This window comes from Oryctolagus cuniculus, chromosome 11 (genome assembly GCF_964237555.1).
Source record: "Oryctolagus cuniculus chromosome 11, mOryCun1.1, whole genome shotgun sequence".
Taxonomy (NCBI): domain Eukaryota; kingdom Metazoa; phylum Chordata; class Mammalia; order Lagomorpha; family Leporidae; genus Oryctolagus; species Oryctolagus cuniculus.
In genome coordinates, this window is record NC_091442.1 from 86408646 (window position 1) to 86552824 (window position 144179).

A 144179-nucleotide genomic window follows, 5' to 3' on the forward strand; every position below is an offset into this window, starting at 1 on the left:
AGCTGTGAAATTAATTGGACTTCTGCTATAGTTTTTCTTTCCTTTCTAAATATAATTTAAAAATTTCTGAGTTTTTCTTTATTTTGGCTATAAAAATTTTTATACATAACATGCAAAAGTCAGCTGGTTAAAATTTGAGTTTTCAAAAACATAAGACTTATTATTTATTTACTACAAATACTAAAGTTATTTAATGTGCATATTAACGAGTTTGCAAAAATAGATTTTGTGGCTTTGGACTGTACTAGAAGAAATATTTACAGTTACAAGTTACTTTAATATCTCAGCCAAGAAGATATATAGAAGTATTTTAAGAAAATATATTAAATAATTTTATTTGTTTCAGCATACCACATTGGGCAATAGAATCCATTTATTAAATTCTCTTGACAACATGTAATGTATTAAATGAATCATTAAGGTTTGGCTGGGGGTCTACTATTGTTATAGTGCTTTTCTTGCTTTGAATAATAGTGTATTTGCTGTAATTATTCCCTTTGAGCCTTTTTCTACATAAGAAAAATATCTAAAAGTTTTTAACTTATTTTGACATGGTTCCTCTCCTCTCTGGTCTCTGTATTACAATGTCACTTTATTTGTGAACTCTGAAATAGTCAAACCCATAGAAGCAGAGAGTAGAATGGTAGTTGCCATGGGTTAGTGGGAAGGATAAGTGGGGAGGTACTGGTAGAGGTACACACTACAGTGCTACAAGATAAATAAGATCTGGAGAAACAGTATAACCATTGGATTAGTAGTTAACAATGCTATAGTATATACTTGAACTTTGATTGAATTAGATCTTAGGAGTTCCCAAACAAAATAAAAACAGAAAAGATGCAAACTATGTGAGGTGATTGATACATTAATTGGCTTGATTGTGGATAATAATTTGCAATGTGTACACATGCACGTACCAAATAACATACAATCTTAATTCTTAATTATACCTCATTAAGACTTGCATAAAAAGTACCCAATATTAATTAATTGGTAGAAAGTAACTGAATTTTTGTAGCTCCCTGAGAGGCAATCATGTAGAGATTTGGGGGTTTTATTGTAGTAGAAATGTACCAAATTTGCTAGGCACATTTGTCAACAGAATCTGTTTTAAACACTACGTCATGCTTACCCCAAATCCTTCTGTGTGGATATTCCTTTTCACATCAAAAAACGTTTAGTGTCTCTTCCCTAAACTGGTCCAGGCTGAAGTCAGGAGCCAGGAGCTCCACCCGGGTCTCCTGCACGGGTGGCAGGGGCCAAAGTATTTGAGCCATCCTCTATTGTTTTCCCAGGTGCATTAGCAGGGGGCTGTATTGAAAGCAGGACTGACAGGCTCCAGCTGGTGCTCTGATATGAGATGCAGGTGTCACAAGCAGCAACCTCACTTCTGTACCATGACACTAACCACTAATAGCTGTATTTGAGAATGAATCAGTTAGACAATAAATAGACTGAGAAACTGATAATTCTAAGCTTCATCAGTGTTTTGATACTTTGCAAATAGCATGGAAGAGGTAGTTGTCTTTTCTTGGTTTTCATTGCATGACTCATCACTTCAATTTGTATATTACTTATGTAACTTAGTTCATATGAAACATTGGTAGTAGTAGGAGAGTACTTAGGGACATAATCTTTATTTTGCGAAAATAAAACTAATACATGTCTTGATTTTCCAAAGTGAAATATGCATGTGGGTTTCTGTGTATGTATGTCAAGAAAAACCTATCTTCCTGTAGAAACTCTTGAGTTTAATGAAATTGTTTATATCAGACATCCAGTTTTATTATCAAACTTTTATTATTATGGTAATAAAATCAGTTATAATACAAGCTATTTTGAATGACTTCCAATTTTTATCAAATGTTGCTGGTTCTCTTTGACTTCAGAAAATATGTAAAAAGTTGTAGAAAGTTTTTCTAACCAGAGCCGTTTGAATGTCACAGCCTGCCTCTCATACATCAGAGTTTTTATAGCTACATATTATAATAGGTTTATTGGAGAGTCTCAGTTTTGTGGAGTACAAACTTGAAAAGGATTTATTTCTATAATCAATGCTGCCAACTGTGCAACATTAAATCTCCCTTTCCTGGTGGGGAGTAGATCTTATAGTGATGTCTTGGGCATGTTCTATAACTTCTTTCTGCTTTAAGTTATTTAAAAAAGTCTAGTTGAGTTTACAAGTCTAATAACTTCTCCTCCACACAAAACCAACCTGGCTCAAGGTCAAGAGACTTGGAGTGAGAATTGTCCTCTGCTCTCTGTTTTCCTTACTATCACAGGGAATAAAATGGGAAGCTCTAGTGTGCTTCCCTGAAATCTCTTTTCAATCCATCTGATAGTTTTAGCATCAGATGTGAAAGAGATGCATAGAACTATAGAGTAAAATGTGTTGAAGTCCTAGGTGAGAGGGGTCTAACTGCTGACTTTCTAATAAGCATGTGGGCAGGTTCTTTGGAGGTCATGTTGGGGTCATTCCCTACTATAAAGTTCTATGATTCAGTATTATTTATTTTCATTTGACACACAGCTTTTACTGTGTGCTACCCTCTTCTAAATGTTTTACAAATGCTAAATAGTTACTTATCCAAACATTACATGAGGTATTTTTATTACTTAGGGAAGTTGAAAGACAGCAGAACTGAGCAGCATGTCCAGGATCACATGCTAGCCCTTCAGTGACCTGAGATTGGAACCCAGGTGGCCTGGCTTCAGTATCTATGTTCATAACTATTAAGTTTGGCTGCTCTCATATGCTTCCTACTGGCTTAAGACAATAATTTAATAGAAAAATCGGTAATAGTAATTTGGAATTAAAAGTTTTACAGGCTAAAGGTAGAATTTTACAGGTGGGGTAGTCAGCAACATATAATTTGACTTTTTGGATTATGAGAGTAAAAATGACCTCTGAAGGCAGATCCAACTGAGAAACAAATAGCATTTATGAAACAGAAAAGACTTGAAGAAAGAAGACTTCAAAGGGCCAGGGAGAGCAGATTCTACAATGTACAGTGATATGGATATTTCTGGACAAGCCAAAAGCTGGTGCCTATTCAAACTATACTCCCTGCGATGCTGTTCCTCATTCATTCAGAGACGGAGGTAAACACTTACATGGAGGAGTGTTGACAAAAGACATCATCTCAGCTTGCATAACCCTTGGCGGAAGAGTCTCAGAGAACTCCCTCCCTAAAGGACTGTTTATCAAAATTGTTTTTGTTGGAAGGTGAGTCAAGGCAGAGTTCCCAAAAATGCAAGCTTCATAATAAAATAGTATTTTCATAATAACATCCTTAGGAGTAGTCCTGCAAATTGCTTTTTCTGTTGCTAATGCTCAGTGACATCCTGAATGAGTTAACAGTCTGCCTGGGCTGAGCCTCAATTGAACCCTGAAGTCACTGGAGCAAAAGAGTACAGTTTCAAATGCATGCAAATGAACAGCTGTAAAATGTTCAAGTATGTTCAGTAGATTAAGAATTAGGAAATTAGATATTGCAATTACTAGGTCATTTTGGTTTTGCAAGAGGTAACTAGGGTCACTCAATTCCAAGCTGCATGGCATGCCATTGTTAAAAGTTGACATTTTAATAGTTGATTCATTTGGAAAAATTCCTAATGTATGATGTAATAGGCAGGCCCAAATTCATTTGATACAGATGATTACCCTCTTTCTCAAAATCTTTTAAAGGAGCTGCTATAGTAAAGTTGCCACCTGCTATGCTGGCATCCATATGAGAGCCAGTTCATGTCCTGGCTGCTCCATTTCCAATCCAGCTCCCTGACAATGGCCTGGCAAGGGCAGCGTAAGAAGACCTATGTGTTTGGGCCCCTGCCATCCACCTGGGAGACCTGGATGAAGTTCCTGGCTCTTGGCTTTGACCTGGTCCAGCACTGACTATTGAGGCTATCTAGGGAATGAACCAGCAGATGGAAGGTTGATATCTCTCTCTCCTTTTCTCTGTATAATTCTCTTTCACAATATATAATATATCTTTAAAAAAAAGCCTTTTAAAGGTTAGGCCCTTTTTTCCTGCTAACTTGAGATCTAAGCAGTATCCTACATTAAACAATTTTATAGAATAAGTTTATGAATGTTTTCTATTTTCTATTTCAGTGTCTGTCTGGTAAAATCTATTTTAATTTTGGAAATAATATAACATGTTAGGGAGTTTCTTCCTCATTGCCCTGTTTCTATGGATTTTTCCTAAATATTCATGTTTACTTTTCCATACTATATTTGGTATATTTTTCTTAAAAATAATTACTGAAATCACACAAAATCTTTTAAAGATACATTTACTTATTAGTTTATTTACTTGAAAGGTAGAGTGACAGAGGCCAAACTTGTATCTGCTCCAATTGTATCTTTTAAATTGCTCTCATTAGTGATTAATTGAATTTTTTATAGCTTTACTCTTTTTTGTTTTTTAAGATTTATTTTTTTAAAGGCAGAGTTACAGGGGTAGGGTAGAGATAAATCTTCCATCTTCTGGTTCACTCCTTAAATGGTTCAATAACTTGGGCTAGGGGTCAAAGCCAGGAGCCAGGAACTTCATCTGGGTCTCCCTAAGGGAGCAGGGCCCAAGCACTAGCACCACCTTCAACTGCTTTCTCATGCCATTAGCAGGGACTTGTATGGAAAGTGAATCAACTGTGGCACACGTCTGCACCCATAAGGGATGCTGAAACAAAGGAGATGGCTTAATCCGGTATACCGCAATGGTAGCTCCAGGTTGAATGTATTTGAAAGCAAAAATAAACCTTTGATATTATTCAAAATATTACATTTGAAAGCCATTTATTCATGCATAATAGTGATTCATTCTGTACTGATTTTTGTTTTTTGATTTTTTTTTCTCCCCTTGGAGGACTACCTGCTGATAAGTCTGGGGAGTAGAATTACAAAGAACCTTGTATGTCCTTTGCACTTGATCTTAGCCAAAAGGCCGAGAAGCGATTATATGTCCTTTGCATTCTACATGCTTATGATGTTGGACTATAACATAAAATGGTAGCTAATTCAGTCTTTTCTTATTGAAGCAGATGTTTGAAAATTATAATTTACTCAAAATTACATTGAAGTAATTTGTAGTAATTTGGCAAATTATTCACATTTAAAAAGGCAGAGAAGGACATAAAGCAATTTGTGTTTTATAAAGATGGCTTCTTTTGGATGTTTTAGAGAGAGAGAGAGAAAGAGAGAGAGAGAGAGAGAGATTGTCCAAATGCCTACAACATGGTGGGGGGTTTTGCATGGTCATAGCCATGCAGCAGGAACCCAATCCATATCTTTCACATAAGTTGTAGGTACCCAGCTATTCAACTATTTGAGCCATTCCTCATGGCTTCCCAGGAGCAAGTTAGCAAAAAGGTAGAATAGGGAAGAGATCGATGACACAAACTCAGGCATTCCAAACAGGGGCTGAGCATCCTAGTGGGCTTCTTAACCACTATGCCAAACTCTGATCTCTGTTTTTTCTCTTTCATCTCCTCCTACCTCCCTCCTCCTCTTCTTCCTTCTTCCTCATGATTTTCCTTTCTTCCTCCTTCTCCTATTCCCTTTCTTATTTTATTTTACTAAGATTTATTTTCAATTAATTTTATACACATATGATTAACTCTGTTAAATGGTTCAAGTAGTATGAAAAAAGTGGTTCTTTAACAGTCAAGACAAGGGCTGTTCTCAAAGTGTCAATTTCACTTCTGTAGATTACCTTTTAGTTGCTCTATTGCTTATCAAGGGTCAGGGAAAACATATGATATTTTCCTTTTGGGACTGGCTTATTTCACAAGTATGATGTTTTCTGGTTTCATCCATTTTGTTACAAATGACTGAATTTCTTTTTCTTTTTTTATAGCTGTGTAGTATTCCATGGTGTACATTATCCCATGATATCTTTATCCAGTCCTCAGTTGACAGGCATTTGGGTTTATTCCACATCTTCGCTATTGTGAATTAAGCTGCAGTAAACATGAAGGAGACACATAACAGTTTCATATGCTAATTTCATTTCCCTTGGGTAAATTCCCAGGAGTAGGATGACTAGGTCATATGGCAGGGCTATATTCAGATTTCCAGGGTATCTCCATACTCTCTTCCATAGTGGTTTTGCCAGTTAACTTCCCCACCAACAGTTGTTTAGAGTACCTTTTTCCCCACATCTTCATAAGTATTTCTTGTTTGTTGCATTATGTATGAAAATCATTCTAATTGGGGTGAGGTGGAACATCATTATGGTTTTGATTTGCATCTCCCTGATGGATAGTGATCCTGAGTATTTTTTCATGTGTCTATTGGCATTTGGATTTCCTCTTTTGAAAAATGCCCATTTAGGGGCCGGCGCTGTGGCTCACTTGGTTAATACTCCGCCTGCGGTGCTGGCATCCCATATGGGCGCCGAGTTCTAGTCCCATTTGCTCCTCTTCCAGTCCAGCTCTCTGCTGTGGCCCAGGAGGGCAGTGGAAGATGGCCCAAGTGCTTGGGCCCTGGCACCCGCATGGGAGACCAAGAAGAAGCACCTGTCTCCTGGCTTTGGATCGGCGCAGTGCTGGACATAGTGGCCATTTGGGGAGTGAACCAACGGAAGGAAGACCTTTCTCTCACTGTCTATAACTCTACTTGTCAAAAAAAAAATTAAAAATGCCCATTTAAGTCCTTTGCCAATTTCTTAAATGCATTGCTTAGTTTATTATTTTCTTGATCTCTTTATATATTCTGTTATTAATCCTTTATCAGTTGCATATTTTACAAATAATTTGTCACATTCTGTTGGTTACGTCTTCACTTTGTTGAGTGTTTCTTTTGCAGTACCAAAACTTCTCAATTTGATGTAATCCCATTTGTCAATTTTGACATTGATTGCCTGTGCCTCTGGGGTCTTTTCCAAGAACTCTGCCTGTGCAAATGCCTTGCAGGGCTTTCCAAATGTTCTCTAATAATTTAAAGATATTGGGTCATGAATTTATGTCTTTAATCCATTTTGAATGGATTTTTGTTTAAGGTGTGAGGTAGGGTTCCTGTTTTATACTTATGAATGTGACCAGTTTTCTCAGCACCATTTGTTGTAGAGACTGTCATTATTCAGGGATTGGTTTTAGCTCCTTGGTCAAATATAAGCTGGTTGTAGATGCCTGTATTCACTCAGGCATTTCTATTCTGTTCCATTGGTTTAGTCATCTTTTTTTTTTTTTCTTTTGTATTACTACCAGGCAGTTAAAATTATAACAGCCTGGTAGTATGTCTTGAAATATGGTATTGTGATGCCTCCAGCTTTGATTTTGTAGTGTAAATGTAAGACTGATTTAGTTATTTGGGGTCTCCTGTGTTTTCTAGATCTGAGAAGAATGTCTTTGGTATTTTGATTGGTATCACATTGCATCTGTAAATTGCTTTCAGAAGTATGGGCATTTGATGATTTGATTCTTTCAATCCATGAACATGGAAGATTTTACCTTTTTTATATCTTCTATTATTTCTTTAACATTTTGTAATTTTCACTGTAGAGATATTTGACATCCTTGGTTAAATTTGTTCCAAGATATTTGAGTTTTTTGTAACTATTGGGAATGGGATTGATCTTAGAAGTTCTTTCTCAACCATAGCACTGTCTGTGTGTACAGAGGCCACTGATTTTATGTATTGATTTTGTATCTTGCTACTTTACCAAACTCTTCTATGAGTTCCAATAGCCTTTTAGTGGAGTCTTTTGGATCCCCTATATATAGAATCATGACATCTACAAAACAGGGATAATTTGACTTCCTCCTTCCCAATTTGTATACTTTGATTTCTTTTTATTGCCCAATATCTCTGGCTAAAGCTTCCAGGGCTATATTGAATAGCAATGGTGAGAGTGGGCACACTTGTCTGGTTCCAGATCTCAGTGGAAATACTTCCAACTTTTCACCATTCAATAGGAAGTTGGCCATGGGTTTGTCATAAATTACCTTGATTGTGTTGAGGAATGTTCCCTCTATACCCAATTTTCTTAAGGTTTTCATCATGAAAGGGTGTTCTATTTTATAAAATGTTTTCACTGCATTTATTGAGATAGTCATATGTTTTTTCCACTTAAATTAGTTAATGTGATGTATCACATTGATTTGTGAATGTTGAGCCATCCCTGCATACCAGAGATAAATCCCACTTGGTCCATGTGAATGATCTTTTCGAAGTGTTGTTGGATTCAATCAGCTAGAATTTTGAGGGTTTTTGAATATATGTTCATCAAGGAAATTGATCTGTAGTTCTCTTTCTCTGTTGTATCTTTTTCAAGTTTAGGAATCCAAGTGATGCTTGCTACATAGAAAGAATTTGGGAAGATTTCCCCTTCCCTTGCAATTGTTTGGAATAGCTGAGAAGAATTGGAGTTAGTTACTCTGTAAAAGTCTGGTAGAATTCAGCTGTGAAGCCATCCAGGCCTGTTTGTTGTTGTTGTTGGGAGGCTATTTATTAATGAATCAGTTTCCATCTTGATTACAGACCTGTTTTGGTTTTCTATGTCTTCATGGCTCAATATAGATAGGTTGTATATGTCCAAGAATCTATCCCTTTCCTCTGGGTTTCCCAGTCTGTTGGCATATAGCTCTATGTAGTAATTCCTGATGACTCTTTTTATTTCCGTGGTATATGTTATTACATTTCTTTTTATCTCTAATTTTATTTATTTTGGGTCTTCTCCTTTTTTTTAGTGAGTTGGGCCAATCGTGTGTCAATTTTATTTTTTCCAAAAAAACAGCACTTCATTTTGCTGATCTTTTATATAGCTTTTTTAGTTTCAATCTTGTTTATTCTCTAGTTTTAATTATTTCTTTTCACCTACTAGTTTTGCATTTTGTTTTCTGTTTTTCTTGTTCTTGGGACGTACTGATAGCTCATTTATTTGGTTCCTTTCAAATTTCTTGATGTAGGAACCAGTGCAATAAACTTTCCCTAAACATTGCTTTTGCTGTATACCCTAAGTTTTCATATATTGTATTGTCATCTCCATTTGTTTCTAGAAATTTTCTGATTTCTCTTTTGATTTCTTCTATGACCCACTTTTCATTCAGGAGCATGTTGTTCAGTCTCTCTCCATGTGTTTGCATATATTCTAGAGATTCCTGAGTTGTCAATTTCCAATTTCACTGCATTGTTGTCTGAGAAGCAGCATGGCACGATTTCAATTTTTTAGAATTTGGTGTGACTTGCTTTATGGCCTAGCATGTGGTTAATCCTAGAGTAATTCCATGCATTGTTGAGAAGAAGGTGTATTCTGCAACTGTAGGTTGGAAAGTTCTGTAGATATCTGTTAGATCCGTTTGGTCTATATTCTTGATTAACTCTGTTGTTTCTTTCTGGTTGATTTGTCCAATGCTGAAAGTGGCATATTGAGGTCCCACATTACTATTGTATTGGAGTCTATGTCTCCCTTTAAGTCCCTTAACATATCTTTTAAATAAACCAGTGCCCTGTAATTAGGTGCACATGTTTATAATACTCACATATTCCTGTAGAATTGAACCCTTAATCATTAATGGTGTCCTTCTTTAACAGTTTTTGTGTTAAAGTATATTTTGTCTGATATTAGGATGGCTATGCCAGTTCTTTTTTGGTTTCTGTTAGCATGAATTATCCTTTTCATCATTTCACTTTCAGTCTGTGGGTATCTTTGTTGGTGAGATGTGTTTCTTGTAGGCAGCAAATAAATGAGTTTTGTTTTTAATCCATCCTGCAAGTCTGTATCTTTTAACTGGACATTTGAGGCCATTTACATTCAAAGTGACTATTGATAAGTAATGACTTGGCCCTGCCATTTTCCCATATATATTCCTATTGTTTCCTTTGGATTTCCTTTGAATTTCTAGTGGAAGATTTTCTGCCTTCATCTTCTTTCATAGTGATGATCATGTTTCTATGTTTCTTGTGTAGCACATCCTTAAGCATCTTTTGTAAGGCTGGATTGCTGGTAACTAATTCTTTCAATTTCTGTTTGTTATTGAAGGTCTTTATTTCACCTTCATTCATAAATTAGAGCTTTGCAGAGTACAGTATTCTGTGTTGACAATTTATTTCTCTAAGACTTGGAATATATATATCACCATTCTCTTCTAGCCTGTAGTGTTCCTGATGAGAAGGGAGTGTCCAAGGTGACACCCGGTTTGAGCGTGATTGATTTCCTCTTTTTTTTTATTTTTATCAGATGGGAGGTTTTTCCTGTTCTGTTTGCATTGTCTCATGCTTAACTCTTCTCCTTAAAGGAGACCAGTACCTGAGTGCTGGCTCCAGTGGGTACTATATTTGTCCGTGCTGCCGCAAGAACCACACAAAGGAACTGTGCAATCCATTGTGTGACCACGTATAAATGCCATAATTACTTTATCCATTCATCAGTTGATGGAAATCTGGTTTAATTCCATATCTTAGCTATTGTGCATTAAGCTAATATAAGCATATGGGTACAGATAACTGTTTCATATACTGATTTCATTTCCTTTGTGTATATTCCAGGTAGTGGGATGTCTGGGTTCTGAGTTACCTCCATACTATTTTCTACAATAGCTGCACCAGTTCACATTCCCACCAACAGTGGATTAGGGCACATTTTCCCCACATCCTCATCAGCATTTATTGTTTATTTATTTCTGTATGAGAGCCATTCTGAGTAGAATGTGGTGAAACCTCATTGTAGTTTTGATTTGCATTTCCCTGATGGCTAGTGATCATTTTTTCATATGTCTAAAGTTCATTTGAATTTCCTCTTTTGAAAAATGCCTGCTGAAATCCTTTGCCCATAAGATATAGATGATATTCTTTGAAATGGTCTTTGGAATAGACATGGTAGAGAAGGGATGACATTTGTTCATTATTGTATGCTAGCATTTTGTTGATAGCCTTATATGTCTTAACCCATAGCTTTCTGATGTTAAATGTTAGTAAATAGGGCAGGCATTTGGCCTAGTGGTTAGGTTTTTGCTTGGGATGCTCAAGTCCATTATCAATGTGCCTGGTTCTAGTCCTGACTATTTTGTTTCCTACCAATTTTCTTGCTGCTGTACACCCTGCCAGGCAGAAAATAATAACTCAATTAATTGGGCTCTTGCCACCCACTCAGCAGACCCATGTTGAGATCTAAACTCTGGGCTCTGACCTGACCAAACCCTGGATATTGTGGGTATTTGGTAGGTAAATTATGGGACAGAATATTTGTATCTGTCTGTCTGTCTCTCTTTCTCTCTCTCAAAATAAAATGAAAATTTAAAAAATTAAAAGTTGGTACTAACATCTAAGCCACATTTTGAACAGAGGCTTAATAAATAATAAACAAAAAAGTCTATGCATTCAGGTTGAATTTCAGTGATCCATTTACTCTACTAGATAAAAAATGCCAGTGGGTCACATTGATGAAAGAAGACTTGAATATATGATAACTATATACAAAGTAGGTATGGAGTTACTGTGCCAATAGGTGAGAGACCCAGAATAGGGGCAGATAAAGCCAAAGATGAGGATGAGCAGAACAAGGAAAACCATTTCACACAACCAAAAAATACAAGTTGCTATTATCATAAGAGTTTCATATTTTATAATGGTGAATAGCAATCTGTATTTAATGCAGTGAAATCAAATATTTAGAAACATTTGGTTACTGCTTTGTACTGCATGAAAAAATCATAGGTTTGTGAAGTATATTTATGTATAATTCTTCTTAGTAATACATTTTCTCACTAAGGTACAGTGTTAATGTGAAAATCCATGAACCCTCTATTTGTGGATGTTTTCTTAAGGTTTATATTACACTGGCAGATGGAAATGCTTCCAAAATTTTTTATATACAATATTATATCTGTGCAGCTTTCTCATGCATTACTTTGATGTAAGTGCCATTATGGATATCTTGCAGTGGCTATAAAGCATTTTGAATGATGTTATAAAAACAGTGCCTATAAAAGTGATACAATTGTATAAAATTTAATATGGTGGGAGTTTAGCATTTTCCAGTAGGAGCACAATAATATTCTAATCACTCACTCTTCAGTTGTAAGTAATATTGATTGAGATCAAAAATCACATGCTATTTTGACCACAATATTAATGACTTACCCTTGAATTATATATCATTATCAATAATCACATATACCATATATGTGATAGAGTGCTGCTTCAGTTTTCACAGTTGCACCTTTAGTATTTTGATTTCAATACAGTGGCAAATCCCATTGTGTCTAATAACAGGTACAGTATAAGGTTGATAAATGTGAATTATCTTAAATTTATTTGCAGTGAAATTGAACAGCTGACCCGAGGTTGTAGGTTAAAAGAGAAAAGTGAATGTATGGCACAACATCATTTTTTATTTCTTTTGGGCTTGATTTTTCTCAGTGATTTGTAATAAAATAGATTAATTGCTGCAATTCCATTACTGATTAAATGGACTTGGCTTAGCCCATTAACAGGAAAGTCACAGTAGCAATCAGTTTCAGATCAAAAGCTTTTAAAATAAAAATGAAGGACTGTTCAGGGAAAAGAGGGAAGTAGGCAGTGACATAGCAGACGTACTTGAATTCAAATGATGAACGGTAGGGATCAACTTTATGATGCTGCTAAATGTTGATCAATTTGCTTGTACAAAGGTACTGTTAAATTATGAAAAGATTTCATGTGTAGGATATTCTCCATTATTCAATTACCCACTATATGCATATTTTATTAGTTGTTCTTATAAATTGAATTGTGAATTTCCCCCCAAAATATGTTGAAGTGCTAAGCTGTCACACCTGTCAGGTGACTTTATTTGGAAATAATGTCTTTTCAGATGCTACCAAATTAAATCAAGGTCTTTAGGATGAGCCTTATTCCAAAATGACTAATCTCCTTTTAAGAGGAGGGAAATTTGGACGTAGACACATTCAGTGAGGAGAACAGCCATGGGAAAAAAAAGAAACACAATGGAGAATGCCATGTGACCACAGAGGAAAAGATTGGTGTGGTACCACTGGGAGTCCAGGGAATACCAAGCTTTAACAGCTACCATAAAAATCCAGTGAGGAGGAGGCAAGGAAGTATTTCTCTGCATATGCTATAGAGGAATCATGGCCCTGCCTTGATTTTGGACTTTGAACCTCCACAATCGTGAGTGAACACATTTCTATTATTTGAAGCATTCAATGTGTAGCACTATGTCATGGTTGTCTTAGGAAACTGATACAGGTGTTAGATGTTCTGATAGTCTCTGGGAAATGATAAATGGTTTGATGCAATCTATCATTTAGATACAATCATATGCATTACTTCTTTTGATTCAGTCTTTTCTTAAAACAAGCTAACTAGGACTGACACTGTGGCATAGCGGATAAGGCTGCTACCTGGGCTGCCAGCATCCCATATGGGCACCAGGTTGAGTCCTGGCTGTTCCATTTCCTATCCAGCTCCCTGCTACTCACCTGGAAAAGCAGTGGAAGATGGCCAAGTACTTGGATCTCTGCACCTACATGGAAGACCTGGATGAGGCTCCTGGTTCCTAGCTTTGGATTGGCCCAGTGCCAGCTGTTGTGTCCATTTAGAGAGTGAACCAGTGGTTGGAAGATCGCTCTCTGTAGCTCTGCCTTTCAAATAAATAAATAAATCTTAAAAAAAACTAATCAATTCTGGTAAAGAAGGGACTCTCACACATTTTTTTAAAGATTTTATTCATTTATTTGAGAAGTAGAGTTACAGACAGAGGGAGAGACAAAAAGAAAGGTCTTCCATCGACTGGTTCACTCCCTCAATGGCCTCAACAACCGGAGCTGAGGCAATCTGAAAGACAGGAAGCAGGAGCTTTTTACAGGTCTCCCATTTGGATGCAGGGGCCCAAGTTCTTGAGTTATCTTCTACTGCTTCCCCAGGCCATACCAGAAAGCTGGATCAGAAGAGGAGAGCGGGACATCAACTGATGCCCATACAGGATGCTGGAGGTTTAGCCTACTATGCCATAGTGTCGACCCCCAACTACACACATTTAATAGATAAATAGCTTCAAAAAGTTAATGGAAAATGTAATTAAAAGATAATGCCAAATTCCCATGAACTTTGGAAGTTCCCTCATATTTAGGTAACTTAACACAATATTACAAAGCAACCACATATAAAAATTCAATATGAATGAAAATTGTCCTAATTAGTGACAATTATATAAATATAATGCTTTATTAATTTCTAGTGAGGAAGAAAATATTTTGACTAAAGTGAGTTATCGAAGAGGCAGAAGTAGGACTGAATCTAGGACAGTTTGGATTTGGACATATAAAGTAGTTAGAAAAATTGGAGCAACTTTGTGGGCAGAATGAGGCATAAAGCTTCTTTGAGGTGAATGTTTAAGTACCTGGACGTTTGAGTCTGGTATAACATCTTTGGCAGTGGCGAGTGTGCTGGCAAAGTTTTTTTCACTGAAACCATGATTTTCTATTCCTTTCCCATGGGATCACCTCCTGAAGCAGTCAGAGGGTTATTTTAGGAGTCAGATTCTCAAGGGAGCAATGATCAGTGTAAAACAGAATAAAAACAGTACAAATTCTTTACTTCTGGAAGTCTGTATACCATAGTAGAGGCAATATTTTAAAAAGAGAGTTTCAAAGTTGTTTATTTTGCAATGAACTTACTGAGACACAGATTTTACTTCTTTTTCTGTCTTAACTGCCGGAAGCTTCTATCTAATTATCAAGATCCAAAGCCTGTTGGAATTTGAGCCACAAATTGATATAATAGACTAGGAAAGTGACGTTTAAACTGATTAATGTATGAGAAAAGTTATTATAAAAAGAATATAATTAGACAATACAAGTAGTAGTCTCTGGGAAGCACTCAATTTACTGATTTTAAAAACAATCCCTAAAGAATGGAGATGACACAAACCTGTTGAAAAGCAAAAAAAAGTATCCACATGCTTGTTAAAGATGATAAGGCAGAAGTTATTCAAAGGAGTGATAGTTACAGTGATGACTGCTGTGGGTTCTTGATTTGGGAAGAGAGATTATATTCAACCCTGACTTGCATAAGGAGATATTTACAACCACGGAGCAAGGTAGACATCAGTGGATAGAAAATTACCTGGGAAACATCAGCTGAAGGGGACTTCTGACTAAGCCAACTGATAGGATAATTACTGAAGGCCGGTAAGGGTGACAGAATATTCATGGTGGTCAGATAACAAGCATGGGGATATTTTTCCAATACTAACTTAAAAGGTTTACTACTAAAATTGGATTCTATAGAGCAAAGAAGGAAATATAAATTCAAACCCAGTTAAGCAGAGGACTCAGAGGAGCTTGACTGAAGTTTTATTCAAAAGAATGTTTGATAGCTACTAGATAGGAGAAGACATAAATAATTACTTGGCTACCCATGGTGTAATATAGAAAACACACAGCCCAAAATGGTACCTGTGGTGAGAATAGCAAAAGTTCAAAGAGATTCTCAGTTAGATCAAAGTTTGAAAATCTCAAAAAGTCATGACTTCCAGGATTCAGATGGGAAAATAACAAAGAAATCTGAAGCAAGGATTCATAATTGTGTGTGTGGCGTTGGCAGTTATAACCAGGCATGGGGCCATGAGCTGGTCCAGGAAAGGTGATGAGAATAATATGGACTGGATGGAGAAGAGCTACATTTCAGTTGAGACAGAGACAAGAAGAATGGATGCTCTTGTTCTCATGAGTGCATTATGTATAACTCCATTTCCCACCTCAAAATTTACATGATTCATGGAGGAGCTGGGAGAAACACAGCTCTGCATATGTACGGGTGTACTTACATGGTGGATGTTTCTAGAAGGTAGAATTCTAAGACACTCACTCTTAACACAGAAGTAATAAAATTACCATGAATTAATAGAGCTAAATATTTCCCATGGAATTGGAATCTCAATGAAATCAATTCCGTGTATAGACGTCGACTGTTTGCCATAGAGATGGAATCTCCTTTGAAAGCTGTTTACAGGGAGGGTATGGCAAGGGAAAATGTGCCCAAGGTCCTGTATTTATGTCTGGGAGCCTGTTGGTAAGGAATGCCAGCTAAGAAACGTTGTCTTTGTTTTGTGCCGCTTAACAGATTACATGATCTGGGTAATTTATAATGACGAAAAATTCATTTCTTTCAGATCTGGAGGCTGTGAAGACTTTGATAAAGGGGTCAACATATGTTGATAATTTTCTTGCTGCATCATCCTATGGTGAGAAACAGGGGGCAGAAGGAGGTTTGGAGAGACCACTAAGGGGACAAATTCATCCTTTTATAGTTATACCAATCCTAACCATGAGGGTGGAATCCTTGTGGCCTAAACACTCATTGTCGTCCCACCTCTTAATACTTTTAAAGTGGCAATTAAGTTTCAGCATGAGCTTTATATAAAGCATTCAAACCATAGAAAATGCCATCTTTGTACATATATGCTGAATATTTTCATATTAGTATTTGCCCATAATCATCTTGCAGATTTATCCTCAATTAGCAGATGAAAGAAACTGAAACTCACTGGCATTTAGTAATGTTTCTGTAATACCAGGGTTGGTGGCAGAACCTGCGTTAGTCCAAGAACTGAGTTTACTATGTCATAATCCATTCTCAGCAAGGCATGTTCCAGATTGTCCAAACTAAATTTTTACATGAGATTGGATATAGTTGAAGTTATTATTTCATTGAGTTGCATCCTCTGAAGTAGTCACTGCTTTTCCATTTCAGTACTATAATCATGTATATGTCTCCTTGTTCTTTATTCTCAGAGTTCCTCTCTTGGCCTATAAATTAAACCATTAGGTTCAAGAACAATGGAGAGTTGCGATGTCTCTTTGATGACTTCATCAAAATCGCAGGTGATTTTGAATTAGAAATAGTACATATGCTTAATATGATAACTGTGTCATTAGCACAAACATCATCCTATTATGGGAATCAGTTACAAAGATGTTTAAATATCACATTGTCTAACTCAGGTTTTGTATCAGTACTTACCTAGTTATAGGTGCATGTGACATATTTAGACTACGTTCTTCCAAATTATGCTTGAGTGCAGTTCCAAATGTTGTAATGAGATAATGCAGTTTTTCTCAGGAGAAAAATGCAGACAGGAATAGTAAATGTCTTACTTACAAATAAAATAATTTTAAGCATTCATATTTTAAAAAAATGGACCCAGGATGGCTTTTTTTTCACAATACACATACTATTTAAGAATTTCATATTTTAAAGCAAAGTTTTTTATGTTACTGATATCCACACTTTTAGTTTAAATAGCTCATGTTCCTCTTTTTGTAAACAACTGTTAATTTACATGAAGAAATCTCTGAAATAAAATACATGATTATTTATCTGTTCCTGTTCAGGAATATTAAACATTTGGTGGTAATTATGCAAAATAACTTGACTAAAAGTACACACAAAAAAACTAGGTTTAGCTTGCTCTGCTCAGCACAGCTGAACCATTGATTGGGATGCTGCTTCTTAAAATGCTTTTATACCTAATCATTCAGTCTTAATATTTTCTTTGCTCAACTTTTGCATGTAATGAATAAATATGTGGGATTAATTTTTTTCATACTTCAAGTCTATGAGGATAATTCCCACATTTTCAAACCCCTGCAAAGTTATTTTCTAAGATTTACATTTTTCTACTTACACTGAATATTAAAATCTAATATTGCCTTTTGATATTAACGTGTTAAGTCAGTATTTTTCAAATGTATGCAGGTTCAGTCTCCATTTCTTTTCTTTATAAATAATCTAATTTATATTCCTCAGATGGGAGTTCTTACTCATTGCTGTGTGAATGGCCACAGCATGCACAATTCTAAGGTGTCGGGTGAGTCAGTTGTGGGAAAATGAAGTCAAGACCAGAAATGTCCGACATCAATACTGAAAGGTGAGTGTAAGGCCATCAAAGGTACATGAAGCAAGTGATAGAGAATCAAGTTGATAGATTATTAAAAGCCTTAAGGAAGACTAAGGAAAAACACCACGTCTTGATTATGGACATGGTAATGAGGTCAAGAATATTCTCCATGTGTTCAGATGTTTAGGTTCATTTCAATAAGGTCGTAATCAGATCTGTGATAGAAAAACATATTTGGGGAAAAAGAATCTCCATAAAGAATATATAGACTGAGATCGTATATTAATAAATAATTGCTCTTTTTTGTAACTTTACTATTTGGGCTTTGTGCATCACGTTTTACTCCTTTTTACCCAAATTTAAAAAGCTTTGCAAGTGCATTTATGCTTTGCATAATTTTCTGGATGACAAGAAAACATTATAATGGAGGGATTGAGAATTTTCTACCATACTTCACATAGGTAAGTTATTTTTGGTCTAATTACATGTGCTTAACAATTTGAAGCTATCTGAATCAGAAACATAATTTGCTGTTACCCAGTAATCAGTTTATTTTGTTTTTTGAAAAGTAAATCTTTAAAGGTAGTCGCTTACAACAAATCATTTTGGTCATTTTTAAAGCAAGTAATTCAGATTCCAAAGAACTGATCAGGTAAAATGAGAGGTTGTACAAGTAGATTCATTAAAAAATAAGAAGTGCTTTCTGAACTGGTCAGCTTTATTCATATTATGTACAATAAGTAAGCAAAGCACATTGGGATGGTTTTGAATCTATTTTTTATTTATTCAGTAAATATGCCACTTTTAGTGACTAGAGTATACAATACTTTGGATTAATCACATTATAATACCTGAATATTTAATGAAAGCCCAGCTATAAAATTTAAAAATAGAATCTCTTTTAAAAATGAAAATTAAATTTTAACTGAAATTATATATGTAGTTTATATTGGAGTCCCATTTTAAAAAATATTCCTGTAGCATACACACACACACACACACACACACACAACATAATGTGTATGTCATCAAGGAATATTCCTTTTTTCTCTTCAAGAACTATATCTAACTAGAATTTATAATTGTTAATTTTCTCAGCAAATAGTGAATGATGGGATAGAAAAATGGAACACAGCTCAAAAGAGTTGCTTTGTCTTAATTTATTAGCATGCAGTTAAGAGGTGTTCCTTGGAGGCCTAACTATTCCTAGGTTCATACTTTCCAGTCCTCTAATGTAATATAGTAAAATTTATTCTTTAGTATACCCATTCATTTCACTAATCAATAAATACTGAGCTTCAATGGTCATTTGAACAATCGTTAAATATTGGAACTTTAACACAAGCAAAAGGAAGCATATAGTACATCCAGGAGCATCTAGTACAGTGGAATGGGTTATCACTGTGTTAAGGGGTCACAGCTGTCAAATTGTTTTCAGAGCTAAGATTTATTAAATGCTAAGCACTTTACATATATTAACTCACTTATTCCTGGTTACAGTCTACAAATATTTTTTATTATGACCTCCATTTTGTAGTTGAGAACACTGAATTACATAGAGTAATGAGTTTAAAGACAAACAATAAATGTCAGAGATAGAATATGAAGCCAGGCGGTCTAGCTCTAATGTCTGAGTTGCAAACACCCACACAAGAAAGAAAAATGCATGGGATTTTGGTGGAGCACTGAAAAAAATAGTTATCAATCAGGTGGATGTTAAAGGAATTTTTTTACAAAGAGGTTTGATTTTGGTGAGAGATTAAGATGTCTGAATAGTGGCAACAACCTGAAGAACAGCAAAGGCTTAAAGTCTGTGTGTTTGAGGAAAGGACCATTTTTTTTTTTTTTAGGTTGATTAAAAGTGTCTATGTGACAATTGCAGGATGTAGGGCTAAATCATTAGGACAAACATTAGGACATGATACATCATAGGTGTTAATCTAAGAAACTTGAACTCTATTTTGGTAGTTACGAGTGGGATTATTAAAATACTTTTAAGCCGGCGCCGCGGCTCACTAGGCTAATCCTCTACCTTGCGGCACAGGCACACCGGGTTCTAGTCCCGGTCAGGGCACCGGATTCTGTCCCGGTTGCCCCTCTTCCAGGCCAGCTCTCTGCTGTGGCCAGGGAGTGCAGTGGAGGATAGCCCAAGTGCTTGGGCCCTGCACCCCATGGGAGACCAGGATAAGTACCTGGCTCCTGGCTTCGGATCAGCGCGGTGCGCCGGCCACAGTGCTCTGGCTGCAGTGGCCATTGAAGGGTGAACCAACAGTAAAGGAAGACCTTTCTCTCTGTCTCTCTCACTGTCCACTCTGCCTGTCAAAAAACAAACAAACAAACAAAAACAAACAAACAAAAAACAACTTTTAAGACCTTTAAACAAGGCAGCGATGTGATCATACATTCCTTTCAGAAACTTTGTCATGGTAGCAGTGTGGAAGATGAACTGATGAAAGGCTGGTTAAGACACAATCGAAGGAGAAGAAGAACACATACAAACGTGTTGATATTAAAGGAAAAGGAGACAGTGTAAAGGATTTTTTTTTTATTGACAGTGGCTATCAAGTACTATGCAGTTTCTGTGTCCATTTTAATGGAACTTTACATGTTAAATCTCATTTAATTCTCAAGTACTTTTCTGAGAGAGATTTCATTATTGATGTTTTATAATGAGATAATAAGGGTTTAGAGAGGGTAAGAAGCTTACTTAAGTTTCTATAGCTAGTCTGTGATATATCTGGGACTTGGGAATTCAAATCCACAGATTAAACATTCTAGCATGTGATATTGCAAGTTATGAGAGTCTTAAAGCATAAACATAAGCAAATTTCAAGGAAAACGATTACAAAATACTAAGTTGGAAATACAAATCTAGATTAGCATTCATGTATCCAGTTTGGATGTCATTTCTCCAAAGCAGGTAAGTACTAAGAAGATTTTCTCAAGAGCTTAAAGATTACATATTTTGTAAATTTATGTTTATGTTTAATTGATGTATTCACTCATTATCCATCACTCTTCAAACTCTGATCTGGCATCAAGCCCCTCTTCTCTACTGTAACAGCTCTTAATAGGATTGGCATTCACTTTACTGTCTCTACATCCAAAGAATATTCCAATTTTCTTGGCTTAAAACATCCTCTTCATTTCAATTTCATGTAAAAATGCCTATGATTTTAAAATCACAGGACTTAGACCAACCTCTTCAAGTCCTTTTCAGGTTCATCAGTCTGCGTCATTGAATACTGAAGTAGTCTTAGCAAATGAGCTTTGCTGCCCCATATGCACAGAGACCAACCTGTGACACCAATGCTTGAAGGAGAAAGAGCTTATGCACTAGCCAGCAAGGAGGACAACAGCTATGACTCAAATCTGCCTCTCTGATCAGGCAACAAATTGATTAGGTAGGAAATGCTGGAAGGTCAAATTCTAACTAGAAAGATTTAGAATCAGGTCACAGATGGTAACTTATAATAACATAGGATCCTGTTCTTTATTCAATGGGACCCTCACTCTTGAAAAGGCTCTTGTTTAAGCTCCAGTCACACTCTGTTCCCTGGTTCTTTGTGTGCCCATGTCTAAAGAGTTGCAGTTCTCAGCTCTGTCTTGCTGTACAACCATGTCCTATGCAGCTCTCCAAAGAAAACAGGAACTTGATTATCATCAGACCCCTTATAAAAGCACAGGGAAGGGAACAATTAGAAAAAAATTGAGGAAATATTACAGCAGGTTTTTGAGTTTGGGGCAAATGGAAGAAACTTGACAGAGGGAGAGTTGTTATCAATCCCCCTTTTCTGTTGTTGGTTTGTTCCTCAGTTTTGAGAGAATGAGGCAATGACTGCTATAGCTCCTTCCCACTGATCAGGGCAAGAGATTTGGGGCTGAGGAATGAAACTTTTTTGCATATAAGTAAGCATTCTCTGGTTCCAGAGTTTGGCCCTTGAAAAAGCTGATTTTGCATTAATATAATTTGTATGTGTATGTGGTGGGGGGGGACTGATGTAACATTTTGCAGTATAAAACATCCATTTGAATACAGTGGAAACATTTAAAATATCCATAAAGATTAAGATAATTTGTAATCCTGAGCCAAAAAGGGATGCTTGAGCGTGAAATAGACAAATGGATACATCATGCAAGGGATATTTTTTCCCTCACTGCTAGTAATCATGCATGTTTTCTGCATTATTTTATCTACTTTTTGAAAGAAAAGATTATTTTGTTTATTTTAAAGGCAGATTTACAGAGACAGACAGGGAGAGACAGAGAAAGAAAGAGAGATGGTCCACTCACTGATTCACTACCCAAATGCCTATAGTGGCTGGGACTGGGCCAGGCCAAAGCCAGAGCCAGGAGCTTCTTCTGAATCTCCCATGTGGGAACAGGGGCCCAAGGACTTAGACCATCTTCTGCTGATTTCCCAGCTACATTAGCAGAGAGTTGCATTGGAAGTGGAGCAGCTGAACTCAAAACCTGAACCCACATGGCAAGCCGGTGCAGCAGGCTACAGCTTTACCTGCAATACCACACCACTGGCCCCTGTTTATTTACTTTTAACTCCCACAGAAGTATTAAGGCAGCTACAATGAGTAGTATTGGCAACTATACATTCCACTCCCATGTCCTGCTAGTAAGCTTTCTGGAGCTACTCTAGCATCCAAAACCACATGGGCTAATGAATCCAAAGATGTTTGTGTTGAAGCAGCCGTGTCTTTGACAATCTGTCCTTAAGTGGCAGGCAGGCTGTGAATCACACATATCTTTCAAATAGACACTGGCACTGAGTACGATGCTGAAAATGCTTTGCTGTAGGCTCTCCTTATGGCCAGCTAACATTTGCATTTTGAAATAGGTTGGTTTAGAAAAGAGAGCCAACATTCTTTGTTTTGTACAAAGAGTTTTTTGAGATTAGCAACAGCCTGGGAAGCAGTTATCTTTTTTTAAAAAATTTGTTTATTTGAAAGAGTTATAGAGACAGGGAGAGACACGGAGAGAGGTCTTTTGTCTCATTGGTTCACCACCCAAATGGCTGCAACAGCCGGCACTGAGCTGATCTGAAGCCAGGAGCCAGGAACTGCCTCTGGGTCTCCCATGTGGATGCAGGGGCCCAAGGACTTGGGCCATCCTCTCTGCTTTTCCAGGAGCATTAGCAGGGAGCTGGTCGGAAGTGGAGCAGCTGGCACTCAAAACTGGTGCCCATGTGGGATGCAAGAGCTACAGGCTGGGGCTTAATCTGCCTTGCCAGAGTGCCGCTCCCCAAGCAGTCATTATTAATGGCCTCTCATTAAACACTTCATAGAGGCTCAATTGGAGCCTGTCCTAGGGGCTACTCTTACCTGATGCAGGATATTTGGCAAGACTGCAGCCCAGTCATATGAATGGAAAGGAGAGAGGACAGAAGGCCCAAGATAAAGGGACTCCTTTACTTGGGCACACTGTATACAGTGGTATCAGGGGGATGGGTGTGCACAGTAGACAATTTGACTCCCTAGTTGAAGACCTTAGTGTAGCAAAGTCTAGTTTTCTTTAAAACCAGAATTGATAAAGATGTACTTGAATCTTCATATATTCCCATTCAGTTATTAACATGGTGATTGTACCTTAAAAAGTTCTGGATGTGCCAAATAAATATGTAAATGTATATTATGTATTAGATGTGTTGGATGGATGAATGAAAAAATAAATAAGTGAATTAGGCAAAATAAAAAGAATAGAGGCTTAGAGTGGGAGAGGTTTGCTTTGGGGACAAGGGAGAACAGTTACTAATGGAGCCTTTTGATTTACACTGCCAGTTTGATATGTGAACTGTGAGATTATTCTTCTTTATGACATGGCAGCTGTCAGTCTTCTGCTGACCTGGGCAAGGCATTATAGCCACCTCTGAGGGGAGCATGATTGTCTCCAACAAATCAAGGATCTCATTGTCATGTCTGACCATGTTTTTTTTTTTTTTTTCCTCCCTTTGGTTGGAAAACCTATTTTCAAATAGCCTTAGGTGCCTGTGCAATTGAAAGGGCATGTTTTTGGTGTAAATGTGTGTGTGTGTGTGTGTGTGTGTGTGTGAGAATCTATATATAGATATAGATAGATACATTAATCTTTATCCAGTGGCTAACTGTATGACTCACAAACAGGCTATGAGCTGTCTTTTGGGCTGATATTCCTGGTGGGAGGGCTTCAACTTCCAGAACTTCAGAGGCTTCAACTTGCAGTATCACTGTTGAATACCCAGCCTTTTGAAGGCGGTGGGTCCATGTAGCGGCTCTCATAAGAGTTCTAGGGGTTGGCGCTGTGGCTCAGTGGGTTAAAGCTCTGGCCTGAAGCGCCAGCATCCCATACGGGCGCCAGTTCTGGTCCCAGCTGCTCCTCTTCCAGTCTAGCTCTCTGCTATAGCTAGGAAAGCAGTAGAAGATGGCCCAAGTTCTTGGGCCCCTGCACCCACGTGGGAGGCCCGGAAGAGGCTCCTGGCTCCTGGCTGCAGATCGGCAAAGCTCCGGCCGTTGAGGCCATCTGGGGAGTGAACGAGCAGAGGGAAGACCTCTCTCTCTGTCTCTACCTCTCTCTGTAACTCTGTCTTTCAAATAAATAATAAATCTTAAAAAAAAAAAAAAAGAACTAAGATGGCGGAATAGGAAGGGAGCACACTGATAGTCCGGGGAGAGACAGTTTAATAAAAGTGGAGATACTGCAGGTTCAAGGAAGAGCAGGGGAAAAAACAGCAGAAGAAACTCTTCCGGAACGAGTGATTCACAGTGGACCTGCGTGGAGAGCGTGGGAGCCCACAGTTCGGGACACCAGCGGCAGACTCAACACACCAGCGCTGGAACGCGAGGTGAGCCGAACCTCAATAGCCCGAGACACCCACAGGCAAGCGGAGAGAGAAGACTAGAGGGAATGACCCTGAGGGGAAAAGTTCACCAGGCTTACTAGAAGAGAGAGAGAGAGAAAAAAAAAGTGACTGATACGGACACGGGTTTCTCTCTCTCCACTCACCTCTCAAAGGTGAGCAAGACAAAGAGCAGGTGCCATCTTGGACATACGTCATAAGCAGAGCGACCTCAGGTCTACACCAGCCCTGAGCCTGGCAGAAAAACCTGACGCTGGGCAGGGCGAATTAACAGGAGATTAGGACCTAGTAAATTTGTGGTGCTACTGAACTGAGACTGTGAAAAAAGAGACGGTGGGGGAGAGAACTCACAGAATTCACATGAGTACTCTCCAGAGACGCTAAAATTCCGTAACTTTGGCAACCCAGTGGGAGACTGAAGGAGAATCTGAGCCCACTCTGAGGGCAGAACAGATTCCCTGTGTGGTCCTTGGGAAAGAGCTTCCGATCTCTGGCTCCTGTGGGTATATCATTTGCCTGCTAACTACCTCCAACTTCGTTCAGCTGTGTGGAATTACTTCCCTTTTGAATCAAAAAAAAGAGAGAGAGAGAGATCTACCATGCCTAACCCGGGAGTATCACCTTTGGCACACCAAACAAAGCTCTCAGGCCACACCCAACTCAAGCCTCTAAGGTTCCATCAAAAACAGACAGTTCACTTAATCTAGAGTCATAGTATAACAAGGAAAAGCACCACAGTGAAGAAACCAAATATCTCCAATATGCCAAATAACAAACGCAAAAACCGAGGTAATAAAAACAAGGAAGTCACCATGATGCCCCCAAATGAAAAAGACACCCCAATTCAAGATTATGAAGATGATGAGATAGAAGAAATGCAAGAAGCAGATCTCAAAAAATTGATAAGAACATTAAGAAGTTCTCAAAAACAAATTCTTGAACTACAGAAATCCTTAATGGACAAGATAGAAAATCTCTCTCATGAAAATATGAAGGAGGAATCAAAATGAAATGAAACAACTAGTACAACAGGAAACTGTGATAGTGACGAGAAATCATAATGAAGTGAAAAATTCAATAGATCAAATGAAAAACACAATAGAGAGCCTTACAAACAGAATGGGTGAAGCAGAAGAGAGAATATCGGACTTAGAAGACAGAGAACAGGAAAGGATACAGTCAGACCAAAGAAAAGAAGAGGAAATTAGAAATCTAAAACATATTGTTGGGAATCTTCAGGATACTATTAAAAAACCCAACATTCAGGTTCTAGGAGTTCCTGAAGGCATGGAGAGGGAGAAAGGATTAGAAGGCCTTTTTAGTGAGATATTAGCAGAAAATTTCCCAGGTTTGGAGAAGGACAGAGACATCCTAGTACAGGAAGCTCACAGAACCCCTAATAAACACGACCAAAAGAGATCCTCACCACGACACGTTGTAATTAAACTCTCCACAGTGAAACATAAAGAAAAGATCCTAAAATGTGCAAGAGAGAAACGTCAGATTACTCTCAGAGGATCTCCAATCAGACTCACAGCTGACTTCTCATCAGGAACCCTACAAGGTAGGAGGGAATGGCGAGATATAGCCCAGGTACTAAGAGAGAAAAACTGCCAGCCCAGAATATTATATCCTGCAAAGCTATCATTTGTGAATGAAGGTGAAATAAAGACTTTTCATAGCAAACAGAAATTGAAAGAATTTGTTGCCACTCGTCCAGCCCTGCAAAAGATGCTTAAAGATGTGTTACACACAGAAACACAGAAACACGGTCATCAATATGAAAGAAGGTAAAGGAAGGAAACCTCACAGCAAAAGATCACAGGGAATTCAAAGCATATATTAGAACTTATCTTTGGCAAATGGCAGGGCAAAGTTACCACTTATCATTAGTCACATTGAACGTTAATGGCTTGAACTGTCCAGTTAAAAGACACCGATTGGCTGATTGGGTTAAGGAACAAAACCCATCTATTTGCTGCTTACAAGAAACAGGTCTTTCCAACAAAGATCCATACAGACTGAAAGTGAAAGGCTGGAAAAAGATATACCATGCCAACAGAAATGAAAAAAAAGCGGGCGTAGCCATCTTCATATCAGACAACATAAACTTTACCACAAAAACTGTTAAGAGAGACAAAGAGGGACACTACATAATGAATAAGGGATCAATACAACAAGAAGATATAACAATTATCAATGTATATGCACCTAACTACAGGGCACCGGTTTATCTAAAAGATTTATTAAGGGACTTAAAGGGAGACTTAGACCCCAATACAATAGTACTGGGGGACTTCAATACTCCACTCTCAGAAATAGACAGATCAACAGGACAGAAGATCAACAAGGATACAGTAGATTTAAACGACACTATAGCCCAAATGGATCTAACAGATATATACAGAACTTTCAATCCTACAGCTAAAGATTTTACATTCTTCTCAGCAGTACATGGAACCTTATCTAGGATTGACCACATACTAGGCCATAAAGCAAGTCTCAGCAAATACAAAAGAATTAGAATCTTACCATGCAGCTTCTCAGACCATAAAGGAATGAAGTTGGAAATTAGCAACTCAGGAATCCCTAGAGCATACGCAAACACATGGAGATTGAACAACATGCTCCTGAATGAACAATGGGTCATAGAATAAATTAAAAGAGAAATCAAAAACTTTCTGGAAGTAAATGAGGATAATAGCACAACATACCAAAACTTAAGGGATGCAGCAAAAGCAGTGTTAAGAGGAAAGTTTATATCAATAGGTGCCTACATCAAGAAATTAGAAAGGCACCAAATAGATGAGCTTTCAATTCACCTCAAGGATCTAGAAAACCTACAGCAAACCAGACCCAAGTCTAGTAGGAGAAGAGAAATAATTAAAATCAGAGAAGAAATTAACAGGATTGAATCCAAAAAAAATTACAAAAAATCAGCCAAACGAGGAGCTGGTTTTTTGAAAAAATAAACAAAATTGACAACCCATTGGCCCAGCTAACTAAAAAAAAGAAGAGAAAAGACCCAAATCAATAAAATCAGAGATGAAAAAGAAACATAACAACAGATACCACAGAAATAATAAGAATCATCAGAAATTACTACAAGGACTTATATGCCAGCAAACAGGGAAACCTATCAGAAATGGATAGATTCCTGGACACATGCAACCTACCTAAAGTGAACCATGAAGACGTAGAAAACCTAAACAGACCCATAACTGAGACAGAAATTGAAACAGTAATAAAGGCCCTCCCAACAAAGAAAAGCCCAGGACCAGATGGATTCACTGCTGAATTCTACCAGACATTTAAAGAAGAACTGATTCCATTTCTTCTCAAACTATTCAGAACAATCAAAAAAGAGGGAGTCCTCCCAAATTCTTTCTATGAAGCCAGCATCACCTCAATTCCTAAGCCGGGAAAAGATGCAGCATTGAAAGAGAATTACAGACCAATATCCCTGATGAACATAGATGCAAAAATCCTCAATAAAATTCTCGCCAATAGAATGCAACAACACATCAGGAAAATCATACACCCAGACCAAGTGGGATTTATCCCTGGTATGCAGGGATGGTTTAATGTGTGCAAAACAATGTGATACACCACATTAACAGACTGCAGAAGAAAAACCATATGATTATCTCAATAGATGCCGAGAAAGCATTTGATAAAATACAACTCCCGTTCATGATGAAAACTCTAAGCAAATTGGGTATAGAAGGAACATTCCTCAATACAATCAAAGCAATCTATGAAAAACCCACAGCCAACATCCTATTGAATGGGGAAAAGTTGGAAGCCTTTCCACTAAGATCTGGTACCAGACAGGGATGCCCACTCTCACCACTGCTATTCAATATAGTTCTGGAAGTTCTAGCCATAGCTATAGGCAAGAAAAAGTAATTAAAGGGATACAAATTGGGAAGGAAGAACTCAAACTATCCCTCTTTGCAGATGATATGATTCTTTATTTAGGGGACCCAAAGAACTCTACTAAGAGACTATTGGAACTCATAGAAGATTTTGGCAAAGTAGCCGGGTATAAAATCAATGCCAAAAAATCAACAGCCTTTGTATACACAGACAATGTCATGGCTGAGGAAGAACTTCTAAGATCAATCCCATTCACAATAGCTACAAAAACAATCAAATACCTTGGAATAAACTTAACCAAGGATGTTAAAATCTCTACAATGAAAATTACAAAACCTTAAAGAAAGAAATAGCAGAGGATACCAAGAAAGGGAAAAATTTTCCATGCTCATGGATTGGAAGAATCAATATCATCAAAATGTCCATTCTCCCAAAAGCAATTTGTATATTCAATGCAATACCAATCAAGATACTGAAGACCTTCTTCTCAGATCTGGAAAAAATTATGCTGAAATTCATATGGAGACGCGGGAGACCTCGAATAGCTAAAGCAATCTTGTACAACATAAACAAAGATGGAGGCATCACAATACCAGATTTCTGGACATACTACAGGGCAGTTGTCATCAAAACAGCATGGTACTGGTACAGAAACAGATGGATAGACCAATGGAACAGAATTGAAACACCAGAAATCAATCCAAACATCTACAGCCAACTCATATTTGATCAAGGATCCAAAACCAATCCCTGGAGTAAGGACAGTCTATTCAATAAATGGTGCTGGGAAAACTGGATTTCCACGTGCAGAATCATGAAGCAAGACCCCTACCTTTCACCTTACACAAAAATCTACTCAACATGGATTAAAGACTTAAATCTACGACCTGACACCATCAAATTATTAGAGAGCATTGGAAAAACCCTGCAAGATATAGGTACCGGCAATGACTTCTTGGAAAACACCCCAGAAGCACAGACAGTCAAAGCCAAAATTAACATTTGGGATTGCATCAAATTGAGAAGTTTCTGTACTGAAAAGAAACAGTCAGGAAAGTGAAGAGACAATCAACAGAATGGGAAAATATATTTGCAAACTATGCAACTGATAAAGGGTTGATAACCAGAATCTACAAAGAAATCAAGAAACTCCACAACATCAAAACAAACAACCCACTTAAGAGATGGGCCAAGGACCTCAATAGACATTTTTCAAAAGAGGAAATCCAAATGGCCAACAGGCACATGAAAAAATGTTTAAGATCACTAGCAATCAGGGAAATGCAAATCAAAACCACAATGAGGTTCCACCTCACCCCAGTTAGAATGGCTCACATTCAGAAATCTACCAACAATAGATGCTGGCGAGGATGTGGGGAAAAAGGGACACTAACCCACTGTTGGTGGGAATGCAAACTGGTTAAGCCACTATGGAAGTCAGTCTGGAGATTCCTCAGAAACCTGAATATAACCCTACCATTCAACCCAGCCATCCCACTCCTTGGAATTTACCCAAAGGAAATTAAATTGGCAAACAAAAAAAAAAAAGCTGTCTGCACATTAATGTTTATTGCAGCTCAATTCACAATAGCTAAGACCTGGAACCAACCCAAATGCCCATCAACAGTAGACTGGATAAAGAAATTATGGGACATGTACTCTATAGAATACTATACAGCAGTCAAAAACAACGAAACTCAGTCATTTGCAACAAGATGGAGGAATTTGGAAAACATCATGCTGAGTGAATTAAGCCAGTCCCAAAGGGACAAATATCATATGTTCTCCCTGATCGGTGACAACTAACTGAGCACCAAAGGGGAAAATTGTTGAAGTGAAATGGACACTGTGAGAAACAGTGACTTGATCAGCTCTTGTCCTGACTGTTGATGTACAATGTAATACTTTATCCATTTTAGTATTTTTTTTGTTCTAGTACCATTGGTTGAACTCTGTAATTAACACACAATTATTCTTAGGTGTTTAAATTTTAACTGAAAAGTGATCCCTGTTAGGAATTTGGAAAACATTATGCTGAGTGAAATAAGCCAATCCCAAAGGGACAAATATCATATGTTCTCCCTGATCCATGACAACTAACCGAGCACCAAAAAGGAAACCTGTTAAAGTGAAATGAACACTATGAGAAATGGTGACTTGATCAGCCCTCACCCTGACTGTTGATGAGCAGCTTAATATGTTATCACTCTTAGTATTCTTTTTTGTTTGTTCTACTTAATACTTTTGGTTGAATACTGTAATCAATACACAATTCTTCTTAAGTGCTGAAACTTAACTGAAAAGTGATGGCTGTTAAATATAAGAGTGGGAATAAGAGAGGGAAGAGATGTGCAATTCGGGACATGCTCAAGCTGACTTGCCTCAAACGGTAAACTTAGAACCATACCAGGGGATTCGAATTCAATCCCATCGAGGTGGCATGTACCAATGCCATCTCACTAGTCCCAGTGATCAATTTCTGTTCACAATTGATCATAATGATAGGACTAAGAACCAAAGGGACCACATAAACAAGAATAGTGTCTGCAAATACTAGCTGATAGAATAAAAAAGGGAGAGAATGATCCAACATGGGAAGTGAGATACACAGCAGAGCCATAGATTGGCAAATGTCTTAAACAGCACTCTGGCCTCATAATCAGCCCTTAAGGCATGCAGATCTGGCTGAAATGCCCATGAGAGTATTGCAGGCATGGAAAGCCAAGACACTCTGGGGAAAAAAAAAAAACCTAAATGAAAGATCTCCATGAGTGAGATCCCAGTGGAAAGAATGGGTCATCAAAGAAGGAGGTACCTTTCTCTGAAGGGAGGAGAGAACTTCCACTTTGACCATGGCCTTGTCTAAATATGATCAGAGTCAGTGAACTCAGGGGGCTTCCATAGCCTTGGCAGCTCATGACCAGAGCCTAGGGTGATTACTGAAGCCATAAACAAGAGTGTCAATTTGTAAAGTCAACAACAGGAGTCACTGTGCACTTACTCCTCATGTAGGATCTTTGTCCTTAGTGTGCTGTACATTGAAATTTAATGCTATAACTAGTACTCAAACAGTGTTTTTCACTTTATGTTTCTGTGTGGGAGCTAACTGTTGAAATCTTTACTTAATGTATGCTAAACTGATCTTCTGTATATAAAGAAAATCGAAAATGAAAAAAAAAAAAAAAAACCAGAGCTCTACACATGGGTCCTATAGAGGCTGGTCACTCAGGTCCAGTTGGCAGGAATAGACTCCTATTATTTGTATTCAGATATGAATTGGCGCTCTCTATAGTTGGAAGGAAGTTTTCAGGATTGTTTCACGTTGGAATTGTCCAAACATAACCTGATATTTGCCGGGTTGTCCCAAGATAAGCCAATACCCTGTCTTTATGTTCAAGGAGTGCTAAAACACAATGAAGCGTAGGAACAGTGGTGGGACAGCTTAGCGTGAACTTGTGAGCTTCCTGTAAAAGTTCACAAGCAGCAGCAAATGTGGGATACAAACAGACCATTCTTGTTCAACGTGTTTGGCTATAAAGAAAAATAAGCACCTGGTCAATGAGCACTACCAAAGTTTAGATTAACACTCCTGGGCTTATTCCCTGTCTTGTGGGCTTAGAGATAAAAGGGCTTTCTGATATCTGGGAACTCCCAAACTGGGGCTGTTAGTAGTTGTTCTTTTATTACATAAAGCCTTTGAAGATCCGGAGTCTATATCCAAATGTCTCTTTCTTCTCCTTTTAAATGTTCATGAAAGGGCTTTGCTATAAAATCCAAGTTAAGTATCTAGATATAGCTAAACCCTACCATGCTCTCAAATCTCCTTAATTGACACACTGGCAAATGCCTCCCATCAATCTGGCAGGGGAGTCCTCTATATAAAAAAGAATAAATCCTAAATATCTGGTAATATGTTGCAATCTTTGAGTCTTCTTTTTGAAACTCTGTAATATAATGTGATTAGTCAGGATATTGAGTTATGACAGCATTTGGAATAAAAGCAAATTTTTATCTTACTGTCAATCATAATGTCATAAACATATTGCAGTAGAATTCTGTCAGTCCGCCATAAAAACTTTGCAAACGTTGATCCCAAAATGTACACAGGGATTATTAGGGCCTTGAAGCAACATTGTTTAATCATACTGTTCTTATTGTCAGGGTTTTCATACTCAAAATATTTTCTGAGATTCAGGATTCAGAAGAATGCAAAGGAAAGTATCTGTAAAAAATGAGGGTTGGCTTTTGGAGTGTGGGAACTTACCCGTGGTGTCTTTTTGTTTTTGTTTTTGTTTTTAGATTTATTTCTTTATTTGAAAGTCAGAGTTTCACAAAGAGAGAAGGAGAGGCAGAGAGAGGGAGAGGGAGAGGGGGAGAGAGAGAAAGAGAGAGAGAGAGAGATGTCTTCCATCCGTTGGTTTACTCCTCCATGGCCACAACGGCTGGAGCTGGACCGATCCAAAACCAGGAGCTTCTTGTGGTTCTCCCATGCAGTGCAGGGGCCCAAGAACTTAGGCCATCTTCCATTGCTTTCCCTGGCCATAGCAGAGAGCTCAAAAGTGTAGCAGCCAGAACTCGAACAGGCACCCATATGGAATGCCAGCACTGCAGGCTGCAGCTTTACTTGCTATGCCACAGTGCAGCCCCCTACCCGCCATGGTGTCTTATTTGTTCCTCAGTGCCGCTTGGGTATGTGCTGAAACTAAGTAGTTTTCTGTAACTTCTCATGGTGCTTCCCTTTCTCATGATTCTGTTCTCAATTACTGAAAACCTTCAAGGCAATTTTCACAAGTTAATACTGAGGCATATCCACATCTCCCTCCCGTTTTTTCAAATTTTCTCTTGGTGTCTGGAGTACTTTACCAATAGATACCCATATTTCAGAGTGGCATGTGTTCCTGAAGACCTAAGTCAATATCCACTTAGTGTCTGCCAGCCTCAAAATTCCTTTCAGGGAAGGTCGAAGGATTTTCTTAGGCTTTCCTGAAGATCTTGGACCTTATTTCAATTTCTTTGTTTGGGTATTCCTTTCTGTATACTGACAATCGGCAATTATAAGTAGTGATTTAGTTTTTATTTGACCACCCCAGTTTTGAGTCCTATTTGAATGTAGTTCTATGAATAACTTGGTTAGCAGGGACTGATCGATGGAACTTAGCACATAAAGCCATTGAGCTTCCTGACAGGCTTTCTGGGGAACTATTCACTGTTTTTTCTGGAATAAGCAAAGTAGTTAGAAGAGTTTGATTATCTGTACAGTCAGGATTATGAGTGGCAAAGACAGAAATATTCTCTCTGGGTCATCTCTGTTAGAAGGCATGATTTTTTCACATTGTATAAAGTTGATGTTAAGAATGGCCAATAGACATATAAAATCTATGAAGTGTGGGGCAGGCATTTGGCACAGCAAATAAAGTGCCACTTGGGATGCCTGAGTCCTGTACTGGAGAGCCTGAATTTGAGTCTTGGCTCGACATCTGATTTCTACTTCCTTTTCATGTATATCTTGGGAGTCAGCAGAGGATGGCTTGAGGCTTTGGGTCCCTGAAACCCACATGGGAGATCCAGATTGGGTTCTTTGCTCTTGTTTTCAGCCTGGCCCAGCCTTGGCTGTTGCAGGCATTTGGAGAGTGAACCAGTAGATGGAAAATCTTTCTTTATCTGTCTTTCTCTCTCTTTCTATCTCTGGCCTTTCAAATTAATTTCAAATAAAATAAAAAGATAAAAATAAAGATACTAAAATTAAAAAAGCATGCAGCCATGCCTGGTCATCTATATCAACCTGCTCTTATCTAAGGGTCTGGGGATGAGTAAGTCTGGATTTGTTTCACTTAGGGTTATGAGCAAGGGAGATTTCCTTCAGCCGAAAGGCCCTTTGGATCTCTTGCTGTGTTCCTAGAAAACTGGTATGGGCCCTGATCTCTGCTCCATCATTCTCATCTGGCAGAGCATGGATTGGAGGAGCTCTTGAGGTTGCAGAGAAGTTGGAGCCACTAGGAAGAGGGTGCAGACAGTTAACCCTTCCTTCTCCTACCTTGAATCAGGAAATACCCCCTTTTTCAGAGGTTCAGTTTTCTGAATAAGTATTTTACACTTTTTTGCAAATGCTTATTCTGGTACAAAGACATGAAAGGCTGTACATAAGAGAGCTCATGCTACTTTTCCTCTCATTTACAGAACAATCTAACGGGTAGATAGTCTGAAAATGGTTCTCTGAATTTTAGCGCTTTCTCTTACCTTATACTAACAATACTGTGGCCATGCTGTGTTACAAAATTAATCATCTCTCTTTCGTATGTAGGTTCATAGCTACACATGGCCTGTTTTTCCAGAATGTAGCCTACAAGGCATCAACTGGGAATCTTGCAGTTTAGTTTTTTTCATAATGAATGTCTGCAGAGGAAAGATGTAAAAAATCTGATGTAGTCTATGGTCTAGGGTCCAAGTATGCTGGTTGTGGCTGTATCTTCTCTGAGAGTAACTGAGGAGCCAATTCTCTTTTACATCTTTGGTTTGGTTCACATACCTAACAAGGCACAGGGAGCCTCAGGGCAATGGGCACCAGTTCCCTACTTTTGCCCTCTAGAACAAGCTGTGGTCGGTTCCTTCTGGTCTGGGGAATGGGGTCTGTTTACTTAAGGAGACTTTATAATGCCACTGCACATCATAAACTACAAGCCTCAACATTTCCATAAGGATTCTGTCACCTCAAAAACCCTAAAGGAGTTGGAAAGAGTAATGTCTTTTTCCTGTGGAGTTTGAGGACACTCAAAAGACCTTAATAAGGGTTTTAAGTTGTTGTACCTCTCCCACCCACTACAATTTCTCTCCTGCTCACTGACACAATGACACATATAACATGAACAACTTAAATCATATCCAACCCTAGACAAATGACAGATACCAAGTGCCAGAGACCAGCTCCAGCCAGTCCAGGGGCCCCCAGGTGTGAGAGGTGTCGGCGCTCGAAGAAATGAGAGACACTCACAGCAAGGCTGATGGCATGGCTCTGGCTTTTGAGCACCAGACTTTATTTTTATATTATAAGCTACATAATGATTTTTTCTTCTTACAATGAAAAGCCTGTTGTCCATTTTTTCTAATTACATTTTTTTTTTATTTTCAATGGCATATTTAGAGCATGGGTAACAATCACAGACAGGTGCAAGATAACAGGCTGCCCACACAAGCCAAGGCCTCAAGTGCTGCTGAACTAGGCAGAAATTGGCTACATAGGCTAGAATAGTACCTTCTTAATCTAATCTTTACTAGAAGCCCCAAGTTCAAAGTAGACCCTTTTTAAAATGTATCCCCTCTGCAATTTTTTCTGTAATTCTTTAATTTCTTTATTGCACATATTTAAAGGTTTACTTAGATCTATTCTAGAGTTTTGACATCCTAACCATTGTAGTATTTGTAGCATATATGAATTAAAGCCTTATTAACATCTATCTTTATTCTAGTGGGAAGTATATACCAGAGAGCCTGTTGTCTTTTAATTCTTTTCTACAAACAGCTCAACCTTGCATAAGGCATTAACCCTTTCTTCTACACTAACATTCTGCTTGATTAAAATTCTACAAGGCAATGGACATTTTGGAGGTTATGAGACTAAGTGCTCTTCCGTAAAATTTGGAATACAGCAATCATTAGCGGGACCACCAGGAAGCTCCGGCTTGTAGTTCCCATCAAACCTAAAACCACCAAGAGGACCGCAGCTGTCCTTCTCATGCCTTGCTGAGACAGACCTTCTGCTCTGACCTTGTCAGCCAGCCGAAATTGCCTTGGCCCCGTCAGCCAAGGTGCACTAAAACCAAGATCCCCTCTCCAAACAAGGACTAGCCAGGAAATCTCAGCAATGAAAACTGACTCTGCTTCTAATTTACCATATTGGGGATTTACCGAACCAGCACCCAAGAAGTGCAAGGAGAGAGAGAGGTAAAATAGCTCCTTTGAGATTACTCACATGGAGGTCTTTGCTTTCAGGAACAGTTTCCGTTCTCAAAAGGAAATAAAAAGTGCCAAGATGCATGTTCCACTGTGGAGGTGATGGAATTCCACAAACCACCCCCTAAAGATCTCGGCAGCTACTCAGGCAGAGCAGCAGGCAGCCAAGGGAATTTTAGCTCTCTTTAGTCACCCGATTTGTCCCAGTGAGGTAAGGTCCCTGCCAGGGGTACCCGTATCTTGAGAAGAGAAAGGGTTCGCTTTCTGGCCAGCAAAGGAGCCAGGAAGTATGATTTAAATCTGGGGCTTTAGGGGTCTGGGAAAGTTTTACTGATGAGGCAAAACAACAACACAACAAGCTGGGATGCAGAAATGCTGGTGAGGCAAGCTCTAATGGGAGGGGCTTGGCAGCAGCCAGCCATGTCTGAAGGGTAGCCTCGGATCCACTTCCAGATTTCCTTGTTGAATGGATCCTTTGCTGCTGGAAGGGTTCCTACATATTTAAATTCTGGCCGTACTCCTGGATTTGGTTTAGCAGACTACATTTTTTTTTTTTTTTCTGCATGTGACCAGATTGCATGACTTATGGTTTCCTGCTCTATGTTGCCTCGGCATGTATGTGACCATGTCCTAAGCAGCTCTCCTAAGAAAACAACAACTTATAAAAATGACCAGACTCTATTAAAGCAGCAGGTGGGGAATTTTCATGAAAGAAACAGGAAAATAAAAGAGTTTTGAGTATGGGGTGTTAGAAAGAAACCCAGTCAAGGGCTGTTCACTATCAGTTGCACCTCTCCTCTTCTCATCCCTGCTGTTTTCCTCCACCTTCATGGTTTCAGTTCCTACTTCTACAGAGACAACAGGTGCAACTGCCAAAGCCTCCTCTATGGTATCTCTTCTTAGTGGCTTCAAACACAGGAGATCTGAAATAAAACAATGAACGACAACCCGTATGACATTGTCCCTTCTTTCTGCTTCCTTCTTGGCTTTCCCTCTGTGAATGGTACCATATATATTTTTTTAAGATTTGATTTATTTGTTTGAGTGGTAGAGTTACAGACAGATAGAGGGAGAGAGAGAGAGAGAGAGAGAGAGAGAGAGGTCTTCCATCCACTGGTTCACTTCCCACTTGGTCACACCAGCCAGAGCTGGGCTGATCCAAAGCCAGGAACAGGGACTCAAGTACTTAGGCCATCTTCTGCTACTTATCCAGGCCACAGAAGAGAGCTGGATCTGAAATGGAGTAGCCAGGACTAGAACCTGTGTCCTTATGGGATTTCAGCACCACAGGCAGAAGCTTAGCCCACTCCACCGCAGTACTGGCCCTGTATTTTTGTTTTTATAAGCAAGGGTCTTAGCAGTCATCTGTCCTTTAAATCTACCATATCTAAACTATCACCAAGTCCCATCAGTCATATTTCCTACATATTTCTCAAGTCATACTTCTCTTTTTTTACGCTCAGAGTTAACACAACGTTGCCTGCCACACTCAGTGCCAGCATGGGATTCTCAATAACATAACTGGATCACCAAGACCTTCCCTAAACTATATTTTAACCCATTCTCTATACTGCATTCCAGGATGATTTGTCAAGAATACGTTTGTGATCATGTTCTTCCTATGCCTAATACCCTTGAATGATACATATTGCCTTGGGATAAAGGCCAAAATTCTTAACATGGCCTTCATGGTCCTACATCATGCATCATTCTTTCACTCTGATTCAGTCTCACTGACGTTCTTGTGGTTCTTCAAAATTCTTTGAAAATACATTGCCCTTTATTCTTGAGACAGATTTCTTTTCCCTCTTAAATAGGTATTTTCAAATCATCCTATTGCTTTAGTTCAAGTATCATTTCTCCTGGGAATTTTTCTCTGACCTCCTATGTCAAAGATCCATTAAAGGATCTTATAACATTCTTTCTAATAGCATTCTACTTATGCAATTTTATGTTTTCACTGAATTTTTGTAACTGTCTATATGTACTATATTTGCACTCCTACTTATCTATCATCTACTCTTACCTAAGATAGGAAGTGGCTCTCCTATCCTCACAGCTGTTTCCTTAAAGTTTTGAATTGCCTGAGACATGGTAAGTAATCAGGTTATGTCATTATTAAAATAATCCCATATTTGTACATGAATGTGCCATATAATTAATGATGGAAATATTATTTCAGTATGTAAATAATACCCTCACTGAATTTTTCTTCTTTATGAATACTCTTTTTTTTCTTTTTTTGACAGGCAGAGTGGATAGTGAGAGAGAGAGAGACAGAGAGAAAGGTCTTCCTTTGCCATTGGTTCACCCTCCAATGGCTGTTACGGCTGGCGCGCTGCAGCCGGCGCACTGCACTGATCCGAAGGCAGGAGCCAGGTGCTTCTCCCTGTCTCCCATGGGGTGCAGGGCCCAAGCACTTGGGCCATCCTCCACTGCCTTCCCAGGCCACAGTAGGGAGCTGGCCTGGAAGAAGGGCAACTGGGAAAGAATCCGGCACCCCGACCGGGACTAGGACCCCATGTGCCGGCGGCACTAGGTGGAGGATTAGCCTATTGAGCCGAGGAGCCAGCCACTCATTTTGTTTTATAGTGAAATAAGTCCCTTCATGTTCAAAGTTCCAGTAATTTGGAGAAATTGTAAGGCTTTAGAGTTGTGTTTTCCATTGTAGAAGCTACTAAAAATGACTAAACATTAAAAATGTAAGTCCTCACTTTTACTAGGCACACTTTAAGTCCTCAAAAACACACAGGGCTAGTGAATATCATATTGAATAGCATAAATATGGAATGTTTCTGTCATCATAGGCAGTCATATTGGATAGAACTGCTTTAAGAACAAAATTTTTTCTTCAGCAGTTGAAATTTTAGTTTTGTAATTGACATAACCACCCACAAATCAACATTGGATTTGTAGATGTTCTAATTGAAGATGTTATGTTTTAAAGACAAAATTATATTGGCTTTCCACAATGTCTGCATGTTCTTTTCAGATGAAATTTGGTACCCAATTTAAAAACATCAAATTGTGAGTGAGTGTGGAAGGGTGCAGGTTTGTTTTCATGATTGTGTGCATGTATTAATGCTTGAAAATAATTCCTGCAAATTTTATGATCATTTTACAGGTTTAGTCAGAAGGACTACATTAGAGAAAATATTTAGGGAAGGAAATATTAATATACAGGGGGCTTGGAAAAGGCTACTGGGGAATAAAAAGACAAATGATATTGAAATAATGAAAAAGACATTAATTCAAACTACAGTCAGTAACAAAACACTTTAAGCACTTTAGACTACATATGCAATTTGTTCCATGCATATTTAGGTCTTATTTGATGGAGGGAAGCTTTCCTAGACAATGATCTTCAATGCCCTACCATGCAACTTTGAATTACCTCACTATCTTCAAAGTGATGGCCTAATCTTATTCATTCATGTTTTATGAATTTAAATTTTCTCCTATGGTTTTTTACAAGGAAAATGCTTTTCTTTGTCCTGCCAAAAAATTTAGTAACAACAAACATAACTCAGAATTGCCCTTAAAACTCAGACAGAAACAAAATAAACTCCTTAGCTGAGTACTTTTTTCCACACAGGATGAGAATGATTTTTCATGAAGTATAAAAGGGGATAAAAGACTCATATGCAGAACTTCAGTCACCCACAGAAAGAGATCAAAGTATCACAGATCAGTTTCATGCAAACTTGGTTTTTAAAATTGTATGTAAATAGCCTGGGTGATTTTCAGAGGAATCTTTGACAATCTATAACAATGTCCCTATTCAGATGAAAACAGTAGATTATAAATCCTTGTCATTTAAACACAATAGTGGATTGTAATCCCTGTCAGATAAACACATTTCCATTGGCATCAAATTCTAACACCTAGAACTTTGCAAGGCACTTCCACTACCATCAATATGGCAAAAACAACTCTCAGTTTGAGGGAATATGCTAAAATTATGAGACTTCAAAGGGGAAGCATCAGTCAACTTAATGGAGACAGGTTTGCTTATTGAAAATAAAATTCTGTGCTCCTCAGAACATGCATATTGTTACAAGATATAAAGATAAATGTAAACATGGTTATGTTAATTCATACTTCATTAATTTACAAATCCTTCCTAATTCAACACAACCAATTCAATCTCTTGAAAATGATCAGAACCCTCTGCCGGCGCCGCGGCTCACTAGGCTAATCCTCCGCCTAGCGGCTCCGGCACACCGGGTTCTAGTCCCGGTTGGGGCGCCGGATTCTGTCCCGGTTGCCCCTCTTCCAGGCCAGCTCTCTGCTGTGGCCAGGGAGTGCAGTGGAGGATGGCCCAGGTGCTTGGGCCCTGCACCCCATGGGAGACCAGGAAAAGCACCTGGCTCCTGGCTCCTGGCTCCTGCCATCGGATCAGCGCGGTGCGCCGGCCGCAGCAGCCATTGGAGGGTGAACCAACAGCAAAGGAAGACCTTTCTCTCTGTCTCTCTCTCTCACTGTCCACTCTGCCTGTCAAAAAATAAATAAATAAATAAATAAATAAAAAGAAAATGATCAGAATCAAATTCTGATTACTGGTGGATGTGGCAATCTGAAAGAAAATTTATGGTCAGATCAATCTGAGTTAAAATCTGTGTACCATTATTTAACAACTTGTATGCATAATTTCATTTTATTTATTTATCTATTAAATGAAGATATAAATCCTGTTTTTCATGTTGTTTTGACAACAGGAACAATATCTAAAGCAAAAAGGCAGTGTTGCACACAAGTCAGCCATCTCATAATCTAATAATCACATTGTGGTGATGATTATAAATACACATTGCTTTACATATAGGTTAGAATTACATTAATAATAATTATCCCAAGTCCATTTTGTTGTTCTTAAATTATAAGATGGTTTACCAGTTGTATGGAACAGTCTGAGTTTAGTTTTTGCTATGAAAGTCATTTTTTTATTCCATCTTGCTTTGAAGATTTTTAGTATGATAACTATATATTACTGACTTGATATGATTTTCAAAAGGAGAGGTATGTCTTGTTATGTGTCCTCAGACTTAGCATAATTTTCTGTGCATGCCAGGTACTGCGGTACTGCTTGCTTGTTGAATTTCTCTCTTCAAACAGTTTCTACCTATAATTTTCTTATTTTGCTTAATTATCTCTGTTCAAAACCCTGGTAGCCACATATACTTTTTAATTTCACTTTTATCCAAAACCTAATCAGAATACAAGATGCATCAATTGTTCTCCTACATGTGTCTTGCATCCTTTCCATTCCATTCATTCACGTCTTGCTCCAACTGCTTGCTTCTGGAGAGTAAAAAATTTGTACATAACATTTTTAATCAATTTTACCTCCTTACCCTTAATTCCATTAGTATACCATCCTTCATATGTCTTTTGGGGCAACAGTCTGTCTTGATTTTCTCTTTTACCAATCACTACTTTGAGTCTGTTTTGCTCACTTTACTCTTCGTTTCTCTTTTTGGACTCTTTCTACATATGATGGTGACTCAAGTCTCCATTTCAAATCTCTTATTGTTTATGTGATTTCAGTGCATCTTTCGTGTTTAAATACAATCTGTGTGCTTATGAGACTCACATACACTTTCTCCAGTCAAGCAATCACCAAGATATCAGATTTTTTTTTTTATCCAACTGCCTACACAACTAATCTACTGGGATATTTAATAGGCAACTCAATACATTGCAGTGGCACTCATATATTTAGATTCAAAAATCATTTATAAAAAAACAAATTTACCATTTAATTCCATTTCCCCAAATATTTCAAAATGCCCATATATAAAACACTTCTCACAATCTAACAATCTAGATATGTGATATAACTATATTTTACTTCCTACTTGTATTCATTAACTAAAATATAAGCATCACAAGGTAGAGGTGTTACATGCTTCATTCTCATAAAAATTACAGTACATGGTAGATAGTTCTACTTTACAAGTAGACATATGAAAAGAATGAATCAATTGTCTACATTTTAAAGCATGTTATTAAAATATATATTTGTGAAATAAGCCAGTCCCAAAGGGACAACTTTTGTTCTTATGTTCTCCCTGATCGGTGACAACTAAGCGAAACCTGTTGAAGTGAAATGGACACTATGAGAAACAATGACTTGATCAGCCCTTGTCCATATTGTTGATGAACAACTAAATACTTTATCCCTTTTATTATTTTTTTGTTCTACTTAATACTATTGGTTTAACTCTGTAATTAACACACAATTATTCTTAAGTGTTTAAATTTAACTGAAAAGTGATCCCTGTTAAATATAAGAGTGGGAATAAGAGAGGGAGGAGATGTACAATTTGGGACATGCCTCCTCGGACTTACCCCTAATGGTAGAGTTAGAAATGTGCCAGGGGATTCCAATTCAATCCCATCAAGGTGGCATGTACAAATGCCATCTCACTAGTCCAAGTGATCAATTTCTGTTCACAATTGACAATAATGATAGGTATAAGAGTCAAAGGATTCACACAAACAAGACTAATGTCTGCTAATACTAACTGATAGAATTAAAAAGGGAGAGAACGATCCAACATGGGAAGCAGGGGCCCAAACACTTGGACCATCTTCTGTTACTTTTCTCAGGCTGTTAGCAGAGAGCTGAACCGTAAGTGGAGCAGCTGGGACATAAACCAGCCTTGCCACAGCACTGAAGCTCAATTTGATAATTATAGGCTTAAACCTTCACTAAGTGAAGAATTCAAGAAGTAGTCAATAGAAAAAAAAAAAAAAAAACACTGTTCCTCAGGAGTAGAGAGAAGGGCTTAAACAATAATCAAATCTCAAAATGTTAATCTCACTTATATACTTTTTTTTGTATTCTATATATTAGTTACCACAAATCAGAAAAAAAAATTGTCTTTTATGGGACTAGTCTATTTCACTAAGCATACTTGTTTCCAATTGCATCCATTTTGTTGCAAAAGAGAGGATTTCACTATTTTTTATGGCTGAGTAGAATTCCAAAGTGTATATATACCACATTTTTCCATGTGTCTTTTGGCAATTTGTACTTCCTCTTTCAAAAAATATCTTTTCATATCCTTTGCTCATTTCTTAGTTTGACTATCTGTTTTGTTGAGTTTTGTGAGCTCCTTATATATGTTAATCCTTTATCAAATGCATACTTTACACATTTTTCCCATTCTTTAAATATCCTCTTCAATTTGTTTCCTTTGCTATGCAGAAGCTTCCTAGCTTGACACAATACCATTTGTCTATTTTTGCTTTTATTCCTTTTGCTTCTGGTGTCTTATCCAAGGCCAATGATTTACAGCATTTCCCCTACGTTCTTCTCTAGTAATTAGATGGTTTTAATATTTAGTTTAAGATCCTTGATCCATCGTGAGTGGATTTTTGTATGTTATAAGGTAGAGGTGTCATTTCAAACTACTGCATGTGTAAATCCTGTTTTCCAAACAGCATTTGTTTTGTTGTTTTTTCTTTTTAATTTTTTAATATAAAGAGAATAGATTTCATGTATTTCATAGGTTAAAATTCTTTTCCCTCCCTAAATTCTATTCCTTCCTTTCTTTTTTTCTGTACAATAAGCAAAATAATTTATAATGGGTTATTTTTAAAATTTATTAGTATAAATAAAACTAATTTAATGTATTCCGTAGGTCTAGTTCCAAGAAGACAATCACAATTTCCTTAGACCTCTGCTTCTCATCCCCCAATTCTCCATCCCTCTGCTTTTCATCAGTTTTTACAAGGACATAATTTTAATCTACTCTATATGCACAGGCTTAAATTGCAACTAATAATATTCAACAAGTAAAATAGGATGACCACATTTCCAGAGGAGTATAAACAGGGGGTAAAAACTACAGTCTTAACCAATTTTTGGTGTTCTATATTAACAGTCACAAAACAGAGAAAACATATAATATTTGTCTTTTCGAGATTGGCGTATTTCACTAAGCATAATGATCTTGAGTTGCATTCATTTTACTGCAAAAGACAGGATTTCATTCTATTTTATGGCTGAGCAGTATTTCATAGTATGTATATATCACATTTTCTTTATCAGTAATCAGGTTATCAATTGAAGGACATCTGGGTTGATTCCATATCTTTGCTACTATGAACTAAGTTGCAATAAAAATGGGGTACAGATAATTCTTCATACACTGATTTCACTTTGTTTGGGTAAATTCCCAAGAGTAGAATGACTGGATCACATGGTAGACCTATTTTCAGCTCTCTGAGGTTCCTCTGTACTGTTTCCCATAATGGTTGCACTAGTTGAAATTCCCAACAGAAGATTAGGGTAACATTTTTCCCTGAATCCTCACCAGCATTTATTGTTTTTTTTTTAATTTTTTTTTTTTTTTTTATTTTTGGGTGGTAGCCATTCTAAGTGGTGTGAGATGAAACCTCATTGTGGTTTTGAGTTGCATTTTCCTGATAGCTAGTGATTCTCAACATGTATTCATGTGTGCTGACCATTTGTATTTTATCCTTTGAAAATCACCTGTCCATGTCCACTGCCCATTTATTAACTAGATTGTTTATTTTGTTGTGTTTTTTTTTGAGTTCTTTATAGATCCTGCATATTAATCTTTTATGAGTTGCATAGTTTGCAAATATTTTCTCCCATTCTGTTGGCTGCCTCTTCACTCTGTTGAGTGTTTCTTTTGCAGTGCAAAACCTTCTCAGCTTGGTGTACTCCTATTTGTCTATTTTTACCTTTATTGTCTATACTTATGGAGTATTTTCCAACAGGTGCTTGCTTATTTTGATATCTTGCAGCTTTCTTGGTGTTTTCCTTTAGTAATTTGATGGTATTAGGTCATAGATTTAGATTGTTGATCGACTTTGAGTTCGTTTTGTATAAGGTGTAAGGTAATGGTTTTGTTTCATTATCAGCATGTGTTGATCCACTTTTCCCAGCACCATTTGTTGAAGGGACTGTCCTTTCTCCAGGGATTCATTTCAACTCATTTGTCAATTATTAGTTGGTTCTAGATGCATGGATTTATTTCTGGCGTTTCTATTCTGTTACATTGGTTGACATGTTTATTTTTTGTTCCAATGCCAGGCTGCTTTGATTATAATGCCCTGGTATTATAATCTGGTATTGTGATGTATCCAGCTTTGTTGTTTAAAATTTTGTTAGCTATATAGGGTCTCTTTTGTTTCCATATGACTTTTAGCATCATTTTTTTTCTAGATCTGAAAAGAATATTTTTACAAAGATTTATTTATTAGAAAATCAGAATTACGCACAGAGAGAAGGAGAGGCAGAAAGAAAGAGGTCTTCCACCCACTGGTTTACTCCCCAATTGGTCGCAATGGCAGGAGCTGTGGTGATCCGAACCCACGAGCCAGGATCTTCTTCCAGGTCTCCCACTTGGGTGCAGGAGCCCAAGGATGTGGGTCATCTTCTACTGTTGTCCCAGGCCATAGCAGAGAGCTGATTTGGAAATGGAGCAGCTGGGTTTCAAACTGGCACCCATATGGGATACCGGCACTGCAGGCTATGGCTTTACCCGCTACACCACAGCACTGGCCCCTGTTGTTGGTATTTCGATTCTGATCACATTGAATCTACATATTGCCTTCTGGAGTATGAATATTTGGATGATAATAATTCTTCCCATCCATGAACATAGGAGATTTTTCCATTTCTGTGTCTACTTCTATTTCATTGTTTAATATTTTGTAATTTTTATTGTAGATATCTTTGACATGCTTGGTTAAATTTATTCTATGGTATTTAAATTTTTTGTAGCCACTGTGAATGGGACTAACTTTACAAATTCTTCCTCAGCTTATTTCACTAATAATTGTGTATATAAATGCCATTGATTTTTGTGTGTTGGTTTTATATCCTTCAACTTTACCAAACTTTTATTTGCTTCAATAGTCTTTTAGTGGAGTTTTTAATTCCCCTATTATTGAATCATGTTATCTGCAAATAGGGATAATTCAACTTCCTCCTTTTCCTCCTTTCCAATTTGTATTCCTTAGATCACTTTTTTCTTGCCTTATGGCCCTGGCAAAAACTTTCATAACTATATTGAATAGCAATGGTGAAAGTACATATCATTATCTGGTTCTGTATCTTAGTGGAAATGCTTCCAACTTTCACTCATACAATATGATGTTGGCAGTGGGTTTGTCATATTGTTTTGATTGTGTTGAGGAATGTGCCTCTATACCCAATTTGCTTAGGTTTTTTCCTTTTTATCACGAATGGAGGCAGTGGGTTTGTCATATTGTTTTGATTGTGTTGAGGAATGTGCCTCTATACCCAATTTGCTTAGGTTTTTTCCTTTTTATCACGAATGGATGTTTCATCAAATATTTTCTTTGCATCTATTGAAATAATCATACGGTTTTTATTTTTCAGTTTGTTAATGTACTGTTTCACATTTATTTTTGTGAATGTTGAACCATCCCTGCACATCAGGGATAAATCCCACTTAGTCAGGGTGAATGATCCTTCTGATGTGTTGTTGTATTTGATTTTAAGATTTAGAATATGTCTCTCCACTCTCTACGAGCCTGTAGTGTTTCTGATGAGAAGTCATCTGTGAGTCTATTTCGGGATCCTCTGAAAGTAATCTAGCATTTCTCTCATGCACATTTTAGAATCTCTTCTTTATTCTGTATGATTGAGCGTTTGACTACAATATATCATATTTTGTACTATATATCATGGTAAAGATGTTTTCTGGTCATGTTTATTAAGAATTCTTTGTGCCTCAAGTACTTGGATGTGTCTTTCTACAAATTAGGGAAGTTTTCTGTAATTACTTCACTGAATAGACCTTCTATTGCATTCTCTTCTGACACCTTCAGGAACTCCTGCAATTCATATGTTGGTTTGTTTGATAGTATCCCATAAATCTCAACATTATTTTTCTTTTCCTACTTTCTTCTTATTATTGATTGGAGAAATTTCCAAAGATTTGTTTTCAAGCTTGGATATATTTTCTTCTGCTTCACCAAGTCTGTTATTGAGACTTTCCACTATATTTTTCTATTTGACATATTGAATTCTCATTTCTAATATTTCAGTTTGATTTATCTTCAAAAACTGTATCTCACGGCAAAATCTTTCATCCATACCATGTATCGATTTCATTATCTCTTGAATTTGTTTCTATGTGTTTCTGGGTAATTTTATGATCATTCTTTTTAATTTTTTACAAGATTATGTCTCTGTGGCTTAGTAGAGTATTTGCTCCGCCAGTGGATATCCAGAGGAGTGTGTTGGGTGGAGGCAGGGAGCTCTGGTCAGTGTTCTAGAGTGGGACAAAGGCCAAGTTGACACCCAAGGAGGGCATGGTAGGTTATGATCACTTCTGTTGGCGTAGTCACAGCCTCACCTCCTCTCTTTCAAGGTGATCAATGCCTGGGGTTAGCCTGCAGTGGCTACAGCTCCCACCCATATGAACTGCACAAAGGATCTGTGTGATCCTCAGTGTGAGCACAGTGCTCCCTACAATGATCCACCTAAGGCTATCAGCTTTGAGACTCTGAAGTTGGACACAGTGATTGCCTAGAGACCCAGTTATACCCCATGCCCTATGCAGTCACAGAATTCCCATAGTCCTAGGCCACAAGTTTCTGACATCCACAAAGTTCAGGGAATCCACTCTTAGCCCTGTACACATGTACCATCCATGGAGAGAGCAGTGCTGTTTCTAGAACCAACCACCTGTGCTGTGCCTTTGCAATTAGAGCCCCAGAGCCTGTGAGGGGCAGGGGCATGGCGGTGCCTCGCCCCCTGCCAACCTTCCAGACTCAAAGTCAGTGGGGAATGAGGATTTATACCTGTGATAAAAGTCTTAGTCACATGCAAGAGAAATGCTGATGCCACAGCCTCTATTTGTGTTAAAATGGCACTTTCTTCCTGCTGGTTGTTAGGTGACTTGTTGGGGCATAGGGTAAAGAAATGTCCTTTTTATTTTTATTGGGTTAGGTGGGTACTCTGCCCCCTGCTAGGGCTGTAGGCCAGATTCAAAGACATTGTGGTCTGCAAGGTTCTCCCTCAGGCAATAACACCAGTGACAGGAACTGCCTCAGTCTGCTCTCACCTTGCTCTCAGCAGCTGGCATCTCCTCCAAACGTGGCTGCAGGAGTCACCTGTGGTGTGGCTGCTCGCTGTTGCTGGTTTGTACTGTCCACACTGCCCCATGGCGTCTCTCTTCTTTCTGCGGAACTTTCACCGCAGACTCCTCTCCAGCTCTCCCCTGGGAATGCACTTCCTCCACTTTTCTTCTGGTATCTTTCCTGGTCAAGATCATCACGTCTTTTTCGTATTCAGCCATCTCAGAATCTCCTTTTAATTTTTGCAAAAACATAATCTCAATCCATACAATAATCACAGGTTTAATGTACCACTAATCATAATATTCAACAAGTAAAAAGTAGAAAAACCACATTTCCACAGGAGTGTAAAACAGGGCCAAAAACAACAATCAAATCACAAGATATTCATTTTGTGCCTACACATTTTTTGTACTATAACTATCACATATCAGAAAAGACATTTTTCTGTTTGATATTGGCTTATTTCACTAAACGTAATGGTTTCCAGTTATATCCACTTTGTTGCAAAAAACCATGATTTCGTTTTTGTTTTTATGGCTGAGTGGTATCCCATAGTGTATATATACATATATCACATTTTCTTTTTTTTTTTTAAGATTTTATTTATTTATTTAGGAGGTAGAGTTACAGACAAAGTGAGGGAGAGACAGAGAGAGAGAAGTCTTCCATCTGCTCATTCATTCCCTAAATGGCTGCAACAGCTAGAGCTTGGCCAATCTGTAGACAGGAGCTTCATCCAGGCCTCCCTCATGGGTGCAGGGGCCCAAGCACTTGGGCCACTTCTACTGCTTTCCCAGGCCATTAGCAGAGAGTTGAATCATAAAAGCAGCTGCTGAGACATGAACAGGTACCCATATGGGATGCCAGTGCTTCAGGCAGAGGCCTAACCTACTGTACCACACCTCTGGCCCCCTACCACATTTGCCTTATCTGGCAATCAGATGATGGACATCTGAGTTGACTTCATATCCTAGCTGCTGTGAATTGAGCTACAGTAAACATGGGGGCACAAATGACTCTTTCATTTCATTTTGTTTGCGTAAATTCCCAGGAGTCAAATGGCAGGTCTATATAAAGATGGCTGGGTCATACTGTAGGTCTACATTCAGATTTCTGAAGAAACTCTATACCGTCTTCCATAGTGGTTGTACTGGTTTACATTCCCACCAACAATGTATCTCAGGGTACCTTTTCCCCCCAGATCCTTGACAGCATGCATTATTTTTTGTTTTTTGGATGATAGTCCTAACTGGGATGAAAAAACTCATTGTGGTTTGTTTTTGCATCCTTCTGATGGCTAGTGATTCTCAACATTTATTCATTTTTTTAATTTTTTTATTTAGTAAATATAAATTTTCAAAGTACAGTTAATGGATTACAATGGCTTCCCCCTCCCCATAATTTCCCTCCCACTCACACCCCTCCCATCTTCCTCTCCCATTCCATTCACATCAAGATTCATTTTCAATTCTCTTTATATACAGAAGATCGATTTAGTATATATTTCATCAGTTTGCACCCACACAGAAACACAAAGTGTAAAATACTGTTTCAGTGCTAGTTATAGCATTACTTCACATTGGACGACACACTAAGGACAGATCCCACATGAGGAGTAAGTACACAGTGACTCCTGTTGTTGACTTAACAATCAACATTTATTCATGTGTGCTGTCCATTTGTATTTCATCCTTTGAAAGGATATGGCTGCTTATGTCATTTGCACTTTTCTTAACTAGCTTGGTTTTTTTAAGTTTCTTGAACTCTTTATAGATCCTAGATATTAATCCATTATCAATTGAATAGTTTGCAAATATTTTTTTTCCATTCTATTGGCTGCATCTTCACTTTGTTGAATGTTTTCTTTGCAGTAAAGAAACTTAACTTGATAAAATCTGATTTTTTTTGTTTGTTTGTTTATTGTCTCTGCCTCTAGGGTCTTTTCCAAGACTTGCCTATGCAAATGCCTTGCAGAGTTTCCCTAATGGCTTCCCCTAGTAATTTAATGGTATCAGGTCATAGATGCTTGATCCATTGTGATTTGATTTTTGTATAAGGATGTAAAGTCCTCATTTCCTGTGCTTTTTCCAGGCAATGTTTTTAGAAAATGTGTGATAGATTGGTAGGTTGTAGGTGAATAGATCCATTTTAGGGGTTTCTATTCTGTTCCACTGATCTACATGTCTATTTTTGTGCCAGTAGCATGGCTTGAAATCTGCTATTGTGATGTACTCAATTTGTTTTTATTGCTTAAGATTATGGCTTTTTTTTGTTTCTGTAAAAGTTTTATGATTAATTTTTCTATATCTGTGAAGAATGTCTTTGTATTTTGATTGGGATCACATTAAACCTCTGTTGTTTTGGACATAATATGGACAGTTGGTTATTCTTCAATCTGAGAAAATGGATGATTTTCCAAATTTTTGTATCTTCAGTTTCTTTCACAAATAGATTGTGATTTTCACTGTAGACATCTCTCATATCCTTGATTAAATTTCTCCCAAGTTATTAAGTTTTTGTAGTTATTGTGAATGGAACTAACCTTACAAGCTCTTTCTCAACCAGGGTATTGTTGGTATATGAAAATATTGATGACTTTTGCATGTTCATTTTGTGTTCTGCTACTTTGCCAAATTTCCTTATGGGTTCCCATTTCTTTAAATGGGCTAAATGAGTTTCTGAGAAGCAGAATCTTAGGTGAAGATTAACAGTTAGGAAGTTTATTTGGGATTATTCTCAGGGTAAACTGCTGTGAGACAAGTGAAGAAAATTTGTGATACCTAGTACATCTCCAGAAGTGAGACAAGATTGCACAGTTTTCCAGAACTGAAACAAGTGTGAAGGAAGTTTTCATTACCTTCATCCAGGAGATATTTGAAACAAATAATCTTGGTAGAGAAGACAGTTTTTAGGTAAGTTAGCTCTGCTTGAATCTCAGCTTCATGCTCTCAGCTTCCTATTTATATAGTATTTGGAGCAATAAGTGTTTTAGTACCGAGGGGCTCTACAGCTATTTTCCAGATCAGATAATGCAAATAAACTATCAGAGTTTCAAAACTCTAAGAAGAGAGTATAGTGATCCACAGGATTAAATATATTTATTTCATTAAGACATTACGTAAGTAAAGATCATCACTAGTGGAAAACCAAATAAAGCAGAACATTAAAGACATGCAGGATTTTAAAAGATAAGAGCAGGTTTTATAAATAGAGAACAGTTCATGTGCAAATATTTTGGATAACCAAGAAGGTAACACACTAACATTTTCAGAACTTTTAAGAACATATTTCTATTTGATTCTCTTGCACGTTAACTCCACATATATGAGTATATGTTACTTCTGTTTACTTCTTGTATGAATTACATGTGACTTTTCTTTCCAAGTACTTCATGGTCTTTTCAAGTATTCTTTCTCAATATCCTTCAGAAGGGCTCTACTACCATCAACCGCTCAAGCAAAGTTCTTAAGTTCTTGGAGGTAGAGGGAGACCTCAGTTTATTGCCTACTATTAGCACTTACCACTCTTTCTTAATTTGCTTGCTTGAGATTCTTATATGCTGAGATGAAAATACTTCCCTTCATAACTTTCTTTTAGCTATAATCATCTGACTATTTTGCCAATGTGGTACAATTTTAGGTTTTCTGATGTGAAATGTTGCTTTTCTTATATTGAACCTGCTTCATTATTTGTTCTTCCCCTGTATATTGTAGACATGGGATAGACATGCAGCACCATCTTGTAACAATGAAGGGACAAGTACGAACAGGAAAGCCAACACACCAGAACAGCTGAAGTGCCAGGAATGATCTCCACTTGATTTCCAGTTATATAAGAAAGCAAAATCTTTTTTTTAAAAAAACTATTAACTTGGTGTTCTATTATATTGTGTATTACTAACCACATTCTTGAATATTAACCTTCTCTTGGGTCACTTCTTTTCATGTTCTGCATGTGTTCTCCAAATTAACTATATGTGAATTCTATATGCAGATAACTCACAAGTATATATTTACATCTGGATCCTACTGCATGAGAGACAAAATGATATATTTAAACATATCTGGAAATTCTCTCTTTGCATTTATTGTACATTTAAAATTCAATATTTTTGGCCAGCGCCGCAGCTCAATAGGCTAATCCTCTGCCTGTGGCACCGGCACTCTGAGTTCTAGTCCCGGTTGCCCCTCTTCCAGGCCAGCTCTCTGCTGTGGCCCGGGAGTGCAGTGGAGGATGGCCCAAGTCCTTGGGCCCTGCACCTGCATGGGAGACCAGGAGAAGCACCTGGCACCTGGCTTCGGATTGGCACAGTGCGCCGGCCGCAGCACGCCTGCCGCAGCGGCCATTGTGGGGTGAACCAATGGAAAAGGAAGACCTTTCTCCGTCTCTCTCTCACTGTCCACTCTGCCTGTCAAAAAAAAAAAAAAAAAAGAAAAAAGAAAAACAAAATTAAAAAAATTTCAGTATCTTTATTCACAAATTCATTGCTGTTTTACTCAAATTTGTCTATTTCTCTTTATGCTTATAGATTTGTTATCCAATCAATCACTAAATAATGAAATCTGGAAGTTGGCTGAGATTGTTTTCTGTTACCTTCCTCAAAATGTCATTAAATCTTATGTCAATTCCAAACAGGTCTCAGATTCAGTTACTTATCAGCAAGTACACTGACTCATTCTAGACTCTGATCATCCCTCATTTGGACTGTGATAAGATTCTTATTTCATTAGTAAGTCTCCAATATCTAGAATCTTCCATCATTTATTCATTTTGATCAAAACGATCTAATAGTGAAAATAGATTACTTAGCCTGCTTAACAGCCATAATTGTTCCCTGTAATTTTTAGAAAAATACTCGAACTCTTTAGCTGCCATGTAAACCTTAAATGTGCTTGCTTCTTCCTGCTTGCCTTAATGCATTTCTGCCAGATCCTTCTTTTAACTCTGTACTTAATTCACAAATCATGCTAAAATGCTCACAGTGCCCAACAGGAATGGTGCTGTTTAATGCTTCCATATTTTGCATTTGTCAATTTATTTTCATAAAAGTTTCTTCCACCTTTGTCCACATGATAGACTTCAACTAGTACTTTTAAATATCCAAAGCATACATTTTTTGCAATCTGCTCTGTCATGTTTTTCTTCAAGAAGAATAAGTCATGTGCTCTTTGTGTCACTACTCTTTCCTAAAATCTCTTTCATAGCTTTTATTGTAGAGAGGCTTATCCGTTGATGCCATGCACAGGCACTCTGAGCAGAGAGCCCTCTTGTCCCATATTTTACTCCTTTTCAAAGGAATGACTTTTCTAGTCACTGTAGTATTTACTGATTCATGTTTTTCAGTGCAGTAGGGCTTTCCTGTGATAAACTGTAACCATTGTATATTTGGACTGTGACTTCTCTTTCCATCTCAGATAAGTATAAGCTTTCACTTTAGATAGTCGTGTCTGCTCTACAAAGTCAAAATTTCATCAACTTTATGATTGAGGGGGCCGGTGCCATGGCTCACTAGGCTAATCCTCCACCTGCGGCACCAGCACCCAGGATTCTAGTCCCAGTTGGGGCACCGGATTCTGTCCCGGTTACTCCTCTTCCAGTCCAGCTCTCTGCTGTAGCCCAGGAGGGCAGTGGAGGATGGCCCAAGTGCTTGGGCCTTGCACCCGCATGGGAGACCAGGAGGAAGCACCTGGCTCCTGGCTTCGGATCGGCACAGCGTGCTGGCCGTAGCGGCCACTTGGTTGGTGAAGCAATGGAAAAAGGAAGACCTCTCTCCCTCTCTCTCACTGTCTAACTCTACCTATCAAAACAATAAAAAAAAAAAAAGACTATGATTGATGGAAGTTTGGAGAAGACCCATCACACCCATGAGTCTCACATTATTGAAGAAAATATTTTCATTTTCTTTGTATTTCTTTCACCTGTTGTTGTAAAAGATATTATTTATTCTCAATATTTTATCTAACACCTGAGAAAATGACAAGAAAAATAATTTTGAGACCAAGCAACAAAAGGATAATCATGCTTTATTTAGCATTATGGTAGGTAAATTTAGGTAGATGGGTATGATTGGATATATTTTCTGACTGAAAATTTTTCTCATTTATGAAGATTTACTAAAAAGCTTCCAAACAAAGTATCTAGAAAATTTTTGATAGAATTATTTTGTTGACTCAGTTGTTTTCTTCCATGTCTGAAAGGCACTAATGTGCACTTTATAAGATATTTTTGATTAAGTGATGATCTTCAAGTAGGACCAGAAGAATAATGCAGAAATGTGATGAGGCAATTGACAGAATGGGAGAAATTATTTGCAAACTAAGCAACTGATAAAGGATTAATAATGAGAACATATAAAGAGATCAAGAAACTCCACAACAACAAAACAAACAACTTAAGAAATGGGCAAAGGACTTAAACAGACATTTTTCAAAATCCAAATGACCAACAGACACACAAAACAATCCTTCAGATTACTGGCCACCAGGGAAATTCAAATCAAGACCACAATGAGGTTTCACCTCACCACAGTCAGAATGGCTTTCATACAGAAATCAGCGAACAACAGATGCTGGTGAGAATGTGGGGAGAAAGGTACCCTAATCCAATGCTGGTAGGAATGTAAACTGGTAAAGCCACTATGAAAGACAGTATGGAGATACCTCAGAAACCTGAATATAGCTCTACCATATGACCCAGCCATCCCACTCCTGGGAATGTACCCAAGGGAAATGATATCAGCATATGAAAGAGTTATGTGCACCTCCATGTTCATTGTAGCTCAATTCACAATAGTTAAGACATAGAATCAACCTAAATGGTCATCAACTGAAGACTGGATAAAGAAATTATGGGGTATATACTCTATGGAATAGTACACAGCAGTAAAAAAAATGAAATCAAGTCATTTGCAACAAAATGGATGAATCTGGAAAACATCATACTTAGTGAAATGTCAGTCCCAAAGGGACAAATACCACATGTTCTCCCTGATCTGTGATAACTAATGGAGAACCTGAAGTGAAATCTGTAAAGTAAAATTGAAACTTTGAGAAGCAATGACTTGAACTGCCCTGTCTTGACTGTTGAAGAACAGTTTTTTTCTTTTCTCTTCATCATACTATTTGTGGAACTCTTAGCATAGAGTTAGTCATATGTGTATAAAGTCAATTGAAAATAGATCCCAGTAAAAAATAAGAGTGGGAATAAGAGCAAGAGGAAGAAATTGGTTACTGTAGAGCTGTGTAGTTCTGCATACATTCCTATGGACTTATTTATAAGGCTACAGCTTAAAAACTTGCCATGGGTCCCCAAATCCCATTATGAGTGGTAAAAATGCCATCTTAAGTGTCAAAGTGACCATATTAAGTGTTAAAGTGATCATATAGATAGGATTAAGTGTTAAAGGGATAATATAAATAAGATCAAGTGCCTGGTAATAATAATAGATAGAATTAAAAAGGAGAGAATTTTCCAACATAGGAAGCAATTCACACAGCAGACTCATAGAATGATAATTGCTATAAATACCACTCAGACCTCAGAATCAGCCCTTAAGGCATTCTGTTCTGGCTGAAAAGCCCATGGGAGCATCTCAGGCATGGAAAGCCAAGACATTGTGCCAAAAAATGTCATACATGAAGGATCTCTGTGAGAGAGATCCTAATGGAAAGAAGGGGCCATCAAAGAAGGATGTACTTTTCTCTGAAGTGAGGAGAGAACTTCTACTTTGCTTTTGGCCTTGTCTAAATACTGATGGAGATGGTCATTTCCAAAGGCTTCCATAGCCTAGTCTTCTCATGTCCAGAGCCATGGATGATCACTGATGCACAGGAGTCACTGTGCACTTACTTCCCATGCAGGAATTCTATCTTCAATGAATTGTTTTATGAGAATTAACTGTAAAACTTGTTCTCAGTTTGTGTGTGTCTCTGGTGTGTGTGTAAATTGTTGAAATATTTACATAGCATAGAGTGGGTCTTCTGTGTATAAAATTAATTGAAAATGAATCTCAATTGAGAATAGGACTGGAAATGGGAAAGGGAGGAGGAGGCGTGGGAATGGGGGTGAGAAGAATTACTATATTCTTCAAGTTGTACTTATGAATTTATACTCATTAAATAAAAGGTTTCTGTTTCTTGAAAAAATTAAAACAACCTAAAATATATAATGTAAAAAATGTAGAAATTAGAGACTAGGCAAACCATTATCTCTGAGGTTATACTATTTACTCTATATAAGTTATGACTGTGAAACTTGGAGAATAGATTATGGTTTTATCCATATAATTGCGAAGGGCCTTATTAATGGCAAGAGTATTTTCTTATTAGAACAGTGGTAGAAAATAATTACATACAAAAGTATAACACAAATAAAAGTAAAAGTGCCTGAATCTGGGATATCTCAAAATGGGGATTTAATGCTTTTCTAGGGATGTTATTATTATTGGTATTTTAGGGAGGACAGTGTTTGAAAGTGGGAATAATTTATTTATGGTATGTGTCCTCAGTCATTGTAACAATCAAAAAAGCTCCTCCATTTCCAGTTACCTCCCTAGACTGAGGACCACTCCTTTTGATGCAAGAGAAAAGTTGGTATGGTAATAAAATGAAAGAAAAGCTTTGATACAAAATATCAGAGACTAACTTTGGGAAGAATTGAGTAATGCAGGAAAAAAATAAATGCACTACATGGGAAATTTCAAGTTTTAAAGTGAACGAATCTGATGCTTTAAAAAAGATAAAAAATACAGGCTTTTATAAATACATCCACATGAAATTCTTTTTTTTGAAATAATCCTTTTAAGAGATAAGGTTTAATGGTTAGTAGGCTAAGGACATCAATACCAACTCAAGGAGATCCAATAGCATAATAAAGTTGAGATCTCACTGGAAGCCTAGAATAAATAATCCGGAAAACACATAAGATAAAAAATTGGCATTGATCCTCTCAAGTTGCAGATAGAAAATTCATAAGAGAGTCATTTGGGGAACGACTGTTTTTTTTTTTTTTAAAGTTTGGGATAGCTATAGCATATGATTATGTAGGTAATCATATTAGGTTTGGACAGCCTAAAATACTGAATGAATTACTGGGTGAAATTCAAGGTGACTTGGTTACTCACAGACAAATATTGTTTGTGCTTTGGCATAAATGGTCAAGAAATTTATACAATTAGAAATGATGTAAAACTAGAAGGGAAATAGGCAAGACCACAATTAGTAGAAACAAATCCTGGGTTAGATACTGGAATAAAGGATTTCCTGTAGATGAAAATACTCCTACTCAGAAGAGGTATGATCTTTTTGAACAATAAGTGATATTGATGGCCATACCCTCTGTAGTCATTATGGTGCATAAGAAATATATCAACACAACTACAATTGAGATACAAAAAATAATACTTCAAGTCTGAAGTTTTTGCACACACTCCATTATGAAAAGTAGCAGCTGGTGATTTTCTTCATATTTTTTTGCTTGCATTTACCATCAAACTTTAAGCATATTCATATAAGGACCCAGGAAAATGTTAGGGAGTTGTGTTCACATTTTATGTATGCATTGCTTGCAAATTCTTCAGTATTTTACCAAAGTGAAAGTAAATTTAGCCAACTTTGAGTTGTCAATATTTCTAATCTTACTCAAAATGAATGTTCCCAGAAAAGTGATTTCAAAATAATGAATTCTACATTATGTTAGAAATGGATAGAAGTACATTAGAACATTACATGTCATGAGACAGTAAATAGAGGGAAGCTAAGGCCAAGTTTCTGAAGAACATGCAGAAATACAAGTCAGAGAAACCCCAAACATGAGAACTCCTTCAATGGGTGGAATAATAAATAAAATGAAGTTGATGGAATTCACTCCTTGGGAAAATAAAGGCAGCTATAAAGGATTGGATGAGATCAAGGCATCATTTCGGGATCAAATGAATGGGTTTAACCAGATTTTAAGGCTATGAGTTTTGTGAACAGAATTATCTGATGTTAATGTAAATTACATTATTTTCAAGTCTTAAAATTGTTTGAGTCCAAATGGGGTGACATACAAACTCAGTGAGAGGGAGTGTAAAACAGTCCTATGGGTCTGGCATTTGTTTGAGGATTAGGGTATCTGATGGAATGGTGCCTAAGTCAAGTCCATTAAACTTTGTTATTATTGACACTAGAGTTTTACTTTCCAAGAAAAATGTCTTTCCTTAGACAAAGATTTGAGAGGTTGTGAGTTGTGATGCTACATTGTTTAAGAGGCCAATTAAAATCTGAATGTGGAGGAGGTAGATTTGTGAGATCCTCTTAGCCTAACGAGTATTAGGAATAGGATTGAATTAAGATTAACCAAGGAATTGAGCATAGAGCTTGAATCATTTTACACTTATCTCTAGTTTGTACACAATAATTAAATAACTAGGAAGGCAAGAAAAATTTCAGATGAATACCATAAAAAATAAAGGCCTGGGCCCATAATTAGGTAACTGATCAGCTCCTATACAGGAGACTCCAACAAACCATAAACAATACAGTATACTATAAGCAGCAATGTCTGAAGTAAATAGAGAAAGGTGCATTGATTCTGCATTCATATCTGGATCCAAACAGGACATAACAGACTTATGGATAATTTCAGGTAGTGTGATCATATGTCCCAGGCTGTCTGGAATTGTTCACTAGGATTGTTTTACAGTACATTTATTTTTATATTACTATGTTTCACTCATAGTTAGGCAAATCTTATGTTCATCACAACATTACAGAGAATCTACAGCAATCTATTCCATGGTAGCCCCTGAGATTTTCAAAAAATGTGAGACTTTGGAAAAAGGACTTCATTTCAGCAAATATATCTTGTACTATAACTGAAAGAGATGTGGCGGTACAGAACTGTATTTTGGGAGAGTTGCACCATGGGTTTGATTGTTACTTTCCAAATTTTCTGGTACGTGTCAGAAAGCTTTGATAGATTCCTGATGGCCATGGAAGACTTAAGAACTGATAGAACTATTTTATTAATGTCCACATAAGAGGATAACAAAAATTTACAAACTGTATTAATAACTTAAAGGAGAGTGGGCGTAAGTGGGAAAGAGGCATAAAATATTTGTGAATAAAATCTCTTCTAAAGGGGAAAGAATAGATCAGGCCAGGCCAAGGTAATTAGGTCACTGCTTACACTGAAAATAAAATATCTACTTTTTTTTCTATTTTACTGAATTTGCTTATGAGTTTGAATACAGTCTAGTAAAATGACCTGCCTAAAGTCCCGGCCTGTACCTGATGCCCACTAGGAATGGGTAACCCCTTGAAGAATAATAGGAGGACACAAGTCTTGAGTCTGTGTTTGAGATCCAAAACTTCCTTCAGAGAAGCTAGGTGTCCTAATGGTTGTTTCTCCTCTGCTAGCAAATAGCATCACACAGGATAAAATTTTGGTCCCAATGTTCTTTAAAACCAAGTCACTTTCCATTATAGTTTTATAAGTAACAAATTAATATACTGTTCTTTACCTGTCTCTACCTGTCATGAATTATGAGTTCAGCAGAAAGTCAATTAATATACTTTATTAAAATCAAATTATAAAATTAACCTCTATTTGGTTATATCCTGACCTCTAGGTTATTTGTGATAGGTGCCAGAATATCTATTACAGGCCCTGGGAGAAAATAATGTTGATTTTTAATCCTCATAAATAATTTTTGAATGGGGTATGAAAAACCAGTTTTAACATAATAACAACTTGTGGCTCAAGGAGCCATATAATCAGAATCAAACTTACATCTGTCTCCAATTTTTAACCTTCTTTCATATGCTAGGATTCAACATCATGAGAACAAGAAGTAAGATACTCATCTTGTTAATAACCTGGTAATGACATAGTATGGGAGAGTAGCAAATGGATATATTAACAGAAAATTTAAAAAGTCTTTAAATGTTTTTAAATTTCAAATGGTTATTAATAGATTCAATATGGTTCATAGGTACAATTCTAAGAATATAATGATGTTTTCTTCCTTGCTTTCTCTCACTCTTCTTCCCTCTTAAATACCAGCCTAAGAGGTCTAAAAATTATTTTCCATATATTGATAGTCATTGAAAAAAATGTTGAGTTATGTGATTATAGTTGTAGAGAGAAACCGTTAAGCAGAACTGGCTATATTCATAATGCAGTGCAGAGACTATTAGGAAGGCTGCTGACAGCATTATGGACATAAGGTAATAGTGGACTGAATTAGACTATTGACAATAAAATGAGAATTTTAAGATTTTTTTAAATTTGGAAACGTTGGAAATATTTATATATTAATATTTGTTTGGATTCAAGTCATGTCCTTGTTTCCCAAGAAGTTAATCCAAGTGTTTATACAGTCCTAGATCATTCACAAAATGTCTAGCAGATGCCAGAAAGTGAACCATAACTCACTAGAACAGTGCAATGGGCAATGCTATGTATTTCTCAAAAGCAAATTCAATACTCCCATAGCTAACTTGCTGCCAAGGTTATAGTTTAATTCAGTTAACATTGTTAATCTTTCTTCCCCACAAAGAACAACTTTGATACTGCTGTTCCTCTGCTGAAAGGTCTCCTATGGCCCCCATTGTCTTCGAGAATCCTTTATTGATTCTAAATAATTTAACTCAACCATTTTATCCTTATCTCTTCTATCCCCTATTAGAAAAAAAAAAACTCTCTAAGGGTATTTAAGAATCAACATATCTTATTTCTCACCTAACATTTAACATCCTTTTATTTTTTTTGAGACAGTTATATATAAAGAAAGAGATAGCTTCCATCTACTGGTTCACTCCCCAGAGTCTCTAACAGCCAGGGCTGGGCCAAGCCAAGCCAGGAGCTGGAAGTTTTAATCCAACTCTTCCACATGGATGGCAGGGGCCTAGGACTTGGGCCATCTTCTACCACTTTTCCCAGATTATTAGCAGGGAGCTGGATTGAAAGTGGAGCAGCTGGGATTCAAATCCAGTGCCTATATGGGATATTGCCATCACAGGCACTGGCTTTACTTGCTATACCATAATGCCAAACCACCCTATCTTTTAAAGCTTGAAGGTCTGCCGTGTTTTGGACTAGCTTTACATTGAGTCTGCTCAGCTTTGAATCTGTATATGACTTCCTTAAACCGTGTTTATTGTAGAAAATAAATAAGTAATAAATAGCAAGACTTCTAATCATGTTTAAGAGACTCAAATAGTAACTGTTTTCCCTATTACTATTTAGACTAATATGTCTGATCTGCAGAATAAATAATGTTTGAAGTATACAAGACACATGTTGTTTACTGAAGTTTTTGCAGCTGATATAATTAAAGCACCATTGGTTTTTTAGCTTTCAGTGTGAGGTGTTGGAACAAGAGAACACAGCTACTTCATTTAGTTGATGAGTGACTAAAATATTTCTTCTCTAAGCAGGAAACTTCATTATATAGCTATTTAAGCTATTTGAAAGAGAAGAGAATGCTAGCTACTGATGTCTTTTGTTCCAGCTGAGCATAAGACACATACTAACAGACATAAATTTAATCTGCTACCTTTACAATGTCAGATCAACAATGAAAGTTGGCAGCACCTTCAAGTTTCTGATAAATACCTCAGATAAGTCTGATAGCTAGTCAAATAAATGATGGAGTTGTACTAGTCAATTAGCTAAGACTAATCTACTACAGATACTAATGCACATTGAGCAGTTTTTATAAATTACCTACTGAAATACAACTGTCTTATTTCTAGGCAAAGGATTTTGCTGCTTTGTGATGCTGATTTACAAATGCTTGTATTTTTTAAAAGTTTTTTTAAAAGTTATTTGAAAGGCAGGATGACAGATCTTTCATCTGTTGATTCAACCCCCAAACAGCCACAGTGGCCCGGGCTAGTCCCAGTATAAGCCAGGAGCCTGAAACTCTGAATGGGACACCCGCAAGGAGAGCAGGACCCAAGTATCTGAGACATCTTCCACTGTCCTTTGCAGCTGCGTTAGCAGGGAGCTGCTTTGGAAGCAGAGCCTCCAGGACTTGAACTGGTGCTTCGGTCCTGGATGCCAGCTTTCCAGGGAGCAGCTTGCTGGCACCAGAAATATTTTATTGTTATTTTTTCAATATCAAAGCTTGTTAATGTTTCTCAAATGCTATAATTTTGATGATTTTAATTGATTTTTACACTGTAGAAAACTAAAGAAGTTAGGCACTGTGCAACTGTTCATAAGCCATTCATGAGTCTATAAATTACCTTACATAAACAGAGATGAATACAAGCATGTACAGTCTGAGATTAGATTGGCAAAAAAAATGCATGTGGGCATCTTCTGAGCTGTGAAAAAAACACATATTTGCTTTATTTGGAATATTAGAATGAATACTTCATTTAACAAGTAATATTTTCTTATAGGAAGTTTGAAAATACGGAAAGTGAGATAAGATTGTTTCTTTTAATCTGACCATAAAGAATGCCAGGTATATTAGACTGAATCATAAGAGATGACTCTCTTTGTACATTAAAAATGGTCAAGCATTTTCCATGTCCTATTATTCAAGGTAATAGTACACTTTGTGTGAGGAAATTTCAAAAATTTATGGAAAATGAAATGGAAGGATGTTTATTTGGATGCAGTTTTTAAAACAATCTATGCATGTTTTTACAATTTATATTTTCATGACTTTTTTGAAGACTCCTCGTATATAACATTTTCAATTTTTTTGATCCATAATCAATTTATATTTTAATCACATTTTCCCACCATTTGTTTGTAAAGTACCACTGAATAACAACATTGTTTATGGTATTTAAGTTTTGGCATATTTATTTTTATCTTTTACTTCTATGACATTATCCACTGGTTTCATAGAGGTCATAGTTTTATATAACATATGTAAGCTTCCAAGTTGTAACCTGTAATCACCCAATGGTGTAGAACTTAATAGAATTAATTCTTGCTGCCATTTGATTCTCCCTTTTCTGTTCCTCCTCTTGCTACTGCTGCTGCTTTCTACTACTACTATTGTTGAATCAAGCTAAGAGGGGATTTAAAATTACTTTTTCATAGCTTTTTAAATGATATAAGTACATAAAAGCTCAGTAATTGTTATGGTTACTAATGTAGAAATGGTCATTTTTGTCTTTGATAAAGCAATTAAATGAAAGAATAACATTAGTAAGGCCTTTCTACTGATATTCTTAAAAATTTCTCTTGGTTCCCTTATTAAATAATTTTCAAATCTTGGGACTCAGAGATAGTCTTTGTAGCTTTAATGTAAAATTCAATCCCATCTAAGTTGAATGTAAAATGTGTATAAAGTTAAATGCTTTTTTTTGTTTTTAACATTTTAATTACATTATACTCAAAGGCTTAATGTTATACTAAATCAGGAGTTCAATAAGTAAAAATCAAAAGTGTATTGTACACAGGAGGAGAAAAGCATGAGCTACAAACAAATGAAAGTGTGTTAATTTCACTTATGCCATAAATTTTAAAATAATCACAGATCATTAAACTTACTGGATAGCATGCAGTATTTGTCTTTCTGTGTCCAGCTTATGTTACTTAGCATGATGTCCTCCACTTGCATCCACTTGCATGCAGGTGGTAGAATTTCGTTCTTTTTACTGATGAACGATGTTGGAGTGTGTGTGTGTGTGTGTGTGTGTGTGTGTGTGTGTGTTTATCACAGCATTCATGTCTTTTGGGTATAAACTCAGTAATGGGATTTCTGGATCCTATAGCAAATCCATTTCCAGCCTTTTTTTTTTTTTTTAATAATTCACATTCCCACCAGCAGTGTGCATGAGTTCCCCTTTCTCTATATTCGCATATTCTTTCCAGCATTTATTACTCCCAGTCATTTAGATAAAGCCATCCTGATGGGGTGAGTCAATATTTCATTGTGGTTTTGATCTGCCTTTCTCTGATGTCTAATATTATTAAGGATGTTTTCATAAATTTGTTGGCCATTTGTATTTGTTCACTGAGAAGAGTCTACTGAGGTCCTTTGTCCTTTATTGGCCTGGTTGTATTTTGTTGACTTTTTCTGGTTGTTGTTAATCCATATTCTGGATCTTAATTCTTTGTTTTGACAGAAAGTTTGCAAATATTTTCCCATTATCTTAGAATTTTTGCATTTATGCAAAACTCATGAAGTATACAGATTTGTAGTTTCCTTTTGGAAATATATCATATGACTCTTCTCACTTGTAGGGTTTCAACTGAGAAATCTGCTAGTGTAATTGGTTTTCCTTTATATGTAATTTGGCCATTTCCTCCTAGTCTTTAGGATTCTCTTCCTGTTTTTAATTTTTGATAACTCAACTATAACACACTTTGGAGAAGACCGTTTTGTTGATTCTTGTTTGTATCCTTTAAGCTTTTTGGCTCTAGATGCCAATCTGTCTTCCAAGACCTGGGAACCTTTCATGTATTGTTTCATATAGTAGGTTTCAATGCCATTTTTTTCTTTTCTTCTTCAGAAGTCCCCATAATTTGAGTATCCCATTACTTAATGGTATTCCATATTGGCTTTATTAACTTTTTAATTCCTTTATTTTTTTCTTATTGATTTATTTCAAAGGTCTTGTCCTCCAGATCAGAAATTTTGTCCTCTACTTGGTATATTTACTTTTTTAAATTTATTTGACAGGTAGAGTTATAGACAGTGAGAGGGAGAGACAGACAGGTCTTCCTTCCGTTGGTTTACCCCTCAAATGGCCACTATGGCTGGCGCTGTGCTGATTCCAAGCCAAGAGCCACATGCTTCTTCCTTGTCTCCCATGCGGGTGCAGGGCCCAAGGACTTGGGCCATCCTCCACTGCCCTCCCGGGCCACAGAAGAGAGCTGGACTGGAAGAGGAGCAACCAGGACTAGAACCCAGCCATATGGGATGCTGGCGCCACAGGTGGCTGATTAACCAAGTGAGCCATGGCACTGGCCCCATTGTTCTATTTGAAGCTCTAAATACTTTTTTTATTTTGCAAAATTTTTTGTTTTGGTCTTTTCAATGGTGTCTATGTATTTGGTAAGTTTTTTTTATTCTTCCATCTATTGTTTTCCTCATTTCTTTAAGCTGTGTATCTATACTTCTGCATCACATTGTGTTTCTCAGCAGTCCTTATTTCGAATCCTTTTTCTGGCATTTCATAGATTTATTTCTCAAAAACTGTTTTTTTTTTGAAATGTCATGATATCTTGCTTCTTCATGTTTCCTGTGTCTCTCCATTTACATTTGTGCATCTGGTGTAATGGTTCCATCTTCTCTACAGAGTTGATTTTATGGGAAAACAGTTCATCATTTAGATGGAAATGCACAGTGTCACTTAGCTTCCTGCTTTGACTTGGTTTCTAGGTGCGCTCAGAAGTATAACCTCCGATTTCATTTGCTTTAGTCAATGTCAGCTGTGTCTATAGGTAAAAGGGTGGCTTTGTCTGCTGTAGTTCATAGGGGTAGAACTGTGACTGTGAATTTCAGATTGTGATGGCCAGAGCCTGTTTTTGGTGCTAGAGGACACAAAGGTGGCTGTTCTCATGTCCTACTGGCAAGCCTGAGTGATTCTGAGGCTTGTAGCACCAACAGTTGTGGCTCCATGACTGTATGATGTGGATAGGGCCTCCCCTAGTTCCTGCTGGGAGAGGGTGACTGGTTCTGGGGTTTATAACACAAAAATCCTTGTCCCAGAACTGGGAGATGTGACTTGAACTCTGTTCCAGTCTTACGGAGTGCTGTACAATACAATGGGGTCATTACCTAGATCTCCCAGGGTGGGAGTTAGATGTTAGGGAGTAGTATCTACCTGCCTTCAGCAGAATTATAAAGATAAAGGAGTCTAGAGACCACTGAGTAAGTGTGAGTTACTCCAAAGATCATAATACCAACCTGAACAGACCTGGCATAGATGGAACTGCTCCCAGTTCTCAAGTGACAGGCAAAAGTGATCCTAGCACAATGAGCTAAGAGGCACAGAGGGATAGTCCTCAGGTCAGCTATAGGGTATCTTCTCTCCACCATGTAAATTGCCCTGACTCTGGTTGCATCTGTTAGCAGAAGTGCTGCTTGTGGTTTGCTGAGTTACAAAGAGAGCCACAGGGATTTACCACAGTCATTGAGTCTGGTGCTTGGAGGGTGAAGGGTGGGAGAGGAGGAAAAGAATATGCTTCCATTTGGGGAGTGAAGTAGTTTTTCAGAACTGTTTGTTCCCCATACCAGACATAATGTCTGACAGGTTTTGTAGAATTCTCCCTCAGTAAAAGTGGCTGTTGGCAGGGCTCTATGGCTTCTTCCTACCTCGTCTTTTAAGATGTCATTTCCCAGCCAGCTGCATTAATATAAGGGTGGCATGTCTACTTACTGTCCCACAAAGTCTCTGTTCCATTCTGTCACTTCTCCACTGAAAGTCAGTCCCCTAGGCACATTTCTGTTATCCTTCTGTGGGTCAGTATGGCTTCCCACCTTTCAGTCATCTTGGATCCCTCAAAGTTCAATATTTGTGTCATAAGGAATCATTTTTAGGGGTTTTCAAATATTTTTTGATACGGAATCTTATGTTACTCATTATAGGGTCTAAATTATCTTCTGTGTGTATATCATTTGTTAAGTGTATGAAAAATATTAATATTTTCTACTAATGAAGTCAAGTTTAAAAAATATTAACTATTATGAAAAACTTAACAGACATTTTAATTTGTCATCTTTCTATATTTTTCAACTGTTATATTTTCAAGAAAATTAGCATCAGACAATATAGCTATTGATGGTATATCATATTTTTAGAAATAACTACATATTAATCTGAATAACTTTTTAAACTTTCATTTAATAAATATAAATTTCCAAAGTACAACTTTTGGATTATAGAAGCTTTTCCCCCCTATAAACTCCCTCCCACCTGCAACCATCCCATCTCCCACTCCCTCTCCCATTCCATTCACATCAAGATTCATTTTCAATTATCTTTATATACAGAAAACCAATTTAGTATATACTAAGTAAAGATTTCAACAGTTTGCACACAGAAACACAAAGTATAGAGTACTGTTTGAGTACTAGTTATACCATTAATTCACATAGTACCATCTATGCCAGCATCTCTTGTTGGTTGATTTCTGTATGTAAGCCATTCTAACTGGGGTGAGGTGAAACCTCATTGTGGTTTTGATTTGAATTTCCCAGATGGCTACTGATTTTGAACATTTTTTCATGTGTCTGTTGGTTGTTTGGATTTCCTCTTTTGAAAATTGTCTATTGGGGTCCTTGGCCCATTTCTTAAGTGGGTTTTTTGTTTTGTTGTGGAGTTTTTTGATCTCTTTGTAGATTCTGGTTATTAAACGTTCAACTGTTGCATAAGTTGCAAAAATTTTTTCCCATTCTGTTGGTTGCTTCTTCACTTTCATGTTTCTTTTGCAGTACAGAAACTTCTCAATTTGATGTAATCCCAATTGTTAATTTTAGATTTGACTGCCTGTGGCTCTGGGGGCTATTTTAAGAATTCTTTGCCTGTGCCTTTATCTTGTAGGGTTTCTCTGATATTCTCTAATAATATAATGGTGTCGGGTTGTAGATTTAGATCTTTAATACGTGTTGAGTGGATTTTTATGTAAGGTAGGGGTCTTGCTTCATGCTTCTGCATGTGGAAATCTAGTTTTCCCAGCACCATTTATTGAATAGACTGTCCTTACTCCAGGGATTGGTTTTAGATCCTTGATCAAATATAAGTTGGCTGTAGATGTTTGGATTGATTTCTGGTGATTCTATTCTGTTCCATTGGTCTATCCATCTGTTTCTGTACCAGTACCATTCTGTTTTGATTATAACTCCTCTGTAGTATGTCCTGAAATCTGGTATTGTGATGTCTCCGGCTTTGTTTTTGTTGTACAAGCTTGCTTTAGCTATTCAAGGTCTCCTGTGTCTCCATATGAATTTCAGCATCATTTTTTCCAGATCTGAGAAGAAGGTCTTTGGTATGTTGATTGGTATCGCATATAAGCTACAGATTGCCTTTGAGAGAATGGACATTTTCATGATATTGATTCTTCCAATCCATGAGCTTGGATGATCTTTCTGATGTGTTGTTGCATTCTATTGGCCAGGATTTCATTGAGGATTTTTGCGTCTATGTTCATCGGGGTTATTGGTCTGTAATTTTCTTTCAATGCTGCATCTATTTCAGGTTTAGGAATTAAGGTGATGCTGGCTTCCTAGAAAGAATTTTGGAGGATTTCCTCTTTTTCTATTGTTCTGGATAGTTTGAGAAGAATTGGAGTTAGTTCTTCTTTAAATGTCTGGTAGAATTCAGCAGTGAATCCATCTGGTCCTGGGCTTTTCTTTGTTGGGAGGGACTCTATTACTGATTCAATTTCTGTCTCAGTTATGGGTCTGTTTAGGTTTTCTGTGTCTTCATGGTTCAATTTAGGTAGGTTGTATGTGTCTAGGAATCTATCCATTTCTGGTAGATTTCTCTGTTTGCTGGCATACAACTCTTTGTAGTAATTTCTGATGACTTTTTATTTCTGTGGTGTCTGTTGTTACATTCCTTTTTCATCTCTGATTTTATTGATTTAGGTCTTTACTTTTTTAGTTAGGCCAATGGGGTGTCAATTTTTGTGTATTTTTTCAAAAAAACAGCTCTTCATTTGGCTGATCTTTTGTAATTTTTTTGATTCAGTTCTGTAGATATCATCTTTAATTTTAATTATTTCTCTTCTAACTTGGGTCTGATTTTCGGCAGTTTTTCTAGATCCTTGAGATTCATTGATAGCTCATTTATTTGGTGCCTTTCCAATTTCTTGATGTAGGCACGTATTGATATAAACTTTCCTCTTAACTGCTTTTGCCGTATCCCATAAGTTTTGGTATGTTGTGATGTTATCCTCATTTACTTCCAGAAAGTTTTTCATTTCTCTTTTGATTTCTTCTATGACCCAGTGTTCATTCAGGACCATGTTCTTCAGTCTCCATGTGTTTGCATATGCTCTAGGGATCTGAGTTGCTAGTTTCCAGCTTAATTCCACTGTGGTCTGAGAAGCTGCATGGTATGATTCCAATTCTTTTGAATTTGCTGAGACTTGCTTTTTGGCCTAGTATGTGGTCAATCCTAGATAAAGTTCCATGCACTGCTGAGAAGAATGTGTATTCTTTAAGTGTAGGATGAAAAATTCTGTAGATATCTGTTAGATCCATTTGGGCTATAGTGTCGATTAAATCTGCTGTTTCCTTGTTGATCTTCTGTCTGGTTGAACTGTCTATTTTGAAAGTGGAGTATTGAAGTCCCCCAGTACTATTGTATTGGGGTCTAAGTCTCCCTTTATATCCCATAACAAATCTTTTAAATAAACCGGTGCCCTGTAATTAGGTGCAAATACATTGATAATAGTTACATCTTCCTGTTGAATCGATCCCTTAATCATTATATAGTGCCCCTCTTTGTCTCTCTTCACAGTTTTTGTGTTAAAGTTTATTTTGCCTGATATTAAGATGGCTATGCCCGCTCTTTTTTCATTTATGTTGGCAAGCAGTATCTTTTTCCAACCTTTCACTTTCAGTCTGTATGCATCTTTGTTGTAAGCAGCAAATAGATGGGTTTTGTTTTTTTAATCCGTTCAGCCAGTCGGTGCCTTTTAACTGGAGAGTTGAGGCCATTTACATTCAATGTGACTATTGATAAGTATTGACTTTGCCCTGCCATTTTTCTAAAGATATTTCTAATATATGCTTTGAACTTCTTGTGATCTTTTACTGGGAGATTTTCTTCCTTTACCTTCTTTTGTACTGATGGCCATGTTCTGTGTTTCTGGATGTAACACATCTATAAGAATCTTTTGCAGGGCTGGACGAGTGGAGACAAATTCTTTCAATTTCTGTTTGCTATGAAAGGTTTTTATTACACCTTCATTCACATATGAGAGCTTTGCAGAATATAATATTCTGGGCTGGCAGTTTTTCTCTCTTAGTACCTGGGCTATGTCTCGCCATTCTCTCCTAGCCTGTAGGGTTTCTCATGAGATGTCTGCTGTGAGTCTAATTGGAGATATTCTGGGAGTTATCTGACGTTTGGTGAGTTTGATTACAACGTGCCGTGGTGAGGATCTCTTTTGGTCATGTTTATTGGGGATTCTATGTGCTTCCTGTACTTGGATGTCTCTTTCTTCTCCAAACCCGGAACGTTTTTCTGCTAGTATCTCACTAAAAAGGCCTTCTAATCCTTTCTCTCTCTCCACCTTCAGGAACTCCTATCAACCGAATGTTGGGTTTTTTAATAGTATCCTGTAGATTCCCCACCATATTTTTTAGATTTCTAATTTCCTCTTCTTTTCTTTGGTTTCATTGTATACTTTCCTGTGCTCTAAGTCCGATATTCTCTCTTCTGCTTCACTGACTGTTTTTAAGGCTCTCAAAAGTGTTTGTCATTTGATCTATTGAATTCTTCATTTCATTTTGATTTCTCTTCAATATGTCAATTTCATGTTCTTCTAAATTCCTCATTTCATTTTTATTCCTCCTTAATATTTCATTTTTGTGAGAAAGATGTTCTGTCCTGTATGGATTTCTGCAGTTCATGCATTTTTTTTGGACAGGCAGAGTTAGTGAGAGAGAGAAAGGTCTTCCTTTTTCCATTGGTTCACCCCCAAAGTGGCCGCTACAGCTGGCATGTTGTGCCGATCCAAAGCCAGGAGCCAGCTGCTTCCTCCTGGTCTCCCATGCGGGTGCAGGGCCCAAGGACCTGGGCCATCCTCCACTGCACTCCCGGGACACATTTGGTCTGGGTTCATTGATTGACTATAAAATAACCTACTGATCATTCCATTGAGAATTTACTCTCTCATTTGAAGCTGCCTTAGCATGTACATAAAGATTTAGCATTGTGAGACCTTTCCTAGAGAAAACCACTCTATTGTTATGAATGTCTATAAGTTAAATATGCCACATCTACTGTGATAGCTGTTGTTATTAGGGAAGTTCACAGAAGCTCACTTCACAGAAGTTCACCGTGCTGGATATTTTCCTTCCATCAATATTTCCTTCCATCAATATTTTCCTTCCTCTGGTATCCTTACCCTGTGTAATTCATTCTAACCAACGCACTATGGCAAAGTTATTGGGGCATAAGTACAGTAATTATGTTATGATATAGTATATTTAGGAAACATATTATGGCTATAATGACCACCAAAATGACCAAAGACCCACTCAAGTGTCTTTCAGTGCTGCCACTACCTGTCAGGGATTAGGATGATGCAACCTGGCCTAGGCAACTCCAGCAGACAAGAGAACCTCAGGAACAGGTCAATGATCATGACCCTTAAGATAAGGCTTATACCTTTAATAAAGGGAATTTTAAGCTATTGTTGTAAAGAAACATCTGATAAATCACCCAGGCTGAATAAAGGTATACAAAAGGGGAAATAATTATCTAAATTCCGGGAATGGTTTCCATATGGAGACTCTCTGCTGGTCAGGCAGCCCTCTGACCCCTTGAACATATCTGGCTCATGCTACCAGCCTTCTCCTGCTATCCATCCATTTAAGATAGATGAGAGACTACAAGGGAGCTTCAGAAAGTTTCTGTGGAAAACAGCATAGGTTTATTTGGTATAAAAAGTGTTTAAAGCCATTCAAGTTTTTTTTTTTTTTTCTGTAACATTCATTTACAATGCATTTTTTTAGACCTTTCATACATTTGAACACTGAGTGATGGCTGATATTTTTTATGGATCAAAGTTGCCTCTGGGGAAGCTATAACCACATATGGAGCAAATATTTTGGTGCAAAGCCTTAGCCAAGACAATGGCATCACATATGAATGCTTGGCTGAGTCCGGAATACTGCAACCTGATCCAGCTCCCTGAAAATGTGCCTGCGAAAGTAGCAGAAGTTGGCTCAAATGCTTCAACCCCTGCCACTCACATGGGAAACCCAGATGCAGTTCCTGGCTTCTGGACCATTTGGGGAGTGAACCAGTAGATGGAAAATCTCTCTAATTCTGGTTTTCAAATAAATTAAAAATAAATCTTAAAAAATTATAACCAAAAAAAATTATAACCATGTAAGAGTTCCAAACATGAGATATAACATATAGGAAATCTATCTTCCAGCTCATTTGCTAGAGTGATTCCCTCTCACCATCCTTGAAGAAATGAGGGCCATGTTAGAGAAATCTGGGTAGCAAGTTTCTAACTACAGGCTAATTCTTTGTGTGAGAACTCTCTGCAGCAAGAAACTGATATCTCAGTCTTACAAACACAAGAGAAAAAAATCTCTCTACAACATGGAAGAAGAAAATTCTCTAAATGATGCTCTAAAGGAAGACCTCAGCTTCCATGTGCATTGTAACATCATGAAATCCTGAAGCGGAAGGTCAACTTAAATGGTGCGATGAGTTCTGACTTACAGATACTAGAAAATAAATGAGTACTTTTTGCCATGAGAATGGTGTTGATTTGTTTTGTAGTAATAAATATATGAATACAACATTTTAGATTAAACAACGAAGAAATAGAAAACCTGAACAGAAAATAAATTATAAGACTGTCAATAATCAGTTTCCAAACAAAAATAAGCTAAGGATCATATGTATTCACTACCAAGTTCTACTGGACATTTAAGGAACAAACTAACATTGATTTTTCTCAAACTATTTGAAGGATTCTCTCCTTTGAATTTTTCAATCTAATTCCATGAGGTCAGAATTACCCCATTATCAAAATCAAACACAGCTGAACAGAAAAAGAAAACTTTAATCTCCTTGATGAATGTAGATGGAAAAATTACCAACAAAATAGTAATATAAATAAAATAGCAAATAAATTAGGCTTTGTTTTACTGAATTATGATCTTTATATACCTATCTATGACAAACCCATAGCCAACATCACAATGTATGAGGGATAAGATGATAGCTTAAGATCTACAACTAGACAAGGATGCCCTCCATTACCATTCTTATCCAACATTGTGTTGGAAATCATAGAGCACGAAAACGATATAAAAGGCATACAAAGAGGAAAGAAGAAAGTCAAATTATCCATTCACACGTGATATGATTCTCTATATAGATAAACCTAAATACTGCACTGAAAGATGATCAGACCCGATCTCAGCAAAATTGCACGATAGGAAATCAACATACACAAATCAATAGTATTTTATACATCAATAACAGAATCATAAAAGCAGTGCAATTCACAACAAACATCTGAGAATAAATTTAACACAGGGTGAAAAACTACATAAAAATTACAAAACATCAACGAAAAATTAAAGGCACAAGAAAATGCAAAAATACCACAAGTGGCCAGCGCCATAGCTCACTAGGCTAATCCTCCACCTGCAGTGCCGGCACCCCAGGTTCTCATCCCAGTTTGGGTGCCGGTTCTGTCCCGGTTGCTCCTCGCTCCTCTTCCAGTCCAGCTCTCCGCTGTAGCCTGGGAAGGCAGTGGAGGATGACCCAAGTACTTGGGCCCTGCACTCGCATGGGAGACTAGGAGGAAGCACCTGGCTCCTGGCTTCGTATCGGCACTGCGCGCCAACCGTAGCTGCCATTTAGGGAGTGAACCAATGTAAGGGAAGACCTTTCTCTCTCTCTCTCTCTCTCTCTCTCTCTCTCTCTCTGTTTCTCTCTCATTAACTCAAAAAAAAAAAAAAAACACAAGTTCCTAGATGAAAAGGCTTAAAATAGTTAAATGTTCATGTTAAACAAAGCTATTTACAGATTCAATTTCAATGCAAGACTTATCAAAACACTAATTCCATTATTCACTGAACAAAAAAAAATTATATGTAAGCACAAGAATGCCTGACCAATCTTGACCAAAATGAACAAAATAGATACATTATAAGACATGAATTAAAAATATTGGGGGCTGGCACCATGGCTCACTTGGTTAATCCTCCACCTTGTGGTGCCAGCATCCCATATGGGTACTGGGTTCTAGTCCCGATTGCTCCTCTTCCATTCCAGCTCTCTGCTGTGGCCCGGGAAGGCAGTGGAGGATGGCCCAGGTGCCTGGGCACCTGCACCCACATGGGAGACCAGGAACAAGCACCTGGCTCCTGGTTTCAGGTCGGTGCAGCACCGGCCATAGCGGCCATTTGGGGGGTGAACCAACGGAAGGAAGACCTTTCTCTCTGTCTCTCCCTCTTACTGTCTATAACTCTACCTTTCAAATAAAAAAAATTAAAAAAAAATACTAAAGAGCTATAAGAAAAAAAAATCATGATATTACCATAGAAGAGACCATTAAACCAGTGAAACACAATAGAGAACCCTCAGATGAATTCTCACATCCACAGATAACTGATTCTCAAAATTGTCAAAAATGTAAAATGAAGAAAAGGCAGTATATTTAATAAATGATACAGGGAAAACAGGATATTCATGTTCAGAAGACTGAATCCTGACCCCTGTTATCATAAATAAAATCAATGAAATTACCAGATGGGCAACAACTCAATGTAAGGATTTTATGGATAAGACCCCAAAAGCATAGGCAGCAAAATAAAAAATAAACAAGAGACTATATTAAAGAACCTTTATCACAAAAAGCACAAAAAATAGAGTGAAGGGACAAGTTATAGAGTGGGAGAGAATTTTTACAAAGTATTAACTGAACAAAGGACCAATATTTGGAATATATAAGCAGCAGAAATAATCCAATATAAAAAATGTGGACAGGTATAATATACCAATGTGCATTTTATATTAAAGTCTCTGGGTTTGAGTCCCTGCTTTGTCCCTGATTACAGCTTCTTGCTACTACATACCCTGGGAGGCAGTGTCTGAGGGCTTAAGGAATAGAAAAAAGCTCTTCCCTGTATCAGCAAAATAGAGGCACAGGCAAAGATGTCTTGGAAAATACCCCAATGACACAGGTAGTTAAATCCAAAATTAAATTGGGATTACATCAAATTGAGAAGTTTCTGTACTGCAAAAGAAACAGTCAGGAAAGTGAAGAGGCAACCAACAGAATGGGAAAAAAATTTTGCAATTTATGCAACAGATAAAGGATTAATAACCAGAATCTACAAAGAGATCAAGAAACTCCACAACCACAAAACAAACAACCCACTTAAGAGATGGACCAAGGACCTCAATAGTCATTTTTCAAAAGAGGAAATCCAAACAACCAACAGACATATGAAAAGATGTTCAGGATAACTAGCCTTCAGGGAAATGCAAATCAAAACCACAATGAGGTTTCACCTCACCCCAGTTAGAATGGCTTACATACAGAAATCAACTAACAACAGATGCTGGCTAGGATGTGGGGAAAAATAGACACTAATCTACTGTGGGGAAAAATAGACACTAATGTACTGTTGGTGGGAATGCAAACTTGTAAAGCCACTATAGAAGTCAGTTTGGAGATTCCTCAGAAACTTGAGTATGGCCCTACCATAAAGCCAAGCCATCCCACTCCTTGGAATTTACCCAAAGGAAATTAAATTGGCAAATAAAAGAGCTGTCTGCACCTTCATGTTTATTGCAGCTCAATTCACAATAGCCAACACATGGAATCAACCCAAATGCCCATCAACAAGACTGGATAAAGAAATTATGGGGCGTGTACTCTATAGAATACTATACAGCATTAAAAAACAATGAAATCCGGTCATTTGCAACAAAATGGAGGAATCTGGAAAACATCATGCTGAGTGAAATTTGGGACAAATAAATTTGTCCCAAAGGGACAAATATCATATGTTCTCCCTGATCGGTGACAACTAACTGAGCACCAAAAAGGAAACTTGTTGAAGTGAAATGGACACTATGAGAAATGGTGACTTGAACAGCCCTTGTCCTGACTGTTGAGGAACAACTTAATAATTTATCCCTTTTAGTATTTTTTTGTTCTACTTAATACCATTGGTTGAGCTCTTTAATTAACACAGTTATTCTTAGGCATTAAATTTAACTGAAAAGTGATCCTTGTTAAATCTAAGAGTGGGAATAAGAGAGGGAGGAGATGTACAGTTTGGCACATGATCGCTCGGACTTACTCCTAATGGTAGAGCTAGAAATGTGCCAGGGGATTCTAATTCAGGGGTGGCATGTACCAATGTCATCTTACTAGTCAAATGATCAGTTTAAGTACATAAGTGATCATAATGATAGGATTAAGTGTCAAAGGGATCACATAAACAAGAATAGTGTCTGCTAATACTAACCGATAGAATCAAAATGGGAGAGAATGATCCAACATGGGAAGTGGGATACAAGCAGACTCATAGAATGGCAGATATCCTAAATAGCACTCTGACCTCATAATTAGCCCTTAAGGTAATTGGATCTGGCTGAAGAGCCCAAGAGAGTATTTGAGGCATGGAAAGTCAAGACATTCTGAAAAAAAAAAAAAAAAAAAAAACCCTAAGTGAAAGTTCTCCGTGAGTGAGTGAGATCCCAGTGGAAAGAATGGGCCATCAACGAAAGAGGTACCTTTCTCTGAAGGGAGGAGAGAACTTCTACTTTGACTATGTCCTTGTCTACATAAGATCAGAGTTTGTGAACTCAAGAGGCTTCCATAGCCTTCGCAGCTCATGACAGGAGCCTCAGGTGATTTCTAATGTCAAAAATAAGAAAGTCAATTGTTAAATCAACAACAGGAGTTATTGTGCACCTATTCCCCATGTAGGATCTCTGTCCTTAATATGTTGTACTATGTGAATTAATGGTAAAACTATTACTCAAACATTATATTTTGTGTGTGTTTGTGGGTGCAGTCTGTTGAAATCTTTACTTAGTAAATACTAAGTAGATCTTCTGTATATAAAGATAATTGAAAATGAATCCTGATGAATAATGGGATGGGAGAGGGAGTGGGAGATGGGATGGTTGTGGATGGGAGTGAGGTTATGGGGGGAAAGCCACTATAATCTAAAAGTTGTACTTTGGAAATTTATATTTATTAAATAAAAGTTGAAAAAAATAAAATAGGTTATTGTGAGCTATAGCCATCCCACTGTGATGTAAAACAATAGAACTTATTCTTTCTATTTCACTGTGCTTTAGCCAGAAACTCAATCTCCCCCCCCCCCACCACTTGAGTTACAGGGACCCAACTAGGAACTGTATTGAGATATTGATGCACATATACATTGTAAAGTGATTGTCATAATCAGCCTATTATGTCTGTTGCCTTACATAGCCATCATTTTCTTTTTGTGGATCCACTCTTGAAATATTTCAAGTTAGAGGACTATTTAGGATGGCCACATCTCATGTAGGAATGCCTGTTCTTGTTCTGGCTGCTCTTCTACCCCTCTAGCTTCTTGATAATGTGCCTCAGAGGGCAACATATGATGGCTCAGCTTCTTGGTTTTCTGTCTCCCCAATGAGAGACCCTGATGGCGGTTTTGGTACTTATCTTAAGCATAGACTAACCTTAGCTGTTAAGTATTTAGAGAGTGAACCAGCCCATGGAAGATTGATCTCTCTCTCTCTCTTTCAAATAAATAATAATTCAAAGAGGAAAAAAGTTAAGTGTACAAAACAGTGTTAATTGTACTTGCATGACACATTAGATTTTAAGACCTCTTCACTTTGTACAACTGAAAGTTTATTACCTTTGTAGTAGTGAAGGATAAGGCAGGGACTTGTATTGGCAGAATTTAAATTAAATTGACATAAGAGAAAAAAATGTCTATATATTTAATACAAATGTCATTTGCATGGAAGCCCTCATAAAGTAATGAAAACCCGAAGAAGCAGAGTGAGTCACTTATTTGCTGAATCCCACAGAGTTGTGATACAGCAACTTAATATTATGAAGCCTTTATTTAAAACAGTTCAATCATAAGGCTGCACCCTAACAATCTAGACCAATTTAAGACTTTTTAAAGATCCCACCTCCAGACACAATAATTTGATTATATTTCTAACCTTACTCCATTAGCATTACTCCACTAAACTCTATAACTGTGGAAACCAGCTCTCTAACACATGTGTCTTTGGAAGGCACCCAAACTAACTGTAGCAAAAAGTCAGGGTGGTCTTGTTGTACCAGCCATTTTTCAAGTGCCTTTAATACAAAGTAGTCAATATACCAGAGTAGTACATGGTTAATTCTCTCATCTTTGGTCAAGAACTCACTTTTCCCCCTTCCTGAGAAATCAAAATTCTATTCTGTATGAGTCTGATTCTTCTAAATCCCACATATAGGTGAAGTCATGTCTTTCTATGTCTGGCTTATTTCATCTAGCATAATCTCCCCCATGTTTTTTTTGTCAGAAACAGCAGAATTTCTTTTTTTTTAAGGCTGAAAAATATCCCTGTATTTACACATTATATTTTGTAATTTTTCATCTATAAGAGGCCATTTAATTTAGGCAGTTATGAATAGTGTTATAAGGATCCTAAATAATTTTTGCCATAGTTTTAAACTCAAACACTAAAAGTATAGTACAAGGCACTCTGGTACACTCCTTATTCGGATTCACTAATTTTATATATTTCTCTCTAATGTCATTTTCATTCTCTCCCTCTGTGTGTGTGTGTGCCCACATTTTTCTACATGATTTGAAAGTTTGAGATAATATGCCATTTAACTCTGTCTTGGCAAATAAGGATATCAACTCCCAAAATGTTATTTATCTGTGGTCTTGGAATCATGAATTGTAGAGTCCAAAGTGGAACAAAGTTTGGTTGGCTTAGTGGCTGATTTTTTTCACTCCAGCATAGATTCTCTTCATTGCAGGCACTGTGTTTTTTTTTTTTTTTATTTTTTATTTTTTTGACAGGCAGAGTGGACAGTGAGAGAGAGAGACAGAGAGAAAGGTCTTCCTTTGCCGTTGCTTCACCCTCCATTTCAGAGAAAAATTAACTCTTGGTATATAAGCCAAACAACTTTTTCTGCTCCATAATATTAAGCATTGGATTGTAAAGTCACATCCCAATTCTGGGTGGAATTTGATGTCTCTATGACATACATCATTGGTTACAAAAGGAAAATGCTGTTGGAAACCAGCTTGCTGGTCCACAGCTATATAAACATTATGAATAGGATGAAGTTTTGTTTGGGAGCCATTCTGGTCTCCAAAGTGTTCTCCCCTTTCAATCTGCACTTGCTTTCATGTCATCGGGCAATTCTCTGCCGCCTTTTTCGAAAAATTGATGGCCATACATTTGTAGTGTAATCCCAAGGGCCAATTTTATTTTTCACACCCACATATTCTCTTTCCACAGTTACTCCATAAATCTTTGTTTTTCTGGTTTATCTGGAGTTCTCTGCCACCAGCCTTCAGTGACTCCTTCCTACTTGGCAACAGTTTTTGCTAGAGGCTCTCCAAGGACCATGAAAGTATATGGGAAACTTCACTGGTTTGGGGAGCAGCACAAACTTAGCTTTATACTCCCAAGGATTTCTATCAAAAGTTAATTGGTTCTGAGATATCAGATCTGGTGTATATCTTTTACAAATAGAGCCTGGATGGATGTAGAAGCTAAATAATGTTGATGTTTTGATGTTGTGTATCATATATATGATGAAGAAAATCTTATTTCCAAGGATAACAATTTGATCATCCACATATAGCAGTGTAGATTGATTTTTGGACTAAGGTCAGTGTATATGTGAGCAGTAACTCAAGTTTGTAAAGATTTTGTATTTTACTCACACTATGTAATTATATAATACGGTCACTCCAGCTTTTGAATGTTAGCATTTTGTGATAAAAATTACATAAATAGGACTTTTCCTATTTCCCTTTCATATAGCAGGAGGGCTCCTGATAAACATAATAAATGTTCTAAAGAAGGTAACAAAAAATTGGAAGCAAATATTTTTCAGGATTTGTTTAGAGGCTGTATGATGAGACTTACCACACACAACCATTAATCACACACTATCCCATCCCTTATTCAGATCATTCCTTGACATTTGCAGAAGTAAAAAGAATGGAAATATAGATCATATGACTGATCCTATTTCAAGGCCCTAAGCCATGAGTTTTGCTAAGATGAAAAATTATGTTATTTGTATAAATTGAAGGTATGTTCTTTTACTAGTGAATTCCCCAGTTTATATCCGTGAAGAAAAAATTTCTTATATAATGAATGTATAATTTTAAAAATTATACAATTTAACAATGTCACTGTATTATTGTCTAATCCATAATTCACATTGAAATGACAATTGCCTTAATAATTCTCTTAATTTTACTTGTAGCTTTCCTATAGAGGATCTCCTGTAGGATCATGTTGTGAATTTCTTTTTCATGTATGATTTTAATATGGGATCATTTGTCAGCATTTCTTCTTTCTTTTTGATCTACCTATATCTCTAATTCATACACGTCAGCCATCTATAGATACTTCTCAATATGAGCAGCTGCAATTACTACTTTTTTTTGGACAGTGGCACCAAAAAAGGTATATTGCATTGCTTCAGGTGTCATATAAGAGGTATGAAATACTCATTTATCATAATATTAATGATACTAAGGTACTTATCTGGTTAAATGTTGTCTGCAAGAATTCCCCCTGTAAAATCAGTATCTGACCCTAGTCATAAGTTTAAGGCATATCCCTTTATAACTATTACATAATTTTTAGAGATACTTTGAGATATAGAAATGTTGCTAATCTTCCCAGTTGTTCTCTTAATCACTTTAACATTCATTGTTGAATTTTTACCTGTATAATGTATTCTGTAGTTCCTGAGTGGCATTCAAATGAAAACAACGTATCTATATGAGTCCAAGAATTCTTCTTTTGTTCAATGGGGCTTAGCTCTTAATATGATTAATTTGATGTTCAAGGTTGGCTCGTTTAATGTGTTATTTGAATACTTTAACATCATTCAACAATAGGGTGTTTCAACAAAGAATCATGTTTCTCTATTTCTCTTCTATCATTTATCCTAGAGCACTGTATCATTTAGTAGAGAATGGTTTGCAGAAGCCAAGATCTGGGCTCTGAACTGGCTCATCATTATCAGTATATCATTATCATGTTTTCGTAAGTGGACCATTCACCATCATTCTCCTTGTCTTTCCTTGTATTTATTATATCAATGTATTTTCTAAAATCCATTTGATACCACAAAAAGTAATTACAGAATTAGCATGCCATTGTGAATATTGGTTGGGGGAGGGGTTAGGTAAAAGTTCATCTCTTTCTAAGGTTCTGGCTGGGCTTGTGAATTAACTTGACAAAGAGATTCTGAGGAGAAAAGTGTACCAGTTTATATAAATAACTTACATAAATTTTATGTATTACAGGAGTTCCAGTAAGGACATGAAGACCCAAAGAAGTAGCAAAACCTACATGCATTGTGTGAGGTTGAGCAAAGAAAGGCAGTTATGAAAAAGTGTCTAAATTATGTGAGGATTCCAAAGGAAGATAAAATTATTTGAACAAGGTCTGTTTATACAGAATTCTCCCTGCTCCTCTGACTCATCATTGAAGAATGTTTACTTTCTCTTGGTATGGGAGGGCATCTGTCATATGGGGATTTTTATCTTCTGTTTTTAGGAAGAGCAGAGGAGATTAAAGTGCCCCCCTTACATCTGCTGTTTATCAAGTTGCCTTTAATTCAAAGTAATCCTTATGTCAAAGTAGCATATTTGATGGTAGTATATTATATTACACTTCAAAAGCAAAATTATTAACCAATTGTTTGTACACATTTTTTAAAGGTAAAATTTGAGTAATAAAACGTTCAAATATATTTGCTGACTTTTGGCAAATCTATACAACTTTGTAATCACACTGATATTAAAGCAAAGAATATTGTCAATACACTGGAGTATTCTCTACTACCACTTCCTAGTCAGAAATGAAAACTTTAAGATTATAATTTTATTGAGCTTCATTTTAATAACTATAGTGAATTATAAGTTATATTTTCCCAGGCTATATTTTAGCAAGAAGAAAAACTTTCTACTTGCTTGATTATTAAAGTAATGATTGGCCAATGAAAAGTATTCTATATATACTATATTACTGAGGAATATGCCACTATACAATGAATATGCCATATATACAAGCCAATGTATATAATAATTTGGGTTCAATAATTTTTAATAGATAAGCTTAGATATTATCTCAGCTTCTGTCGTCTTATCTCAGTTTAAAAAGTTGCTTCTTTACTATTAATAGCATTAGGAGTTATGGATTTCCACACATAAGACCATGAAAATCATTTTTGTATCCTTGTAAAAGAGGTCTAGTTCAACTCTAGTTTTAAAAAAACAAAAGAGCATGAGAGGTCACTGGTTCAAACTAATGACAGTAGAAGAAGATTTGACAGAGTCTGATTTAATTTGTTCCTAATGTGTCATTGAAGACACAGGGAAAGATCAAATCTTACATCAAACAAAGCTCAGATAAACAGATACTCAAAGATTCTGGGGTGAATTGATGTAAACTATAAAGCAGAATGTGTTTTACAAGAAAATCTATTTCAATACAAGATGACCTTTGGGTTTGCTTCATGAAATAAATTGTGAAAGATGTTATCAGTTACCAAATCTTCATTTTTTTCTGTAATAGACTTAATTGATATACTTCCCCCTAGAATGGATAAAGTATCTCTTCTTGCCCATTTCTTTTAAGTCTGGCTATGTAATTTGCTTTGGCCAATGGAATGTGGACAGATGTCACAGTGTACTCTTCAAGCCAAAATCTTAAAAAGCATTCTGTGTTTCCACATGCTCCTCTTGCACTCCTCTCAGTCTCTATGAAGAGAAATTCCCCATGCAGTGAGAAGGCAGGAAAAGACGTGAACGACCTAAATCACAGCTACATTAGCTAACCAAAGGACTAAGGAGCAGTGAGAATAGGTGTTCATACCTCATGGCACTGAGATAAGTTACTGATTTCATCACAAAACAAAAAATGTAATGCACAGAGATTGCCCGGAAACAATGCATAAGACTAGGAAGCAACTTCTAACGTAAGGACATAAGATATTTTATTGATGAAAAGAGTGGAGACCTATTCTTTTCAGCCCTTACTGCGATGACTGGTGCATATAGAGACTTCAAATTCAGTAACAAAAATCAACCAAGAACTGTAGTCTAGTGCTTACAATGTTGACATCCCACATCAGAGTGCCTAGGTCTGATTTCCAGCTCTGGATTCTGATTCCAGCTTCCTTTCAGTGTAGACCCTGTCATATCAGTGAATATAAACTCTCAGTGTTGCTCTGCCTCTCAAATAAATTTAAAAAACAATTTAAAGACAAATCAAAACACAAACGTAGAAGACTCACTAGTTTGAATTGATGAGAGATACTGTATGGTATTTCAGGATATCATAAGAGATACAGGCATCAAGAATACATTACATTAGGAAAGTGTTGCTTCATGAAGACATTGCTAGCAGGATGAGCTAAGAATAGTTATTTGTAATGTATTTATAACAGTAGAAAAATCATGATAGCAGTGAAATGCCACCTGAGTATGTGAGTGATGAAACATAGTTGAAGATGAAGAACTGGACAGGGGTTGAGGACATCAATTTGCATTCAGGTTATAAATCCAAACAAATGAAAAAAAGAATGCAATCAAGATAAACTTGTTTTTTCAGATAACATATTTTCAAGTATTCACTATCTTTTGTATTTGAAACTTGTGATAACAGTATTATATATAGTGCTAAATATACCCAAGTAGTAATATGAACTTGGAGTTTAGTAGTAATATAAACTTGGAATTTTGCTCTCAGATTGCCATCCCAAACCTGTCTAAACAAGCTGAAATTTCCTTTATTTTTTTAACACCAGAAATAAATCTGATTTCAGAGATTGTGACTGAGTAATCATCAGAGTGTCTATCTCCCCATACAGGCACTAATTTGTAAAGATGACTTGGTTCATGAATAGCTATTCAAGAGTTAAAGAAACCAGGTGAGTGGTCAAAGGTCCTTGGGTTTGTATAATAAGAATAAATCAATTGAGAAAAGCAGGAAGGAAAGAGTTCCTCATGTTACTCCACCACCAGCCCCAGGTAGCTCAGCATTGCCAGAGATGTCTCACCTTCTGCAGTGTTGAGAAGGTGGGATGAACTGATTCCAAACACTAGCCTTCTAAACTAGTACCAGTCCTGTTAGTTCCTGACAGGAACCCATGGCCCTTACCCTTAGTTGATTGACATCTTGGACCGTCCTTAGCCAGGCAGCTGACACTACTTCTACCATCCCTTTCCCCCTTCCTGCAGATGGAGAAACAAGACTACAGCTATGGGAGTAGAGCAAAGAATGAACTTGGGATCTTGCCTTAGAGCTCAGGACCAGACTGCAGCTATGTGATCAAGAGTCTGAAAGAATCCTGACGTCTGGGGCTGGTATTGTGGTACAGCAGGTTAAACTGCCACCTGCAATGCCAGCATCCCATATGAGCACCAGTTCAAGTCCTTCCTCCTCCATTTCTGATCCAGGTCCCTGCAAATGTACAGTGGAAGAAAGCCCAACCACTTGTGCCCCTGCACCAATGTGGAAGACAGGCATGGAGTTTCAGGCTCTCCTCTTCAGCCTGGCGCAGCCCTGCCCAGTGAGGCCATTTAAGGAGTGAACCATCACCTGGATGGTCTCTTTTTCTGCCACTTCCTGTTTGTAACTCTGCCTTTCAAATGAATAAAAACAACAGTATGTTCCTAAAGTTGTATTTATGAAATTCCTAAGATTGTGTACCTTGAATAAAAGGTATCTGGGTTTGAAAGAAAGAAAGAAAGAAAGAAAGAAAGAAAGAAAGAAAGAAAGAAAGAAAGAAAGAGAAGGAAGGAAGGAAGGAAGGAAGGAAGGAAGGAAGGAAGGAAGGAAGGAAGGAAGGAAGGAAGGAAGGAAGGAAGGAAAGAAAAAGAAAAAGAAAAAGAAAAAGAAAAAGAAAAAGAAAAAGAAAAAGAAAAAGAAAAAGAAAAAGAAAAAGAAAAAGAAAAAGAAAAAGAAAAAGAAAAAGAAAGAAAGAAAACCCAAATGCCTCTGTCCCAGGCCAGTGCTTGCAGACAACCAATAGAGTGGCTGAACATCAGAGATCTTACTCCACAGGGTCTTGTTTCATCATATATCATGGCTTATAAGGTCTGGCCTTCACCCCTGAGACTGGGTGGGGCGTACTAACTGAGAACCAGTTGTGACTGGCTAAGAGTCAGCCTAATTACCCCTACTTTAAACTTGAGTAGACAGACAGTAACCAAAGGATTCTGTATTGGGACTCAGTGCTAGGCTGGTAACACACAAAAGGGGCAGATATTAATGGATCAATGATCCTCATTCCTATGCCAATGACTACAGACAGACCTTCCATTTGCTAAAGGCTCAGTCAGGCTTCCTGCTTTACCAGGAAGCTGGATATGTATTCTCTCACTGACAGCTAAATGTGGGTCTGTTGTGAACCTTAGCCCCCACATTTTCCAGATTGTACCGGCTATGTCTGCTGACAATTTTGATACCCAGTTGTCTCCCATCTTAGTAACAGTGGAGGTGGCCTTTTTTAAAAATTTTATTTAATGAATATAAATTTCCAAAGTACAGCTTATGAATTACAATGGCTTCCCCCCCATAATGTCCCTCCCACCCACAACCCTCCCCTTTCCCACTCCCTTTCCCCTACCATTCACATCAAGATTCATTTTCAATTCTCTTTATATACAGAAGATCAGTTTAGCATACATTAAGTAAAGATTTCAACAGTTTGCTCCCACACAGAAACATAAAGTGAAAAATACTGTTTGAGTACTAGTTATAGCATTAAATCTCAATGTACAGCACACTAAGGACAAAGATCCTACATGAGGAGTAAGTGCACAGTGACTCCTGTTGTTGAATTAACAAATTGACACTCTTGTTTATGGCCTCAGTAATCACCCTAGGCTCTTGTCATGAGCTGCCAAGGCTATGGAAGCCCCCTGAGTTCACTGACTCTGATCATATTTAGACAAGGCCATGGTCAAAGTGGAAGTTCTCTCCTCCCTTCAGAGAAAGGTACCTCCTTCTTTGATGACCTGTTCTTTCCACTGGGATCTCACTCGTGGAGATCTTTCATTTAGGTTTTTTTTTTTTTTTTCCCCCAGAGTGTCTTGGCTTTCCATACCTGAAATAGTCTCATGGGCTTCTCAGCTGGATCCGTATGCCTTAAGGGCTGATTCTGAGGCCAGAGTGCTGTTTAGGACATCTGCCATTCTATGGGTCTGCTGTGTATCTCACTTCCCATGTTGGATAGTTCTCTCCCTTTTTGATTCTATCAGCTAGTATTTGCAGACACTATTCTTGTTTATGTGGTCCCTTTGGTTCTTAGTCCTATCATTCTGATCAATTGTGAACAGAAATTGATCACTGGGACTAGTGAGATGGCATTGGTACATGCCACGTCGATGGGATTGAATTCGAATCCCCTGGTATGGTTCTAAGTTTACCGTTTGAGGTAAGTCAGCTTGAGCATGTCCCGAATTGCACATCTCTTCCCTCTCTTATTCCCACTTTTATATTTAACAGTAATCACTTTTCAGTTAAGTTTCAGCACTTAAGAAGAATTGTGTATTGATTACAGTATTCAACCAAAAGTATTAAATAGAACAAACAAAAAATACTAAGATGGATAACATATCAAGTTGCTCATCAACAGTCAGGGTGAGGGCTGATCAAGTCACCGTTTCGCCTAGTGTTCATTTCACTTTAACAGGTTTCCTTTTTGGTGCTTAGTTTGTTGTCACCTATCAAATAGAACAAGTGGTATTTGTCCCTTTGGGATTGGCTTATTTCACTCAGCATAATGTTTTCCAAATTCCTAACAGGGATCACTTTTCAGTTAAAATTTAAACACCTAAGAATAATTGTGTGTTAATTACAGAGTTCAACCAATGGAACTAGAACAAAAAAAAATATACTAAAATGGATAAAGCATTACATTGTACATCATCCATCAGGACAAGAGCTGATCAAGTCACTGTTTCTCATAGTGTCCATTTCATTTCAACAAGTTTCCCCTTTGGTGCTCAGTTAGTTGTCACCGATCAGGGAGAACATATGATATTTGTCCCTTTGGGACTGGCTTAATTCACTCAGCATGATGTTTTCCAAATTCCTCCATCTTGTTGCAAATGACCAGGTTTCATTGTTTTTGACTGCTGTATAGTTTTCTATAGAGTACATGTCCCATAATTCCTTTATCCAGTCTACTGTTGATGGGCATTTGGGTTGGTTCCAGGTCTTAGCTATTGTGAATTGAGCTGCAATAAATATTAATGTGCAGACAGCTTGTTTGTTTGCCAATTTCATTTCCTTTGGGTAAATTCCAAGAAGTGGGATGGCTGGGTTGAATGGTAGGGTTATCTTCAGGTTTCAGAGGAATCTCCAGACTGACTTCCATAGTGGCTTAACCAATTTACATTCCCACCAACAGTGGGTTAGTGTCCCTTTTTCCCCACATCCTCGCCAGCATCTATTGTTGCTAGATTTCTGAATGTGAGCCATTCTAACTGGGGTAAGGTGGAACCTAATTGAGGTTTTGATTTGCATTTCCCTGATTGCTAGTGATCCTGAACATTTTTTCATGTATCTGTTTTCCATTTGGATTTCCTCTTTTGAAAAATGTCTATTGAGGTCCTTGACCCATCTCCTAAGTGGGTTGTTTGTTTTAATCTTGTGGAGTTTCTTGATTTCTTTGTAGATTCTGGTTATCAACCCTTTATCTGTTACATAGTTTGCAAATATATTTTCCCATTCTGTCAGTTGTCTCTTAACTTTCCTGACTGTTTCTTTCGCAGTACAGAAACTTCTCAATTTGATGCAATCTCAAATGTTAATTTTGGCTTTGACTGCCTGTGCTTCTGGGGTCTTTTCCAAGAAGTCATTGCTGGTACCTATATCTTGCAGGGTTTTCCCAATGCTCTCTAATAATTTGATGGTGTCAGGTCGTAGATTTAAGTCTTTAATCCATGTTGAATGAATTTTTGTATAAGGTGAAAGTTAGGGGTCTTGCTTCATGATTCTGCACGGGGAAATCCAATTTTCCCAGCAACATTTATTGAATAGACTGTCCTTACTCCAGGGATTGGTTTTGGAACCTTGATCAAATATGAGTTGGCTGTAGATGTTTGGATTGATTTCTGGTATTTCAATTCTGTTCCGTTGGTCTATCCATCTGTTTCTGTACCAGTACCATGCTGTTTTGATTACAACTGCCCTGTAGTATGTCCTGAAAACTGGTATTGTGATGCCTCCGGCTTGTTTTGTTGTACAAGATTGCTTTAGCTATTTGAGGTCTCCTGTGTCTCCATATGAATTTCAGCATCATTTTTTCCAGATCTGAGAAGAAGATCTTTGGTATCTTGATTGGTATTGCATTGAATCTATAAATTGCTTTTGGGAGAATGGACATTTTGATGATATTGATTCTTCCAATCTATGAGCATGGGAGATTTTTCCATTTTTTGGTATCCTCTTCTATTTCTTTCTTTAAGGTTTTGTAATTCTCATCGTAGAGATCTTGAACGTCCTTGGTTAAGTTTATTCTAAGGTATTTGATTGTTTTTGTAGCTATTGTGAATGGGATTGATCTTAGAAGTTCTTCCTCTGCCATGGCATTGCCTGTGTATACAAAGGCTGTTGTTTTTTGTGCATTGATTTTATACCCTGCTACTTTGCCAAACTCTTCTATGAGTTCCAATAATCTCTTATTAGAGTTCTTTGGGTCCCCTAAATAAAGAATCATATCATCTGAAAGAGGGATAGTTTGAGTTCTTCCTTCCCAATTTGTACCCCTTTAATTTCTTTTTCTTGCCTAATATCTCTGGCTAGAACTTCCAGAACTATATTGAATAGCAGTGGTGAGAGTGGGCATCCCTGTCTGGGACCAGATCTCAGTGGAAATGCTTCCAACTTTTCCCCATTCAATAGGATGTTGGCTGTGGGTTTTTCGTAGATTGCTTTGATTGTATTGAGGAATGTTCCTTCCAAACCCAGTTTGCTTAGAGTTTTCATCATGAAAGGGTGTTGTATTTTATCAAATGCTTTCTCGGCATCTATTTGTACCTGGGCTATATCTCGCCATTCCCTCCTAGCTTGTAGGTTTTCTGCTGAGAAGTCAGCTGTGAGTCTGATTGGAGATCCTCTGAGAGTAATCTGACATTTCTCTCTTGCACATTTTAGGATCTTTTCTTTATTTTTCACTGTGGTGAGTTTAATTACAACGTGTCGTGGTGAGGATCTCTTTTGGTCATGTTTACTGGGGGTTCTATGAGCTTCCTGTACTAGGATTTCTCTGTCCTTCTCCAAACCTGGGAAATTTTCTGCTAATATCTCACTAAAAAGGCCTTCTAATCCTTTCTCCCTCTCCATGCCTTCAGGAACTCCTAGAACCCGGATGTTGGGTTTTTTAATAGTATCCTGAAGATTCCCAACAATATGTTTTAGATTTCTAATTTCCTCTTCTTTTCTTTGGTCTGACTGTATCCTTTCCTGTTCTCTGTCTTCTAAGTCTGATATTCTCTCTTCTGCTTCACCCATTCTGTTTGTAAGGCTCTCTAATGTGTTTTTCATTTGATCTATTGAATTCTTCACTTCATTATGATTTCTCGTCACTATCACAGTTTCCTGTTGTACTAGTTGTTTCATTTCATTTTGATTCCTCCTTCATATTTTCACAAGAGAGATTTTCTATCTTGTCCATTAAGGATTTCTGTAGTTCAAGAATTTGTTTTTGAGAACTTCTTAATGTTCTTATCAATTTTTTGAGATCTGCTTCTTGCATTTCTTCTATCTCATCATCTTCATAATCTTGAATTGGGGTGTCTTTTTCATTTGGGGGCGTCATAGTGATTTCCTTGTTTTTATTACCTCGGTTTTTGCGTTTGTTATTTGGCATATTGGAGATATTTTGTTTCTTCACTGTGGTGCTCTTTCTTGTTATACTATGACTCTAGATTAAGTGGACTGTCTGTTTTTGATAGAGCCTTAGAGGCTTGAGATAGGTGTGGCCTGAGAGCTCTGTTTGGTGTGCCAAAGGTGACACTCCCAGGTTAGGCGTGGTAGATCTCTCTCTCTCTCTCTCTTTCTTTCTTTTTTTGATTCAAAAGGGAAGTAATTCCACACAGCTGAACGAAGTTGGAGGTAGTTAGCAGGCAAATGATATACCCACAGGAGCCAGAGATCAGAAGCTGTTTCCCAAGGACCACACAGGGAATCTGTTCTGCCCTCAGAGTGGGCTCAAATTCTCCTTCAGTCTCCCACTGGATTGCCAAAGTTACGGAACTGTAGCGTCTCTTTAGAGTACTCCGTGAATTCCGTGAGTTCTCTCCCCCACTGTCTCTTTTTTCACAGTCTCAGTTCAGTAGCACCACAAATTTACTAGGTCCTAATCTCCTGTTAATTCGCCCTGCCCAGAGTCAGGTTTTTCTGCTAGGCTCAGGGCTGGTGCAGACCTGAGGTCACTCTGCTTATGATGTATGTCCAAGATGGCGCCTGCTCTTTGTCTTGCTCGCCTTTGAGAGGTGAGCGGAGAGAGAGAAACCCATGTCCGTATCAGTCACTTTTTTTTTTTTTCTCTCTCTCTCTCTTCTAGTTAGCCTGGTGAACTCTTCCCCCTGGGGTCGTTCCCTCTAGTCTCCTCTTTCCACTTTGCTGCCAGTGTCTCTGGCTATTGAGGTTTGGCTCACCTCTCATTCCAGTGCTGTTGTGTTGAGTCTGCCGCTGGTGTCCGGAACTGTGAGCTCCCACACTCTCCACGCACGTCCACTGTGAATCACTCGCTCCGGAAGAGTTTCTTCTGCTGTTTCTTCCCCAACTCTTCCTTGAACCTGCAGTATCTCCACTTTTATTAAACTGTCTCTCCTCGGACTATCAGTGTGCTCCCTTCCTATTCCACCATCTTGCCTCCAATCCCCGACTATCACCCTTTAAACATCCTTGGGCAGATAGCAAAGAATGGCAGGGCTGTGCTTTGTGTTCAATATCAGCCATATTGGGAAAATATAACACTGGGCAGATCCTAATGGACGTTGTTCCCAAGTTACGGTCAACCACTGGAGCCTCTGAACTTGCCCCAGTGCCAACTGGAGTTCTGTGGCCCTGATTCATTGGCCTTATATTCTAGCCAGCATCACTTGTGGCTAGTTGTAGCAGCCCTGAACTGTGATTCCATCTCTGTAGTAGATCACAACAGAATGGATTTTGATCCCCCAGTGGGCTGTGAGCTACTGGTGTGATATAGTACTGTGTCATTGGCAGGCAGAAGACTAGGCATCAGGGCCTACCCTGGTTCCAGAAAGAGGCGTGTAGGGGTAGACAATACCAGTTTCAGCGCCTCTTTATTCATGCTGAGTGGCACATCAGCTGCAGATTTGAAATAAACTCAAGTTCAGAGTGGCATGCAATGAGCAAAATTAGGTGCCAGAAACCAACCATCTCAGCTCTGACATAGTCAAGTGCTTGGATGAAGAATTCAAGATAGTTGCTTTAAGGAAACTCAATAAATTGCAAGAGAACAAAGAAACAATCTAGTACTTTAACAGAAATTTTACAGAAAGATGAAAGTAATTAAAACTCTCCACATGAATATTACACTATGTGAAATTTAAAATGTAATAAAAAGCATCAATAGCCGAATCGACAAAATATAAGAAAAAAATCCATGAACTAGAAGGTAGGCTCTGTGAAAATCCACAGTAATTGGAGAAAAAGTCAATAGCAGCAAAGGAAGATTGAGAACTTTAGGAGAGCATATAGAGTAAATGTCTGAATAATTAGGCTTCAAGAGGAACTTAAGGATGAAGGGATAGAAGTCATATTTAAAGACATAATAAAAGGAAGGTTACCAAACCAAGAGAAAAATATAACTATTTAAATATAGGAAGGTCAGGATTCATCAGCCATGTTCAACTCAACCATGTCTAAACCAAGGCATATTATAATGGAGCTCTCCAAAATAAAAGATAAAAAGATTCTCAAAGTTGCAAGAAGAAATAAAGGATCAAAATTAAGCCAAATGTTGACTTCTTAGCAGAAAACTTAAAGGCCAGGAGGGAGTAGCAAGAGACTTTCATAGTATTGAAAGAAAACCGAATAAAAAAACATGCCAGCCAAGAGAATGTCGTACCCAGCAAAGCAGTCCTCCAGACATGACAGAAATATAAAGATATTCCCAAACAAAATCCATGAAAATTTATAACCTCTAGACTTACAAGAAATGTTAAACAGAGTTCTTTAAGCAAAGAGGTGCTACAAAGTAAGACCACAATGTAAGAAAGTAGGAAACACAAAAGAGTAGGCATACAAAATCAAAATTCAATGGTGTAATAAACTTGTATAAATCATTCATATTCTTAGTGTGAAGACAAAAATGCAAAGCAATTAAAATAATGGCAACTGCAGTAATGTTAAGAGATAGGGAATGTAGAAAAATGGAAAATAAGACCTCAAAAATGCGAAGTGCAGGGAGGCATATAAATGGAATATAAGTGTAAATTTATTTGTATTTATCATTTTACTTGTTATCCTATATTTATAGATATTACCAACTTGCCCATTTCAAAGTAACTTATTAAGCTTCAGGGTATCCACAAAGCACAAATCTGTAATACACTTACTGAAAACAATCTGCAAGGAATCAAAGCACAGCACTAGAGAAAATCCCTTAGCCATAAAGGAAGATTAAAGAGAGAAAGGGTATCTATAATAAAACTAGAAAACAAGTATCAAAATGGTAGTGATAATACCTTACCTGTCAATGATTACCTTAAATCAAAATAGATTATTCAATTAAAAGTCATGTAATGATCAAATGAATAAGAAGAGAGAGAACCTAATAAACGATGCTTATAAAATCTCACTACACCTCTAGGATCATGCAGTGACTGAAAAAGATATCCTATGAAACTAGAACCTGAAAGAAAGAATGAGTATCTATAGTTCTATCAGATAGTCAATTTTAAATCAAAAATAGTAAGAAGAGACATTCTACACGGATAAAGGCTTCAATCTAGCAAAAGGAAATGACAATAATAAGTATATATGCTACCAAATACTGTAGCACCCAAATAGATTTAAAAATATGAATAGACATAAGGCAGAATATCCAATATAACCAGATAGTCGGTTTTAGCACCCCACCCTTAGAAATGGACAGATATCCAGATACAAACTCAATAAACAGCAGATTAAACTTGCAGCCTAGATCAATTGGTCCTAACATTCCATCCAACTGCTGCAGAGCATATGTTGTTCTGAAAAGCACATATAGTATTCTATACAACAGATAATATAGTAGGTCACAAAATAATTCTATTTAAATTTCTAATATAGAAATCATTAAATATCTTTGAATAACTACAATGTAATAAAACTGTGAATCAATAGCCAGAAAAACTTTGGAAGCTATAAAAATATAAGGTTCTATAAAAAGATAACCAAATTGACAAATCCTTAGCTAAATGAAGAAGAAACAATAAGATCAGAGATGAAAAGATAAACATTATAACATACCACAGAAATACAAAAAATTATAGAATACAAAAATTATAATGAAATCTATATGGCAACAAATTTGATAACCTATAAAAATTGAAACAAAAATTGGACGTACAAAGCTGGCCATGAGTGTACATCAAAAATAAGAAAGCACATTAATAATGAGTAGCAACACTTACAATAATGAAGAGCTTCTTATCAAAGATCATTATGCTAAGTGAAATAAACCAGACCCAAAAAGAAAAATATCATGCCATGTTTTCTCTTATTTGTGGCAGCTAATATATATTAGATACATTACTATAGTTTTAATGATCTGTGATTATTTTAAATGTTACTGTATATGAATGAAATAAACATCTTTTCATTTGATTACTGTTTATAGCCCTGTGTATATTCCTGAACTATAGTCTTTTTACTTTTACTTGTTGAACAATTTATTTAGTGCAGCATTAAATGTCTGAACTTAATATAAACTAAAAATATGGTATCTCAAAAAATTAGAGAGAGGAAGGGAAGTATCACTATATTCTTAGAATTCTCCCTATGCAAATTGGAAAGGAGGAAGCCAAATTATAGCAGATGTAGATAATATCCTTTACATAGGAAAACCGAAAGACTCTTCTAACAAATTTTGGGAACTCATAAGAGAATTTGGCAATGTTGCAGGATATAAAATCAACACACAAAAAAAGCAATAGGATTTTTATATAGTAACAATACTCAGGCTGAGAAAGAAACATGCAAGATCAGTCACATTCACAATAGCTACAAAACAAATACCTTGGGATACATTTAACCTAGGATGTGAGAGACTTCTACAATGAAAATAACAAAACATTCAGGAGTAGAACAACACACACACAAAAGAAAAATTGAAAAATCTCCTATTTTCAAGGATTGGAAGAATTACTGACATCAAAATGCCTGTTCTACTGAAATCAATTTAATGATCCAATGTAATTCTACTAAATATACAAAGAACATTCTTATCAGATCTAGAAAAAAATGACCCCCAAATTCATATGGAAGCACAAGATACCCTGCCAAAACAATCTTAATAAAAACCAAGGCAGAGGCATCACAATTCCATATTTCAAGTTTACTATAGGGCCTTTATAATTGAAACAGTCTGATACAGACCCAAAAATAAGCATGCACACCAATGGAACAGAATTAAGAAACCCAGAAATTAATCTACGCATCTGCAACCAACTCATCTTGGACAAATGTGCTAAAAGGATTCCCTGCACAAGAGATTGTCTCTTCATCCAATGGTGTTGGGAAAATTGTATCTCTATAGGCAGAAGTATGAAACAAGGCCCATACCTTATACTCTATACAAAAATCAATTCACAGTGGATCAAGGATCTACTCTTAAGACCTGAAATCATCAAATTACTAGAGCAAAAGAAGCGAAATGCTGCAAGACACAGGCCAAGGTGAAAACTTCTCAGATAAGATACCAGAAGCACAAGCAATAAAAGCAAAAATAGACAAATGAGATTAAATCAAGCTAAGAAGCTTCTGGATACCAAAAGAAATAAGAAATCAAAGAGGCAACTGACAGAATGGGAGAAAATATTTGCAACTTAATCATGTGATAAAGTATTAATATCCGGAATATATAAAGAGCTCAAGAAACTCAACAACAACAAAACATACAATCTAATTAAGTAATGGGCAAAGGACATGAACATACATTTTTCAAAGGATGAAATATAAATGGCCAACAGGCATGTGAACAAATGTTCAGGATCATTATCCATGAGGAAAATGCACATAAAGAATGGCTATCACCCCAAAATTAAAAAACAGTACTTGTGAGGTTGTGGAGAAAATGGTGACCTAATATATTCTTGGTGGGAATGTAAACTGCAGCAGCCATTATGAACCACAGTATAGAGATTCCTCAGAAAACTAAAAATAGATCCACCATAAATGACCCAGCTATCCCAATCTGGGAATATACCCAAGGAAATGAAATCAGCATATGAAAAAGTTATCTGTCTATACCCCTTATTTATAGCAGCTCAATTCATAATAGCTGAGATATGGAATCAACCTAAAATGTTCTTCAGCCAGTGACTGGATAAAGAAAATGTGGCTTATATACATGATGTAATACTACTCAGCCATTAAAAAATGAAATTCTGACTTTTGCAATAAAATAGATACAACTTGGAGGTCATTTTACTTAATGAAATAAGGCATACCCAAAAATACAACTATCACATGTTTCATCTGATTTGTGGTAGCTAATATATAGAATACAAAAATATATATGTGTGAAATTGACATATTGGAATTTGATTATTGTTCACAGCTCGTCTTGTTGAACTTTTCATTTAGTGGGGCATAAAGCCTATTACTGTATATTAAGTTAAGAATATATTGTTGCAAAGTGAAAAAGTTAAGGCAGAGAAAGGAAGTATCATTATATTCTTGGAACTGTACTTATGAACTATATGACATCTGTTCTAATAAAAATTGAAAATAAAATGTAAAGAATTGTAACTGCAAACTTCATTGAATCTGTTCTCTCTGTATCAGTATCTCACTAACATGAGTTGATGAGAATTGTCTTGGAATTATGTGTATGCTTCTGACCCTGAGAATTTAATGTTAGTAAATTATTTAAAAAATAAAACCCCAGATCAGATGAATTAATTATTGAATTCTACCACACATTTAAAGGAGAATTAATACAAATATTTCTTAAATCATCTTAAAAACTAAAGAGCAAAGAATTATTCCAACTCATTCTGAGGTCAGCACTACCTTGATACCAAGTACATATAAAGACACAACAAAAAAGAAAGCTACCATATACTTCATATATTCCTCGATGAATACAGATGCAAAAATCTCTCAATACAATATTAGAGAACTGAATCCAATAACATATTAAAAATTTATTTTGGAAGAAAGAGATATACTTATGTTAAAATTGTATCTACAAATTACACTAAATCTGTTAAAAATAACAAATTTAAATTTTTAAAAAAGATCAACCAAAAAAAAAAGGGAAATGGCAATTCCCCTGATTTGAGCAGTACACATTGCATATATGTATTGCAATATCACAATGTAGCCTATAAATATGTACATTATTAAGTAAAATATTTTAAAGATTTATTTTAATTATTTTGAAAGACAGAGTTATAGAGAGAGGCAGAGAAAGAGAGAGAGGTTTTCCATCCACTGGTTCACTCCCCAGATGGCCTCAATAGCCAGAGCTGAGCTGATCTGAAGCCAGGAGCCAGGAGTTCTTCCAGGTCTCCCACATGGGTGAGGTGTCCAAGGACTTGGGCCATCTTCTACTGCTATCCCAGGCCATAACAGAGAGCTGGATCAGAAGAGGAGCAGCCGGGACTAGAACCAGTGCCCATATGGAATGCCAGCGCTTCAGGCCAGGGCTTTAACCCACTGCACCACAGTGCCAGCCCCAGGAAAAATTCTTAAAACTGCTAAAAATCATTTGTCATAATCATATGGGATTCATCCCAGAGATGCAAGAATGATTCAACATATGCAATCCATAAATATAAATCACATCAACAGAATTAAGGATTAAACATCATATCATCTCACATGCAGAAGAGCCATTTGATAAATGCAACATCACTTTGTGACACTTTCAACAAACTATAGAAAGATGCACTTTGGCACAATAAAGACCATGTGTAACAGAACAACTGACATCATAATGGGGAAAGCTGAAGACTTTTCATGATTTGGATCATGAAAAGGATATCCATTTTCACCACTTTTATTCAACATAACAATAGAAGTCCTGGCCACAGCAATTAGAGAAGAAAATTAAAGGAATATAAATTGGAAAAGAGAAAGTCAAATTCTCGCTTTTATCCAATGACACAATTTTATGTACAGGAAGCCTCAAAGACTCCCACAGCAACTGCGAGTACTACTTAACTAATTCAGCAATTTCAAAAACAGAAGCAGGTTAGGCACCAATAGTAAATTATCTGAAAAAGATATCAAGAAAGTAATTCTATTTCTTAATTTATTAAAATACATAAGCATAAATTTAGCCAGATGTCAGTGACCATTACAGTATAAGTTATAAAATGCTGATGAAAGAAATTGAATGATCCAAATGGAAAGACATTCCATATACATGGACTGGAAGGATCAATGTAATCTAAGTGTCCATACTATCCAAAGCTTTGTAAGATTCAGTACATTTGCAACTTCAAAAGACCACAAATATCCAAAGCAATCTTGATTAAAAAAAAATGTTCAGATTACAAACCCAAAGTAAATTTTTTAAAATTTCTATTTGTTACACAGGTTTCATATATTTCATATATACAGATTTAGGAACATAGTAATACTTCCCTCCCTCCCACCCAAGCTTCAACACTAAAAAGCTGACACTGTGGTGTAGCAGGTAAAGCTGTTGCCTGCAGTGCCAGCATCCCATATGGGTGCCGGTTTGAGTCCCGGCTACTCCACTTTCAATACAGTTCTCTGCTATGGCCTGGGAAAACAGTAGAAGATGGCCCATGTCCTTGGGCCCCTGCACCTGCATGAAAGACCTGGAAGAAGCTCCTAGCTCCTAGCTTTGGAATGGCCCAGCTCCAGCCATTGCAGCCATTTGGAGAGTGAACCTGTGGATGGAAGACCTCTCTCTCTCTGTTCCTACTTCTCTGTAACTCTGCCTTTCAAATAAATAAATAAGTCTTAAAATAAAACAGTATGGTATTGGCACAAAACAGAGCATAGATAGATCATAATAGAGACCCTAAAAGTAAACCTGTTTATCTATAGCCCACTAATCATTGGCAAAAGTGCTAAGAACACACATTGGAAAAAAGAAAGTCTTTTCAAGAAATTGGAAAACTATCTACGTGTAGAAAAATGAAACTAGACCCACCAAATACAACTTAAAATAGATGAAAGACCTAAACGTAAGATTTGAACCATCTAAATTAATAGAAGAAAACATAGGAAAAAACTTCAAGATATTATAGGCTATAATGTTTTATAACACCAAAAAATCTCAAGAAACAAAAGCAAAGTAAACAAATAGATCTCCTGGTACTAAAGAGATTTTGCAAAACAAAGGAAACAACAGAATGAAGAATCAAACTACAAAATTAGAAAACAACGTATTTGAAAATTATATATTTTATAAAGGATTAGCAATGAGAATATATAGGAGTTCTAACTCAACAGCAAAAACCACCACAAATAATCCAATCAAAGTGTGCAGGCTTAAAGAGGCATTTCTGACAACAAAGACATACAAACAGCCAACAGGTATATGTGAACATGCTTTACAACACAAATTTTCAAACATGCAAGTCTAAACCACAATGAGTTATGACCTTACTTCAAATAGACTGCCTATAATACTAATACTACTAATAATAATTGACTCAAAAGGATATAGAGGAAAGGGAACCTCTGCATACTTTTAGGAACACAAATTTGTTGTAGAAGTTGTTCAGAAAACTAAAAATAGAACTAACATATGATCCAGGAAACCCAGTGCTGGGAATACATCCAAAGGAAATGAAATTAGACTGTCAAAGAGACATCCACACTCCTGTCTCTATTGCAGCACTATTCAATATCCAAACACTGAAATCTAAGTGTCAAGAAAATGTAAAGAAAATGTAGTACAAATAGACATGGGGATACTATTATGTCATAAAAAGAGAATGAAACCTTGTCATTTGCAACAATATGTATGGAACTTGAGATCATTAATGTTAAGTGAGATAAGCCAAGCCCAGAAAGGTAAGATTTGTACTATTTCATATAGAGAATATAAATCATTGGGGATCTCATAGAAGTTATGTATGTAATGGTGGTTATCAGAGGATGGGGAGAGGAAAGGGGATGGAGGTTTGGACAAATATCGACCAATGAATGGGTCATACTCATATAGAAGAAGAAATCCTAGTGTTCTATTTCAAAGGAGAGTAACAACATATGATATCACATGGTATAATTCTCTTGAAAAATAGAAATATTTTGGTTATCTTTGCCAAAAATAAACATTAAATGTTTGAGGAGACAATATTTTAACTTTGATTGGACATTTTGGAGTTTATATATGTGTAGAAGCACCACTTGGCTCCCCATACATATAGACAATTTGCATGTGTCACTTAAAAAAATCTGATACTTTTATCTTAGGATTTTAAATAAATTTTAACTTTGGTCCTTGATATCCACTAAAAAAAAAACCCTAAACTTTGTATGCAAATATATTCATCTCTTACATTTATGAATTTTTAGTACTTAGTAGAGAAACAAGAGTCTTTGTACAATTTCCAATATGTTTCCTTGTACTTTCTTGTAGACCAAGAGTCAACAAGAGGAAACAGACCTGCTTGACCCATGTGAAGTGTATTACTATCCCTTTGTCAATAAGTAATTTTCTTATTGGCCACATATACAGAAAACACATTATTAGATGATAATGCTTTGCCTTAGTAATTATAGTATTTATAGATGTCAGGTTTCTATATAATTCTTGTACTCAAAATAAGCACAATATCATGATTTATTTTTGTAAAATAGAAAGTTTATTCAAATTTATCATTAAAAACCAATAGTCACATTGATTTCTAAAAAGCTAGTTTTTTTTCATAAAATTGATTGAGTTCTGAAACTTCTCAAGAAATTATTTGTATGTGGTATGTAAGGAGTAGGGACATGAGAGGATAGTTACAGGAGAATTAGCTAAAATCACTGCATGAAAAGTTGAGAAATTGGATTTCTCAAATACACCATCTTTTTTCCCCCATTTACTGATCATTATTCTTGAGAAATAAGTTTAAGGTCAGAGACACAGAACAAAGACTTGCCATCAGCTTTGCAAGTAAAAAATAAGAGAAATCTGTATGTTAACATGCCAAGGTTCATTTTGAGGTAGGACACCATATTAGTTCCTGTGGCTGCTGTAATAAATTATCACTAAAGTGCAGTTTAAGTCAACATAAATTTATTCCCTCACAGCTCTGGAGGTCAGAAGTCAGAAATCAAGATGTTGACAGAATCATATTCCTCCAGAGGCTTTAGGGAAGAATTTAATTCTTGCCTGTTTCAATTTCTGGTAGTTGCCAACATTTCTGAAGTGTGGCTGTACAACTCTAAACTGCAATGTCATTTTCCTATCACTTTCATTTAAATGCAAAAATCTCCCTTGTCTTCCCTCTTACAATGACACTTGTAGGTACTTTAGTGTTCACCCACATAATCAAGGGTATTCTCATTTTAAGAACCTTAATTACATCTACAAAGTCCTCTTTGCAAAACAAAGTACTATACATAGTTTTCAGAGATTAAGGTGTGGCCATATATTGAGGGGTTCTTATCAGCCTACCATAGGTCCAATCATTTCCCAACATGGGAAATGAGTCTTCATAAAATGTAACACACACACACACACACAGTAGTAGAGCCTGTACGGGGATATGCCAGGAGATCAAAAGAGAAAATTGTATAAACTATCTTAAGTTTATCTGACAGCTTGCATAAAATTACTCCTATTAGTAAATGAGTAATAGACATAAGGTATTCAACATTATAGCTATATTCCTCCAAACTAAAAATAGGGGAATAGGAAGGGAATTATTCAGTTTGCTGGAAGGGGAAATGAAAAAAAAATTTCCTCAAGCTAAGAAATTTTGGAAAAAATAACATTGCAAATCTTTAAAATGACTGAAAATCAGATGGCTCCTATTTAAAACAATTATTCAGAAAATAATTATAATGTCAAAATGACACAAGTGAGGATAGATGTGTTCATTAATGAAATTATACATCAGTATATAGAAGAATGCATTGCAAATAGATAGTTTAGCTGATAGACCTGAGGAGAAAATTTTACAAAATAATATCCTGCTCTGAGCAGCTTGGTCCACCAAAACCATGGGAAACCAGGCAACTCTACTCACCCTTTCCCCTTCTCAGGAGCCAGCTGACAGACCAAGCTGCAGAAATTCAGCTCCTCAGGGTCTACAAAGGCACACAGTAAGTTCCCTAAAAGTTAACATACTTCAAAACCATACTGTACCACAATTGCCTGGGCCCAATGGTACAGTCATGCTACTGTGCAGTCTTTAGAAGTGGGTGGGCACCCAGCCTGAAGACCATAGCAGCTGCACTTTGCCTACAGATACTCAACAGAGTGGCCCAACGCCTACAATCCGCAGAAACCGAGAGGTACCATGTACCTGCAGCAATGCACATTGTGCTCAGAGCTGCTTTTGAGTACACTTCACCTAACAGAGCTGCATCTAAGCTGGTAAAGCAATTTCACAAACCCTGGAGATAGACTACTGGGACAATTTTAGGCATTTCTTACACTGATTACACCTGAAGAAGCTTCAAAAATATATTAGCAAATCAAAATCAAATTAGGTCATCCAACCAATATCCTATGGCACATCTCAAAGAGAAAGTGTTTTACTACAAAACCTATACTATAAAATTGGTGGAAGCAAGTTATCCATGAGATGCACAAATATCAATGTAGAAGTGCAAAAAAAAAATGAAAAATGGTAATGGGACACCCCTAATGGAACACCAAAACTATGTAGCAACAGTTTCTAAAGAAAAATAAAAGATTGTCTTTAAACAACTTATCTCAACAAAACATGAAATATAAAAATAGACAATTTAACAAAATTATGAAAATAATTCATAATGTGAATAAGATAGTCAGCAAATAGAGATCATAAAATAGCAAAATCTTGGAGCTGAACAACTCAACACATGAAAATATATGATTATCAATAATAAACAGATTAATCATAAGAAAATTTATGAGCTTGAAATCAGATCTTTTGAAATAATCAAGCTGAATGATAAAGGAAAAGAAGGCATACAAGACTTGTGGGGTGCTACTAAGCAAATACAGCCATCATATGGGTATTCTAGAAGGATCAGAGAAATACAAGGCATAGAAAATCCAGCTATTAAAATGATACATGAAAAAGTTCCAAATCTTGAGGAGGAAATGTGCATCCAGGTGCCCCAAGATCAAAGGATTCCTAATGGATTTGAACAGAAAAGGTCTTCACCAAGTCTTCACAATGTCAAAATCAGAAGACAAAGAGAATACTAGGGCCAGTAATAGAAAAGCATCAAGGTACATTTAAGGGAATTCATATGAGTTTAACAGTAGTTTTCTAATCAGAAGACCTATGGGTTAAGAGAGAATGGATAATATATTAATAGTCCTGAAAGAAAAATACTGAAAATAACAATATACCCAGAAAAGCTATCTTTAGGAAATTAAGAATTAAAGTCTTTTCCAAACAAAACCTAAAAAGATTCATGTCCACCAACTGAGCTAACAGGAGATAATGGAGTTCTATATTAGAATAAAATGGAATGTAACTACCACAATGAAATCACTTGAAAGTACAAAATATATGCTAGCTGAACAGATACAGAAAGAAAAAAAAATTAAAACTTATCAATACAGGGAAACACCAAAGGACATAGCACAACAACGAGAGGAGGAAAGGATCAAAGGACATACAAAACAACTTGCAAGAAATTCCAAAATGGTGGAAATATTGCTTTACTTATCAATAGCAAACTTGAATGTAAACAGATTAAATCCCCCAATAAAAGAGAAGATTAAATGCCAAAACAAAAACCATGCTCCCAACAAAGAAAAGCCAAGAACCAGATGGCTTCACAGCTGAATTCTTCCAAACTTTTAAAGAAGAACAAATTCCAATTCTTCCCAAACTATCTAAAACAATAAAAGGGAAGGAATCCTCCCAAACTCCTTCTATGAGGCCAGCATCACCTTAATTCCTAAACAAAAAATGATACTACAAAAAGAAAGAGAACTATACACTAATACCCCTGATGAACATAAATGAAAAGATCCTCAACAAAATATAAGCTAATCAAATTTGACAACAAATCAAAAAGACCATCAACCCAAAGTGGGATTTATCGCTGGTATGCAGCGATGGTTCAAAATATGCAAATCAATATATCACATTAACAAACTAAAGATTGAAAAGCATATGATTATCTCAATATGCAGAGAAAGCATTTGATAAAATATAACCATCATTTTCATGAAAAAAACCTTAAGCTAATTGGATATAGAAGAAACATTCCTCAATACAATGTAAGCAATTTATGTCAAACCCATAGCCAGTAGCTTATTGAATGATGAAATCTGGAAGCCTTTCCACTAAAATCCAGAAGTAGACAAGGATACCCACTTTCACAATTACTATTCATACAGTACTGGAAATTTTAGCCAGAGCCTTTAAGCTAAAAAGGAAATCAAAGAGGTCTAAATTGAAGAGGAGGAAATCAAATTATCCCTAATTGCTGATGGCATGATTCTATATATAGGGCATCCAAAAGACTCCAATAAGAGACTATTGAAACTCAATAAGAGACTATTGAAACTCATAAAAGAGCTAGGTAAAGTTGCAGGATGTAAAATTAACACACATCAATAGCCTTTGTATACACAGACAATGGTATGGCTGAGGAAGAACTTCTAAGATCAATCTCATTCACAATAGCTACAAAAAGTTAAATACTTTGGAATAAATTGAACAAAGGAGGTAAAACATCTCTATGATGAAAATTACAAAATATTAAAGAAATAAATAGAAGAAGATACAAAAAAATGGAAAAACCTTCCATGTTCATGGATTGGAAGAATTAATGTCAAAATGTCCAAACTACTGCAGCAATTTATAGATTCAATGAGATTCCAATCAAAATACCAATGACATTCTCAGATCTAGACAAAACTATGCTAAGATTCACATGGAAACATAAGAGACTCCAAATAGCTAAGGCAATCTTAAACCACAAAAAGAAAGCTAGAGGCAGCACAGTATCAGATTTAAAGACATACAACATAGCAGTTATAATCAAAAGAGCCTGGTACTGACACATAGACAGTCATGTAGACCAATTAAATAGAATAGATACTCCAAAAAATAATTCATGCATCTAAACCCAGCTAATTTTGATAAAGGTTCAAAAATCCACTGCTGGAGAAATGACAGTGACTTCAACAAAATGTGCTGGGAAAATTGGATCTCTGTGTGTAGAAGTATGAAACAAGACCCCTATCTTACACCATAAACAAAAATCAACTCAACATGGATCAAGGATTTAAATCTATGATCTACTACCATCAAATTACTAGAGGAGAACATTGGGGAAACATTGCAAGTCATCAGCATAGGGAAAAATGTCTTATAAAATAAAATTCTTTATAAAATAAAAAAGCACAGGCAATCAAAGCTGAAATTGAGGAATGGGATTACATCAAGCTGAGAAGCTTCTGCATGGCAAAATCAAACACTCAACAAAGTGAAGAGGCAACCAAAAGAATGGGGTAAAATATTTGCAACTAATAAAGGATTAATATCCAGAATCTATAAAGATCTCAAGAAACTCAACAATAACAAAACAAACAATGCTGTTAAGAAATAGGTAAAGGTATTTTTTCAAAAGAGGAAATCCAACAGACACATGAAAAAATGTTCAGGATCACTAGCAAATGGGAACCATAATGAAGTTTCACCTCACCCCAGTTTAAATGGCTCTTATACAGAAATCAACAAACAAGAAATGCTGGCAAGGATGCAGAGAAAAATGCATTCAAATCTCCTGTTGGTAGGAATATAAACTAGTACAGCCATTGTGAAAAACAGTATGAAGCTACCTCAGAAATCTGAATATAGATCTACCATATTACCTAACAATCCCACTCCTGGGAATTTACTCAAAGAGGAATGAAATCAGCATATGAAAGAGTTATCTATATTCCCGTGTTTATTGCAGCTCAATTCACAATAGCTATGATATGCAGTCAACCCAGATGCCCATCAACTGATAACTGGATAAAGAAATTATGGTGTATATATACATTATAGAATGCTCCTCAGCCATAAAAAAGAATGGAATCCCATCTTTTGTAACAAAATGGATGCAACTGGAACCATTATACTTAGTGAAATAAGCTAGCCCCCAAAAGATAAACTCCACATGTTTCCCTTAGTTGTGATAACTAATAGGGCACCAAAAATGGAAGGTATAGGACTGAAATTGACATTCTGGCATTCGATGATTGTTTATAGCCCTTGTCTCTGCTACTGTGAAACAGTGAATTTTTTGTTCTATTTGTTGAGCTGTTACTTAGTGTAGGGTAAATAAAAAACAAAAAATGTAATTAAGGAGGAATAGCTAAATTTATCACAGACAAAATGGACTTTTAGTCAAACTATAAAAAAGATGAACAGTTCATTATATAATAACCATGAAATCTATTTAAGAGGAAATACAAATGTAAATATATATATATATCCAAAACAATAGCATTAATTATATAAAATAAATGTTATTAGGTCTAAAGCAAAAGAGTCCCAAATGTAATAATAGCTAGTGACTTCAACACCCCACTTTCATCAACAGATCATCCAGACCAAAATTAAGAAATTACAGAGTTAATCTCTATTATAGATTAAATAGGCTTAAGACATCTAAAATATTTCCTCCAATATTTGCAGAATACATATTCATCTCATCAGTACATGTAACATTCTCTGAGGTAGATCATAGGTTGGGAAAAAAAACAGATATCAGCTTCTTTAAGTAGCTCAAAATCATACCAAGTAACTTCTCTGATCACAATGGAATGAAACTTGAATAAATAATAAGAGGAATTACAGAAATTGTGCAAATACATGTACTTTAAACAACCCACTCTTGAGTGGCCAAATGGTCAGTGATGAATTTAAAAAATGGGGGCTGTCACTGTGGCATAGCGGGGAAAGCCAATGCCTGCCATGCCAGCATCCCATATGGGTGCTAGCTCAAGTCCCAGCTGCTCCACTTCGAATTCAACTCTCTGCTATGGCCTTGGTTAGCAGCAGAAGATTGCCCAAGTCCTTGGGCCCCTCTACCCATGTGGGAAACATGGAAGAAGCTCCAGGCTTTAAATCAGATCAGCTCCTGCCATTGTGGCCATTGGAGGAGTGAATGGAAGATCTCTCTCTCTCCCTCCCTCCACCTCTCTCTGTAACTCTGCCTTTCAAATAAATAAATATTTAAAACAATAATAATGAAAAAAATGTATTAGGCCGGTGCCGTGGCTCAGTAGGCTAATCCTCTGCCTTGTGGCGCCGGCACACCAGGTTCTAGTCCCGGTCGGGGCGCCGGATTCTTTCCCGGTTGCCCCTCTTCAAGGCCAGCTCTCTGCTGTGGCCAGGGAGTGCAGTGGAGGATGGCCCAGGTGCTTGGGCCTTGCACCCCATGGGAGACCAGGAGAAGCACCTGGCTCCTTGCTTCGGATCAGCACGGTGCGCCGGCCGTGGCGGCCATTGGAGGGTGAACCAACGGCAAAAGGAAGACCTTTCTCTCTGTCTCTCTCTCACTGTCCACTCTGCCTGTCAAAAAAAAAAAAAATGAATTAAGTAACCCTAGAAACAAGTGGAAAAGGAAACACAACATACATGTATTTAGGGGATACAAGAAAAATAGTATTCAGAAAGAAATTTACAGCAACACTGCTTAAATTTAGAAAATAAGGATTTAAAATAAATAACTTAATTGTGCAGCTTAAGAAACTATAGAAACAAGATTAAACCAAACCCAAAATTTGTTGAAGGAAATAAATGATAAAGATCCAACAGAAGGAAATGAAATAGAGACTGAAAAAGGTAAAAAAAAAAAAAAATAACAAAACAGAATTAATCATTTGAAGAGAAACAAAAATCAATCTTTAGCTAAATGAACAAAAGACACAAACAACAAACACTGAGTGGGAAGAGGAGAGAGACACCATCCTTAAAACTAAAGATGTAAAAAGAATCATTAACATTAGTATCACAAAATCACATAAGCTCACTAAGGTCTACTATGAACAACTATACACTGACAAATTAGAAAGCTAGAAGGGGATAATGCAGACATTAAAAAACCTGAACAAATGAATAATGAGAATTTATTGGTTAAAAAAAAAAATAAAAGGTCTCAGAACAAAGAAATACCTTGGACCTCTATTTCCCAAATTAGTTTTTTCAGTAGCAGGGTGACATACAGAGGATTTCTATCAGCTGGTTCACTCTCCAAATGCCCACATAAGTGACAGGGATCCAGTTACTTGAGCCATCACTTGCTGCCTCCAGGATATGTGTCAAGGGAGGGAACAGGTGGAAGCTGGAACTGGGAGCCAGAGGCAGGTTTTGCACTAGACACTTCAGAATGAAATATGGGCATTTGATCCAACATCTTAACCACTAGTCTAAATATGTGTTTCACGAACTTTTAAGGAACACTAGTTTTTCTCATAGTATCCCAAAATATTGAAAGGGAGGGAGCTTTTCCAAACTCATTCCACAAGACTATCATTACCCTGTTAGTAAAACTAGACAATCACATAATAAGAGAAAGATAACTACAAGTTGATATCCCTTAATATCTATTCTTAACAAAATACCAGCAAACTGTACCCCAACTGCCATAAAAAATGATAGACCACCATTAAGTGAGAATTACTCCAGAGATTCAACAATTATTCCACATATGTAAATGCATGGATATAGAGCATGACATTAGTAGAATGAGGAACAAAACCCTAATGAACATGTCAACAGATGCAGAGAAAGCACTGATAAAATTCAGCAACCCTTCATGATTAAAATACCCCTAAATTATACATAAAATAATGTATCTCAACACAGTATAGACTATATATGACAATAGAAAATCCAGCATCATACTGAATGAGAAAAAACTAAAATAATCTCTTCTAATATTAAGAGCAAAATGACACCTACTTTCACAACACATACTCAACATAGTATTCAATGTCTTAGCCAGAGCAATAAGATGAGAACGAGAAATTAAAATCATCCAAATAGGAAAGGAAGATATCAAACTATCTTTTCAGTTGCCATGGTTTTTTTTCTATAGAAAAAACAAAACATTAATTCAATAACTGTTTAAACTGTTGAACATGTTCAATAAAGTTGCAGAATACAAAATCAACCTAGCAAAACTAGTAACATTTTTATACAACCAATTATGAAATTACTGAGCAAAAACAAAAAAAGCTATCCCATTCACAATAGCCATGCACATAACAACAAATCTTATAATAAATTTAACCAGGAAACTAAATGATCCTTTTGTTTAAAAGTATAATGCAATGATTTAAAATTAAAATTCTTTATAAAATGAAAAGACAACTCATGTTGATAAATGAGAATGTTAAAATGTCCACGATTCTTAAATCAATTGTAGACTCAATCATAATGCCAATGGCATTCTTCAAAGTAACTGAAAAAAATTCCTACACTTTATATGAAATATCAAAAGAACCCCAAAATCTAAGGCAATTCTGAGCAAAAAGTAACAAAATGGGAGAAATGATAATACCTAATCTTAAAATAAGCTAAAAGCCGATTGTAATAAAACTCTAATATGCTGTCATAAAAATCAACAAAGACCAACAGTATGATCTAGAAATAAATCCATATATGCATGAAACTGAGTTTTGACAGAATCCATCACAATTTAAACTGGTGAAAGAACTGTCTGAAAAAACTGGTGCTACAAACTTGGACATAGGTTTGCTGAATGTGGTAATTTGACCCTATCTCTCATTATTTAAAAAATAAACAAAAGGATTCAAAGATGTAAACCTGAAAACTGAAATAATGAAATTGCTAGTAGAAAACAGAGGGGAAAACTATACGCTATCAATATAGGCTATGGCTTTTTTTGTGTAAGACTCAAAAAAACTCAGACGACAAAAGAACAGGTAGATGAATGGGACTAGAAAGAGAGAGATCGTCCACTCACTGGTTGGCTCTCCAGATGGCCACACAGCCAGAGCCTGGGCCAGCTGGAGCCAGGAGTTTCTTCCTGGTCTCCCATGGGAGTGGGAATGATCCATATACTTGGGCCATTTTCTGCTGCCTGTCCCAGGCCATTAGCAGGAAGGTAGAGTGAACACGCAGCCAGGATATGAACCAGCACCCATAGGGGATTCCAGGGTTGCAGGCAGCAATTTTACCCACTACAACATAATGCCAAACTCCATAGTTTTTTCATAATGCATATATTACATTATTTTCTTTAAAAAATCTCTATTTGGTCATTGCATTACAACATAATAAAAAGTACATAACACATTTCTCATCTTCAATTTATCTAAAATCAAAAAAATCAAGATATAAAATATTTATGTACACAAACTGAAGAGATGTAACTAAAGATACATCTTAAAAATTAAGAATAAATAAATTTACAATCATTTCAACTAGACAATAAAAAGTAACTGAAAGAAAGTGCTATAATATTTAACTGTAAACTAATGTTACAAAACTGGAAAAATTATAAAAAACAAAAACCTTATTTATTGGGAGAAGAAGTTCTTCAATCTAGCATTATGCTATGAATAGATAAAAAAAAGCACTAAGTAACCTAATCAGCATGAAAAAGAATGTTCAGATAAAAAGAGTTAGAATTAAAATTAGTACATACTTATACAACTCATACATTATATCAGAGTATCCTAAATTACTCTTTAAGTATGAATTTCACAACTTGATTAAATTGTATGACTTTTAGTAAAGCAGATTACCATAATTGAGTTGCTGTGAAAAGGAATATATCAATCAGAAAAATAGGATGGAAGATACTGATGACATTTTGCATCAGCCCCACCAGGATTATAATAGATTTTTCTATTATATTTTCTTATGAAAATTATTCAAATTCAATTCTGAAAATATTTAAGCTGTTATGAAATATAAAGTAAGAAGGAAAGCTTTGAAATTATTTCACAGAAGCCAGCATCAGAATTAAATTATAATTGAACAGCTATCATATTAAAAACACAGCTGAAGGGCAGGTACTGTGGCACAGCAGGTTAAGCTGCTGCCTTCCAACAACCTGTTGAAGTCCCAGCAGCTCCACTTCTCATCCAACTTCCTGCTAATGTGCCAGGGAAAGGAGCAGAAGATGGCCTAAGAATGTGGTTCCCTGTCAACCACATGGGAGACCAAGATAGAGTTGCATGCTCCTGGTTTTTGGCCTGGATCGGCCTTGACCATTGTGGCCATTTGGGTGGTGCATCAGCAGATGGAAGACTTATTTTTCTGTCTATAGTTCTTTCTCTGCCACTCTACTTTTAAGCAGATAAAAATATTAACAAAACACAGTTGGAATCTACATAAAAAAGAGAAATGCAACAATCTAAAATAAGATACCAAAGACATTTGATGCAATATAATACATTTATAATATGCAGGATTAACTAATAACCAAAGTAAAATAAATTGTTTTATCATTTCGTGTCTGATTTTGTTCTATACAACCTAATTAATTTACAAATTGACAAAAAGAAAAAATGAGACAAAGTATAATAGCAGATAACTCTGAATCATGGTATGAAAAAATAGTAAAATTAAAAAAGATTAAATTATCAGGAATAACTTGACACCAAAAGAGTAGGTCCAAATTAAATTTTAAAATGCTAATGAGGGCCGGCGCCGCGGCTCACTAGGCTAATCCTCCGCCTAGCGGCGCCGGCACACCGGGTTCTAGTCCCGGTCGGGGCGCCGGATTCTGTCCCGGTTGCCCCTCTTCCAGGCCAGCTCTCTGCTGTGGCCCGGGAGTGCAGTGGAGGATGGCCCAGGTGCTTGGGCCCTGCGCCCCATGGGAGACCAGGAAAAGCACCTGGCTCCTGGCTCCTGCCATCGGATCAGCGCGGTGCGCCGGCCGCAGCGCGCCGGCCGCGGCGGCCATTGGAGGGTGAACCAACGGCAAAAGGAAGACCTTTCTCTCTGTCTCTCTCTCTCTCACTGTCCACTCTGCCTGTCAAAAATAAAAATAAAAAAAAAATGCTAATGAGGAAATTAGAGAAGAATTAAGCAATAAATATATGGTCCTTGTTCTTGCATAGGAATGCATATTTTAAAGATATCAATTATCTTAAAAGATATCTATTAATTAAATATCAAGAGGGTTGTTGCTTTGTTTCACTGTGCGTTTGGAATTGTGCAGTGGTGGGAGAAGTATAAGTGGTAAGATAAATGTGTGATTGTCCAAGGAACGTCTACAAATGATTAGTTTGAAGACTGAAACCTCTTAACATTTATTTAAACAAATTATATATGAATATAAACTAAATGTACAATATTGGGATAGATCAATTGGACAAATAGAAATCACCAAAATATTTAGTATAATGTAATTTCACTCTAACAAATATACCATTTTAAACTAAATCAAAGGTGGATAAGACAGTCTGGAGAGATTCCAAGATGGTCAAATAGGGAAAAGACATGTTGCTTTTGACCAGGGGTGAACAGCAAAAGAAAAGCAGAGCAAGTACATTCCCAGGGGAGAATTAGAGAAGTTTGCAGTGCAAAGTCTCAATGCAGTACAGCAATGTGGAAGGTGCAGGCTTACAGCAGCAAGTGGGGACACCACACATGACTCTTGAAGCTGAGGGCAGGAGAAAATACCAACATCTGAGACCAAGGTGAGAGCAGATTGCGTCATATCCTGCCACCGGTGTTATTGCCTGAGGGTGTACCTTGCAGACCACATGGACTTGTGGTCTGGCCTGGAGCCCTGGTGGGGGACAAGTCACCTGCCTAATTCAGCAAAAGAAAAGCAAGTTTCTTTATCCCCATTCCCCAAAGGGTGCTCAGCAACCAGCCAGTAGAAGGCACCATTTTGACACCAATAAAGGCTGATGTGGCTCCCTGTGCATGTGACCAGGGGATTTTACCAGAGGGAAAAAAACCTGCATTCCCACTGACTTTGACTCTGGCTGGGAAGTCTTATTGAGGCTGGGTACCCACACAGGACTGTGAGGTGCCTCCATCCTCTCAAATTATCACAGGCTCTGAGATTCAAACTCCAAGGTGGAACACCCACAGGCAACTGGTTCTGGGATGTCTCTGCTCTCTCCACGGATAGAGCATGCTCATGCAGCTGGCAGGTGCTATGCACCCTGTGACTTACATGCTGTGACTGGGACTTCTGCCACTGCATGTGGTGTAGCTAGGTCTGTGGGTGATCACTGTGTCTGGCTTTGAAGGCTCAGAGCTCCCTGACAGACTGAGGTGTGTAATTGCAGTGTGTTCCTGGCTCACACTGAGAATGACACAGATCCTTTGTGTAGTTCATGTGCTAGCATGCATGGGCATTATACCCACTGTGGGCTAACCCCAGGCATTGATCACTTAGGAAGAAAGGAGGTGAGGCGGTGATTATGCCAAGACACATAATCATACTCTCTCCCCTGCTGACAATAGAGGAAGTCTACCACGCCTGACTTGGGTGTCCCACTGGATTGTTGCCCCACCCTTAAGCACTGACCACAGTTCCCTGCCTTAACCCAGAAGACACCTCTCGGTATTCAATGAAGGAACAGACACTCCACTAAGCCACAGAGGCATAATTCAAAAGTGAAAGCCATAAAAGGAGAAAAACAAGTAGTTCCATAAATGCTTAAAAATAAATGCATAAATAAAAGAAACAAAAACAAGGAAGACAAATGACTCCCCCAAAGGAACACAACGACATTTAAATATTAGAATGTGAAGACAAAGAGATTGATGAAATTCCTGGAAAAGAATTTAAAAGAATGATCACTGGATTACTCAGAAGAAATGAGAAGAAAATTAATTAATTAAAGGAATCCACATATGACGTGGATGTAATTTTTCCCATGAGAAAGATATTTGAAGAGAAATTAAACTGAAATATTAGAAATGAGAATGCAACAAATAAAAATTAAGTGGAAAGCTGTAACAAGACTTAGGCAGCAGAAAGAATATCTGAGCTATAAGGCAAATCTTAGGAAATAGATCAAAAAAAGAAAAAGAAATTAGAATAATCAAAAAAAGTGTTCAGGATTTATGGGATATCAGCTAATGACCCAACATACAGATCTTAGGATTTCCTGAAGGTATGGAAAGAGAAAATGAATTAGAGAGAGAGGACAGAGCCAAAATGGTGGAATAGTGAGGGCGCGCACCGATAGTCCGGAAAAATTTAGTTTAATAAAAGGGGAGTTATGGTAGCCTCAGAAAAAGAACCAGGAAAATATTGCAGAGGAAACTCTCCTGGATCGAGTGGCTGTGAATCGGAGGACCTACTGGGAGAACAAGGTCGCCCACCGCGCGGAAGCCGAGCCGCGGGAGCCGCAGGAGCCGCAGGGTCTGCACGCCAGTGCAGGAAGGGGAATGCGTGTCACACAGATGCCAGCAGGGAGAGTTGGGACGTCCAGAGCTCCGAGTCCACACATCGGCGCTGGAAGGGGAGGTGAGCTCAATAACCCGAGACATTGGTGGGGAAACGGGGGTCAGAATCTACAGGGGAGCCGGAAAGTGCAGCAGACATACTACCGGAAAGAAGGAAAAAAAAAAAAAGGTTGGGGGTTTCTCTCTCCACCAACCTTGCAAAGTTGCAAGGCTGCAAGGCTTGAGTCTGCAAGAGACAAAGAGCAGGCCCCCTCTCTGGATTTACATAACAACAGGGGAGAGCTAAGGAACTGAGTCACTACAATTCAGTAGCCTAGGCAACCCAGTGGGAGTCCAGAGGAGAAACAGAGCCTACACAGACTCTTTGGGTAGAAGCCAGAGACTGGAAGCAAAATACCATCAATTCTGCACAGCCGTGCCGTGCGGTATTACTTACCCCCTGAATAAATAAAATAAAATAAAATAAATCAATCAATAAATAAATAAAAAGTGAGAGATTTACCATGTATAACCTGAGGGTGTCACCTTTGCACACCCATAACCAGGAAGAACCAAGCAGAGCTCTCAGGCCACACCCATCTCAAGCCTCCAAGGCTCCTCCAACAGCAGGCAGTCCACTTAACACGGACATAGTATAAAATTTAAAAAAAAAATTAAAAAAAAAAAGCACAGTGACGAAAGAAGAATTAACTATGCCAAGCAACAAACACAGAAATCGAGGGAACAAGATCAATGATGACACTATGATGCCTCCAAATAAGCAAAACACCCCAAGCCAAGATTATGAAGACGATGAGATAGAAGAAATGCAAGATACGGATTTCAAAAAATTTATGATAAGATCATTTAGAAGTTTTCAAAAGCAAATCCTTGAACTACAGAAATCCTTATTGGACAGGATTGAAAATCTCTCTCGTGAAAATGAAATTTTAAGGAAGAATCAAAATGAAACTCAGAAACTAGTAGAACAGGAAAGTGTTATAGTGAAGAGAAATCAAAATGAAATGAAGAGCTCAATAGATCAAATGACAAACACATTAGAAAGCCTTAAAAACAGAATGGGTGAAGCAGAAGAGAGAATATCGGACTTAGAAGATAGAGCACAGGAAAGGATACAGTCAGACCAAAGAAAAGAAGAGGAAATTAGAAATCTAAAAAATATTGTTGGAATCTACAGGATACTATTAAAAAACCCAACATTAGGGTTCTAGGAGTTCCTGAAGGCATGGAGAGAGAGAAAGGATTAGAAGGCCTTTTTAGTGAGATACTAGCAGAGAACTTTCCAGGTTTGGAGAAGGACAGACATCCTAGTACAGGAAGCTCATAGAACCCCCAATAAACCTGACCAAAAGAGATCCTCACCACGACACATGGTAATTAAACTTACCACAGTGAAACATAAAGAAAAGATCCTAAAATGTGCAAGAGAGAAACATCAGATTACTCTCAGAGGATCTCCAATCAGACTCACAGCAGACTCCTCATCAGAAGCACTACAGGCTAGGAGGGAATGGTGAGACATAGCACAGATGCTAAGAGAGAAAAATTGCCAGCCCAGAATATTATATCCTGCCAAGCTCTCATTTGTGAATGAGGGTGAAATAAAGACCTTTCATAGCAAACAGAAATTGAAAGACTTTGTGGCCACTCGTCCAGCCCTGCAAAAGATACTTAAAGATGTGCTACACTCAGAAACACAGAAACACGGCCATCAATATGAAAGAAGGGAAAGGAAGAACACCTATCAGTAAAAGAGCATGGGAAGCTCAAAGCATATACTAGATAATATCTCCGGGAAAATGGCAGGGCAAAGTCACTACGTATCAATAGTCACATTGAACATTAATGGTCTGAATTCTTCAGTTAAAAGACACCGTTTGGCTGACTGGCTCACAGAACACAACCCAACTATTTGTTGCCTACAAGAAACACATCTCTCTAACAAAGAGGCATGCAGACTGAAAGTGAAAGGTTGGAAAAAGATATTCCATGCCAACAGAAACCAAAAAAAAGCAGGTGTAGCCATATTAATATCAGACAAAATAAACTTTACCACAAAAACTGTTAAGAGAGACAAAGAGGGACACTATATAATGATTAAGGGTTCAATTCAACAGGAAGATGTAACTATTATAAATGTATATGCACCTAATTACAGGGCACCAGTCTATTTAAAAGAGATGTTAAGGGACTTAAAGGGAGATTTAGATTCCAATACAATAGTACTGGGGGACTTCAATACTCCACTCTCAGAAATAGACAGATCATCCGGACAGAAGATCAACAAGGAAACAGCAGATTTAATTGACACTATTGCCCAAATGGATCTAACAGATATCTACAGAACTTTCAATCCTAGAGCTAAAGACTTCACATTCTTCTCAGCAGTGCATGGAACCTTCTCTAGGATTGATCACATACTAGGCCATAAAGCAAGTCTCAGCAAATTTAAAAGAATTAGAATCATACCATGCAGCTTCTCAGACCACAGTGGAATGAAGCTGGAAATTAGCAACTCAGGAAACCCCAGAAAGTATGCAAACACATGGAGACTGAACAACATGCTCCTGAATGAACAATGGGTCATTCAAGAAATCAAAAGAGAAATCAAAAACTTTCTGGATGTAAATGAAGACAACAACAAAACATATCAAAACTTATGGAATACAGCAAAAGCAGTATTGAGAGGCAAATTTATAGCAATAGGTGCCTATATCAAGAAATTGGAAAGGTACCAAATAAATGAGCTTTTAGCGCATCTCAAGGACCTAGAAAAACTGCAGCAAACCAAACCCAAGTCTAGTAGGAAAAGAGAAATAATTAAAATCAGAGAAGAAATCAACAGGATTGAATCAAGAAAAAACATTACAAAAAATCAGCCAAATGAGGAGCTGGTTTTTTGAAAAAATAAACAAAATTGACACCCCATTGGCCCAACTAACTAAAAAAAGAAGAGAAAAGACCCAAATCAATAAAATCAGAGATGAAAAAGGAAATGTAACAACAGACACCACAGAAATAAAAAGAATCATCAGAAATTACTACAAGGACTTGTATGCCAGCAAACAGGGAAACCTATCAGAAATGGATAGATTCCTGGACACATGCAAACTACCTAAATTGAACCAGGAAGACATCGAAAACCTAAACAGACCCATAACTGAGACAGAAATTGAAACAGTAATAAAGGCCCTCCCAACAAAGAAAAACCCAGGACCAGATGGATTCAATGCTGAATTCTACCAGACATTTAAAGAAGAACTAATCCCATTTCTTCTCAAACTATTCAGAACAATCGAAAAAGAGGGAATCCTCCCAAATTCTTTCTATGAAGCAGGCATCACTTTAATCCCTAAGCCAGAGAAAGATGCAGCACTGAAAGAAAATTATAGACCAATATCCCTGATGAACATAGACACAAAAATCCTCAATAAAATTCTGGCCAATAGAGTACAACAACACATCAGGAAAATCATCCACCCAGACCAAGTGGGATTTATCCCTGGAATGCAGGGATGGTTCAACATTCGCAAATCAATCAATGTGATTCACCACATTAACAGACTGCAAAAAAAAACCATATGATTATCTCAATTGATGCAGAGAAAGCATTTGATAAAATTCAACACCCTTTCATGATGAAAACTCTAAGCAAATTGGGTATAGAAGGAACATTTCTCAATATAATCAAAGCAATTTATAAAAAAAACCACGGCCAGCATCCTAATGAATGGGGAAAATTGGAAGCATTTCCACTGAGATCTGGCACCAGGCAGGGATGCCCACTCTCACCACTGCTATTTAACATCATTCTTTAAGTTTTAGCCAGAGCCATCAGACAAGAAAAAGAAATCAAAGGAATACAAATTGAGAAGGAAGAAGTCAAACTATCCGTCTTTGCAGACGATAGGATTCTTTACTTAGAGGATCCAAAGAACTCTACTAAGAGACTATTGGAACTCATAGAAGATTTTGGCAAAGTAGCAGGGTATAAAATCAATGCACAAAAATCAACAGCCTTTGTATACACAAGCAATGCCATGACTGAGAAAGAACTGCTAAGATCAATCCCATTCACAATAGCTACAAAAACAATCAAATACCTTGGAATAAACTTAACCAAGGACGTTAAGGATCTCTACGACAAGAATTACAAAATCTTAAAGAAAGAAATAGAAGAGGATACCAAAAAATGGAAAAATCTTCCATGCTCATGGATTGGAAGAATCAACATCATCAAAATGTCCATTCTCCCAAAAGCAATTTATGGATTCAATGCAATTCCAATCAGGATACCAAAGACATTCTTCTCAGATCTAGAGAAAATGATGTTGAAATTCATATGGAGGCACAAGAGGCCTCGAATAGCTAAAGCAATCTTGTACAACAAAAACAAAGCCGGAGGCATCACAATACCAGATTTCAGGACATACTACAGGGCAGTTGTAATCAAAACAGCATGGTACTGGTACAGAAACAGATGGATAGACCAATGGAACAGAATAGAAACACCAGAAATCAACCCAAACATCTACAGCCAACTTATATTTGATCAAGGATCTAAAACTAATTCCTGGAGCAAGGACAGTCTATTCAATAAATGGTGCTGGGAAAACTGGATTTCCACGTGCAGAAGCATGAAGCAAGACCCCTACCTTACACCTTACACAAAAATCCACTCAACATGGATTAAAGACGAAAATCTACAACCTGACACCATCAAGTTATTAGAGAACATTAGAGAAACCCTTCAAGATATTGGCACAGGCAAAGAGTTTCTGGAAAAGACCCGGGAGGCACAGGCAATCAAAACCAAAATCAACTATTGGGATTGCATCAAATTGAGACGTTTCTGTACTGCAAAAGAAACAGTCAGGAGAGTGAAGAGACAACCGACAGAATGGGAAAAAATATTTGCAAACTATGCAACAGATAAAGGGTTAATAACCCAGCCATCCCACTCCTTGGGATTTACCCAAAGGAATTTAAATTGGCAAACAAAAAAGCAGTCTGCACCCTAATGTTTATCGCAGCACAATTCACAATAGCCAAGACCTGGAACCAACCTACATGCCCATCAACGGTAGACTGGATAAAGAAATTATGGGATATGTATTCTTTAGAATACTATACCACAGTAAGAAACAATGAAATCCAGTCATTTGCAACAAAATGGAGGAATCTGGAACGCATCATGCTGAGTGAAGTAAGCCAGTCCCAAAGGGACAAATACCATATGTTCTCCCTGATCGGTGACAACTGACTGAACACCAAAAAGGAAACCTCCTGAAGTGAAATGGACACTATGAGAAATGGTGACTTGATCAGCATAGCCCTGACTGTTAATGAACAACTTAATACATTATCCCTCTTAGTATTTTTTTTTTGTCTGTTCTACTTAATATGACTGGTTTAATTCTGTAATTATCACACAGTTATTCTTAAGTGTTGAAAATTAACTGAAATGTGATCCCTGTTAAACATAAGAGTGGGAATAAGAGAGGGAAGAGATGTATAATTTGGGACATGCTCAAGCTGACTTGCTCCAAATGGTAGAGTTAGAAACATACCAGGGGATTCCAATTCAATCCCATCAAGGTGGCATGTACCAATGCCATCTCACTATTCCAAGTGATCAATTTCAGTTCACAATTGATCATAATGAAAGGACTAAGAGTCAAAGGGAGCACATAAACAAGTCTAGTACCTGCTAACACTAACCGAAAGAATAAATAAAGGGGAGAGTGATCCAACATGGAAAGCGAGATACTCAGCAGACTCATAGAATGGCAGATGTCCTAAATAGCACTCTGGCCTCAGAATCAGCCCTAAAGGCATTCGGAGCTGGCTGAAAAGCTCATGAGAGTATTTCAGGCATGGAAAGCCAAGATACTCTGGCAAAAAGATCTCTGTGAGTGAGATCCCAGTGGAAAGAACAGGTCTTCAAAGAAGGAGGTACCTTTCTCTGAAGGGAGGAGAGAACCTCCACTTTGACTATGACCTTGTCTAAACAAGATAAGAGTCGGAGAACTCAGAGGGCTTCCATAGCCTTGGAATCTCATGACTGGAGCATAGAGAGATTACTGGTGCCATAGACAGGAGTGTCAATTTGTAAAGTCAACAACAGGAATCACTGTGCACTTACTCTTCATGTAGGATCTCTGTCCTTAGTGTGCTGTACATTGAGATTTAATGCTATAACCAGTACTCAAACAGTATATTTCACTTTGTGTTTCTATGGGGGTGCAAACTGTTGAAATCCTTACTTAATGCATACTAAACTGATCTTCTGTAAAAAAAAAAAAATATCAATTTCCAACTTGACTCTCACTGGGATTAAACATGACAATAGTTCTGATCTGATTTCATCATCATTTAAAAAATCATCTATCATTTTTCACTTTATGTTTCTGTGTGGGAGAAAACTGTTGAAATCTTTACTTAATGTATACTAAGCTGATCTTCTGTATATTAAGATAATCGAAAATGAATCTTGATGTGATTGGAAGGTGAGAGGGAGTGGGAAAAGGGAGGGTTGCGGGTGGGAGGGACGTTATGGGGGGGAAGCCATTGTAACTCATAAGCCGTACTTTGGAATTTTATATTCATTAAATAAAAGTTAAAAAAAAAAGAAAATGAATTAGAAAGTCTATTGAGTTAAAGAATAACAGTAAACTGCCCTAATCTAGAGAAAGACAAGGACATTAAAGTACAAGAAACACACAGAACTCCTAATAGACATGACCAGAAAAGATCTTCACCACAACATATTGTCATCACACTTTCAACAATAAAACATAAAGAAAAGATTCTAAAATGTGCATAAGAGAAATGCCAGATTATTTTCAGAGGATCTCCAATTAGAGATCTCCAATTAGACTCTACAATTTCTCATCAGAAACCCTACAGATTAGGAGAGAATGGAGAGACATAGTCGAAGTCTTAAAAGGAAAAAAAGTGAGAACCCAGAACACTGTTCTCTGCAAAGCCCTCACTTATGAGCGAAGGTGAAATAACAAACAAATTTAAAGAATTTTTCAATACTCATCCAACCTTACAAATGATGGTTAAGGATGTGCTACATATAGAAATACAAAGATAGTCATCATTATGAAAGAATATGAAGGCAGAAAATCTCCTGGTCAAACTACAAAGGAAATACAAAGCAAACAATAGGAACATTTACAGAAAAATGGCTGGGTCAAGTTTTTATTTATCAATAGTAACATTGAATGTAAACAGCTTAAATTCTCTAATTAAAAATACAGACCAGCTGAATGGATCAAAAAGCAAGAAATATTTATTTGTTGCCTGCAAGAAACACCACCTCACCAATAAAGATGCATGCAGACTGAGAGTGAAAATATAGAAAAAGATATCCCATGTAAATGAAAACAAAAGAAACAAGCATAGCTATTGTAATATCAAATAAAATAGACTTTAACATAAAAACACTTAAAGGAGACAAAGAAGGGCATTATGTAACTATTAAAGGGATCAACATAACAGGAAGATAGGACTATAAAAAATGCATATGCACCCAATGCCAAGACATTTCAAATCAAATCTTAATGGATCAAAAGGGGGATATATATGCCGGCGCCCCAGCTCAATAGGCTAATCCTCTGCCTAGCGGCACCAGCACACGGGGTTCTAGTCCCAGTCGGGGTGCCGGATTCTGCCCCAGTTGCCCCTCTTCCAGGCCAGCTCTCTGCTATGGCCCAGGAGTGCAATGGAGGATGGCCCAAGTGCTTGGGCCCTGCACCCCATGGGAGACCAGGAGAAGCACCTGGCTCCTGCCTTCAGATCAGCATAGTGCGCCAGCCACAGTGCGCCGGCCACAGTGGCCATTGGAGGGTGAACCCACGGCAAAAGGAAGACCTTTCTCTCTGTCTCTCTCTGTCACTGTCCACTCTGCCTGTCAAAAAAAAAAAAAAAAAAAAAAAAAAAAGAATGGTAATGTGAGAATTTAACATCCCACTTCATCGATAACAGATCAAGTAAACAGAAAATGAACAAAAACAACAGAGCTAATCTACACTATGGACCAAATGAATCTAACTGATATCTAGAGAACGCTTCATAGCACAGTTGAAGAATACACATTCTTCTCATCAGTGCATGGAACTTTCTCTAGGATAGATCATATTTTGGCCATAAAGCAAATCTCAGCCAATGGAAAAAAAAATTGAAATCATATCATGTATCTCTTCTGAGCACAATGGAATGAAGTTGGAAATTACCAACTTACAAATCTCTGGAAAATATGAAAACATATGGATACTGAATAATATTATCCCAAATGAATAGTAGGTCAAAGAGTAAAAAATGAAACAAAAACATACCTGGACATGAATGAAGATGACAATACAACATATTGAAACTTATGGGATATAGCAAAAGCAGAATTAAGAGGGAATTTTATAGCAATTGTTGCCTAAGCCAAGAAATAGGAAAGAAATCAAATAAATTATTTGTCAGTGCATCTCAAGGACCTAGAAATACAACAAACCAAACCCAGAATTAGAAGGAAATATAATTAAAATTAGAGAATATACAGAATTGAAACTCAAAATATACAAAAGGTCAGTGAAATGTAAAATAAAGAAGAATTGATACATGATTGATACAAGTAACCAAAAAAAAAAGTCAAAATAGAATAAAATCAGATGAAAAAGGAGGTGTAGCAAGAATACCACAAAAATCACAAGAATCATCATAAATTACTAAAAACAACTTATTGCCAATGATTTTGAAAATCTAGAAGAAATGGATAAATTCCTGGACACATATGTCAATCAAAATTTAGTCATGAAGACGCAGAAAACCAAAATAGATCAACAACCAAACAGATTGAATCAGTCATAAAGACCCTCTCAACAAAGGAAAGCCCAAGACTGGATGACTTCATTGCTGAATTCTACCAGAATTTTCAAAATAATTGAAAAAGAAGGAATCCTCACAAACTCCTTCTGAGACCAGCATCACCTTAGTTCCTAACTCAGAAAAATATATACAACAAAGAAAGAAAACTATCAATCAATATCACTGATGAACATAGATTCAAAAATCCTCAAGAAAATACTAGCTAATCAAATCCAACAAAAAATCAGAAAGATCATTGACACAGACCAAATGGGATTTATTCTTGTTATGCATGGATGGTTCAACGTATTTATATCAATGTGATACCTGACATTAACAAACTGAAGAACAGAAAGCATATGATTATCTCAATAGATGCAGAGAAAGCATTTGATAGAACACACCATCCTTTCATGATAAGAACCTTAAGCAAATTGGGTACAGAAGGAACATTGCACAACACAATCAAGGCAATTTATGACAAACACAGCCAACAGCTTATTGAATGGGGAAAGGCTAGAAGCATTCTCACTAAGATCCAGAGCCAGACTAGGATGGCAATCTTCACCATTCCTGTTTATATAATCCTAGAAGTTTTATCCAGAACTATTAGGCAAGAAAAATAAATCAATGAGATACAAATTGGAAAGGTGGCAATCAAATTATCCCAATTATGAATGACATGATTCTATACATAGGGGATCCAAAAAACTCCACTGACAGCCCAATGGAACTCATAACAGCCTGGTAAAGTGTAAGGAAATAACACAAAAAATCAATAGCCTTTGTGTACACAACAATTCCATTACTGGGAAAGAGCTTCTAAGATCAGTCCCATTCAAAATAGCTACAAAAAGTGTAAATATCTTGGAATTAATTTAACCAAAGTGGTGAAAGAGCTCTACAATTAAAAATTACAACACATTATAGAAAGACACATACAAAATGGAAAAATATGTCATAGAAGAATCAATATCACCAAAGTGTCCACACTACCAAAAGCAATTTACAGATTCTATGTTGTCCCAATCAAAATACCAATGACATTCTTCTCAGTTCTAGAAAAAAATGATGCTACATTTCATATGAAAATGCAAGAGACCCTGATAGCTAAAAGCAATTTTAAATGACAAAAGCCAGAAGCATCACAGTACCAGATTTCAAGACTTACTAGTGGTAATTATAATCAAAACGGTCTTGTACTGGCACAAAAATAGACATGTAGACCAATGGAACAGAATATAAACTCCAGAAATCACTCCATACATCTACAGTAAACTAATCTTGGACAAATGAGCTAAAATCAATCCCTGGAGCAAGGACAGTTTCTTCAACAAATAACTGGGAAAACTGGCATTTTTCTAAAGATGAAATTCAAATGGCCAACAGACCTATGAAAAATGTTCAGGATCATTAGTCATCAGAGAAATGCTAATCAAAAACCACAGTGAGGTTTCACCTCAACCCAGTTAGAATGGCTCTCATACAGAAATCAAAAACAAATGCTGGCAAGGATGTAGAGGAAAAGGTACCCTAATCCATTGTTGGTGGGAATATAAATTAGTACTTCCACTGGAGGACAGTATGGAGAAAGGTCAAAAAGCTAAATATAGATCTACCTTATGACCCAGCTATTCTGCTCTTGGGAATTTACCCAAAGGGAATGAAGTCAGCATATGAAAGGAATATTTGTACTATATATATATGCAATATATATATTGCAGTTCAATGTACATAGCCAAGATATTGAATCAACCCAGGTGCCCATCAACTAATGACTGGAAAAGAAATTATGATATATACACTATGGAATACTATTCAGCTGTAAAAAAGAATGATATCCTATCTTTGCAACAAAATGGATACAACTGGTAACATTATACTTAATCAAATAAGTCAGTCTTCAAAAGACAAATACCATGTATTTCCCTGATTTGTAATAACTAATAAAATATAAAAAATGTAATGCATATGAGTGAAATTGGCATTTTGAGATCTGATGATTGTTTACAACCTTGTACTATTGAGGAACAGCTCTTTTAATTACAATTTTTTTGAATTCTTTAATTAATTTAGGACTAATCTTATGAGTATAAAATAAACTGCAAATATGTCATTGTAAAAATTAACAAAAAGAACGTGAAAAGAAGAAGAGGGAGGGAGGGAAGGTACGTGCATGGGAGGGAGTGTGGACAGCTTGGGCAGTTTCACTATGCTCCTAAATTGGTATATATGACATTGTTAACTGTAAAGAAATAAGCAAATGAATTTTAAAAAAGGAAAAATAGTCTTGGAACCAGTAGTTATTTCTTTAGGACAAACATATTTTTTACTCTACTTTTTACAGAGATATCATGTTGGTAGAGAAAAGGGTTAAAAGTAAAAATATCGATGCACAGATGTGATTTATCATAATCTCAATAAATAAAATGTAAAGAACATAACCTTCCAAAGAGGTAAATTTTATGATGTGTATAATGATGCCAGACCCCCCCAAAAATCAAACTTTTAACATTAAAAGACAAAAGGATAAACTAGAAATGAAAATATATGTACCCCTTTTGAAAAAGTGGCAATTTTTCTTAGTATATTAACAACTTATAAAAAGTAAATAAAAATGGTAAAGAGCTCAGATATATTATGCAAAGCATTGCCCACAGAAATAAAAACTACAATATCTGATAAACAATAAAATGACACTCTTCTCATTAATCCAGAAACAATTGCAAATCCAAATTTTCTTACAGTCTTTCATTATTCATGCTTGTATGGAAATGTATATGATTTATTATAGTGTCAGAGTTAATTTATTCAGCCAGCTATTCTACAAAATTTTGCAGGGATATAATTGTGAACAAAATATAAAAGGTACTTTAGATACTTTAGAAACTAGAATTGAAGAATAATTAATTTCAAATAATTTGAAATCCCTACAAATACACAAAGCACTCAAAAAACTGCATGGATTTCAGATATATTTTCCTATAAACTTATCTTTAATTGCATTTTTTACAAATATTTTAAATAGTCTAGAATACTATAATACAAAATACTAGAATACTATAGTAAATGATATCCAGGCCTCAATTCCTGGAATCTGCAAAATACTACTTTTCATAAAAAAGTGATTTGCAAACATGATTATCTTACATGATCCTGAGGCAGATATTGCCCCAGATTATCTGGATGGACACAGAGTAATCTTAAGCGTTGTTATAAGGGGAGCCAGATGATCAGGGTGAGAAAATCAGCCGAGCTTGGAGTGATGAGATTTCAAGAGAGAAAGGAGCCTGAGCCAATTAACAGAGATCACACTAGAAACTGGAAAATGCAAATAAATAAATTCTGGGGCTGGTGGTGTGGCCATTGTGACTCTCTGGGAAGTGAACCAGCATATGCAAGGTCTCTCGCTCTCCCTCTCTCTCCTTCTATAACTCTTTCAAATAAATAAATAAAGGCTTAAAAATAAATTCTGCCTTACAACACTGAAGGAATTGATATTAATATAATCCCTTAGTGGGAGACGTATTTAACATAGTGATTTCCATGAATGCATCCTATATCAAAGTACCTGGTTAAGTAACTCCTGCCTCCTGCCCCTGCCCCTGGCTTACTATTATCACAGACTCTGGTAATAAGTGGTGATGTCTTAAATGATTAGTTGCTGTCACAAATGTGGGGAGAACCAGGATTGTATTCCTGTTTCTAGGTTTTGGTCTAGTGCACTCTTTTTTTTTAACTGTCTTTTTTATTTTTATATTGTTTATATTTATTTTTTTTAACTTTTTTTTTCCATTAAAATCTGTTTATTTCTATAGACATGACAATTCAGAAAACATTGTTGCCTACTCTTTTTACATTAATAAACTTTGTGAACAGGAACTAAACATGCAAATACTTTACCTATGACTTTTTTTTTCTGTTATTATTTTTTTTTAAACTTTTATTTAATGCATATAATTTTCCAAAGTACGACTTATGGATTACAATGGCTTCCCCCCCATACCGTCCCTCCCACCCACAACCCTCCCCTTTCCCACTCCCTCTCCCCTTCCATTCACATCATGATTCATTTTCGATTATCTTAATATACAGAAGATCAGCTTAGTATACATTAAGTATGGATTTCAACAGTTTGCTCCCACACAGAAACATAAAGTGAAAAATAATAGATGATTTTTTTAAATGATGATGAAATCAGAGCAGACCTATTGTCATGTTTAATCCCAGTGAGAGTCAAGTTGGGAATTGATAATTTCTTTTTTTCTTTTTTTCTTTTTTTTTTTTTTTTTTTACAGAGGATCAGTTTAGTATGCATTAAGTAAGGATTTCAACAGTTTGCACCCCCATAGAAACACAAAGTGAAATATATTGTTTGAGTACTCGTTATAGCATTAAATCTCAATGTACAGCACATTAGGGATAGAGATCCTACATGAGGAGTAAGTGCACAGTGACTCCTGTTGTTGACTTTACCAATTGACACTCCTGTCTATGGCATCAGTAATCTCCCTATGCTCCAGTCATGAGTTTCCAAGGCTATGGAAGCCCTCTGAGTTCTCCGACTCTTATCTTGTTTAGACAGGTCATAGTCAAAGTGGAGGTTCTCTCCTCCCTTCAGAGAAAGGTACCTCCTTCTTTGATGACCTGTTCTTTCCACTGAGATCTCACTCACAGAGATCTTTTGCCAGAGTGTCTTGGCTTTCCATGCCTGAAATACTCTCATGAGCTTTTCAGCCAGCTCCGAATGCCTTTAGGGCTGATTCTGAGGCCAGAGTGCTATTTAGGACATCCGCCATTCTATGAGTCTGCTGAGTATCTCACTTCCCATGTTGGATCACTCTCCCCTTTATTTATTCTATCGGTTAGCGTTAGCAGGTACTAGACTTGTCTATGTGTTCCCTTTGACTCCCAGTCCCTTCACCATGACCAACTGTGAACTGAAACTGATCACCTGGAACAGTGAGATGGCATTGGTACATGCCACCTCGATGGGATTGAATTGGAATCCCCTGGTATGCTTCCAACTCCACCACTTGGGGCAAGTCAGCCTGAGCATGTCCCAAATTATACATCTCTTCCCTCTCCCATTCCCACCACCATGTTCAACAGGGATCACATTTCAGTTAATTTTCAACACTTAAGAATAACTGTGCATCAATTACAGATCTAAACCAGTCATATTAAGTAGAACAGATAAAAAAAACTACTAAGAGGGATAATGTATTAAGTTGTTCATTAACAGTCAGGGCTATGCTGATCAAGCCACCATTTCCCATAGTGTCCACCTCACTCCAACAGGTTTTATTTAATGAATATAAATTTCCAAAGTACAGCTGATGGATTACAATGGCTTCCCCCCCATAACGTCCCTCCCACCCGCAACCCTCCCCTTTCCCGCTCCCTCTCCCCTTCCATTCACATCAAGATTCATTTTCAATTCTCTTTATATGCAGAAGATCAGTTTAGCATATATTAAGTAAAGATTTCAACAGTTTGCACCCACATAGAAACACAAAGTGAAAAATACTGTTTGAGTACTAGTTACAGCATTAAATCACAATGTACAGCACATTAAGGACAGAGCTCCTACATGAGGAGTAAGTGCACAGTGACTCCTGTTGTTGACTTAACAAATTGACACTCTTGTTTATGGCATCAGTAATCACCCAAGGCTCTTGTCATGAGTTGCCAAGGCTATGGAAGCTTTTTTTTTTTTTTTTTTTTTTTTTTTTTTGACAGGCTGAGTGGATAGTGAGAGAGAGAGATAGAGAGAAATGTCTTCCTTTTGCTGTTGGTTCACCTTCCAATGGCTGCTGCGGCTGGCGCACTGCGGCCGGCGCACCGTGCTGATCCGAAGGCAGGAGCCAGGTGCTTCTCCTGGTCTCCCATGGGGTGCAGGGCCCAAGCACCTGGGCCATCCTCCACTGCCTTCCCTGGCCACAGCAGAGAGCTGGCCTGGAAGAGGGGCAACTGGGACAGAACCCAGCGCCCCGACCGGGACTAGAACCCAGTGTGCCGGCACCGCTAGGTGGAGGATTAGCCTATTGAGCTGTGGCGCTGGCTGGAAACCTTTTGAGTTCACTGACTCTGATCATATTTATACAAGGTCGTAGTCAAAGTGGAAGTTCTCTCCTCCCTTCAGAGAAAGGTACCTCCACCTTTGATGACCTATTCTTTCCACTGGGATCTCACTCGCAGAGATCGTTCATTTAGGTGTTTGTTTTTTTTTGTTTGTTTGTTTGTTTTTGCCAGAGTGTCTTGGCTTTCCATCTTTCTGTGCCTGAAATACTCTCATGGGCTTTTTAGCCAGATCTGAATGCCTTAAAGGGTGATTCTGAGGCCAGAGTGCTGTTTAGGACATCTGCCAGTTTATGGGTCTGCTGTGTATCTCGCGTCCCATGTTGGATCATTCTCCCTTTTTTTATTCTATCGGTTAATATTTGCAGACACTAGTCTTGTTTATGTGATCCTTTTGACTCTTAGTCCTATCATTCTGATCAATTGTGAACAGAAATTGATCACTGGGACTAGTGAGATGGCATTGGTACATGCCACCTTGATGGAATTGAATTGGAATCCCCTGGTATGTTTCTAACTCTACCGTTTGAGGCAAGTCAGCTTGAGCATGTCCTGAATTGCACATCTCTTCCCTCTCTTATTCCCACTCTTCTATTTAACAGTGATCACTTTTCAGTTAAGTTTCAACACTTAAGAATAACTGTGTATTTATTACAGTATTCAACCAAAAGTATTAAGTAGAACAAACAAAAAAAAAATACTAGGAGGGGTAACGTATTAAGTTGTTCATCAACAGTCAGGGCAAGGGCTGATCAAGTCATCGTTTCTCATTGTGTTCATTTCACTTTAACAGGTTTCCTTTTTGGTGCTCGGTTAGTTGTCATGGATCAGGGAGAACATATGATATTTGTCCCTTTGGGAATGGCTTATTTCACCCAGCATAATGTTTTCCAAATTCCTAACAGGGATCACTTTTCAGTTAAAATTTGAACACCTAAGAATAATTGTGTGTTAATTACAGAGTTCAACCAATGGTACTAGAACCAAAAAAATACTAAAGTGGATAAAGTATTACACTGTACACCAACAGTTAGGACAAGAGCTGATCAAGTCACTGTTTCTCATGTTGTCCATTTCACTTCAACAGGTTTCCCCTTTGGTGCTCAGTTAGTTGTCACCGATCAGGGACACCATATGATATTTGTCCCTTTGTTACTGGCTTATTCACTCAGCATAATGTTTTCCAGATTCCTCCTTCTTATTGCAAATGACCAGGTTTCATTGTTTTAGACTGCTGTATAGTATTCTATAGAGTACATGTTCCATAATTTCTTTAACCAGTCTACTGTTGATGGGCATTTGGGTTGGTTCCAGGTCTTATCTATTGTGAATTGAGCTGCAATAAACACTAAGGTGCAGACAGCAATTTATACATTCAATGCAATACCAATCAAGATACCGAAGACCTTCTTCTCAGATCTGGAAAAAATGATGCTGAAATTCATATGGAGGCACAAGAGACCTCGAATAGCTAAAGCAATCTTGTACAACAAAAACAAAGGTGGAGGCATCACAATACCAGATTTCAGGACATACTACAGGGCAGTTGTCATCAAAACAGCATGGTACTGGTACAGAAACAGATGGATAGACCAATGGAACAGAATTGAAACACCAGAAATCAACCCAAACATCTACAGCCAACTTATATTTGATCAAGGATCCAAAACCAATCCATGGAGTAAGGACAGTCTATTCAATGAATGGTGCTGGGAAAATTGGATTTCCAAGTGCAGAAGCATGAAGCAAGACCCCTACCTTTCACCATACACAAAAATTCACTCAACATGGATTAAAAACTTAAATCTACGACCCGAAACCTTCAAATTATTAGAGAGCATTTGAGAAACCCTGCAAGATATAGGTACTGACAAAGACTTCTTTGAAAAGACCCCAGAAACATAGGCAGTCAAAGCCAAAATCAACTATTGGGATTGCATCAAATTGAGAAGTTTCTGTACTTCAAAAGATACAGTCAGGAAAGTGAAGAGGCAACCGACAGAATGGGAAAATATATTTGCAAACTATGCAACTGATAAAGGGTTGATAACCAGAATCTACAAAGAGATCAAGAAACTCCACAAGATCAAAACAAACAACCCACTTAAGAGATGGGCCAAGGACCTCAATAGACATTTTTCAAAAGAGGAAATCCAAATGGCCAACAGACACATGAAAAAATGTTCAAGGTCATTAGCAATCAGGGAAATGCAAATCAAAACCACAATGAGGTTTCACCTCACCCCGGTTAGAATGGCTCACATTCAGAAATCTACCAACAATAGATGCTGGAGTGGATGTTGGGAAAAAGGGACACTGACCCACTGTTGGTGGGAATGCAAACTGGTTAAGCCACTATGGAAGTCAGTCTGGAGATTCCTCAGAAACCTGAATATAACCCTATCATTCAACCCAGCCATCCCACTCCTTGGAATTTACCCAAAGGATATGAAATTGGCAAACAAAAAAGCTGTCTGCACCTTAATGTTTATTGCAGCTCAATTCACAATAGGTAAGACCTAGTGTACTCTTATATGGAATGTGGAAAAATTAAAAAGAATTGTTAGTAAATAAGAAAGCCTGAATCTTTCAAAGGAAAGACAATGACCAATCACTTAAATTGTGCAGGTAAACCCATCCTCAAGAAATGCATTTAATATGAATTTTGAAGGATGTACTGGAAACAGTCATGTAGAAACATTTGTACATGTGTACCTACACATATATATGTATGCACATGTACATCTAAGGACATATTTGTGTGTATTTTAAATAGAACTGGATTACCAGATAATAAACATTATTTTCAAGGACCCAAGAAGGAAAAATCTTAGCATGTAGAGTGAACAGAAAGAAGTTTGCAAGTTCCATGTTGCTGGAATATGAGGAAGAATGGATGTAAGTTAGGGGATGGAAAAAGGATTATTTCATTCTGAATCATAGTCTGACATGATCAGGACTTTAGATTATACTTACAAATATGCAAATATTAAGGGTCGTTGTTTTTCCCCTCAAAATCTGGCATTGTACCTCTATCCACCAATGTGACTCAATCTGGAGACAGGGCCAATTAAGGTGATAATTAAGTTTAAAAGAAGACATAAGGGCAGGCCCAAATCCTGTAAAATGAGTCTCCTAACGAGAGATACTAGTAATATCTGTGTCTGTGTGCATTTGTACGCACAATGCATTTTTTAGAAACTAGAAAATTTCCCACAGTTTACTTGAGATATAAGTTAACAATTTTCACGTGGTTAGATGAGTGGAAAGGACTAAGTGACCATTGATTTCCTGTAATATTTATTTTTAATGTATCATGTGTATATTGCCATTAAAATAAATTGATGTATCTACTTTAAATGAATACAATATTATTTTACTATCAACCATTTTTTGCAAAGTTTACAGTCTTGAAATATCTGGTTTTGTATACATTAACTACACATGAGTTAATTTCAACTTTATATTATGCAAAATCAACATGTAGTTCAGAGGCATTTATTAGCTATATAACTATTAAACACAAATGCCCTGAATACATAGCAAATAGGATTTTAAATTGGTGACATAAACAATGAAGTGTATGTACCATATAATTTTCAATGTATTAAAATATCTATAAAGCTCATTTTTACAGGAGGACCTGAAAAAGATGACTGCATCCAATGGCCTCATTAATCACTGGAACATTATGTGTGATCTTCATTAGGGAATTTTTATAGTGCTTTATCATCTTACATAGAACATGTTTCTTCATTTCTCAAGGCAATTAATTAGAGGAAGACAGTGATCTAAGACAATAAAATTTTCAGCACTTATTTGAAACAATATGGTCAGCATTAAAATAAATTTGTATTAACCTTAAAACATTTTTGTGATCAGACCATGTGGTAACAATCAATTAATTTAATCACCTCATTGATTGATTTCTCATTAATCTCCTTTGTTCTCATCCATTATAATGTCCTTAATATTCTCAAACTGAACTAATGGTAAGATGGTTTACCATTATTGTAGAGTTCAGTGATGATTTCAGATTGCTATAATACTCTTCTCATGCACATCAACCCAAGTATCCTTTATGATTACACATTTTTCCACACCTATTTTATTCATGTGATTGTTTATCTTCCTTTATTATGTGTCACATTTTAAAGACCCTAACTCATGTGTGTGTGGTAATTCACAAAACCATCTTCATAACTTTCCAGACCATTTATGTAGTATTTTTGCCATATGGCATTATATTGTAAACATAATTTATCTAGAAAACTTTTCCAACTATTGAGCATTTGTTAACATTTGATCATATGTTATGTAGACCAGACATGGTTTTTCTGTATTATATCTTCATCGTCCTAGTATTAGATGTGTAATTGCACGTTTGAAGGCCCTTTGGGGACTAAGATACATGCCCCCTTGTTCTTTTTTCTTGAGATATTATATACTCTCAAAATTACAGTCCTCTTTATGTTGATTTTGATGTAGAAAATTTTAAATAGTCTTCATGCTTTAGAATCATAATGGTTATAACTCCTATCTAAATTACATTTAGATACACAATGACAGTAGGCTTTGATATATATGAAAATCCATTCTAATTCACCCACCTCATTTATCCAGTTTTGTTCTTTCCAGTCAGCATTTGACCCAGAGATGGTTTAAAATTATGTTTGCTGGAGCTGGCATTGTTGCACAGTGGATAAAGCTGCTGCCTGTAACCCAGGCATCCCATATGGATACTGATTCAGGTCCCCATGGCTTCACTTCCCATCCAGTTCCCTGCCAATGGCCTGAGAAAATCAGAAGATGGCCACAGTAGTAGGGCCTCTACCACCCATGTGTGAGACCCAGATGAAGCTCCTAGCTTTGGTTTGGCCCAGCCTGCCCATTGTGGTCATCTGAGGATGAACCAGCAGATGGGAGATCTCTCTGTCTCTCTGTAACTCTTTCAAATACATAAATCTTTCAAGAAACACAATCATGTTTGTCAAAAGTAAATATTTGAAAGGTGATATCTGATGTCTACTCATACAGCCTTGGAAGTAAATGTTCAAGAATTGTAAAGTTAGATCCATGTTATGCTGTAGTGATTACAGATTTTATCTATATCAAACTGATACAAATTTTTGTTCTATCTATTTTTCTCTTTGGGAGATAGTCTAAATATCGTAAGCTCCCATTCACTATAATCATTTTTCACATGCTATAATCACAATCAGGGTAACAAATCTGCATCAAATGAATTATATTGAAGTAAAACCATAAAGTAGATGAGGTCTATCAAGTACTCATGTATCTCCCTTTGTTAATCACTTGGCCTTGTTAATTAATGCTCACACACTACACAATAAAGTATCTTTCAAGAATCTCTTTGCCATTCTGACTTGCAAGTCTCTACCTATTCTTTGTCCTACTACTCTTAGGTATCAGAACTTGTTTAATGACAAATGATCAGATAAACTCACATCTTAGACATTGAGGCAACTTAAAACTCAGGATAGAGACCTTTCTAGGCATAGATGGGAGATAGAGAGCAGAAATTAAACTAGGCACCCTGTTTCACTTCTTCCCATAGGCCAAGCACTGAATTTACATTACAAAATACAAACATTAGATAAATGTGAAAATTCATATGCTTAATAAAATTTTTAGAACATGACATAAAATTGATAAGCATTATCAAAAAAGTCCAAAAACCTTGAGGAAACCCCTGATCACCATCCTCTTTTCCACATCCTCTTAAATATTGCTGTCTTCCACCTTTATTGCTTTATCCTAATTTTATCCAAGTTAATTTATATTTTTAAATATACTTACAGTTTATATGGGAATATGTTTTTCCACTTATCATGAATTTATCATCATTTCTTTATATTCTTAAAACTTACATGTGAATTTTAATAGCTACCTAGTAAATTATTAAATATGCCATAGTTTACTTAAATAGCTTGAACTAATCTTATTTTCCCTGTGTTGCTGCTACAAATAATGGGACAATGAAAAAATTTAATGCTTTACTTATAATTCATACTTTATTAGAAATTCCAATTATATTTGTTCAATATTTGATTGTACTATATATGCCTTTTAATATTATAACTGTATTCTATTGTTGAAATAACATAATTGGCAATATTACTCTTTGATAGATACACCTAAAAGAAATAAAAGTATTAGGTATTTATATGATCATGCTCATAGCAGTATTATTCATAATTTTCCATTATTCATAATAGCAGAAATGTAGAAGTGACTCAAGTGCCTATCAACTGTTGATGGATAGCAAAATGCAGTATTTACATAAAAAGGAAGGGAATTCTTACATGCTACAACACAAATGAACTTCAAAGATGTGCTAAGTGAAATTAGCTAGACACAAATGGACAGATATTACATGATTCTACTTATATCAGGTATCTATAGTAGTCAAGTTCCATAGGTATAGAAAGTAGGATGGTGGTTTCCAGCAGCTTTTGAAAGCGGAAATACAGAATAATTGGTTAGTGTGTACAGTTATACTTGGGGAAGTTGAAAAAGTTATGGAAGAAAATAGAAGTGATGATTGGAAAACACTGTGGAGGGAAGAGTTTGAGAGAAAAAGGAAGAGAAACTCCACACAAATTAGAGGGACACTGGAGAGTGTGGATATGCGCAACTTAGGAACCCAGCAGCCAAGAACCTCAGCACCAGCTTTCCCTGGCGATAAACCTGAGGGAAAGCCTGGTGGGAATCCAGCTTAGAGCCCTACTGGGGGACAATGTACCTGCCAAACTAGAGGAGAAAAAAATGGGGGCACTTTTCACTCTCCCTTACCACCCTGCACTGGCATCCTGTAACAAGACGAGAGAAGGCAGATATCATTTTGGACAAATGTAACAGCTGCACCAGCTCGTGTCAATGTACCCAGCAACTAGTGGAGCAGTTTCAGGGAGAACTGACAGGGAATTGGGAGCTCATGACTGTGGGAGGCTTGTGTGCTGGTACTATGAAAACACTGTGGCTTCATGGGAGGGCTCAGGGTATTGCTGAGATTTTGGGTAATCACTATGGGAGGCTCCACATGATCAGGGCTCCCTAGTTCCCTGGCAAGGGACACCAATGGGGAATCTGAGCTTACACTGAGTACCGCACAGATCCTATGAGTGGTCCTTGTGGCAGAGCAGATGAATAATATACCCACTGGTGCTAGCAACAAAAAGGGAAACATAATGCTCCTATACATTTTAATGGGGGACTTCAATACCCCACTTTCATCAAGGGACAGATCAACCAGATAGAAAATCAGCAATTAAACAGCAGTCTTAATCAACACTATAGACCAAGTGGACTGAATAGATATCTACAGAACTTTCCTTCCTCAGTCACAGATGACATAGTCACAGATGACATATTCTTCTCACCAGTGCATGGAATTTTCTCCAGGATTGACCACATGATAGGCCATAAAGCAAGTCTCAGCCAATTGAAAAAAACTGAAGTCATACCATTCACCTTCTCTGACCACAATGAAATAGAGCTGGAAATCAACAACTCAGGAATCTCTAGAAAATACATAAACTGGAAAGGCACCAAAGAAATGTGCTATCAATGAATCTCAAGGACCTAGAAAAACAGCAGCAAACCAAACCCAAAACTAGTAGAAGAAATAATTATTATTAGAGAAGAAATAAACAAAATTGAAACAAAAAAAAGACACGAAAGATCAGTGAAACAAACAGCTCGCTTTTTGAAAAAATAAACAAAATTAACATAGCACTGGACCAATTAACCACAAAAAGGAGGGAGAAGACCCCAATTAATAAAATTAGAGATGTTGAAGGAAATGTAACAACAGATAACAAAGAAATAAAAAGAATCAAATTATTACAAAGAGCTATATGCCAACAAACTGGAAAACCCAGAAGAAATTGATAGATTCCTAGACATATACAACTTACCTAAGTTGAGCCATGAACACAGAAATTGAATCGGCAATAAAGACCCTCTAACAAAGAAACACCCATGACCAGATGACTTCACTGCTGAATTCTACCAGACATTGAAGGAACTAACTCCAATTCTTCTCAAGCTATCAAAGCAGTTGAAAGAGAGAGAGGGAATCCTTCCAAACTCCTTCAATGAAGCCAGGACCACCTTAATTCCTAAACCTGGAAAAGACACAACAGAGAAAGATAACTACAGACCAAATTCCTTCATGAACATAGACACAAAAATCCTCAAAGAGGAATACTAGCCAATTATATCCAACAACACACCAGAAAGATCTTTCACCCAGACCAAGTGGGTTTATCCCTGATATACAGGGATGGTTCAATGTTCTCCAATAAATCAAAGTGCTACATAAAATTAACAAATTGAAGAACAAAAACCATATGATTACGATGCAGAGGAAGTGTTTGATAAAATGCAACACCCTTTCATGATGAAACCTGTAAGCAAATTTGAGATTGAAAGAACATTCCTCAACACAATCAAGGGAATTTATGATTAACCCATGGCCAGCATCCTATTGAACGGGCAAAAGTGGGAAGCATTTCCATTGAAATCTGGAACCAGATGAGGATGCCCATTCTAACCATTGCTATTCAATGAAGTCCTAAAACTTTTAGCCAGAGACATGAGAAAAGAAAAAAAGAAAGCAAAGGGATACAAACTGGGAAGGAGGAAGTCGAACTATCCCTATTTGCAGATGACATGATTCCAAATATAGGGGATCTGAAAGACTCAACTAAGAGACTATTGGGACATATCAAAGAGTTTGGTAAAGTGGCGGGATATAAAATCAACAAACAAAAAGCAGAATTTGTATACACAGACAATGCCACAGCTGAGGAAGAACTTCTAAGATCAATCCCATTCTTAATAGCTACCAAAAAATCAAATACCTTGGAATAAATTTAACAAAGGATGTCAAAGTTCACTATGATGAGAAATAAAAACATTAAAAAAGAGAAGAATATACAATAATGGAATAATCTCCCATGTTCATGGATTGGAAGAATTGATATCATCAAAATGTGCATACTACAAATTCAATGCTGTATCAATCAAAAAAGCAATAGCATCCTTTTCAGATATAGAAAAAAAGATACTGAAATTACACAGAAACATGGGTGACACTGAATAGCTAAATCAAACTTATACAACAAAAACAAAGTCAGAGGCATCACAATGCTGGATTTCAAGACATATTACAAGGCAGTTATAGTCAAAACAGCCTGATGCTGGCTTAAATACAAATGAAGTAGCATAGAAATGGCAGAAGTCCATGCATCTACAACAAACTTACCTTTGATAAAGGAGTTAAAATCAATCCCTGGAGTAAGGACAGTTTCTTCAGTCTCTTCAACAAATTGTGCTGGGAAAACTAGATCCTCAGATGCAGAAGTATGAAGCAAGACTGCTACCTTACACCTTACACAAAAATCCACTAAAAATGGATTAAAGACCTAAATCTACAACCCAATGCCATCAAATTATTAGGGAACATTGGGGAAACCCTGCAAGACATTGGCATAGCCAAGGAGTTCTAGGAAAAGACTCCAGAGGCACAGGCAAAGACAAAATTGACAAATGGGATTACAAAAAAATGAGAAGCATTGTACAGCAAAAGAAACACTCAGCAAAGTGAAGAGGCAATCGACAGAATGGGAGAAATTATTTCCAAACTATGTAACTGATAAAGGATTAACAACCAGAATATTTAAAGAGATCAATAAACTCAACAACAAACAACCCATTTAAGAAATGGGCAAAGGTCTTAAACAGGCATTTTTCAAAAGAGGAATTTTAAATGGCCAACAAACACATGAAAAAATGCTCAGGACTCCTAGCCATCAGGGAAATGCGAATCAAAACTGCAATGTGGTTTCACCTCACCCCAGTTAGAATGGCTTTCATACAGAAATCAATAAACAACAAATGCTGGCGAGAATGTGGGAGAAAAGGTACCCTAATCCACTGTTGGTGAGAACGTAAACTGGTAAAGCCACTATAGAATATAGTATGGAGATACCTCAGAAATCTGAATATATACCTAGCATATGACCCTGCCATCCCACCCCTGGGAATTTACCCATTGGAAATGAAATCAGCATGTGAAAAAGTTCACTCTACCCCCATGTTTATTGCAGCTCAATTCACAATAGCTAAGATATGGAATCAACCCCATTGGCCATCAACTGAAGAGTGCATAAAGAAATTATGGGATATGTACACCATGGAATACTATACAGTGGGAAAAAATGAAATCCAGTCATTTGCAATAAAATGTATAAAACTGGAAAACATCATTCTTAATGAAATAAGCCAGTCCCAGATGGATAAATACCATATGTTCTCCCTTACCTGTGATAACTAATAGAGCACCCAAAAGGCAATCTATAGAAGTGAAATTGATACTTTGAGAAGCAATGAATTTTTACAGCCCTTGTCTCAACTGTTGAAGAACAATTTTTTAATGCTATATGCTGAACTCTTTACTTAACATAGAGTTAATCATATGTAGATAAAGTTATTTGAAAATAGATCTTAGTAAAAAAATAAGAATGGAATACGAGAGGAAGAAGGAAACAGTGTGGGAGTATAGATGGGAGGGTGGATATGGTAGGAAGAATCACCTTGTTCCTAAAGTTTTAATTATGAAATGTATGAAGTTTTATTCCTAAATAAAAGGTTTTTGGAGAAAAAATAAAGCACACCTAATAGAAAAAAATATAAATAAAACACTGTGATAGACTTAAGTGTAAAATGATACGATTTTTGTTATGTTGTAAAGCTAAGAAAAAAGGGGTTTGGAAATTTGTATTGACATTAATGAAAACTTTAATTTGCTAATAATAGTTGACTAAAATTCTATTTTCATCTTGGAAAAAAACTTATTCTCCTTGACTTACTACATTTTACTTTAATTTCCTTACAGCAGTTTACAGTTTTTCAATGTCTATTATTGAATTTATGGCAATATCCTTTACACTGAGATTGCTAATCTAAATAATTTTTGAAATATACCTTCTAGGGGCCAGCATTGTAGCATGGCAGATTAAGTTATCACCCCCAATGCTGGCATCCCATATGGGCACCTGTTTGATGCCTGGCTGTTCCACTTCCCAACCAGCTCTCTCCTAATGTGTGTGGGAAGGCAGCAAAAGATAACCCATGTAGTTGGCTCCTGCATCCATGTGGAAGATCCAATTGAAGCTTCTGGTTCCTGAATTCAGCCTTGCCCAGACCTGGCTGTTGTGGCTGATTCAGGAGTAAACAAGCAGATGGAAAATGTTCTGTCTCTGTCTATCCTTCTCTCTACATAACTCTGCATTTCAAATAAATATATCTTCAGAAAGATTTAAAAATATATAGCTTCGATTGCTGGCATACCCAGATGCTTCTTGAATATTCAAAAATCCAAATGGCCAACAGACACATGAAAAAATGTTTAGGATCACTAGCAAACTGTTGATGAACAACTTAATAATTTATCCTTTTAGTATTTTTTTGGTTGTTCTACTTAATACTATTGGTTGAATTCTGTAATTAATACACAGTTATTCTTAAGTGTTGAAAATTAACTGAAAAGTGATCCCTGTTAAATATAAGAGTGGGAATAAGAGAGGGAAGAGATGTACAATTTGGGACATGCTCAAGCCGACTTGCCCCAAATGGCAGAGTTAGAAACATACCAGGGGATTCCAATTCAATCCCATCAAGGTGGCATGTACCAATGCCATCTCACTAGTCCAGGTGATCAATTTCTGTTCACAGTTGATCATAATGATAGGACTAAGAGTCAAAGGGAGCAGATAAACAAGACTAGTGTCTGTGAATACTAGCTGATAGAATAAAAAAGGGAGAGAACGGTCCAACATAGGAAGCGAGATACACAGCAGACTCATAGAATGGCGGATGTCCTAAACAGCACTCTGGCCTCAGAATCAGCCCTTAAGGCATTCAGATCTGGCTAAAAAGCCCATGAGAGTATATTAGGCATGGAAAGCCAAGACACTGTAAAAAAAAAAAATGACCTAAATGAAAGATCTCTGCGAGTGAGATCCCAGTGGAAAGAACAGGTCATCAAAGGAGGAGGTACCTTTCTCTGAAGGGAGGAAAGAACTTCCACTTTGACTGCGACCTTGTCTAAATATGATCAGAGTCGGTGAACTCAAAAGGCTTCCATAGCCTTGGAAACTCATGACAAGAGCCTAGGGTGATTACTGATGCCATAAACAAGAGTGTCAATTTGTTAAGTCAACAATAGGAGTCACTGTGCACTTACTCTTCATGTAGGATCTCTGTCCTTAATGTGCTGTACATTGTGATTTAATGCTGTAACTAGTACTCAAACATTATTTTTCACTTTGTGTTTCTATGTGGGTGCAAACTGTTGAAATCTTTACTTAATATATGCTAAACTGATCTTCTGTATATAAAGAGAATTGAAAATGAATCTTGATGTGAATGGAAGGGGAGAGGGAGCGGGAAAGGGGAAGGTTGCGGGTGGGAGGGAAGTTATGGGGGGGGGAGCCATTGTAATCCATAAGCTGTACTTTGGAAATTTATATTCATTAAATAAAAGTTAAAAAAATAAAAGGGAGAATATGTAGTATTTGTGTTCAGCTTATTTCACTCAATATTCATTTTTATGTAAATGTTAGAATTTCATTCTTTTATAGCTCAATAATATTCTATTGTGTATGTATGTATGGATGGATGGATGGATGTGTGTGTATATATATCTAACATTTTCTTGGAAGGCAGCTATGCTTACCACTATACCACCAATGTCTCCTGGCTCCACATTTTCTTTATCCATTCATCTGATGATGGACACCTTGGTCAATTCCAAATTTTGGCAATTGTGAATAGTGCTGCTATAAACATGGTGATGCAAATATTTCTTTGATACAACATGTCCATGTCTTTTGGGTATATACTGGATCATATGACAAATCTATTTCCATTTTTTTTGAAGAACTCTATACACCATTTTCCACACTGGCTGCACTAATTTACATTCTCATCAATAGTGTATAAGAGTTCCCCTTTCTCCACATCCTTGCCAGTATTTATTACTGTTTTTTGGATTTTAGCTATTTTGACAGGAATGAGCTAATACCCCATTGTGGTTTTGATTTGTGTTTCACTGATGGCTGGTGAGATTTAGCAATGAATATCTTTCCATTTTTTGTGTGTTTTTGATACTTTTTGGTTAAAATTATTCCCAAATATTTTATTTATTGTCCTTATTGTGAATGGGATTTCTTTTTTTATTTCTCTTTTAGTGATCATTAGTATAAACAATGCTACTTTTTTTAGATGTTTACTTTGTAACCTGCAACTTTACTCAAATTGTTTGTGAATTCTGACAGCTTTGAGGTGGACTGATTAGGTTTCCATGTACAACATCATGTTATCTGCAAGTGTAGATAATTTGACTTTCTTCGCCAATTTTGAAGCTCTTTTTCCTCCCTAATTGCTCTTGCTAAAACTTCCCATACTGTATTGAATAAGAATGATGAAAGTGCACATCTTTTCTGTTACAGATATTAAAGCATTTCCCCATTCAATATGATATTGTTTGTTGATTTCTAATATACAGATTTTATAATTTTAGGTATATTTCTCCTATAATTAATTTGTATACAAATTTTATTATGAAGGGATATTGAATCTTACCAAATACTTTCTCTGCATCTATTGAGATGATCATATGGTTTTTGTTCATCATTCTATTGATATGGTAATATGTTTATTGATTTGTAAATATTGAACCAATGTAGCATTACTGAGATAAATCACACTTGATTATGATGCATGATTTTTTTGATGTGGTTTTGTATTTTGTTGAGAATCTTTGCTTCTATGTTCAGTAAGGATATGGGTTCATGGTTTTCTTTTCAGGTCATGTCTTCGTTAGGTTTTGGGATCAAAGTAATGCCAGCTTATAAAAATAGTGTCATCCTGTTAAATATTTTGAAATAGTTTGAAAAATGTTGGAGTTAATTCCTATTTAAATGTTTTATAGAATTCAATAGTAAAGCCATCAGGTCCTGGAATTTTCTTTGATGGAAACTTTTGATTACTGCTTTAATCTCACTGTTTGCTGTGGTCTGTTTCGATTGTATCTTCTTGATTTAATCCTGGTAGGTCATATGCACCCAAGAATTTATCTATTTCCTTGAGATTTCCAAATTTATTAGCATATTTTTTTTGCCAGGCAGAGTAAGACAGTGAGAGAGAGACAGAGAGAGCTATAGACAGTGTGAGAAAGACAAAGGTCTTCCTTCTGTTGGTTCACTCCAATAATGGCTGCTATGGCCGGTGCTGCACCGATCTGAAGCCAGGAAACGGGTCCTTCCTCCCAGTCTCCCATGTGGGTGCAGGGACCCAAGCACTTGGGCCATCCTCCACTGCTCTCCCAGGCCACAGCAGAGAGCTGGACTGGAAGAGGAGCAACCGGGACCAGTACCTGGCACCCCAACTGGGACTAGAACCCTGGGTGCTGGCTCCGCAGGTGGAGGATTAGCCAAGTGAACCACGGTGCCGGCCCAGGCATATTTTTTAACATAGTAGTTTCTTGGGCTCCTTTGTATTTCAGTGGTGACAAGAGTAATGTCTCATTTTTCTTCTCTATTTTTCAATTCTCTTTTGTTGATTAGCCTGGTTTGAGGTTTATCTATTTATCTTGTCAAAAACCAATATTTTTGTTTTCCTGATCTTTTATATTGTTATAATTTCATTTATGTCTGCTCTGATAGTTATTATTTCTTGTCTCCTGCTGATTTGGGGTTTGGTTCTTGTTTTTCTAAGTTTTAGAGATGCGTCCTTAGATTTTTTGAGACATTTTCCTTTTTTAATGTAAGAACTTAATGCTCTGAACTTCTCTCTTAATATTACTTTTGCTGTACCCCTCAGGATTTGATATGTATTTATTTTCATTTATTTCAAGAAAGTGTTTTATTTCCTTTTTAACTTC

General features: G+C 36.9%; 1 long non-coding RNA gene across 1 annotated transcript; it reads left to right on the forward strand.

Moving 5' to 3' along the window:
* The first annotated feature begins 15362 nt into the window (after positions 1-15362).
* Positions 15363-84493, forward strand: LOC103348337 (uncharacterized). Its single transcript, XR_011379793.1, has 7 exons — positions 15363-16015; positions 16116-16187; positions 16738-16827; positions 17753-17873; positions 80452-81545; positions 81809-81948; positions 84379-84493. It is a non-coding gene; the product is annotated as an uncharacterized lncRNA (long non-coding RNA).
* The last annotated feature ends 59686 nt before the right edge of the window (positions 84494-144179 follow it).